Source organism: Dama dama, chromosome 6 (assembly GCF_033118175.1).
Source record: "Dama dama isolate Ldn47 chromosome 6, ASM3311817v1, whole genome shotgun sequence".
NCBI lineage: Eukaryota > Metazoa > Chordata > Mammalia > Artiodactyla > Cervidae > Dama > Dama dama.
The window spans coordinates 18816280-18960458 of record NC_083686.1 but is presented as its reverse complement, the minus strand read 5'-3'; the positions used below and the strand labels follow the sequence as shown (position 1 = coordinate 18960458).

The 144179-nt window shown below is 40.5% G+C and overlaps 3 protein-coding genes and 1 non-coding gene across 14 annotated transcripts in view; 2 read left to right on the top strand and 2 right to left on the bottom strand.

Moving 5' to 3' along the window:
* The window catches only part of LIN54 (lin-54 DREAM MuvB core complex component), a 62249-nt gene extending 24825 nt beyond the window's left edge, over positions 1-37424 (bottom strand). The window contains exons 1-4 of one of the 10 annotated variants that reach the window (XM_061145685.1): positions 37275-37424; positions 23318-24030; positions 19346-19469; positions 10989-11131 (exon numbers count right to left, since the gene is read on the bottom strand). In XM_061145685.1, the coding sequence (XP_061001668.1) occupies positions 10989-11131; positions 19346-19469; positions 23318-23998 (948 nt within the window). In that variant the 5' untranslated portion in view covers positions 23999-24030; positions 37275-37424. Of the gene's footprint in view, positions 1-10988; positions 11132-19345; positions 19470-23317; positions 24031-34974; positions 35326-36519; positions 36650-36715; positions 37050-37274 lie in introns of those variants that run through there. The other 9 variants (XM_061145691.1, XM_061145687.1, XM_061145693.1 and 6 more) reach the window with 9 other exon arrangements.
* A 21140-nt stretch (positions 37425-58564) lies between these two features.
* COPS4 (COP9 signalosome subunit 4) lies at positions 58565-97572 on the top strand. 2 transcript variants are annotated; one of them, XM_061145651.1, is made up of 10 exons: positions 58565-58719; positions 68899-68978; positions 71463-71614; positions 72637-72740; positions 77426-77579; positions 77739-77889; positions 84872-85042; positions 89174-89289; positions 90939-91023; positions 97051-97572. In XM_061145651.1, exons 1-10 carry the CDS (start codon positions 58646-58648, stop codon positions 97182-97184), a joined length of 1221 nt encoding a protein of 406 aa, XP_061001634.1. In that variant the 5' UTR covers positions 58565-58645; the 3' UTR covers positions 97185-97572. The 2 variants fall into 2 exon arrangements, with proteins under 2 accessions (XP_061001634.1, XP_061001635.1); XM_061145652.1 differs by lacking the exon at positions 90939-91023 and having other exon boundaries at positions 97051-97107.
* On the top strand, positions 81358-81492 carry LOC133058912 (small nucleolar RNA SNORA70). The gene has a single exon (XR_009693424.1). It is a non-coding gene; the product is annotated as a small nucleolar RNA SNORA70 (small nucleolar RNA).
* A 7411-nt stretch (positions 97573-104983) lies between the features above and the next one.
* On the bottom strand, positions 104984-136138 carry LOC133058745 (placenta-specific gene 8 protein). Its single transcript, XM_061145650.1, has 5 exons — positions 135997-136138; positions 117198-117348; positions 115223-115347; positions 109037-109155; positions 104984-105268 (listed from the first exon to the last, which is right to left on the bottom strand). Exons 2-4 carry the CDS (start codon positions 117316-117318, stop codon positions 109051-109053), a joined length of 351 nt encoding a protein of 116 aa, XP_061001633.1. The 5' UTR covers positions 117319-117348; positions 135997-136138; the 3' UTR covers positions 104984-105268; positions 109037-109050.
* Between the last annotated feature and the right edge of the window lie 8041 nt (positions 136139-144179).

Here is a 144179-nt window from a genome sequence, read left to right as displayed (position 1 = left end):
AATACTTGTTTTTCTCTTTTATACTTCACTCTGTATAATAGGCTCTAGGTTCATACACCTCATTAGAAATGACTCAATTATCCTTCAGTTAAAAGTTTTTTTTTAATTCAATAAAAAAAAGGACCACATTATTAGAGAGATTTTAAAGAAATGAATTCAAAGCAGGGTCTCCAAGAGATATTTGTGCACCTATGTTCATAGTAACATTAATCACAAGAGCTAAAATATGGAAACAATCCAAGTGTCCCTCCACAAATGAATATACATACAATGGAGCATTCATTATCCAGCCTTAAAAAGGCAGGAAATTCTGACTGGTGAACCTTGAGGACACTATGCTAAGTTAAATAAGCCAATAACAAATAAAGGACAAATGATCTATCATCTCAGTTTTATGAAGCAGAGTAGCCAAAATCCCAGTGACAGAAAATAGATTAGTGGCTATCAAGGGCTACAGAGAGGGAAGAATGGGTACAGAGCCTCAATTTTCCAAGACGGAAAGTGCTCTGGAGATGGATGGTGGAGAAGACTGCACAACAATATGATGCACTTAATACCACTGAACTCAACACCTAAAAATATATACAAAGATGGCATATTTTATGCTGTGTGTATTTTACCATAATATAAAAATTAGATGCCCATCCTGCAAGATGTGTTATATAAATCAGTCAGGATAAAACTGGTAGACAGGTGAATATAAATGTAACCATTCCATCATGCTTAAAAAACAAGAATAAATCTATTTGTTCTTGTGCTTAATTTGTAATAAAATATTATATAGAAAATAATTACATAAAACCAGATAATAATTTTTTAATGGATAAATAAAATACTGGGAGTAAGGAAGACTTACCTAAGCATAGATCAAAAACTCAAAATTCACAACTGAAGACACTATTTAGACAAATTTAATGTGCAAAATGTCTGGCAAGAATAAAAAGATGAAACCAACTGAGAAAAAGTTTTGTAACCACATTGATAACAAAGGAGTACTTTACATAGTATGCTATGAGCTTGTTTTAGTTCCTAAACAAACAAAAAAGACAAACCACCCAAAGAGCATCGGAGTTCAGAGGAAGAGTCCAGAAGACACACAAGTATGAAGAATTTTTAAAAATACAAATCTATTTGAGATCTTTAAATCAGTTATGTTGGCAAACTAAAAATGACTGATAAACAAGACAGCACAGAAGTAGACCCGTACAAATAGAGCCAACTGACCTCTGACTAAGGAACCAAGGCAATTCAATGGAGAAAGGATATTTTCAACAAATGATGCTGGGACAACAGGACGTCCACACACAAAAAGTGAATTTCAACACAGATCTGATATTTTTCACATATGGATCACAGACCTAAAACTATAAAACTAAACTACAAAGCTCCTAGAAGATAACAGGAGAAAAGTTAAGTTACCCTGGGTTTGGTGATGACTTTTTAGATACAATACCAAAAGTACAATCCATGAAAGAAAAAACTGACGAGTCAAACTTCATTAAAACTGAAATTTCTGCTCTGTAAAAGTTAAAAATATAAAAAGACAAACCGAAGACTGGAAGAAAATACCTATAAAACACATGCTAAGGTCTAAAGATATAGGAGTCATCCGAGTTGTATTCCAGAAATTCTCAAAACTAAATGGCACCATAGCGATGCAACCAGCAAACTCCAGGCTATGAAAAATACAGGATGTAAACAACTTGATTTTTTTTTAAAGGGCAAGAGGAAAAAAGGAAGATGAGGAAAGTAAGAGAAACAGCAATCATTCACAAACTTTTCTGAATCCCAAGTTCAAGCACAGTGTAAAAATTTAGGTGCCTGCGGAAATGTGAATTAACTAGGTATTTAATGGCATTAATGGAATGTGAATAAGTTAAAAGAAAAAGTGTCCCTATCTTTTATATATATAACAAAATACCTACAGATAAAATGACATGATTGACTTTTTTAAAAAGTGGGAAGTGTTATAGATGATAACATAATAGTGGACAATTCCAAAGTTGGATGAAGGGTACACAGGGGTTAATTATACTATTCTAACTTTTTAGCATATTATAAATTTCCATAGTAAAAAAGTTTTTAATAATATTGCAACAAGACCCCACAGGCATTCAAACATCACTAATTATAAAAGCATAAAAACAAAACCAACATAGTAACATAGAAAAGAAATTCTCTGCTAATGGGTGCTGATATGTGAAACATATTTATCTAGAAAGTAACTCAGGCAACTGAATTAATGGTACTAGAACCTGCAGTCACCCTAACTCTTAATCAATCTTGAAACAACCTATGTTAAAGTTGATCAGGAAAACAGATCCCCTTCACTTCAAACTGTACTCACAGGACCATCCCCAACTCATTTAAGAGACTCACAGCAAAAGCAGAAGCTATCAACTTCTGAAACTTCTGTCCCAAAATTGTTCTCTCAACTTCCCAATAAAATCATTGCTCATATCACTTCTTACCTGGATGTATGTAAAACAAATTCAAAATCAGCTCATGATTCATCTCTACCTGCTTTGACTCCACCACACAAACATGCCTAAGTAATTAGAGACATTTAATAAGTCTCCATTTAATGACAAAATTAAGTCTAAATTTGCTGGGTTTTGAAAATTATCCAAAATCTAACCCTATCCTTACATGTTCTCCACTGCCTGCAAAGGATTACTAATTCCAATCAGAGTAGCTATCTTACTACTCTGTATGCATGTACTCTCACAGGTATACATATTTATACATTTTAAGTATTTTTACCTCCAATCTTTCACTCTTGTGGCTGACATCCACTCCAATTCTACCCATTAAAATCTTAGCTCAGGGATGCCTTCTCTGATCATCCCAACTGCAGCTGAATCCCCTTATATAGGAGCTCATGTCATCACTTGAGCTTTTGTAATTTTATATTTTTGTATATCATTTAAAGTCATTTCTGTCACACTCCCTCCTGCACCTCCACAGACTTTAGGTCCCACACGTCTATTTTCGTTCTATTTCCCCAGAGAGTACAGCCCCTAACACATGGAACGTATTGCTGAGTGGAAAATGAAGGAATGCCAGGGCTTCTTTTTCTTTTCTCTTTAGTTTCACCTCACCTTGCCTATACACACAACTTAGCACCTATTTCATTGTTCATTATTATTTTACATGCATTCAATTCTGTCTGACCAACCACCGTAAGCTCTTCCATAGTTTCCACAGCCTCAGGACCCAGCACACACTGACCTACTGATAGCCATTGATAAACAGGAAAGAAAGAGAGAGTGACTGTCTCTTTACTGGCTGCACCATGCAGCATGTGGGATCTTAGTTCCCTGACCAGGAATCCAACCTGTACGTACCCCCTGCCCTGGAAGTGCGGAGACTTGACCACTGGACTGCCAGGGAAGTCTCCAAAAGTGACTCTTAATAACAGGAAATCTTCATTATTGTTCAGCTTTCCAGTTTCTTGCCTAATTAATGTCAATTTGTTAATATAGCACTACTTACTCTATATATGGACAATTACGCTATAGAACTGCTTACTGCTAACCAAAATCCATATTCTCTTCTGCTTCCTAGGCATACAATCAGGTTACATTTCCTAGGCTCCCTTGCAGTCAAGGTAAGGCCACAAGACCTTTAGCTAGTGAAGTGAAAAATGCACCATGTATCTGGTCTGGTCCATAAAGCCTACCAACCTTTTCCCTGACTTTTCCCTGTTCCAGTTGGCTGGAATGGAGATAACATTCAGGGAGACTGAGCACATCATTCAGTTTACTGTAATTTCTAGCCCATTATAAATATTAGCATTTAAAAAATAAAACTGTCACATTACTTTTTAAAATGTATTCAATGGAATCAAATCAACATAGTGATTTGATACTCATCAGTGTCTATTATATTTTTTAAAATATAAATAAAGAACTCTTCAGCAGTCAGAAATTTACATTATTCCATTTGCTCTATGAACTTGTGTTTGAATTCCATGTCCTCTAAAAATTTTATTCTAGTGTAACATTTTTATCCTTGAAATTCTTTTATCATAATTCTCTGAAACAAAGAGGTGTGTATAAACAGAAAATTTAAAAACATTTTGTATCACCCTGATGTTGGAGAGGCGAATGGCAACCCACTCCAGTATTCTTGCCTGGAGAATCCCATGAACAGAGAAGCCTAGCCGGATACAGTCCATGGGGTTGTAAACAGTCAGACATGACTGAGCACACACATTACCCTTTATGTAAAACTCTACGTGTTAAATAATTTTGTCTTGACTGAGTTCATAATACAGTTATTGTATACATTGAAAACAACAAATACATTACAAACTGTGATCATTACAATAAAAATATTTTACTGGAATTCATTGCTCCATAAGATGATGGGATTCATTTTAAAAGATTATTTCCTGTATCCATAAATGTATATTATATATCACTAGAGTGAGAGTTAAGCATCAATTCTATTTCTATTTTTAAGTAAACACTGAAAAACATTATTTTCATAAATCTATATATATGAACAGAAAGATATTTAGCGTACAATAATATACATTAATACTTAGAATTCCTTCTGAGTTTTATACCCAAAATCACATTGTATTCTACCATCAAAAATTATTTCTAATGATTTATAAACTTACTTATGTTCTCCTTCAATTTAGTAGGGAAAAAAACTGGAAACTATCTGAACTACTAGCAAAATAATCTTTAATAATCTGCAGTCATTTGTTTATCAGTTTCTAGGAAATATGACCAAAACCCACCACATGACAGGTGCACTGTTTACCATAATACATTCAGAAATAGGAAAAGACATTTTTTTAGTTATTAACTTCTTATGGTGGTGATAGTGTTCTTTATCTTAACAATTTTTTTGTTGTATAGATGTATACATTTTAGCTGAAAACATCCGAATGTTTAAGATTTGCATATTTGTACCTTTAAGATTTGTATATTTCAGTAAATGTGAATTTTTCCTCAAAACGAAAAAGAAAACCCTCTAAACAAACAGAGAATTCTAGTTAATGGTATGCTTGGAATATGGGGGGAGAAGTATACTGAATATGTGCAACTTACTTTGAAATGCATTTTAAAAATAAGATGATTACTGGAGAGTAGGATGGGTTAAATAAATGATAAAGCAACTATAGTAAAATGTTGAATCTAGAGTTTAATTATAGAAGCTTTACAGAATTCTACCCAAGCTAGAAGACTCAGAAGTAGAAAGAGTTCAAGAAGTTGTACTGGTCATAGATTTCAGAGGAATAAGAAACTTTTCATTTGTACACAGCTTATGCTGTGAAATTCCTCCCCTGGGACTGAAGTACATTCTGCATCCTAAATGGCTATGTGATGATTCAATTACCAACAGATCTTCCCTGTTTGCCAAATAAGGCCAAAAAAGAGGAGCACTCCCCTGGGTAGGAGAGAAAAACTGACAAGAGTGTGAATAAGGTAGAATCAAGGATGTCCAGGATAATTTCCATAGACTTTTAAAGGTAAAGAGCAGGATATTTTGAAAATTTATCTGTGCTCATTATAAAGATAGGGGGGGAAAAAAAAAAAAGAACCCATCAACATCAGGTAAACGGTGACCAGGCCTTACATTTTAAGAGTATTTACTTACTCTAAGACCAAATTAGTGAGAAAGAAAGGGTTTTGAGGTTTCTAACCCTTGTTTCTTTGATCCAATTTTCCAGGACCCAAACTCTACAAATCTTTACATTTTCTGAACTTCAGGTATCCAAAAATTTAACTGTCCTGAAGTCTTTCTAATCAGGTTTCCTAAGAATCAACAACCCAGCTTCAGTGCTGGGCTAAGTAATTCACCTCTCATAGAACAGTTTCCCCATTCTGGGTGTATAAACTTTTTAAAAAGAAAAAAAAAAAAAAAGGCCCAGATGGCATTCTAAAATGAAAGCCAGACTTAAAGATAACCTGAATGCTGCAACCATCAGATAAGGACTTTAAAATAACTATGATCAAAATGTTAACAGGCCTAGCGGGAAAGGAAAACAACACACAATGAACAGAGGGGAGTGTCAGTAGAGAGACGGAAACTATAAAAAAGAGCCAAATGGAAATGATAAAAAGATGATAAACACAATTATCAGGGATGAAGAAGTCCTTCAGTGGGCCCTTAAGTAGATTCCACACAACTGAGGAAAGAATTAATTAATCTGAAGACAGGTCAATAGAAATGACCCAAGTGAAACAAAGAAAAAGCAGGAGGGAGCAGAACAGAGCATCCAAGAGCTTCGGAACGATCTCAGTCTAGCACTTTGGAAAATGGAGTCCTAGAATGAAGGGAAAGAAAGAATGAGGCAGAAAAAAGATTTGAAGAGATATGGTCCAAAGTTTTCCAAAAATAAAAGACAATAAATCAGAGGTCCAAGAAGCTTTAAAATTGAGATACATATGCACTTTTGGCATAGTGATAAAGAACCCACCTGCCAATCCAAGAGAAGTAAGTAACGCAGGTTTGATCCCTGGGTCGGGAAGATCCCCTGGAGAAGGGAATGGCAACCCACTCCAGTATTCTTGCCTGGAGAATCCCAGGATTCATGGACAGAGGAGCCTGGTGGGTTACAGTCCATGGGATCGCAGAGTTGGACATGACTGAAATGACCTAGCATGCATGCATGCACTTTAAAAAGAAAAGAACAGAAACAAAACACACATCTGGACACATAATAGGTCCCCGCTTCCAGGCTCCATGGCATAAAGGGCAGAAGCACAGTCCTCCCTCAAGGGAAACAGTGCCATCAGGAAGAGTCAGGTATCCGTTAGAGAAAAAGATAAAGGGATCTTCGGTGAAGAGGTTGAGGGTTTAGGGGATTATTTTGCTTTTGAACCCCATATGGGGGGAGGGTTTCAAGAGCTGGGGGTAGGTAGTGGGTAAGGAGGCAGAAGATACTGACGACTTCAAGGAGATCAGACGTGGGAAAGGAAAGGTAATCGAGCAGTCTGGCTCTTTTGATGATAGCCAGTACCATACAAACAGGAATAATGAGAGAAATCCTGGCAGATTCAAAGACGATGATGGTCAGATTGTGAGTGCTGACAGGGAAGGAAGGATGGTGTTTGAGGTTTCTTTTGACCACTTTCGATTAATGGGAGCAAGGACATCTCCAGCAAATCCTGATTTTTCAGTCTTTTTCTTAACTGATTTGTCTTAACATCTGAAATTTGAGACCATCTTCCCTTCCCACTTTTTTAAGTTTCTCATTCTACCTCTCTTATTCCTTCTCTTCCATTGGCTTCTTTTCTTCTACCCACTCTTAATATTCTGTGGGTCAGTCCTGCCTTTCTTTTCACTCCACACACAACCTCATGCTCCCTGGCTGACTTCATCCATATGCCCAGTTTTAGCCACTACCTATATTCAGCTTCCTAATGGACATCCTCCTTTAGACAGGCAGTGGGCACTTCAATGACAAACAGCTCCAAGAGCTAAACATTATCTTTTTGCCCAAACCGGCTATTGCTTCCTCTCTAGGATAAAGGGATAATGGAGTTCTCTCCTGTTTTAAAATGTGGCTCTAGTGCAACCTTCAAAGCTGAGAACGACAAATGATAAACTCCCCTATTCTCTAAAAAAACCAAACCATCCATGCCAGAGTGAGTTGCTTAAAGACAGTACACCTATTATCCACCTGCTGCCTATCGAAAATGAAACAAAACAGACTAGAAACAGAAGTGAATTCATAAACATAGATAACACTAGAGCTTTACACCTTAGTGAGAACAAGGGCAGGGGTTCCCCCAGAAAATCTCTGGGACAGACTAGGAAACTTGTCATCTCAATCTTTGGCTGGTGATATACTGGGATAAAGGAACTCTTAAGCCCATTTGGGTCTAGCCACCAGAAGGACCTGACATACATCCCCAGGAATTTAGGCCTTATGTGAACATGGGTCCCAGCCTATAAAAAGCAAGAGGTTAGATGGAGGGACTTTTTTGGTGGTGCAGTAGATAAGAATCTGCCTGCCAATGCAGGGGATATGGGTTGGATCCCTGGTCCGTGAAGATCCCTCATGCCTCAGCACAACTAAGCCCAAAAGCCACAACTACTGAGCCCATGAGCTCCAACTACCTGTGTGCCCAGAGTCTGTGCTCTGCAACAAGAGAAGCCACGGCAGTGAGAAGTCCACTTACCGCGGTGAAAAATAGTCTCCGCTCACCATAGCTAGAGAAAGCTTGCGAGCACAGCCAAAAGTAAAATCAATCAATAAGTAAGTAATTTTTAAAAAAGAGGTTGGAAGGAGCATCAAAACAGCAGAGCAAGGACACAGAGGACCACCGTTAGAGGAGCTACGCTTCCACCATTCTATAGGTTTCCCATTCACCAATGAGATGCTGTGGAAGGGATAAAGCATTTGCTAGGCCAAAGACATGTGCCATCTTGAGGAAGGATACTCAGCAGTTAACAGGCTGTAGGTGGACTACAGGAGGAAGAGAGAGCGAGAAGACTGCCAAAGGCAGTTGGGGCGTGTTCCAGACAGGAACCTGGGCAACATGGGCACACCGTGGGGCCTGCAGAAACCATTCTGAACGCACAACTCGAAAGGCCACTCTTGGACACCTGCCACACAGAGGGTACCGGCAGCTGGACGACAACAGGCCCAGTCACGTAAAACTTTGTCCTTTCTCCTCTAATCTTCCTGCCAATCAGAAGCCAAATGCAGAAAGAGGGAGGAAGCAAAAGAGTGAAGTAACACACAGTACCCCTCCACTGCACGGACCCTGAGTCATGATTGGGTGTAAGTTACCTCATTCAACTGGATGTAAGGTTTGGAGCAGACTTTTCATACCTTTGAGTTTAACCATCCCAATAAGGCTCATTCTTATAGTAAAAATGATGTCTTGTCAAAGAGGCAGGGAAGGAGATTCAACAGGGCTAAAATCAAGGATAAAAGGAAGATAAAGCAAGCTCTTACTTGTATGCTATCAGATATAGCCCATATACCAGTCCACAGTGCCACCACCTACTCTTGTTACTCAAGTTAGGAATCTAGGAGTCATCCCCCAGAGTCTGGCCATCATGTCTTAAACACATCTCTTCTCCCTGGCCCTTGAGCTACTAATCTAGCTCGAATCTGAAGTTCTATAATAATCTAATTTACTGATTCTCTACCCTGGCCTACACTTTATTGTTATTATTTTTTAATCTGAGTATAATTGCTTTACAATGTTGTGTGGCCTACACCTTAAAATTTTTAAATATTGTTTTAAATACCTAGGCCCCAGCCTAGAGACTGATTTAAATGGGATCACACAGAGGCCAGCCATGAGGTTTTCCAAGAGGTCCCCAGGCGCTTTGCAAGTGCAGCCAAGATTGAGAATAACTAACCTAACTGGCCTCTTCTACAATCCAGGCTTATCTTTCTCCAAACTATCTTTCATTATGCTACAAGAGTCATCTTTTTAAAAATGCAAATTTCACATTATCCCACAGCAGTTGTTCTCAATCTAGGCTGCCCCTTTAGAATCACTTAGTGTAAATATTCCTGATACCAGGCCTAACTCCAGACCAATTAAAACAGAGGCCCTGGGGATAAGAACCAGGCCTTGGTATTTATCAGAGCTCCCCAGATGACTCTAATGTGCAGACGAGGTTGAGACCCATTGTCCTAGAAGCAATGGGAAGTCACAGCAAGTCTTTAAGAGCAGTAAAATCCAAACTCCCCTGAGGGCAGCGAAACCTTGCTTCCGACCTTAGCACCCTCAGCTTTCACACTACCAAAGCAATGCAGCTCCCGACACTACATTTATACATGGGCCGTGCTTTTATGCTTTCAGGTAAAGTATATTGAGGTAATACTTTACCTCAATTCACCTACAGCCAAGGCCCAAACCACCTTTCAGGTTAGGACCTTTCAGGAACTGCAGCCTTTGTACAAAAACCGCTGACACACACAGCAGGGCTCATCAATCCACTCGTAACCGTGACAATCCTGTAGAGTAATTTTTAACTTTTAAGTCTAACTTGCCTACTCAACTACCTGAAACTCAAAGCTTATCTATGCTTTTATGCCTAGCGTATCACTATGAAGAAAACAGTGAGCACTCAAAATTTCTGTTAAATTCATTCCATTTAAGTAAATAATTATCTGTATTATTATGCAGGTAGGAGATAATTTTAATCAACTGTAATAGATACCATATTTATACCTTATAGTCAAGTCTTACTGAAACAGAAGCCAACAGTTAGACCTTTTAAACATGTAAGGCAAACATTTAACGTTCGTTCTATTCATGAATAGAGTAACAAGTTAAGGGAAAAGGCAGGTACAATGGTAGTGTGTTTCCAGAATCCCAAGGGTGGCACCTTACAGAATAGAATCCTGGCTATTCCCTTGAACATATCCATTCCAATATACTTTTTTCAAAATGCTGTGCTATATAATGACATCTGTACATTTTAGGAAAGTGAGCTTGGACTACCTACTTCACCTAAAATGATAGGTACTTCACACTGTTAAAATGAAAACAAATTATGACAAGTTTTCAAATGCTTTGAATGAACTGTGTTAACCCAGTAATATGGTAACTAGCATTTGATGGCAATTTCTAGTACTCTGGGTGCTCTGTTACCCAGCAAAATCTCAGCTCTCTATAAAATCAAGGACAGCTTAAGCAGAAGACATCAATATCCTATTTTCAAAAAACCTCCATTTAGCATTTTACAGTCACTATATCTGTGACTGACCCAAAGAAAATAATTGTGCACAAATATAAACTGAAGAGGAATCACATACTTACATAAAATACTTCATTCAAAAGATTTATGTTGTACCCACATTCACATGGGCCATGGAAATCATCTTAGCATGCAAAATGACTACTGTGTTACTATGCGTTTAGAGTTTTTATCTGTCACACATTCTTGATCACTAAATCTGGTATTCACCAAATACCTATTAATTCTTTGGGAATATAAATAAAGTCATTAACCACAATACTTGGCATTTGTGGCTAATTCTTTTTTTTTTTTACCTTATTTGGCGATTTCAAAGGTGAGATGGCTATTTTATTTGGTGTCTGTGTTGTAGAATTTAAAGTTGATCCAATAACACCACTTTCAGATATTGTTATGGTCTTTGATGGAGTCCCCGGAGTAGACTGTGAAAGAACCCTACCTGCAAATGAGAGGCAGCACATCAGTTTGACTTTTTTCAATAATCGTATAAAAACGAATGTGGTGATGATTTACACCCACTGCAGTACATATGCTCAATACTTCACATGTAGCCACATATGAACTGAAACACATAAGGAGGTCTAATGAACCATGGTGAACCTAATGAACTATGATCAACCTAGACAGAAAGAAACAAAACAATGCTTCTTAGTAACACTTAGCATCTTAATACCACCTTATGAAAGCCCACAAAAACAACTCTGCTCACATTCTCATCAAAACTGTTTTGGGGGGGTTTTTTTGCCCGCTCTGGGGATCTCAGTTCTACAACCAGGGACTGAAGCCACACCCTTGCAGTGAAAGCACTGGACCACCAGAGAAGGGCCTCATCAACACTGTTAAGTGATACCTATCAGAAAATGCACTCAGAACAAGCATGCAAACATGTCCTGTGAAAGGGGTTCCCAAAGTCAGGACGTGACTCCAAGCCTTAAAGCGTCAGTCTCTGTTCTCTGCCGCAGCTTCTTCCTGTTTGGACTTAAACCTCAGCATATGATCTAAGGCCACACCCATCAAACAGGCAGTTACTGGGCTAACTTGAACAGTCTGGAAATATACTTCCAGAATAACAGAGAAAAACTACACTGTGCCTGGATGACTAACAGAACTGGAAATCAGATGAGGAGGAGTTGAAATATTAGGGATTTTTATCCTAGGTAGGAGAGGATTACAAAGATGTGACAACTCCTCCAAATTCCTGAAAGACTGGGCGATGGTGCCCTTCTGGGCACACAGTAGGACTGCCCTTCCTACCCCCACCTCTTCCCTGTGGTGAGACTTGGGCCATGTGACTAGTTCTGACCAACAGATTGTGGGCAGAAGTGATGTGTATCATTTACTGCCTAGGCAGACCCTACTAGGCCCTCTCTCCTTCCACAGCTGAGATGGTGGTTCCTGTCAGTCTGGGTCCTTTAGTGACCATGATGAGAAGAGATCCACCCCTTTCTAACCCACCACAGATATGTAGATAACCCTGAAGTAAAACTCTAAAATAAAACTTCTTTAACTTCTGAGAGTTAGACTGTTTATTTTTTTTTTTTAGACTGTTTATTATGGCAGAAAAACCAAGGTTATCCTGACTGATCCAGGCTGTCAGGTTGAAGAATCAGGACCATCTGTTATCTATGAGCTGCATAGCACTAATATAGAGGAACAGAAAATTTTAAGTCGATCAGTATGGAAGAACTTCCAACAAAAATTTCCAGTTAAAATGACTGTTTTAATGAGTGAGTTCCTACTCACTGAAGGTCTACGAAACAGATGCTGGATAATCGAATCCACTGGCTAAAGAGGAAACTCAAGCAGTCAAGAAACAGAGAGGGTAGATAACTAAAGTATCTCTAAGATCCCTTTAGATGCTATGACTTTGGATGGCAAGGAGATCAAACCCGTCAATTCTAAAAGGAAATCAACCCTGAATACTCATTGGAAGGAATAATGCCGAAGCTCCAATACTCTGGCCACCTGACGTGAAGAGCTGACTCATTAGAAAAGACCCTGATGTTGGGAAAGATTTGAGGGCAGGAGGAGAAGGTGGCAATAGAGAATGAGGTGATTCAATGGCATCACTGAGTCAGTGGACGTAAGTTTGAGCAAACTCCAGGAGACCGTGAAGGACAGACAAAGAAGCCTGGTATGCTGTAGTCCATGGAGTCGCAGAGTCGAACGTGACTTAGAGCAGTACTGAAAACAAAACAACAACTATTAGTCAGAGATGAAGGAGAAGGAGAGAGGGGAAAAAAAGGAGGGACTTAACAGAGAACTAGCATGTAAGAGTCAGCATGTAAGGGCTATTACTAATAGCAATGTAATAGTACACGTATCTTTTTAAAAAATGAGTTAAGTTTTACTGGGCATTTATGAATTTTAAAATTATTTTAAATAAATATATTTTAAAAAATTTCTTTTACTTCCTGATTACATTTTATATTACAGACATATTCCTTAGTGAATTTCAGCTGAGAGCTTTGCTAGGGTTCTTCTAGCCTGACTTACATCATAACTAGGCTAAAAAAAAAAAAAAAAAACACCAAATCCTAGCAAACCCTACCAAAATTCCTTTGACTGTGTGGATCACAACAAACTGTGGAAAATTCTTAAAGAGATGGGAATACCAGACCACCTTACCTGCCTCCTGAAAAATCTGTATGCAGGTCAAGAAGCAACAGTTAGAACCGGACATGGAACAGACTGGTTCCAAATTGGGAAAGGAGTACATCAGGGCTGCATACTGTCACCCTGCTTATTTAACTTATATGCAGAGTACATAATAACAAATGCTGGGCTGGATGAAGCACAAGCTGGAACCAAGATTGCAAGGAGAAATATCAATAACCTCAGACATGCAGATGACACCACCCTTATGGCAAAGAGTAAAGAAGAACTAGAGAGCCCCCTTGATGAAAGTGAAAGAGGAGAGTGAAAAAGTTGGCTTAAAACTCAACATTCAGAAAACTAAGATCATGGCATCTGGTCCCATCACTTCATGGCAAATAGATGGGGAAACCCTGAGAGACTTCATTTTTCTGTGCTCCAAAATCACTGCAGATGGTGACTGTAGCCATGAAATTAAAAGACACTTGCTCCTTGGAAGGAAAGCTATGACCAAAGTAGACATCATATTAAAAAGTAGAGCATTACTTTGCCAACAAAGGTCCGTCTAGTCAAAGCTATGGATTTTCCAGTAGTCATGTATGGATGTGAGAGTTGAACCATAAAGAAGGCTGAGCACTGAAGAATTGATGCTTTTGAACTGTGGTGTTGGAGAAGACTCTTGAGACTCCCATGGACAGCAAGGAGATCCAATCAGTCCATCCTAAAGGAGATCGGACCCAAGTGTTCATTGGAAGGACTGATGCTGAAGCTGAAGCTCCAATACTTTGCCCACCTGATACAAAGAACTGACTCATTGGAAAAGACCCTGATGCTGGGAAAGACTGAAGGCAGGAGGAAAAGGGGATGACAAAGGATGGGATGGTTGGATGGCATCACTGACTCACTGGACACAAGTTTGAGCAAGCTCTGAGAGATGGTGAAGGACACTGAAGCCGGGCGTGCTGCAGTCCATGGGGTCACAAAGAGTCAGACACGACCTAGCGACTGAACTGACTGACATCATAACTAAATAAGTCAAATAAAAGAAATTCATTGCTGGAAAAGAAGAAAAAAAAAAAAAAAAAAAAAAAATAACTAAATAAGTCAATTCTATAGAAACTAAATGAATCTGTATCAACTATTTTTAGAAGGCCACCCTCAAGTGTGGAGCCTGCCTCAAGTAACATGTTTATGTGTTCTGATTTCCAAAACTAATACCTATGGGATAAGCCTAAAGCCCTAACAATCATTATTTTAAGAAAAGAAACTACCAATAAAGACACATTTCTATAAAATGCTCATTTTTATGGCTATTACTACAATTTCTTATTTGTTAGGTATTACATACATTTCAGGAAACATATATATATATAAAATCTCCAATTCCTGAGGATAACTGGTACCAAAAAAAGGCCATTTACTCTGTGATAACCTAGAGGGGTGGGAATGCACGGGAGGTGGAAGGGAGATTCAAGACGGAGGGGACATATGTACACCTATGGTTAATTTATGTTGACATATGACAGAAATCAAACCAATATCATAAAGCAGTCATTAATTAAAAATAAATAAATATTAAAAAATAAAAACAATGTGACCTTAAGCATTCTATCATTGTCAAAGGAATAATAGTAAGTCAGAAGGTTATTATAAGTAATAAAATGTGATTATGGTTTGTTCATGTATTCTGTAGAATTTTAAAAATTAAAATGAAAAATAAAATTGGGTAAGTACATCAAAAGAAAAGGCCACTTAAAGTGAATTACATTTAAAACAAGGACAAAAATGTCACTGTAATTAACAACAAAAACCTCTAAAAGTTTTTGGCTAATATTTCATAAAAATTCTATTTATAATTTCAGCTACACTGTCTCTTAGAATAAAGAGTTTGAATTTGAGGGAGGATTCCTCTGAAAACTTATGACAGCACATCCTACTTGATGGGCACATGACACAGATTATTTCTGACAAAATATTTCAGGATTTCATCAGTTTTCCCAAGAACCCTCTGTATCCTTTAAAATTCAAATTATTCTCTTTTGAAGGGCTACTTTTTTTTCACCCAGATAGCATTTCTCCTGATGGCCAAATCCCCATTTATCCTTAGCTCTTCAACAGACGCACAAAAGTATACAAGTCACAGTTTCACTTTGAAATCAGTTTGTAAGGCATTTCATACTCTGCTGTCAGGTACTGTCCAAGAGACAAGAGACATAATCCAAAAAGCTACAGATGGGACAGGCTGGGGGCAGGAGCTAGCTTACCTGACCCAGGACTAATTCTAAAGAGATTAATTCATTATCAAATATTTTAACATTGATGAAGTTAGCTCTACTATAGCAACTTGTTACCTTGGGAGCTCTGACAATGAGGACTGTACCTCATTTAACCATCTCAAAAGTCATGTGAAGTGATTGGTTATAATATTCTATTTTATAGAACTATAAAATGACCAACATTTTATAGAAAGAAATAAGAGCAACAGAAAATATATTTACCCAAGATCAGGGAGAAAATTAATAGAAGAACCATGACCAAAACCCAAGTCTCCAAATAGCTCCTCCAATATACCACACCACACTGGCTCCATGATATAACATATTCACTCAACAATACACATTCACTGAACACGTCTATGTACCAGAAACTGTAGGTACCAGAGACTCATAAAAAGTTAGTCATAAAAAGAAAAATACTGTCTGATTCCACCTATACAAGATACACAGAAAAGTCAAATTGATAGAGACCGAAAGTCTCTGCTAGGGGCTGGGGGAAGGAAGAAATTGAGAAGTTGTAGTCTAATGGGTACAGAGATTTAGTTTTGCAACATGAAAAGTCCTAGAGACACAGTGGTGATGGTTGCATAACAGCATGAATATACTTAAAGCCACCAATGGTTAAAATGGTCAATTTCATATTATGCATATTTATCACAATTCTTTAAAATAATTAATTTTTAAAAACTAGATGGCAAACAAAATCCAAAATTACTATTGAGAGAAATCTTAAGTGTAGTAGGGGAGACAGACAGGTAAGAAAACCAAGTATTACAATACATCAAGACTAACGCAAACATTAAAAGTCACTGTGAAATATAACAGAAGTCTAAATTTAAGTATTTGGTAGGTATAACCAAGTTTTATGGAAAATACATAGGAGATGGTCAGAGAGAGTACCTTGCTAACCTAAGGATCAAAAAATTACCAGACAGTGGAGATAATCCAAAGATAAAATGGATGACTTAGCCACGAGGAAAGCAAAAACAAAAATCATTTCTGGTAAACCCAACATTGCCAAGAGCCTAAGTTCTAAGAGAACATGGTCAATGTGGTGATCTCTTAGAAATGTTACATCAGTAGGCCTGGAGCTAATAGAAGGTGAAAATGAAAAAGGTTTTGTATTAGATAATAAATGACTTTAATGCTAAGCAAGCTCTGGCTTTTGAACCTATTCCTGATGATTTAAGGCCAGGAAATGGAAAAGAAATGGGTGTAACCAAGGAAATTTTAAGCAAGGGGTGACAAGATTTGAATTTTAGAAAAGTCAATTTTATAACACTAAGTTCATCTTGACTGAAAGAAAGAAAAATTATATTCATCTTCCATGAGAAGCCCAAATGTCATTTAAAAGTAGTCTAAATGTAGTTTGAAAGATCATTAGCTACAACTTAAAGACAATGGAATCGCCTCGATAAGACAATTCAACAAGAGAGCTATTTTGGTGGTTTAAATTTGGCTTACATGAATTTTAAAAGCTATGAACTACTAGTTAACAGTTGAAATCATACCTCCAAACTGAACTTAATGCCCACAACCCTAGTGAAATTTAATAGAAGTCTGTCCCTATGCATTTTGGGAGGGCTAATGTCTGCAATTAAAAGGTGAAGCTATGATTAGTGTGGAACACACTGTAAATGACCCAAAGACCTAGCGATGACACACATCCATTACAGTCAAATGTGAGAGGTACAATCTTGACATTACCAAATATTCACTCAGATACACTTCTGCAAAACCACAACTGTTTAGCAAACTCCCCCACCCCACTTATAATTAGAAGTTTTAAGGGATGCTCTCAAACTCAAAAATAGTAAAGAACTTTTACAATGAGACAGTCCTCCTAGTTAACCACTTCCACCCACCCTACCTTCCAAGGGTTTGGGGGTCCCTTTATCATCAGTATATCCAAGCCTTACTCACTTTCAGCCAACTGAAGCCCAGTTCCTGAGGCAGCTCTAAACCTAAACCCTTTCCAATTTTTCCTCTGGGACTATACCCAACTCCCATGACAGCCCTCAAGACACAAGCATCCTGCATAACCCCAAATCTCTACTGAAGACCAAAAGAAAAAGAGAACAAAAAGAGAATTTACCCAACACTGCCCTCAACCAACCACCTCCCCATGCCTTCTCTCAGCTGCTAAAAAAGAGAAGCCTCCCTGCATATACTTCAAAGCCTCGGGAAAATGATAAGTCTTTGCCACTGACTTCAGAGTTGCCTACTGTTATCAAAATGCTTAGTTGCTCAGTCGTGTCTGACTCCTTGAGACCCCATGGACTGTAACCTGCCAGGCTCCTCTGTCCATGGGATTCTCCAGGCAAGAATACTTGAGTGGATTGCTATTTCCTTCTCCAGAGGATCTTCCCAAACCTGGGATCAAACCCAGGATTTCTGCACTTTACCACCTGAGTCAACAGGGAAAGACACTACTAGGTGGCTTTAATACATATCCCAGGGATGGTTTGTTAACATCTGAAGTACCTTCATAAAGAATACACATAGTGGAAATGGGTAATTAGCATTTGAAAGTCTCTAGTCAAAGTCTACCACCCAGAGATGCTTCCATAAGCTCTTAGCACAATGGAAAGTAGAAATGAGTTCCTAAGTGGTAAAAGGAGTAATGTTAGCATAGCTCTGAAGTAAAGACCAGTCACCGTGGCCTGGAGTAGGAAACCGCAACCAGCTCCAGCATTCTTGCCTGAGAAACTCCATGGGCAGAGGAGCCCTGTGGGCTACAGTCCATGGGGTTGCAAAGAGTCAGACACGGCTGAGTAACCAAGCACGAGCACCATGGCTGTGTGATATTCTCCAGAAGTACTGAGGTACCTGCCAGTCAAGAAGAAATAAGAGAGCTGGGCCACTATGGAAAGACAGTGGAAAATCAATGTTGTTTTCAGGGAGCAATAATGATGGGTTATGAACTCTGTGCTGAATAGAGATGAATTTAAGGACTGGAAAGAACTCATTATTAATGAGTGGAAAAATTAACAGATCAGAGATTTCAAAGTGAAAGAATTGCCAGATTGGAAGTACAAAGGCAAATGAACTAGAACAATAAAGAGAATGAAATACTCAAAATCAAGATTTTGGAGGTGTTATTGGTGATGACAAATTTTAATGTATATAATAAAAGAATTGGGCCACACTAAAGAATTTGCTGGTAAAAGTGATACAACTAAAATGCTGTTCTCACTGAAGTAATTATCATCATCACGACAATTTTTTATTTCACAGAGAACTGCATACAGAAAATATTAAAACACTGAAACCAAAAATTCAAACAGAAACCATGAAGTACTATACAATCACATATACTACTTTAAAATTACTAGACTTAGCATGTGCTCTGGAGACAAACTGCCTGGATTCAAATCCCAACTTGGCCATTTACTAGTTGAGTGCCTGTTACCATACTGGCAGAATGGGGATGTTACTAGTACCTACCCCACAGGATTGCCAGAGAATATATCACTCTTTGGGAAGAGCTAAGAACAGCATGGGGCCCACAGCAAACATTATGCAAATGTTAGCTGGTATGATCAGAGTTTGAGGCGTCACTACTGCCAAAGGTACACCAAAAACTAAGGACACTAAGCAATGGACTGATTTTGAGATAAGGCATTTTGCTTGAAGCACACATTTAACAAGTGTAATATATCTCATTAACCAGTTTGATTTATAGTAATAAACACTGAAACATTTCAAGGTGGTAGAACAGCCTTTTTTAAAACTAAAAGGAAGGGAAGTATTTAGCTTAACAAACTATAAAGAAATATAACCTGCAATGACTGGTGGTGATACTTGAGTTGTCTGTCCTGTAACTGCTTTACTATTAATTGGTTTTGCAAAGATCAGCTTCGTGATTACCGGACCAGAGGTTGGTGTTCGAGGCTTCTTAGCAATCTGAAATATATAAATAACTATGAAAACCATTTTTCTATAAAACACCTACTCAATCAAAATTAGACAAGACTGATGTAGAGAAGTACATGTGAAACCAGCTCATTTAACAAAAACATATCTCAGTATTAATATTAAAAACATTTAAAATGCAGCCATTCACCCAAATACTAATATCACATCCTTAAGCCATTATGTAGTAATACCTTTGAATTTTATTTCAAATCCTTATCTTAGTCTCTGAGACATATGCATATCATGAAAACCAAATTAATTTTTAAAAATAATGTTTAAAATAAATGTTAAATAATAATGAAACCAAAAAATGGCATAGCAGTATTCTTTTCCAAATAACAAATTATTCAATAATAAAAGATGGAGTAGAATACATTAAGAAAGCATAGTGCAAATGATAAAGACATCTGTAAATATAATTTCATTGGCCCCTGGAAGCAAAATATAAACACACATTAAAGACAGGTTTATGACTTTATCTTCAACTTTAGATCTATGTATCAGGGGCAAATAAACAAAGAACTGCACAAGTTAATGCCTTAGGATACAAAGAGACATGTTCGGCGAAACAAAGACTATTCTGAAGGTGAAGCCTCTGAAATATTATTGACTAAAATATGATTTACTATAGTTTACTAGACTATAAATTCTTTGAAGGGAGAATCTGTTTTATTCACCTCTGATTTTACATGATACATGGTACATTGTTGTCCTGAACTAAAATTCTTCATAAGTCAAGGAATGTAGAGTTACCGATGTTTTTATATTAAAATAATCAATGTATGCAAAGAAAAGCTTTTTCTAAAGCCAGAAGCAGAAATTTAGCAATGACAAAAATCACAAATTTTCACAGCAGGAAGGACATTAAATATCAACTTTACCTTTGGCAGATATGAAAATTGAGGCCCTGAAAGTACTATTATTGGAAATAGTAACTCAAAATGAACAAACATGACCAACTTAAATTACAAAATATACTAGAAGCTGCAACTGATCACAGAACCAAGTAAATATCAGCTTTGTGCTTTAACTATAAATTAAACTTAAAAACATATTTTCTTACATCTAGAATAAATTACTTCCTTACACTCAGAACACAGTACTGACAAAACAAAATGTACAGGAAATACAAACCATCTTTAAAAAAAAACAAACCAAAGAGATCTACAACTATATATTAAAAAATATCCAGACTGCAAAACTCTGACATACCCGAATAAATCCATAATTGTACTTTACAAAACTGATGCAATTTGAGAGACATAAAGGGAAAATATTTCCCAAGTGTATTTACAGGCCTAGAACTCTAAAATAAGTTAAATAGGTTGCCTACTGACTTAGTATTAAGAATCTCAAGAGGCAGAGGTACTGATATTTTTGGAAATCTGTATCTTGCAAAAAAATAATCTTAGCTACAGTTTGGGAACTTAAAGTATTTCCCCATTTTTAACTGATTTTCACAATCACACAACTATACAAATACTTACCAACCAGGAAAAAATTGTAAACAATACTACCAAAAGCTCATTAATTACTCAAATGAACAATCTCAACTTGCACGTATCGTTTTGTTTCTTTAATGGAGCATAGCTGAAAATAAGGATTTCCAGTTCTGTTAAGGAACCTTGCTTTTTGTATCATGAGTTAAACTACCCTAGGAGAAACTTACTTTTATTAAATAAAACAGAGCATAAAGGATCATTTTTAAACAAATGTATCTAATTAACAGATTAACACAAAAATGAATCAGAAAAGGAAATTTACAAATACGACTGCCAAATATGTGATCAAATAATACATGCAGGTAATTTGGGGCACTGTGTTGGGAACTAATAAGGAGTTATGTTGTTCAAGACTGCTAATTATTTATTATCCATACATACTATGCAGAAGAATCACAGGAAAGGGTTTATGTATCTGTAATTAAGTGTAACTATCTCTGTTACTGCCTCTGGTTTCAACTGTCACCTCTTTCCTTCATTTTTCAAGATGGGTCTCCTTCCACCCTTTCCTGTTGTCCACACCCTAACAGCTTCAATCCGATTAAATTTAAGACAATGCTGAGGACCATCTGGGAAAAAAAATGAGATGATCATACACACTATGTAATACTAAACCAAATACCCTGGTGCCTAAAATGGATACAGACAGGCATGCAGCTTTTTGTTTGTTTTTTTCTGAGCCTCAGAGTTTTAGAGGCTACTCATGAGTTGAAAAGATTTGAGTTGCCTAAAAATAACTGACCAAGAAGAACAATATTCTAAATGGGGTTTCTTTTGTTTTTAAATAGAAGTTCTTTTTAAATAAATAGAATCAAATGTTATAAAAGTAATAACAATAAGAGAAGTTATAAATATTAGACCCCAGTTTTTGTTTTTATTGTTGGTACTTGGGGGATTATAGACAAAAACTAGTGGATACAAGTAAACTGGTCTTACAAATAGCATGTATACATTGCTCTATTAAATGGGGAAAAAAAACCCAAAAACGACATTCTGATTTACATTATCAGTATCTTATAAACATGGCTATGATCCACATCCCCAAAGCCAGATAAACTCGGGTAAACCAGTAAAAACAAGTTTCACAACTGATTTTTAAAAGGACAAGTTGAGGACAAGGTGCCTGATGGTGACAGGATATCTCATTCAAGAGATACTCATCAAAAGAAGTAAAAGGAAATCAGAGATAAATGAGAGACAATTGTGAATGAGAAAGCAAAGAACATTAAATGTTTAACAGTGGCAAAAGGGACATGGGCAAATTATATATAAAGTCTGAGAAATCGTATGAAGTTCTTAAATGAAAAGCCCACGAAAAATAAGATTCTATTTTGCCAACATAATAACAACATTTTTTCTATTATCAGCTGAGAGTGGATAATTTCCCAAATCTTTCTCCCTTCCTTTTATGTATTCTTTAGTTCTCATGCCTTCTCCTTTTTTCTAAAAGCCAACTCTTTAAAACAGGAAATGCATTTGTTCCCTGGTCTTAATCGGATCATTGTATTTCTAAGCATGGTGTTGACCTAATAAGGCCTATCTGGACACGAAAAATGGGGAACCACTTAACATATATTCTAATAACCTTCTAGCTTGGGTTTCTATTCACACTTAACAATGGGTACCATTTTGAAAGATCTTCAGTGTTTTGAGACCCATACCAAGTACCGATCTTACGTGTTTCATCATGATCAAATAGCCATCTTACAGCTAAAGTCAAAAACTCAGAGAAAATAAGTAGCCTATCCAAAGTTCCACAGCACCATCGGTCCTGCAGAAAAGTGACTGAAGTCCAGCTGGTCCAATTCTAAACCTTCCATCACAGGGCACTGTCTTTCTACACTGCAAATATGAGTGATGCAGGGGACAGTAAATTCCAAAGAGGCACATACTGGCTGGTTTGCATTACTGCTGGCTCGAACGGTTTCTCAGAGCAGCAACTTCTAGACTTTGGCCATCTGTTAGCTGAAAATATCATGTCTGAATGATTTTTTGACAGCCCAGCACCAACTCTGCCATCTTTACACCAGCAGAACATCCTTGGACTCAAACTACGACTGAGAATAAAATGTGTTCCAAAATGAGTAAAAAGCTATAAATACACTACACATTGGAATTTAACCACAATTAAGTTCTAAGTTCTCTGGCAGAAATTTTCAAAAGCATTAGATATATCAAAGACTTTACAAAAAAAAGAACCACACAATTACTAAAAGCAACATTCAAAAAGATTCAGTAACAACTATGCATTTAATCACCCTACACACACAACTACGAATCAATTTAATATTTAACATGCATTTTCATTAAGAAGCCCCCTCTTTTTGTTTTTACCTGTACTGTTTTTAACTGTTGGGTCTGTAACACAGAGGGCTGAGTTGTAGTATTAAGCAGTTGACTTCCTGGGGTCAATGCTGAGACACCAATGACAGGTTTCACCTCTGGCCTCCCTCCAATGGTAACTACTTTAATTTGCTGCGGTGGTAACTTAGCATCTCCTGACTGGGCCTGAGTTGTAACTTTCTGAGCCTGGGGTTGGCTATGGGGTAGTGCTAAAACAATTGGTGAACCAGACTTGCCCAAAGTTGTTAAAATTAACTTCTGTCCATCTGGTTTAAGGGTCTGATTGCCAAGTTTAAGATCAGATGTCTGTGATACTTTGTTTAAAATAATCTGATTGGCTGATATAGTCACAGGAGTCTGAGCACCAAGTTTTTGAAGGCCACTTGGAAAAGCTGGTTTCACTGTGGTGTTAGAATCTGCTTTAGTGATTGTGGTGTTCACTGCAACTTGGTTAGTGTGGTTACTGTACACTGTGATTGGTTCCGTGGAAATGGGCGTGGCTGTAGAGTCACCAGTAGAATTTATGTTGACAATTTCTTCCAGTTCTGTCTCCATGGGAATTGGGGATGAAACAATAACAGCCTCAATACTATCATCATCCACTAAAGTTATACCAGTGTCCATTATCTCCTCTGGAAGCAAACTATTCACCTCAGCTGGCACCACCTCCATGATCGTTCTCCTTCGAGAAAGTTGATCAGGTGCTGCAATAAAAGTTGAAAAATGAATAAATTACTATGTTTCAAAACAGATATAAGAGAAGAAAAAAAATCAGCCAAGAAAAAATGCAAATGACAAAACAAAAATTTCTACTGATGTATAAGCTGAGTGAGGGATATTCCTGATGCATATTTGTGTTAAACCATTTCAACAAATCCTCAACCTTCAAGAATCTGAAATACAAGTCCTATGGGACACAAAACTAGAAGCAAACATTCTCATTTACCATATCTCAATCCAAAAGTATACTGCATTCAGGCAATACATAATTACAGGAAAATCCTTTCCAATTCCTGTTCATAAATAAAACCTTTTTATATTTGACATGTCTGACCATCTTATTTCTTCCCAGTTCTGGGTTTTTCTTCCCTACTAACAAGACTTGAAAACTTCTGATTTGCACAAGCAAATAAAGATTTAAATAAAAACAGATATTAGAAAATACAGTTGAACCTCCAGTGAAAGAGGTTCTATAATGAGATTACTATATCATTTACAAAAATCCATTAAGTACTCAAATTGATGTTAAAGAAGCTTCCAGAGTAAGCCACCTCAGCAACTGCAGGTCAAATGGGTTATAGGTCCCCAGTTTGATCCATCAGCTTCATATTAAAGAAATTTTTATTTGGAAAGAAGATTCTCAACTCCTCCTCAGCTATTTAGAATGCCAAAAAGGGAACCAGTTAAGAGGTATACAACCAGTTCCCACAAAGGAAAAAAAAGATGGTAATGATAATAATAAAGTAGATCACAAACAAATCAGAACTGTGATGCTTTCAGTCAAAGGTCATGAAAACTTCCAATAAAAGAGTCAGTACCATTATCTTCACGTATTAAAGAGTATCTCATATTTATGACTGACTACATATCTTATTTGGACTTCCCTGCTGGCTCAGCAGTAAAGAATCCTTCTGCAATGCAGTAGACGTGGGTTTGATCTCTGCATCAGGAAGATTCCCTGGAGAAGGAAATGGCTACCCACTCCAGTATTCTTGCCTGGGAAATCCCATGGACAGAGGAGCATGGCAGGCTACAGTCCACAGGGTCACGAAGAGTCGTACACGACTTAGTGACTAAACCACCACCACCAAACAAGCTATTTGCCCAGAATACATCAAAGATTCATAGCAACCTAATCAGTAATTCTTTCTTTTCCCTTTTTTAAAAAAATATAAAAATGTAATACCCATTCCAAGATTAAAAGTTAACAGACTTAAGTGGCGAATTATAATTGAGTAGCACTAATAAAAACTAATACTGCCAAAATTAATCATCATTACTGAGCATTTACTACCTACCAGTGATGGCATAATTTAACCTATCCTGATAACAACTCCAAGATGCATCATTTTACAGATGAGGAAACTTAGAAAGGTTAAACTCTATGCCCAAGGTCACATAGCTTGTAAATGACAGAGCCAGAACTCAAACTCAGGATATGTTTTATGATACCAAAGTTCATAATTTTAATCACACAATTTACTGCCTTAAAAAATAAGTCTACTCCTTTACAGCCAACCCTCTACCCCAAATTCCTACCCTACACAACCACCGGTCTATTCTACAACTTCACTAAATTAGTGCTGCCTTTTTGCCCACTTTAGAACTTCACACAGATGGAATCATATACTATGTGAACCCATGGTATAAACGATGAGCCTCTCCCCTCAGCATGCTTTTTGAGATTTATCTTTATTCTTACACTAATTAGTAGCTCAGTTGCTTTTTATTGCTGAGTAATATTCCATTGGATGAATCTACCATGGTTTGTTTATCCATTTATCTGTGGATGGACATTTTGATTGTTTCTTGTTTGGGACTATCATGAATAATATTGCTAAAAATCAGTCAAGGCTTTTGTGGATAGATATTTAATTACCTAGATGTGGACCATAAGGTAAATTTAACTTGGGGCTTCCCTTATGGCTCCGTGGTAAGGAACCCGCCTGCCAATGCAGAAGTGGGTTCGATCCTGGGGTCAGAAAGATCCCCTGGAGAAGGAAATGGCAACCCACTTCAGTGTTCTTGCCTAGGAACCGAGGAGCGTGGTGGGCTGTCACAGTCCATGGGGTTGCGAAAGTCAAGACACAACTTAGTGAGTAAACAACAACAATTTTAAACTTTGAATGAAATATGCCAGACTACTTCCCAACTTAGCTGTATCATTTTGTACACCGACCAGCAATGCATGGGATTTCCAGCTGCTCTACGCCCTCACCAACAACTGGTTTTGTCAGTCTTTTTAACTGCAGCCATTTTAGTGGGTGTGAAGTGATAGCTCATCGTGGTTTTAATTTGCCATTTCCAGATGACTAAATATGTTGAGCACCTTTTCATATGAATATTACCTATTTGTATATCTTCTTTTTTAAAGTACCTGTGTGTTAAGTCTTTTGCCAATTAAAAAAAAAAGATTGGGGTTTTTAATCTTCTTATTGAGTTGGGTGAGTTCCTTATGCATATTGCCACATCATCAGTTGCAGTAACTTATAGCTCAGAGGAAATCAATAGGGTTTGGGGATCCCAAAGTATGACCACTTCTCTAGATTCAGCTCTTCCTGGTCAGTAGAGTCCCCCTCCCGCACTTACAGAACAGGGAATTTATGGAACAGGATTGCTGAAACATCAGTACCAACTACACCCACTCCCCCTCCCCCACCCCCACACACAGTGGCACATCAGCTTCCTATTCCCACTGCAAACCTTGTCCAAGCCCTATCAGCTGTTTCTCAACATTCCACCCCACAAAGAACGAGGAGGAGGGTGACTTGGGTGTCACTATCCAATGCAGCCATTAAGTTTGACTCTCTTCTCCCTGAAGCTCCCCGAGCAGGGTCAGACCCTAAGTCAAGGTGTTGGAGGAGGAGAGGCCACGCCACAGAGGGAGACGGTGGCCTGGCGGTGCATTTACTTTCAGTTTCACGCACTCATACTTGCAGCTCAACTGAAAAACTCCTCATGTTTTCCATCCACCCAACCCCTCATTTCTGAGCTCCTCCTCTTGGCGTGGGGGACTCCTTGACTCAGCAGCTACACCCCGCTCCCTTTCGGCGAGGGCCACGCAGTGGAGTGTGCAGCAACCAAAGCAAGCACCATCCAGGCCACCCCTCAGCAAAGCCCCGAAAGATTCCAGGAGGTGGGACACGAAGGGCGCCTACTCCTCCCGCCCCCACCACCCTCGCCCGCCACGTGGGTGAGAGCATTCCCTACCAGACGCCAGTCTTTCCATATCCCCCAGCCCAGCCCTCAAGGCACTCATCCTTCCTCTTTTGAGAAGCCATGTCTCTGTCAGCACTCCATTCTTATGGCTTAAAACTGTGAAGAACTGGGAGGCAGTAGAGATTCTAGACTCTCCTTGCAAGCTAACAAAGTTGCCTGTCACTGTTTCGTGGAGACTGGCAGATGACACGGCAGTCCTAGGACAGAGACAGGAGACTTATCACACCCAGCATGGCAAGGAATGGGAGCACCGTGTGTGTCCTGGCTCCTTGCTGCCCCCACGTCCCACGCGGCAGACGTGCGGAGGCGCCCAGATGTACGATGTGCAGGCAGTGGGTTCACACTGAGGAACCCTGAGCCTAAGGAACCTGAATCATTTATAAGGGGCTGAAACACACCTGCCCTTTGTCCAACGGAAGATATTATCTTTATGACACCGGACGTACAAGCAAATCTGCCCTCTGCTATGACAGGAGTCACTAACTCGATTACCCAAGGCTTTATGCTATACAAACATCCTGGAGAAAGCTGTTTAAAAGGCCTATCACTGCCTCGCTTGTAACAAGTACGAAACTACAAAGACCCACGGGGAGCTGTCTTCTAACAGTGTACCTCCCTACTTATTTGTTTTAGCAACGTGTTTTGTTCTTCGAGTGTTTAGGTCTTGTATATATTTTGGTAAATTTATTCCTAAGTGTTTTGTGTTTTTTGATGTATTTGTAAATGGCCTTATTTTCCAACTGGTTGGTTGTTGCTAGTATATAGGAATTCAACTGACTATTTTACATTGTCCATGTATCTTACAACCTAGCTAAACTCACTAAATCTTGTGTAGACTCCACAGGATTTTTAGAAAAATAATTTAAAAAAAAAAAATTTCACATTATTTGAGAATAACAATTCTCGGTATTATTACTTATAATAATAATAACCTGTAGTTCTTCCTTTCCACTCTGCACGTCTTTTGTTTCTTTTCTTGCCTTACCATACAGGCTAGGACCTCCAGTAAAATGTTGAATAAAAGTGGTAAGAGCAGACATCTTTACCTTGTTTCCAATCTTAATCTTAGCTGTAGGTTTTTCATAAATTCCCTCTGTTGGGTTGAGGAAGGCAACTTATAGTGCCAGTGTGTAGTTGTTTCTTTTTTCAAATGGACACCTAATAATGTTTTTTTCTGCAACTAGTGAGATAAACATATGGCTTTTTCTCCTTTGTGAAAGTCACTCAGTTGTGCCCGACTCTTTGCGACCCCATGGACTACACAGTCCATGGAATTCTCCAGGTCAGAATACTGGAGTGGGTAGCCTTTCCCTTCTCCAGGGCATCTTCCCAACCCAGGAATCGCACCCAGGTCTCCCACATTGCAGGCGGATTCTTTACCAGCTGAGCCACAAGGGAAGCCCAAGAATACTGGAGACGGTAGCCTATCCCTTCTCCAGCATATCTTCCCGACCCAGGAATCAAACCAGGGTCTCCTGCACTGCAGGTGGATTCTTTACCAACTAAGCTATCAGGGAAGCCCGTTTTCTCTTTTAGTCTTTGAGTTATATTGATTTTACTAAGCCAATTTTGCACTGCTGAAATAAACCCTACTCAGGAAAATTATATACAATTACATTCTATATATACTGCCAAATTCTGTCGGCTAATACTTTATTAAGTAATTTGTCTATACTTATAAGGGCCCTTGGCCTGTAGTTTTTTTGTAATGGCTCTCTGGGGACAATGCCAGTCTAACAAAATAAGTTGGGACGTTGCCCCTTTTCAATTTTCAAGAAGCATCTACATGGAACTGTTACTGTTTGTTAGAATTCACCAGTAAAGCCATCTATTTAACTATAAATTCAATTTCTTAATTAGATGTAGGGTTACTCGGGTTATCTTTCTTTCAAATGACCTTTGATATTTGATAGTTTGTATCTTTTAAGGAATATGTCTATCCCTCTAAGTTGCCAAATTTATTAGCATAAAGTTACATACAATATTATTTCAATGCCTGTAGAGATGGAAACCTCATTTCTTATTTTGGTAGTTTCTGTCTTTTCTCCTTTTTTTCTTCATCAGTCTGATTGGAGATTTTTCAGTTTTATTGATCTTTTCAAGAATCATTTGGCTTCATTGATTTTTCCCAACAGTTTGTTCATTTTTAATTTAATTGACTATTACCTTTATCTCCTTCCTTCTGCTTTAATTTGTTTCTTCTAGAAGCTTAAAATGGAATCACAGATCAGGATTTAACAAACCATAACCTACAGATCAAATTAAGACCACAGTCCATTTATGTATTGCTCTCCATCTAAGAATGATTTTTACATTTGTAAATAGTTGGGGGAGGGGCCTACAAAACCTAAAATAGTTGCCACCTGGCCCTTTATAGAAAGTTTGTCAACACTTGGTTTAGATCATTGATTTTAAACCTTTCTTCTTTCCTAAAATAAACATTTAGTGTTAAAAATTCCCCCAACACTGCTTTAACTGCATTCTGCTAATCTCAAATGTTTTTATTATCATTCACTTAAAATCTTTTCTAATATTCCTTGTGATTGCATCTTTGACACATGGAAAATAAAGATGTATGCTATTTAATCCCCAAGTATTTGGGGATTTTTCTACCTTTTATTATTGATTTCTAATTTACTCCTATCATTGTCAGAGAATGTAATACTCTACCGTTTCCACTGTGTGAGATGACATTTGGAGACTTGTTCGAGGCTCAGCGTATGGTCCACGGTGGTGAACAGTGCACGTGCAGCTGAAGAGAACATGTGTTCGTGGTTGCTGAGAGTAGTGCCCCATGAATGCCCAATAGGTCAAAATGGCTGAGAGTGCTATGCAGATCTTCCAGTCTTTCTTTTTCCTCTTCTATCCATTACTGAGAAAGACTGTTAAAATTCTCAAATATGACTGTGGATTTGTCTGTTTCTCCTGTGCCTTTTTACTTCTTCACGTATTTTTGTTATTAGGATGAACATGTCCTCTTCTGACTGGTCCTATTAAAAGAGACCAGGAGCTATAGGGCTAGGAGTCTCCCTTGGAAGTAGGAGTAAAGTTCAAACTTTCAACCAGAAAAGGTCTGATTGGTCTGGCTGGTCTCTAAGTAGCATGGGCTGTGCAGAGTTCTGGAGCCAGCACACCTCACAGGCCACTGAGCAGACTGTAATAACTGCTTTATGATTAGACATCTCTAGCTGTTTCAATCAGGGTCACATGCAGGGCAGGGTGGCCTCCGCTAAGAGAAAACTCTCAGAAGGAGCTTGTGGGCATGGCAGGAAAGGGTTTGGCCATCTAGTGACATGAATCATCACTCTAATTTTATCCCTTAGGAATGGAAGATATGCCCTAGCACATGCAACCTCATCACCCCTGTGTTGAGGACCACTCCAAGAAAAGAGAGAAAGGGAGGATCTTTACAAGCCAACAGGACAGAGGAGCGGTAGTTTACCTCATGTGTCTGAAGGGTTACCTCTCAAGGTATGGAAAGAAAAGAATACCAAATATACTATGCATTTTTCCAGGCTTCCAATATTTTCTGCTCATAAAACAAAGTTTTTAAAGCTTTAGTTTTTAACGACTTTTTTATCAGTATTTACTTAACAAATATGTAATGCTTTCCAACTTTGTGGAGGGAAATTAACCAAAGCCCTTGCCCAGACAGACCTTTCATGTCAACAGAAGAGTGGCATGATCACAGCTGTAGTTTGGGAGGATTAACTTCATCTTGGTGTTTTATTGGACTGAAGGCAGGGAAACCAGTTACAAGGCTATTACAGTAATTAGTTCAAGACAGAGATAAACGGAGGGTCTGATTTAGGACATTAAAAGAAATAAATACAACATAAAAACAATGTAAGATAGATATGACAAATGCTCTATGCTTTCACACTTTTTTTTTTGAGACAATTACCAGAGCTGAAGCACTGTTCTTTTTCTTAGTTACAGGTGGAGGACAACCTGGTAAACAACTATTTTCATTCTTGCACATAATAATATAAAGTGGTGATCTATCACCATATTATAGATGATAACTTGTCAGATGTTGGGGCAGAAACATCTGGATGTTTAAGAAATACACTTAAAAAAAAAAAAAAAAGAAATACACTTTTGTACCTAAAGCTTACCACCAGCACTAACTGGTTAACTATACTACTTGGATTTTAGCTTTCATTTGTAAGGTCTAGCATCAGCAACTCAAAAATTAGGTACAGAATTACATTTCTCAAACTAAACTGGGAGTGGTGGACTGTAAGACACGAGTCTTGAAGAAATGCTGGAAAGTTTGTATTTTCATTTCAGTAATATATTTTTTTAAAAAGTATATTCTGGATTACCACCATCAGTGGAACCAGAATTAGAGTGGGCTAAAGAAAAAGGTATATAAGGATCTTAAAAGATAAATGATATATTTAAGCCATGTGGAAGTCAAACCACCTAACCGGTGATTTAAGGAGGAAAATTCTGTGACACTCAAACTTAGAAAAATAGTGTAGGAGCTGAGTTATCATATGATATAGCACGGGGCTTCCCAGGTGGCTTGGTGGTAAAGAATCTGCCTGCCAATGCAGGAGATGCGGTTCGATCGGGGGTCAGGAAGATCCCTTGGACTAGAACCTGATAACCCTCTGTGTATTCTTGCCTGGAGAATTCCATGGAGAGAGAAGCCTGGCGAACTACAGTCCATGGGGTCCCAAAGAGTGACACGACTGAGTGACTGAGCCCGCACGCCCACACACAGCATATAGAAAGCTCCACGTCTAGTTAAGGCAGACAGTGGTATATTGACTACGCAAGCAAAGTTTTCATTTCATCAAAACATCATTCATTACCCTAAATTTTACTGGCTCTACAGTTTTGTTTATATTTCATTTATACTTCCCTAAAAGCAATAAGCATAAGGCATTTATATACATCTAAAAATTAAGTATTTTAATACAGTGAAACTATCTAGGTCAATCCTGACAATACACAATATTTTTTCCCTTTAAAGGGGGACTGTATATCATTCATGCTTTAAGACTAACATGGAGGAAAAAAACATAGAGATTCAAATCAGAAAGATGTGTTTCCAAATCTTGACTCTCCTCATTGCTTATCATGCAGCCCTAAGCACTAACCTCTCTAAGCCCCAGTTTACCAGCAGTTACTGTGAAGACAGTTACTTGGTATGCTAAAGCGCAAATGAAAATTCTTCTCTTCTTTCTCTATCTAAATTAGCTTCTCCTGATTTCTCTATTTTGTTTAATTTTTATAATTTTGGGGTGTGCACAAATGGCATGTGGGATCTCAGTTCACTGACAAGAGACTGAACTGGGGCCCTGGGCTGTGACAGCTCGGAGTCCCGACCACTGGACCACCAGGGAATCCCCTCCCCATAAATTTTTAATCCGTCACATATCATGCAGGTTACACCTTCACAATATCTCCTCCCCACTGCAACCAAGAGTTTTTAAATCTCCGAAGCTCAGAGCCAACTACCGTAGTTTTTACCTTTATCTTCTCTTACCTGTGACACATCCCACAGAAAAAGCCACAGGACTTATCTCACCCGAGTGCACCTCTGAGGCCGTCACTCTCCTACTCAAACATTTTCCGTAACCCTCAAGGCCTTCTGCATTAAGGCCCTACCCAACCTATCCTTCCAATGTTACCTCCACCAATTCCAAAAGGGAAAGTTTCCTGGAGGAGAGAATGGCAGACTACCCCAGTATTCGTTCGTGCCATGAGAACCCCATGAACAGTCTGCAAAGGCCAAGATACTGAGGCGTCTCCAAGCCCTAGCACAGTACGTGACACACAGTAGATACCCAATTGTAACATTCGAAAAAAAAAGTAGTGGGAATCTGCAATGCTCCTCTTCACCAAAAAAGGCACCCGACCAACTCCACCCGCATAACTCTTCACTGCTTTCTAACAGACTTATAACTATTAATAGGCAACTCTTTCAACAATCATCTAAAAACTGGTCTTTAAAGACAATCACAAGGAATCACAAAAAGACAATGGCAATGGGTGACTTAAGAAACAAAAGAGGCCAATGAATAAGCGTGCTTCTTTATTTATTGGGCTTCCCTGGAGGTTCATCTGGTAAAGATTCCACCTGCAATGCGGGAGATGTGGCTTCGATCCCTGGGTTGGAAAGATCCCCTGGAGAAGGAAACACCTACCCACTCCAGTTTTCCGGCCTGGAGAATTCCAGGGACTGTATAGTCCATGGGGTTGCAGAGTGGGGGACACGACTGAGAGCCTTGCACTTATTTTTATTTTTAAAATTCTTAGTACTGACTTAGCAGCTGAGTTGGCAGAGACCAAACAACTGCAATGTAAGAGCTATAAGAAATAACAATAACAACAATCAAATTCCTACTGGATAAAACATCAGGAAAAAACTATTTTAAAAACTCATTAACTAAAACCTCTGAGTACCTTAGTTATTTCCCCTGAAAAAATACCTTTGGTCTCTTAGTCCTCCAGTAAATAAATGTGGACATACAATGCGCAAGCTATACACACACATACACACAAAATATTTCCTCTCTGAATAAAACACACAAAGAATAAAACTGTATGACATGCTATGACATCATCTCTTTGTAGGAAACTTGAATACGGAAAACCATTGCTAATCATAAACACTACCAGGAGACATTTCTTAAACATTCATCTCTCTGTTCACTCATATACTCAACCTTCAACTGACCCACCCTACCACTACAAAAGCTGGGGGGAAAAAATCAGAGGGCCCCAAATCAATGTATAAAAATGTGATTCACATGTAACTTTTCAGTAACACTACTGTTGGGGATCTACAGCACAATCTAAAACATACATGGATCTTTAGGCAACCTAACCAAACCAGACTGCGGCTGTCAAAAGCTCAATCAGCCCAAATTCTCCAGCTCTTGAAACAAAGGGCTAAAAAGTCCAGTAGGTTAAATAAAACAGAGGTCTCAACTTGTCTTTAACCAACTCAAAATTTGACTCATATCAAGTGTGAGCATCAAGTCATCACAACTTCCTTCTTAACAATGAAGGCAAAACTTGTGAACCAAAATAGGGCTGCCAAAGCTGTATTTCACTTGGATCATAAAATCTACTGTAAAATCTTCCATAAGTTTACTCTCTGAATTCCTGACATGGATGAGAGGCAGGGGAACACATGGATATCAGATATGACTGACAGTATCTCAATTGTCATCTGCTGATGGCAGGGGCCAAGGAGTCCTCTATAGATAACAGAGCCATCAAAGAAAGAGACAACATTTTCAGTGATTACAGAACTGGTCCACGGGCTCACAAAATGTGAACATCCACACCCCAACAAGTTACAGACTATGATCTAAGACCCAGAGCTTAAATGCCGAATAAAATGCCAACGTTCGGCCTCCCTAAAGAAACGTACAACCCCATAAACTGCTGGACATCATCAAACCAACAGCCGCCGAAGTGGATATTTTAAACATTCAATCAGGAAACCAGGATAACTGCTAGCGGTTCCTCTAGGCCTCAGTAGCAGCCTTGGGTATAAGAGCAAACTCGAGTCCTCTTAATACTCAAAAGAATAATGTTGATGTCATGACGAGGCTGCTGATCCTTTGCACTCTGAACTAGCCCTTCCTTGATCCGCCGGGCGATCCTTCGCCCACCCGCCCCCTCCCCACAAATAAAGCGACCTCGCAACGGAGCAGCCCTCGGGTAGCCCCTGGCTCCTCTACCTCCGGCGGCGGCCGCTTTCTCCTCCCTCCGGCTCCGAGGTGGGGGCTCCAGAAGGTCCCGGGCAATCCCGAGCCCGGGCGGTGCTGCTTCTGCGTGTGCACGGTGGCTCCGGCCAGCCGCTTCCTCCCCTCGTCTGCCGGACCTGGAACGCTACTGGGGAACCCGGGGGCCGCGGACGGAGTCCCGGGTGGCGACGCCGCCGCGGCCGCCGCCTCTGGTATGTCAGGGGCCGGGATTGTATTTCGAAAGATCCGCCATTTTCACCTCGTCATCACCATCACAGCTCAGCAGCTTCCCCGACAGCCCGAGCCCGGGCCGCCGCCGCCGCCGCCGCCAGTAACCTCCCCCTTCCTCCTCCTCCCCTCCCCGGCCCTCCCCTCCGGAGAGGCGCACACCCACATATCCGGGGAAACCTCCCGCCGGCCCCGCCAACCTTCAAATGCTCGGGGAGACACCACTGCACACAGAGCCCACGCCGAGACCTTTCACCCCGCCACGGAGGGGAAATCGCGCTACCTGCAGAGCCCCCAGACCGGCACACTTTTGTTTTGAAGAGCAAAAGGGAAAAAAAAAAAAAAAAAAAAGCGGAAAGGGGCAGAGGGACCACCAAGAGCTTCCACTCTTATGCCACTTTCAGGACGGCAACTTGAAAGAAAGATGATGGAACGCGTTTGATGCGCTGTGTCCATCGCAGACACGAAAAACAACAACAGGATCAAGACCTGGAATGTCATTCACCAGCTCTGACACTTTCCTCCACCGCCAGCACCGCTTTTGACAGAATGGGCTGTTTCCCACCGCACTTCAGACCTCTCTGACACGTTCGTAAATTTACAGGCATTGATTCTTATGCAGATACTGTGGTCAGGACGTCTAAGTTTTCAAAATAAAAGTTCCGAACTGTTTCCTCTTAACTTCCTCTGATCCCTTCTGTCCATAAACACTGTGACTTCCAGTTCGTTTGTCATTGGTTTAAGACGTCAAAGAGCAACTAGGTTTAAAATGTACGGATCCTACTCATGAGTGAACAATATCTAAAATACAGAAAATATAACTCGGAGTTAAAAATTTTTTTTTGCCAAACGTTTTTAGAATCTAAGTCATCAAATTAAAAAAAAAATCTGCCGCTGAAATTTTTGATACAGTGAAAATAAGCAGCGTGTTTTAGAAAAGACCCTAGAATTACCTACTCAGCATTACCAGCATCTCTCACCATGTAGTTTAATAAATAACTAAAAGAGAAGATAGGCATGTTTTAATCATCAAAGAAATAACAAGAAAACAAGCTGCATGGCTTCTGAAAGGAATAAAATTTTTCTAAAAAACTAAATTGGCTACCTTTGCTAATTTCAGATTTGATAACCACCCATTTTTTAAAAGGTGAATTCTGTGCCCAGCATTCAACTACAGCATAAGCTCTAAAAGATCTGTCTGAAATGAGCAAACTGAATTTCCAGGTTTCGAACAGAGTCACTCTACTGTCTTTTTTTAGAAGTTAGTTTAAGAGAAGGGTAGAAGCTGAAGAAGGCATTTCATTTCCTTACCTGGCTTGAATGACAACTCCATAGAAAAGTCGATAGCTTCAGGCTTAAACAAGTGCTATCATCACCCAGCCCAGTCGCCGTTTTCTATATGCAGCCGGCTAGACGCTGAGAGTATCCAGCCTTCCCAATTTTTTCATCTGTAAACTTTATTTCCCCACCGCCAGCCCCGGCCACCCGCACTCCGCTTGGTGCTTACCGTTGCTTGGCCAAGCTAAGTGCTGGCCCGCTCCCTACCCCGTGCACCTCGGGAACATTATGACATTTGGCCGGTGGGCTTCGCGAGGAAAACGGACAGACACGAAGAAGACACCACTACAAAGGGGCACAGGAAGGACGGGGCGACGGGCAGCAGGGAAAAGGAGGGGCTGGTACAAAATGACACAGCAGCCAAACCGGTTCCCAGAAACCCGGGGCCGACACGGCGGCTCCTCGGGCCGCGTAGCGTGCGTGTCAACAGCCGCGGGAGCCCTTCCTCCGGATCGCCGGGAAGGGCGGGCTGCCGGCCGAGAACCGGCCCAGCAGGGTGACAGCCGCCCTCTCTAGTGCCGGCGGGAAGGGGCCGAGCCCGGAGGATCCTCCCGCCTCCTGCGGCCCGGGGGATGGGGCGCGGCGGCCCCCCAGACTGCAGGTTCCCGCTCTCCGCACTAGCCCTCTAGCCCGGGCTCCCGGAGGGGGCGGTCCGGGGCCCCCGCCCGCGCGTCCCCTTTCCCGCCCGCCTGCCCAGGGGCCTCCCACCCCGGGGGGCTGACACTCACCAAAGCCGGCGGCGGCGCCGCCGCCTCCTTCTCAAGCCGCGCTCCCTGGGCTCCCAGCAGCCGCGGCGGCGGCGGCGCCTCCGAGACACAGACCCGGGTTTGTTCAAAATCACGCGCCCAGCGCCATTCCACCGCCGCATCCCATAATACGCTGGGCCCTCCCCTCCCGCGCGCCCCTCTCGGCCCGCCCCTCCGCTCGGCCCGCCCCGCCTCCCCGGCCGGCTTCCTTCCCGCCCCTTCCGCGGCGCCTGGCCCCGCCCCTTGGCAACCCTACCCGGCGTCATCCCGCAAGGCGCCGCGAGTGCGCTCCGGCTCCACGTGACGCCGAGTGGGCGCTCTGTCAAAGCTTTCGCACGGAATGTTCCATCCGGCTGAACCCGGGGGGGCGGGGGAGGTGTGTGTGAGGCGCGGGATCGCGCCTGCGGTTGGAGGGACTGCTTCATCGTCCAGCTTTCCTTGTTTGGAAGTCTGTGCAGTAGGTGCGATTTCCAGCGTCTTGCCGCTGTTTGATGTGCTTGCGTGGGAAAGTGATCGGTCGTCACATAATGCCAAATCTCTTAGCTTCTGAGGCGCTGGTTTTGCAGGGGTCACTAAAAAGCCCCTGGAACAGCACGCAGAGTTAAACTTATTTTGAAAGGGACTTTTTTTTTAGTGTACCGCCAAAACTAACACAATCCAAATTCTTGGTATTTGGTCACCTTTTCCTTGTATTTTGCCCGCTATTCTTTTTATAAAGTAAGAAAAGATACCCAAATTTGGAGTCGGATCAGCACACGCACAGAGATTCCGTTAATAACTGCCCTGTGTGAGACAAAAATTGCGGATGAAACAATAGAAAATATACAGAGTATACGTAATATAAATGGTGTGGTACAGTCTGTAATTGCTAATGGAGCACCGAGGACATACAGGTCAAGGAGGGAGGCTGTAGCTTGGGAACACAATGGAGGTGAGGCATGCTGTAGTGGAAGCAGCAGTCACTTAGGAGTCAAGCAATCCTGGTTTCAAATTCTGGCACCTTCACTAATTGGTATATAACGTTATCAAGTTTCTTTTCCCATCTACAAAAGAAAAATAACAAAGCTTCCTAGGATCCCGACGATCATGTAAAGTGAGGTGTCAGCAGCTACACACACTGTCTGCCTCAAATGTTAGTTCTATTTTGCCAGAATCAACAGCACACCCATCCCGTCTACCTCAAATTCTATGGTTAGGATTTAAGCAAGCCAAGTGGCATGAAATTAGCAGAGGCCGGGTCTGTGCAAGAAAATGCTGAGAAAGCGGAATGATGCCCAGGCGTTATTAAGGATCAGCAGGTGAATTCCATTTATGAAGAGCTTTGCAGGCCAGTGTAGGAAAACAAGAGTCGGACACGACTGAAGCGGCTAAGCAGCAGCAGCAGGAAGAAAACATCCTCGTGGGTACCATGGGGCAGCTCTGGAAGGAAGAAGAGAGGGAGATGGGTACCCAAACCGGGCTGGAACCTAGGGAAACAGAGACTCTCCCGCAAAAGGAGAAAAATTATCAGGTTATTCCACAAGGCTAGCATAATCTGGATACTAAAAACCCCCCAAGGCAAACAGCACCAAAGGAAAGGAGAATTCTATTCTCACTATGACTTTGTTACAAACACAAAATTGAGTATGAAGACATAAAATCCAGTAATGGAGTAATAAAAAAATTCACCCCATAACAAAGTACACTTCATTCCAAGAATGATGATTTAACATTAAGAAATCTACTTAGGACATTTATTAAATTAAAAGAGAAGAGCCAAATGATATTTCTTAGAGATGTTTCATATAACATTCAACAGCCATTTCTCTTTTTTTAAAGTGTGTAATTCAGTTGTTTTTAGTTTATTCACAAAGTTATGCTACCATCACCACAGACAATATTAGAGCTTTTTGTTTTGTTTTTTGGCCTTGCTGTGTGGCCTGCAGGATCCTAATTTCCCAATCAGGGATGGAACCCAGGCATCCGGCAGTGGAAGGGAAGAGTCACAATCACTGAAGCACCAGGAAATGCCCTCAACAGCCATTTCTGAATTTTAAAAATGCTCAGTAAAAACTAGAAATAAAAGCACAGTTCCTTAATTGGATCAAGATTGTCATCAGGAAACAACAATAATATCATACATTAAAAAGGCAGAAGCACATTAAAATCAGGGACCCACAAGGATGCAGGGTTATAACAGTTATTTAACATTTTTCAGGGCATCCTAGCTAAATGCAATAAATAAGAACATTAAATAGGTTTAAATAGTGGAAAAAAGAGACAAAACAGTCCTTATTAAAAAATAATCACAAAGAGCTCAGTGTTGTGGTTAATTGCATGGCCTCTGGAGCCAGACTGCCTGGGTACAAATTCTGGCCCTGTCTCTTAGTAGCTGTGTGAACCTAAGCAAGTTACTTTCCTCTTGCACCTCCGCTTCCTCATCTGTAAACTGGAAATAAAGTATCATCACAAGGTTGTCATGAAGATTAATAAGGTGTAAAGCACATGGAAGAGTACCTGGCATGTGGTAAGCACTCATGACTGAAAACCAGTAATAATCAAAGCTACAATACAGCCTGAAATAAATCTAACTTTTTACTTTTTCAAGGGGGAGCATTCTTACCCTCTAAGAACCACGGTTCAAACAAAGAGGAAATTTTGTTTATATTTGCCTCAGGGCTTTTCCAGATGGACTAAAAGTGTTTATTTAGCAAGTATTTGTTAATCATCTACCAAATCCTAAACACTCAGCAAGGCAGTGAGAATGAAGTGGTGAACAGGACAGAGGACAGAGCACTCTATCCTATGGAACTTTCTGCCACGGTGAAACTGTTTGTACCCAGGTGTATCCACACCATCTGATAGAGTAGCCACTTGTCACCTTTGGCTGTCAAGCAAAGGAAAACATGGCTAGTGTGAATTTTCATTTCATTTCATTGTCATTAATTTGATAAATAGCCACACGTGGCTAATGACTACAGCACCAGACAGCACAGTGTTACAGGAAGTAACAGGCAAAAACTAACAAGAAAAAAGTAAGAGATTTTAAATAAAAAGAGTTTCTCAGGAAGATATTAAAACAAAACAAAACAAAAAAACTAAAGGATGGTGTAGAGGTATGAGTTGCTTAGATGAAAAAGCAAAATGTATTACTGGACACCTATTATGTGCCAGATATACTGCTAGATGCAAACTACACACAAGTTAATAAAATTTTCTTAAAATATATTCGTTTCCAAAAGATTATTTAGAAGTTCCTTTGCTCTTGGGTCCATTTTCATATATTCAGATGTCTCTATATAGCAACCATCATGTGTAAATCTATATAGGTGTAATCATCACTTTTATTTCTTTTTCACTATCACATAACTCTTTTTATAATAGATACACAAACCCCTTATCAACAATTTTAAAATCCAAAGTGTTTTGAAAACTGAAAAGTTTCTGGAAGCTTATGGCAAACTCATTTAATAGGAAGAGCAATATGACAATAAGGTATTAATGTTCTCTAGAACATCTCATGTGAATATACATATATGTCAGTGCAGAAATATGAATGTGTTTGATTATGGAATTTGATAAAGGCTAAAGAGTTTGGAAGGAACTTTCTGAGGTGGTGGAAATGTGTTTGACCTTAATTGTGGTCTTCGTTGCATAAGGGCATATACCATGGCCTAAACATTGAGTGTACTTACAATGGATGTGTTTTATTATAACACATGTGTAAATTATCCATTAAAGTTAGCGTTAAAAGGGAAAAAAAAAGACAATTCTTAAAATTTGTGCCCTTGCTTTCTAAAATTCAAAATACCCTCAATTCCAAAACATATCGCTACCCAAGGGTTCGGAATAAGGGAATGTAGATCAGTATCAGGGATTCCCTGGTAGCTCAGCAGTAAAGAATCCACCTGCAATGCAGGAGTCACAAGAGATGTAGGTTTGATCCCTGGGTCAGAAAGATTCCCTGGAGGAGCCATGACAACCCACTCCAGTATTCTTGCCTGGAGAATCCCACGCACAGAGGAGCCTGGTGGGGCTACAGCCCATAGGGGTCGCAAAGAGTTGGACATGACTGAAGCGACTGAGACTCACGTATGCCGATCAGTATCGCTTTGAACACATGCCAGGTTTTTTCACTTATGGTGCAGGATGTGATTAATAATGCCAAACCATCTAAAAAACAAAACCAACCACTAAAATCATCTGTTGATGCTAAGTAAAGTTCATTTACTTCTCCTCTGGCTTTATGATTCCTTTGCCTCCGTATTAGTCATTTTTGTTTTTCTACTACAAGGGACAGAAGTAGGGGCTCCTCTGTTATGTTCCGATGTTGTTGTCCCGTTTGGGTTATAACCATCTCTGTGGTTAGGAATGGGGTTTTCCCTTAGAGGAAGTAGATATTGCCAATATCAGTCATCCTGGGAGGCACATCTTGAGACAGGATATGGGAACTTGAAAGAAGGGTTTACACAGAGAGAGGGAAGTGCTTCTTCTTTCTCAGCCTTGCTTAGTCGGACTTGGACACATAAGAGTTCCAGGCTTCCCTGGAGGCTCAAATGGTAAAGAATCTGCCTGCAATGCAGCAGACCCCGGGTCGGGAAGATCCCCTGGAGAAGGGAATGGCAACCCACTCCAGTATTCTTGCCTGGGAAACCCCAAGGACAAAGGAGACTGGCAGGCTACAGTCCAAGGGGTCGCACAAAGTCAGACGTGACTGAGCAATTAACATACATTCTCAAAGAGTTTAATGCGTTTGAAGGAATATGGCCCTTTCCATCTAGTTGGGAAAAGAAAATGTCTGCCTCCAGAAAGACTAAAAATTAGGAAGAGGTTTTTTAGTTGACTTAAGTATTCAATTTGTTTATTTATTTTCTTTTTGGCTGTGCTGGGCCTTTGTTGCTGTGCATGAGCTTTTCTCTAGTTGTGGCAAGTAGGGGGCCTCTCTTTAGTTGAGATGCGTGGCTTCTCATTGCAGTGACCTCTCGAGTTGTGGAGCAGGGGCTCTAGAGCTGGGGTTCAGTAGTTGTCGCACATGGGCTTAGTTGCCCCTCAGCACATGGAATCTTCTCGGACCAGGGATCACACTGATGTCCCCTGCATTGGCAGGGAATTCCTAACCACTAGAACTGTGGCTCAGCAGGTGAAGAACCTGCCTGCAATGAGGGAGACCTGGGTTTGATCCCTGCGTTGGGAAGATCCCCTGGAGAAGGGAACGGCTACCCACTCCGGTATTCTGGCCTGGAGAATTCCATGGACTGTATAGTCCGTGGGGTTACAAAGAGTCAGACATGACTGAGTGACTTTCACCTTCAGAACAACCCAGGGAAGTCTTTGCTTTTAGTTGTAATTATAAAATATGTTAAAATTGTCATGGCTTATAATCACAAACATTTATTTGTCTCCTGGTTTAGCCTAGATCGCTGGGCTCAGGTAAGCTAGGTAGGAACCTAGGCTTTTGGTTGGGCTCCCATCTGTTCCATATATTTTAATTCTGGGCCCAAGCTAATAGGGCAATAGCTACCTAGGGCACACTCTTCTCCTAATGGATCACAGGAACACAACAAAATGGAGTGGAAAGATGGTATCCTTTTTAAGGTTCAGTCAGTTCAGTTCAGTTCAGTCGCTCAGTCATGTCCAACTCTTTGTGACTCCATGAATCGCAGCATGCCAGGCCTCCCTGTCCATCACAAACTCCCGGAATCTACGCAAACTCATGTCCATCGAGTCGGTGATGCCATCCAGTCATCTCATCCTCTGTCGTCCCCTTCTCCTCCTGCCCCCAATCCCTACCAGCATGACTCTTTTCCAATGAGTCAACTCTTCACATGAGGTAGCCAAAGTACTAGAGTTTCACCTTCAGCATCAGTCCTTCCAATGAACACCCAGGACTGATCTCCTCTAGGATGAACCAGTTGGATCTCCTTGCAGTCCAAGGGACTCTCAAGAGTCTTCTCCAACACTACAGTTCAAAAGCATCAATTTTTCAGTGCTCAGCTTTCTTCACAGTCAGACTCTCACATCCATACATGACTACTGGAAAAACCATAGCCTTGACTAGACAGACCTTTGTTGGCAAAGTAATGTCTCTGCTTTTTAATATGCTATCTAGGTTGGTCATACCTTTCCTTCTGAGGAGTAAGCGTCTTTTAATTTCATGGCTGCAGTCACCATCTGCAGTGATTTTGGAGCCCAAAAAAATAAAGTCTGACACTGTTTCCACTGTCTCCCCATCTATTTCCCATGAGGTGATGGGACCAGATGCCGTGATCTTAGTTTTCTGAATATTAAGCTTTAAGCCAACTTTATCACTCTCCTCTTTCACTTTCATCAAGAGGCTTTTTAGTTCCTCTTCACTTTCTGCCATAAGGGTGGTGTCATCTGCATATCTGAGGTTATTGATATTTCTCCCAGCAGTCTTGATTCCCGCTTGTGCTTCTTCCAGCCCAGCATTTCTCATGATGTACTCTGCATATAAGTTAAATAAGCAGGGTGACAATATACAGCCTTGATGTACTCCTTTTCCTATTTGGAACCAGTCTGTTGTTCCATGTCCAGTTCTAACTGTTGCTTCCTGACCTGCATATAGGTTTCTCAAGAGGCAGGTCAGGTGGTCCAGTATTCCCATCTCTTTCAGAATTTTCCAGTTTATTGGGATCCACACAGTCAAAGGCTTTGGCATAGTCAATAAAGCAGAAATAGATGTTTTTCTGGAACTCTCTTCCTTTTTTGATGATCCAGCAGATGTTGGCAATTTGATCTCTGGTTCCTCTGCCTTTTCTAAAACCAGCTTGAACATCCCCTCTGCTTTAACTTGGTGGCTCAGATGGCAAACAATCTGCCTGCAGTTCAGGAGATCCCTGGGTTGGGAAGATCCCCTGGAGAAGGGAATGGTTACCCACTCCAGTATTCTTGCCTGGAGAGTTCCATAGACAGAGGAGCCTGCGGCGGGGTCTACAATCCATGGGGTCACAAAGAGTCAGACACGACTTGAGCAACTAACACCCCCTTTAATCAACGGGCACACTGTCACTTCTACTTATGTTCCATTGGCCAAAACAAGTCTTACAACCAAGCTCAGCATCAATGAGATGGAGGGTATATATTTCTTTGTATTCTAGTGAGAGGTACTGCCAAGGGTATGGATGTATTACAAATTCTAGTACAAAGAGGAAATGAAGAATTAGGAGCATTGATTCCAACCAGCAGAGGAGGTAAATGTGAAGATGCAGTGTACATCGGCCTAAACAGGTATAGCATGGGAGGAGGTCAGAGCACTTTCATACTTTATAATCTTCATGAAAACACCCCTTTTCTTTCACAGAAACAAATGACCCTTCCATCTTTTGTAAATTGCAGTGCTTAGACAGAATTAGCCTCCTTATTCCAATGAAACTGTTATTCTTTGCTCTTCCTCTGTAAAAATTCTAGACCTGGCCCTGACCTGGAGCCTGTGAACTCACAAAGCTATCCACAAAGCTATCTGCTACATAGTTGTAACTTACTGACTATAGTAACTAATCTGCTTTCAGTTGCAAGTCACAGAAAGCCCAAGGAAAAGTAGCTTGTATATTTCATTCATTTTTTTTAACTTTTAATTTTGCATTGGAGTATAGCCAATTAACAATGTTGTGATGGTTTCAGATAGACAGCAAAGGGACTCAGCCCTATATATACATGTATCCGTTCTCCCTCAAACTCCCCTTGTGTCCAAGATGCCACATAACATTGAGCAGAATTCCCAGTGCTATATGTAGGTCCTTATGGGTTATCCCCATGTATTATTTATTTATCTATTTGGCTGTACTATGTCATAGTTACTAGGGGTCTTTCGTTGCAACATGCTAACTCCTAGTTGTGGCATGTGGGACCCAGCTCCCAGACCAGGGATCAAACCCAGGCCCCCGCATTGGGAGTGTGGAGTCCCAACCATTGGACCACAATGAACTGTCTGCACAGCTCATAAAATCAATAGCATAGAAATAGACTTCTCTAGGATAATTCAGTAGAGAAAAGATATCCTGAAACTTCCTGGCTCTTTCCTCCTTGCCATAGCACAGTTCTCAAGGTTTTAATCCACAGGCTTGCCTTCCAGTGGCTGTCATCTAGTAGCATACACAGACATAACACACACAACACAAATATTAACCACAGGGGAGAGATATTTCTTCCCCTGCACTACTTTTTATTGGCAAGATTAAACTTGTCCCCCGGAAGACTTCCCATCACGATGCACTGGCCAGATCTGGACTGCATATGTTGTTTTAAACCATTCACTATCAAGAGGAAATGGAATTACAATAAATGGCCTAGAGCAGGGTTGGCAAATTAAATTGCCTCACAGGGCATGTTCGGCCTGTTTTTGATGGCCCACAAGCTAAGAATGTTTCTGTATTTTTACACTTGTAAATGGAAGAAGAAGAAGGGGAAAGGGGGAAAGGCGGAAAAGAAGAGGAAGACGATGAAGCAGCAGAAGCAGCAAAGAGGACAATGTGACTCACAATATCTAAAATACAATTTGGCCCTTAACAGAAAACGTTTTCAGGCTCCTGCCTAGATCGACCATGATCTACCTTAGGGGAAGAAGAAAGGCCTACCTTCCCTGAGCACAATACCAGTGTTAGGTCTGCCACATCACACACGTGTAATTTCCTTCTGTTCTCCCCAAGCCCTGAGTTAAATCTTAGAAACCATTACTGAATGGTTCCATCATCTATCACTGCTGGGGTAAACTAAAGGAAAAGGCAATGTGCAGATGGGTGTGAGGATGTTATGGGGGAGCAGTGGGTTTTCATTTCTGTTTTGTTAGAATGGTAGTGTTTACTGAACTATCCCCAAAGAAAAGGTACAGCTGCAGAGAAAACCATTAAAACGTAAGGTGCAGACACCTTCCCTTTCATCACTCCAACATCTCACTCCCCTGTCTTCTGAATCGCGTCATTTGTGGCCCTTATGTGCTGTGCTTAGTCACTCAGTCATGTCCGACTGTCTGTGGTCCCATGGACTGTAGCCCGCCAGGCTCCTCTCTCCACAGAATTTTCCAGGCAGGGATATTGGAGTGCATTTTCATTTCCTACTCCAGGGGATGTTCCCCAACCCAGGGATCAAACCCACATCTCCTGTATTGGCAGGCAGATTCTTTACCATTGAGCCGCCACGGAAGCTGTGAACTGGAGAGATGGAGGTAAATATTATATATGCCTGGAAATGGGCATGCATCTTTTTCTGCTAAGCTGTTAGTGTAAGAGGCTGAGTTATTCTAGTCAGGAGTTGAGCTGGGCTTGGGTTCTAGTGTTGCTATGGTTACCTTCAGTGCATCATCATTTTCAAATTCCTCTAAAGTTATTTTCTGCTTAGAGTTGGGGCTGATTTTCTAAAGGTTTTTTTTTTTTTTTTTCTTCTCTCAGTGTTACTGTTCCACTTTCAGCCTTTAGGCTTTCTGTGCTTTTATCACTCAGAGGAGTCACTCCAAGCTCATGCGCTCCTCCCAGCAGTAACCTGCTTGTTACTTGGTCCTTACTAGACTGCTTGTGGTGATAGGGAAGGAAGAGAGTTTCCTGTGGTCCTATTACAGGTTCATTCTGAGGCAGGCTCTGTGTCTCTGGGTTTTGGGGATCCTGACCCTCTCTGAGCATTATGACCTCTAATAGTAGACAGTTTCCAGGTCACTCTTCAGGATTAGAAGTTTTGCTCTGGGGATTTTTTGTTTGTTTGTTTCATTTTTCCCATTTTTCCAGCTGCAGGAGGGCTTTACCTGTCCCTTGGAGAACAACTGGGGTTGCTGCCTTCTCCCATCAGTTTAAGTCTTTTGTTCCTTGTGGGAGGAGGGTCTGGGTTTCTTCCTGCTTTTCCTGCAATGACAGTCACTCTTCTCCGCTAGGCTTGAAGGACACAGAAGTCTTTCCCTTACCTTCCACTCTGCCCCCGGTCTTTGTCCGGGCTGCTCAGTGGTGCTCCCTGGAGAAGAGCCTGTGAGTGGATATGAACTCTTTATATGATTGTGTTTCCCATAGGGTTCTACGAGCATGTCAGCCTGCACTTGTATCTGTGTGCTAACTTGCTTTAGTCATGTACATCTATTTGCAACCCCATGGACTGTAGCCCTCCAGGCTGCTCTGTCAATGAGATTTTCCAGGCAAGAATACTGAAGTGGGTTGCCATTTCCTACTCCAGGGGATCTTCCTGACCCAGGGATCGAACCCACACCTCTCATGTTTCCTGCATTGGTAGGCAGGTTCTCCACCACTAATGCCACCTGGGAAGCCCCAGTCTGCACTTAGTCATTAGCAATGTATTTAAAAATTCAGCAGAATTCTACCTTCCTCTTTGTATGGCTGCCCCATCTTCCTGCCCACTCTCTCCCAAAGGCGACACGGTGCCTGCATCCCCTCTGCATTTAGAAGCACCTGTCTTTCCTGAGATTTCAGGTCATGAGTTGCCCTATGTCCTCAGCTCTTTGAGTGGCTTAATAAAATCTATGATTCTTTAGGTTACCTAGATTACTGTTGTATGGAGCAAGCGATGCTTTTTCCAGCTCTCTCCAGCCAAACAGAAACTGGAAGTCCTCTAGGTGTTATTTTATTAAGGGGGTCTGAGGGTCTCTATTGTTGAACCACAAGGCTTACACAGTTTTTCCCAGGACAATCCTTCTGCTTACTCTCTCAACCCTTCCCTTCCTATTTGTATTAGTAGCCCACAGACTTCTTGCTTTACAACGCATGTTGAATATCTGCTTCTGGTTGCTGCCACAGTTGGTGGCAGATTTGGATCATCCTCTTCACCTTCCCAACATGAGTTCCTACTCAGCTTTGGATTTGTCTACTCCTTGATTGTAATGCCCCCAGAGAAGGGAGATTTCGATGGAAACACTAGCATATTCAATGATGCTGGGGTTCTCTGAGTCTCCTATTTATCCAACTATGTTCTTTTTGAAAAGATTTTTTGATGTGGACCATTTTTAAAGTCTTTATTGAATTTGTTACAATATTGCTTCTGTTTTATGTTTTGATTTTTTGGCCACCAGGCATGTGGCATCTTAGCTCCCGGACCAGGGATCAAACTCACACCCTTTGCATTGTAAGACAAAGTCTTAACCACTGGACCACCAGGGAAGTCCCTATCCAACCATGTTCTTTACTCAACTTAACAAGTATTTTCTGAGTGATTATGTAATACAAAGCACACAGTTCTGGGTACTGGGTGGCTTACAAAAAACAATCAGGCTAGCACATCTCTTTCACCCATTTCCAACCATATGACTCCGCTTGAAACATGAACACAGGGGAACCAGCAGACAGACATGGCGGGCATTAGGTGGCACAAATAAAGCCTCAGGTTACAGTAAGTCTAGAGGTAGAAAGCAAAGAAGATTGGAACAATGGACAGTAAAGAGAGTGTAGCCTGTGAACATCTATGGACCTCCTGGTGGAACAATAAGAACTACCCTGGCACTATTATTTAGAGGATCTGTTGGTCATCTTGATATCAGAGCACCTTTGAGGAAGTCACACAGTTGTGTTGGAACGTCTCTTCCACAGAGGTTCTAAGAGCATGGCCTTTGAAACCATGAGGGAAGGCAGAAGACAACTTAAACCATAAACATAGAAACACATAGATAAAAGCACCCCAGAAGACTAAATTCAATACATACACTCAAGATTATGGAACAAAAAGCATGACTTTGTTCCCTTTTAAAATTAAGGTTTTACACTTAGTGAAATGCACAGGTCTTAAGTGTACAGTCTGATAAGCCTTGATAAACCCATACACCTCATGTAACCCACAACATATGGGACATTTCCATCACTTACACCTCTTACTATCTCCCAGTAAATTCCTACCCTTCTCCATTTTCTTCTTTTTAAGCACCTTCTGATTCTCTATTATCATAGATTAGTTTTTCCCAATTCAGAACGTCATATAGATGGAACCATATTACATGCATTTTTTTTTAATGTCTGGCTTGTTTCACTCAGCATATTGTTTCTGAGATTCATTTATGTTGTTGCATATATCTGTAGTTTTTCCTTTTCAATGCTGAGTCGTATTTTATTGAATAAATATACCACACTTTATTTACCCACTTTCTTGATGATGTGTTTTTTGTTTTCACCTTGTTGTCATTGTTCAGTCCCTCAGTCGTGTCTGACTCTTTTTGACCCCATGGACTGCAGCACACCAGGCTTCCCTGTCCATCACCAACTCCCGGAGTTTGCTCCAACTCATGTCCATTGAGTTCCTGATGCCATCCAACCATCTCATCCTGTCGTCCCCTTCTCCTCCTACCTTCAGTCTTTCCCAGCATCAGGGTCTTTTCTAATGAGTCAGCTCTTCACATCAGGTGGCGAAAGTATTGCAGCTTCGGCTTCAGCATGAGTCCTTCCAATGAATATTCAGGATTGACTGGTTTGATCTCTGTGCAGTCCAAAGGACTCTCAAGTGGCTTCTCCAACACCACAGTTCAAAAACATCAATACTTTGATGCTCAGCTTTCTTTATAGTCCAACTCTCACATCCATACATGACTACTGGGAAAACCATAGCTTTGACTAGATGGACCTTTGTTGGCAAAGTAATGTCTCTGCTTTTTAATACGTTGTCTATGTTGGTCATAACTTTTCTTCCAAGGAGCAAGCGTGTTTTAATTTCATGGCTACAGTCACCATCTGCAGTGATTTTGGAGCTCCCCAAAAATAAAGACTGTCGCTGTTGCCACTGTTTCCCCCATCTATTTGTCATGAAGTGATGGGACTGGATGCCATGATCTTTGTTTTTTGAATGTTGAGTTTTAAGCCAGTTTTTTCACTCTCCTCTTTCACTTTCATCAAGAGACTCTTTAGTTTGTCTTCACTTTCTGCCATAAGGGTGGTGTCATCTGCAAATCTGAAGTTATTGATATTTCTCCTGGCAATCTTGATTCCAGCTTGTGCTTCATCCAGCCTGGCATTTCACATGATGTACTCTGCATATAAGTTAAATAAGCAGGGTGACAATATACAGCCTTGACATACTCCTTTCCCAATTTGGAACCAGTCAGTTTTTCCATGTCCAGTTCTAATTGTTGCTTCTTGACCTGCATACAGGTTTCATAGGAGGTAGGTAAGGCAGGTAAGAAATTCTCATCTCTTGAAGAATTTGCCACAGTTTGTTGTGATCCACACAGTCAAAGGCTTAGAGTAGTCAATGAAGCAGAAGATGTTTTTCTGGAACTCTCTTGGTTTTTTGATGATCCAGCGAATGTTGGCAATTTGATCTCTGGTTCCTCTGCCTTTTCTAAATACAGCTTGAACATCTGGAAGTTCTCGGTTCACGTATTGCTGAAGCATGGCTTGGAGAATTTTGAGCATTACTTTACTAGCGTGTGAGATGAGTGCAATTGTGCGGTAGTTTGAATATTCTTTGGCATTGCCTTTCTTTGGGATTGAAATGAAAACTGACCTTTTCCAGACCTGTGGCCACTGCTGAGTTTTCCAAATTTGCTGGCATATTGAGTGCAGCACTTTCACAGCATCATCTTTTAGGATCTGAAATAACTCAGCTGGAATTCCATCACCTCCACTAGCTTTGTTCGTAGTGATGCTTCCTAAGGTCCACTTGACTTCACATTCCAGGATGTCTGGCTCTAGGTGAATGATCACACCACTGTGATTGTCTGGGTCATGAAGATCTTTTTTGTACAGTTCTTCTGTGTATTTTTGCCACCTTTTCTTAATATACTCTGCTTCTGTTAGGTCTGTACTATTTCTGTCCTTGGCACTATTATAAATAAAGCAGCTATAACATTTTTACACAACTATCCACATGAAAATCATGATTTTTAAAATATAACATTGAAGATATATTGAAGGAAAACTGAATCTTGCTAAGCAGGCTAAAAAGTGGAAGAGAGATCTCAAAACAAAGCAAAAATATAAGGAGAGAAATTACAATGAAAAAGGCAAATCACTTTGAAGAGATACCCATGAGATCTGTCATATATGACTAGTTGCAGTTTCAGAAGGAAAGAAAGGAAAGGAAACGAAAAAAAAAAGAGAGGTAATATTAAACAGATGATATTAGAAAATTTCCCTCACCTAAAGACAGATTTGCATCTACAGATAAAAGGGGTCACTGAATTTCAACTAAGATCAGTGGGAAAAGACACATCCAAGCACATTTGAGGGAAATTTCTGTTAAGGAAATATTTTAAAAGCTTCCAAGTGGAAAGAACAAGTTTCCTACAAACAGATGAAAAAAGAAAGAAGAATAATGAGGAGGATAAGGGATTGGGGAGAGGGAGACAAGGTGCTGGGAAGAAAATGGAGGAACAAAGTGTAGAAACAGAAGCAAGCAAATGACAATAAGCAAAAACTATTTACTTAGAGCTTTCTAGAATAAGGGAGGTGGTCACCATCACTTGCGTCTGAGTCAAAGGCAGGCAGCTTTACAGTGGAGAAAAGGGAATTCAGGTGTGCCCTGATAAGAGGCTGTGGACATGAGAAGGCTGCCAGCAGCCTAACTTGAAGGGAGGTATCATGTGAGTTTGGGGGCATATTTAGCTTTCCTCGGTTGGTCCTAAGTTATAGCTGAGGCTCCAATACTTTGGACACCTTTTGCGAAGAACTGACTCATTGGAAAAGACCCTGATTCTGGGAAAGACAGAAGGCGGGAGAAGAAGGGGATGACAGAAGATGAGTTGGTTGGATGGCATCACCAACTCTATGGTAGCTTGAGCAAGCTCTGGGAGTTGGTGATGGACAGGGAGGTATGGTGTGCTGCAGTCCATGGGGATGCAAAGAGTCAGATATGACTGAGCGACTGAACTGAACTGAAGTTACAACTGGGAGCAAAAATTCAGGAATCTGGTAGTTATTGATCAAGTGGTGACTATTTGGGACTGAAGGCTACAGGAGCTGCTGTTTGGATCCTGTGATGGTTGATGCAGATGGTGAACTGATTTCTTGGTCCAGATGCTGTAGATTGTGGGTTAAGAGTTTTATTTTAATATATGGTCTTGCCACTGCCTGTTTGCCTATTTAATCTCTCAAAGAGAATAAAGAAAGAGAGAAAAAGGGGAGATAGAGAATGAAGGAGGGAGGGGGGGAAAAGAGGGAGAAAGAAAAAGAGAGGGAGCAGGAAAGAGAGCGAAATCACTGCATTGGTGCATGCATGCTCAGTTGTGTCCAACTCCTTGCAACCCTATGGACAGTAGCCCACCAGGCTCCTTTGTCCATGAGATTCTCCAGGCAAGAATACTGGAGTGCATTGCTGTGCCCTCCTCCAGGGGATCTTCCTGACCCAGGGATCGAATCCACATCTCTTACATCTCCTGCATTGGCATGCAGGTTCTTTACCACTAGCGCCACTGCACTGATCTTACCTGAAATCCTGGAAGCTAGAAGACTGTGCGTAATACCATTTACAGATCACTGAGGGAAAAGGACAGCAACTCGGCCCAAATTCCATTTAAATGTCAGGATGATAGATATTTATGAATATGCACAGATTCACAAGTTTGTTACCCAGCACAGTATCTGAGGGACCACTTCAGAGTAAACACTACCAAACAACAAAACAATCAGAACAGAGACCTCATAACAAGACAAGGAAGATGGAGAGAAAGGAAATTTGGTGAGTAATTCACTTTGAATTTATATAGAAGTACAAGTGAATAATGACAATGTAACTGGGAATTATAACACAAGTGGTAAATTAAGGATTCCTTGAATAGAAGAGACAGTGCAAAGGAAAACAAAATATCTGGTGGACTAGAACAAAACTACCAACTTTTCTCTGTGAAACCTAGGAATTCAATGGAAGTGGAAGGGGTAGAAGTAAATACTGTATGTTCTGAGGTTTCCACTAGGACTGAAGAGGGTAGAAATAAAAATATTTTAAGAGCCCCATTTATTGAGGTGTAATAAAGAGGGAATGAAGGCGTCCCTGGTAGCTCAGCCAGTTAAGAATCTGCCTGCAATGCATGAGACTTGAGTTTGATTGCTGGGTAAGGAAGATCCCCTGGAGGAGACCATAGCAACTCACTTCAGTATTCTTGCCTGGAGAAACCCATGGACAGAGGAGCCTGGAAGATTATAGTCCATGGGGTCATAAGAGTCGGATATGACTGGGTAACTAAACCACCACCACCACAAAGAGGCAATGGGGTACTAAAGTATCTAAAAGGAAGGAAATATGAAACATATTCTCATATATTACTGAAGAAAAAGTATTTGATAGTGACTATCAGAAGAGGGAAGGTATTTCAGTTCAGTTCAGTCGCTCAGTCGTGTCCAACTCTTTGCGACCCCATGGACTGCAGCACACCAGGCTTCCCTGTCCTCTACCAACTCCCAGAGCTTGCTCAAACTCATGCTGGGGAAGGTAATCGGTAGTCAAACTGAAAAGAAGATGGTACCTTTTCTTAAGCCTTCATACACTATTTTTGTGAGTGAAATTGAAAAGAAAACAACAGAGGACATGATGGGATAACGTCATAAAATTAGAAACACCCAGAATGAGTGGTGGAACTCGGGAAAGAATTAGAAATAAAAGTATAATTTTTGAAATGAAGACTAGACTAGAAGGAAACCAGAAGTAAATTAAAATAACAAATAATGCCTTAAGAGACAGAGAGAGTGAAAAGGAGGAAATTTTAAAAAACACTGAAAAAAATTACTGATATGTTTTGATCTGCCTTTTGAGTTATTTCTCTAACCAAATGTGCATATAGTATAAAATTCTGAATGGAATGGTGCAGTACATTTTTATAACCTACCTTCTTCAATTAACAGTGCTTGCAATCATCTCTCCATGTCATAAAATATTTTTCTCATTGTTTTTAATGACTACCTAGGATGTCATCATTTGGATTTACAATAATTTATAATTTATTATAGAGTAGGGTAGAGAATTTACTTATACATAAATATTTAATTTCTCTAGAATTAATAGTGATTCATGATATGAGTTAAGTAATCTAAATTTTTTTTTTTTTTTTTTTACAAATGGTTAATTAGCAACTTGCCTGACATCCTTTATTGAACAAGCCACACTTACCCCACCAGTCTGGAATGCTATCTTAATCATATTCTAAATCCTTATATAAGCAGAGATAGAGTTGATTTTAGATTTTATTCTATTCTGTAGATTGACTTCTCTGTTCTCATGTAGTAATCACAATTTCATTAAAGCACACTTAAATATAAAAAAAAAAAATAAGAAGAATAAAAAGATTTTGAGGCAAGGTGACTAGTAGTAAAGATAGGTAGATCTTCAGATTTAACATATAGATATAGTAGTTTCTGAAGAAAGAAACCAAAGGAATACAGCAAGTACAAGAAATTATAATGAGAGACAATGATGTTGAAAAAAAAAATTGAAACTATGTCTTAAAAGAGCACAGTGTGTACCTGAGAATGACCCAGAATGACCACCAACAATACATAGTCTAGTAAAATTACTTAACATGAGAGGAAAATAAATTGGGGGACATCTAGGTAAAAAAAAATATAGGTCATTTACAAGAAAAGAAAATTAGACTCTCATGAGGTATTTTTCAGCAATGCTTTATTCCCCAGGAAAATAGAGTATCACACTTAAGAGTCTAAAGAAAAGTGAGCCAAGGTTGATTATATCTAAGAAAATTGACTTTCAAACATAAAAGGCTGTTCACCTGAAACTATCCCAACATTGTTAGTCGGCCATACCCCAATACAAAATGGTTTTGGTGTTAAAAAAAATAAAAATAAAATTTTTAAAAGATTAAAAAAAAAAAGGAACAAGGCCTTCTTCGAGAAGTGGCTGATTCAGGGACTAGTCTGGGAAACACAAGGTGACTCTAGAACAATATTGATAATAGCACTAAGAACATATGGAACAGATTCAGAGTAGGAACCAGTGCTCAGAAAACAGCAGAACATATACACTCATCTATTCTTTTTTTAAAAATTATTATTATTACTTCTACAGCAAGGCATATTTGAGCTGAGCACACAAGACATATTGTGGAAGATGTGCTAGGAAAAGGACCCTAGGATAGCCTTCATTTCACATCTGTAGGGGAACTGTAAGGAGGAAGAGACCATCTATTAAGAGCTGATTATGTGAAAACAGGAGATGTCTGACCAGGGAAATGGCCTTATTAAATAAGGGTTTAATGAGAAGAGCTCTACTAGTGGTGACATCTGCTAAAGCAGTGCTACTCAAATTTAATGTGCAACAATTACTAGAGGAATTTTGTCAACATGACAATTTTGACTTAGTAGCTTCCCTGGTGGCTCAGAGGTTAAAGCGTCTGCCTGCAATGCGGGAGACCTGGGTTCGATCCCTGGGTCAGGAAGATGCCCTGGAGAAGGAAATGGTAACCCACTCTAGTACTCTTGCCTGGAGAATCCCATGGATGGGAGGAGCCTGGTGGGCTACATTAGTCCATGGGGTCCCAAAGAGTCGGACACGACTGAGCGACTTCACTCACTTTAAGTTGGGACTGGGACCCAAGGTTTGACCTAGCTAAAAGAACTAGGATTTGTGCACTTCCCATAACTCAGAGTTGCCCAGCTAGATTCCTGTTAAGCAGCTGAAACGAGGGAGGGAAAAAGTTCTCAGTGCCATCCAGGTTTGTTCTTCTCACTGCTATAACCAAACCTAAAACTATGTAGTATTCTCTTAGAAGTTGAGCATGCATAATAGTCTGGAAAAGGGAGGCTTTGTCACATCAAAAAGTTTTAGTAAAACTGCTGCCTACAATAACTAGAAAGGCGGAGAACCTCCCTCCCTAGCTTGTAGGTCTAGTGGAGATATCTTGAAAAGAGCCACTTTATGTATGTGGCTGCTGCTTTTACTTTTCAGCAAGGTATTACAAGAGTTTCCCAGGTGGCGCTAGTAGGAAAGAATCTGCCTGCCAGTGCAGGAGACTCGAGATTCAAGTTCAATCACTGGGTTACCAAGATCCCCTATAGTAGTAAATGGCACCCGACTCCGGTATTTCTTGCCTGGAAAATTCCATGGGCAGAGGAGCCTGGATAGCTACAGCCCATGGGACCGCAAAGAGTCAGGGGTAACTGAGCATGCACGCATAAGGTACTACATGTAAAGCTTGAAGTCAGGCTAGACTGAGAACAGAATGTCTGGAAATTCTGGAACTTCACCAAATTGAAAAAGTTGACAGCTTGTGTAACCCTAAATTACAGGAGAGAAAACTTGGCTTAGAGATTTCTCAGAGCCCAATGTGATTTTTTTTTTTTTTTTGGCAAACACACATAAATAAAAAACAACAGAAAGGAAAGATACACTGAAGCAAAAATCAAACTAATAGAGTTCTCTTCTCACTTAAGCTTATTCTTTCAGATGATTTCAAGGATGCCATCATTAAGATGTTAAGAATGGGTTGCATATAGAAGTCAGGATATAGGGCAGATTTAATGACTACTTAAAAAAAAAAAAAAAAAAACTTTAGGAGCTTCCCTGGTGGCTCAGACATTAAAGAATTTGCCTACAATGCAAGAGACCTGGGTTCAATCCCTGAGTCAGGAAGACCCCCTGGAGGAGGAAATGGCAACCCACTCCAGTATTCTTGCCTAGAGAAGAGAACAGAGGAGCCTGGTGGGCTAAGTCCATGGGATTGCAAAGAGCTGGACATGACTGAGCAATTAACACTTCACTTCAAAAACAACTTTGAGTATGTTTATTGGCACCTGAAACTGTCTGTAAAGGAAGCAGAGTTTACTGAATATTCCATGAAATTATGTTAAGAAAAATCCCACTGAAAAACCTGGTCTACAAATGCCCTCAACTGTTCAAGTCCTAAAGTGTTCCCCTAAAGAGGGAATACCCTCCAACATCCAGTTAACTTGTATTTAGAAGGCAAAGCTGGGGTCCACTAAACACAATGAACAATGTAATTATCCTCTTAAAATGCAGTACTAACCATGGTGTCTGACCACCATGCAGGTGTAACAACTGCAGTGGGTGTTCATAATTCCTGGGCAGGATTCTACCATTGCTGTGGACAAGTAACTACTGCGTTTCCCAATCTTTTTTGGAACTGTAGTTATCCTATTCCTTCTGTCCTTGCTCCTCTATTGTTTTGTATTACATATTTGGGCCTGAGGCAGATAATTTGTTCTATAGTGTATATATGTTTGGGACATGAACAATTACATCCAAACTTTTGGAGTGGGTTGTACATTATCAGATATCCTGGATTTTAAGCCGATACAGAAACTGAGTGGGAACTCGAACTTTCTTCTTTAAGGTTGCGTGTGGAACTTGAACTTTCTTCTTTAAGGTTGCGTGTCCTACGGTAAGAAGGATACACACAGATAATGTATTATGATCAGAGGGACAAATGGCAGTGGAGACTGCTGGTTGACTCTCCAAAACCATCCTTTCCTTTGACCCAGGCAAAAAGAAACTAAATATCCAGACTCACAGTTGCCAGGCATGGAGATCTCACTGTTTTTAACTATGGAGGGACATCTGAACTGATAGTGAAGGACAGGAAAGCCTGGCTTGCTGCAGTCCATGGGGTCGTAAAGATTTGGACACGACTTAGCGACGGAACAAGAACAATAAAGACAACAAATCGCCACATTACTTTCTCAAAGGATTTCCTTGTTCTAGACTTCTTTTCTTTCCCCTTCCCCAAAGAGAGAACATGTTCTTTTTCACATATAAAGTGGCAAAAATTCAAAAGTTTAACATCCTTTGTAGGTAAGGCTGTAGAAATTTGCACTCCTATATAAATACATAAATACAATTACGGATCAAGGTAAGGCGATCATATAATTTGTCATCCAAATGGAACAGTTTCCAGAGTGAAAGGGCATGTTATTAACAATTACTCCAGGACGACAGAAGGAAAATGGCACTGTCCTAGACAAACTGGGATGTATGATCAATCTATATACAGACGCAGAGTGGGAAGGGAATGGGGGCATTTTTTACTGTAGTTTATAAAAGTACCGGTCTGTGGTGAATTGTAAACAAAAATAACTCGTTCTTTACCACGGGTAGTTTAAGTGCAGCCTTAAAGAACAAGGGATGGTAAACTATAGACGGAGACACGGAACTTGACGAAAATCCCGAAGTTTTGCGAATCGGGCACTTACTGGGGTTGCACAAGCGACACAGTCCCTTGGAGTTCATCCGCCAATCCGAGGTGGGAGCGCGTGAGCCCGAGCCTGTAAGAGAAGCCCGGGCGGGCCTAGGATTTGAGGAGTGGAGCTTCGCGTCAATCAACCCTGGGGGCGGGCCTAACGCAGGCGCCCACGCTCGGCGTTCTGGCCTACACAGGCGCTACTCTGTGGCATCTCGGGTTCCCTCTAGCCGCACTCTGGAGGACTACACTCGGTTTCCTTCGGCCGCGAGAGGCCCAGCAGCCTCCGCCGAGCTGAAGAAAGATGGCGGCAGCCGTGCGACAGGATTTGGCCCAGCTCATGAATTCGAGCGGCTCTCATAAAGATCTGGCGGGCAAGTGAGTATTTCCTGGGGGCCTTGGAGGTGGAGAGGCAAGCCAGAGACTTGTTCTCCTTGGATTGACGGCGGCTTTCGGATGTGAAGCTAGGAGCGGGCCTGAAGACCAAGGGGGCGGGCCTGAGGTCGGTCGTGGAGGCAGATGTTGGGAGCAGCAGAAAACTGGAGGGGACCTTGTGCAGGGAGCGCTCAGGACCATAGATCTGAAGTGGCTGTCAACTTTTTCAGCCCTTGATGGCATCCTTTACGCTCTCTTAAGATTCTAGAAGCGCGGTCTGTGGGACGACTGCTCCCATGGCCTTCTAAGCCTTCTCTGGTGCCCCTTCCCATCGCTGGCTGGCCTCTCACACCGAATTCTGGCCTCTGTTTGCCTCTGCTCCGCCCGTTTTTTCTCTTTGACTGAGGGCCATTTATATTCCGGAACCTTGGTGCAGAGTTTTCCGGGGAGATGGCTTCTTGAGGCTGACGGAGGCTGAGGAGGTATGGCCGCTATCGTGTCGTCCAAAACTACTTGAACCATCTTCTGTGGGTTGTGTTTTGGGTACTGTCTCTCCCCGCCACCAACTCTGAAGAAGGGCATGGAGGAATGTCACCACAACGTGGGTCAGGATGTCTAGAGTAGTGATGTTTGCAGAATTTTAAACAGATGATTAGAAATTTTGTCGGAATTTACGTAGAAGGGTTAGGTCCACTCCAACTTAAATTTGTGATTTGTGCCTGCCCTGCAGTCAGTTATTCAACAGTGTTAATTACATCTAGACAGATAGATAGATAGGGAGATAGATAGTCTGTTTCCTCTTTGTAGATTTCACAGCCCTATTTTTTTTTTTTTGTAATGAACATCAATTCTGTTTCAAATGTGCTTCTCAAGTTGATCCTATTTACATTTGACAGCTAAGATCACCTTGCTCCGTTTCAACAGGCTACACCTGTTTTAACCTGGCCATTGAAACATTGACTTTGTTTTATGTAGGCTGTAATGCGTTTTGTCTGCTAGTAAACGTAATCCAGTATATCAATGGGAAATTTAGCAGTGCTCTTGGGCTTAACTACTTTGTGGGGCAATTTCCCTCTCAGGAAGATGGGATAATTATAAAATAATCTGTCTGAGGACAAAATGAATAAAGTGTGTATATGCACCTAGAATAGTACCTGGCACTTAGAAAGAGCCACAGGATTGTCCTCCTTACTATTATTATTATTAAGAAGCTGGTAAGTACATATTGACTTAATCCCTGGGTTGGAAATAAATTGAATATGTCTCACTGCTTAATTCTTTTTGCATGTAATTTTGATAGATTTGGATGAAAGTAAAACGTGCTTATATTTTTTTCCATCTTTGCTTTCCTTTTTATTTTGTTAAAAAAAAGATAAGTGTGTTAGTTATCAGAAGAGATATAGTTTTCACATATTTGCAGAATTCTGAAACTTAAGCTAAGCATTTACTTACTCAGCTCTGAATTGCAGATAAACAATAGTATCTACCTTACTGGGTACGTCAGTTATTTACTGCTCTGTAACAAATCAAAAACTTAGTGGTGTAAAAGAAGTATAATTTCTCAATATGCTTTAGATCAACTAGGTCGTTTTGCTGGTCTTGTCTGGGTCCACTCATGCATACACGTGTAGCTGTTGGCTGGATCTCTCTTTCTGCACACTGTCTCTCATTCAGGGCCTTAGGAAGGTTCCAATGGGGTGAAAGAAACAGCTGGCAGGCCCTCTTAAGGAAGGAAGTCTCACAACATCATGTCTCAAGCACTGGTCAGAGTAAGTCCCAAGACCAGGCTGGATTCAAGGCTAGAGGAAATGCAATCTACCTCTATGGGAATGGTGGCCAGGTTACATTGCAGAGGGGCGTGGTTAGGGGGAGGCAGTAATTGGATGCCATTATTGTAAGAGTCTAGTACACGGATTATTGTGAAGATTAAATGGAATAAAGTACTTGATAACTGATAGCCAGTGCTTCTTAAGGAAAGTCTTGGCCTTGCTTGTAGGTACATATCTGGTCCTGTCTGGGCAAGAACGTGTCATATTTATTTTCACAAGAAAACAGTTCTGCCAGCTACATGCTCTATGAGAGAAATACTCTTTCACCAGTGGTTTTAGGGTTTGTATTAGGAGCTGAGTAACAAAGGTGGAGAAGGAAATGGTAACCCACTCCGGTATTCTTGCCTGGGAAATCCCATGGACAGAGGGGCCTGGTCGGCTGCCGTCCATGGGGTCACACAGAGTCGGTTACGACTGAAGCGACTTAGCATGCATGGAACAGAGGAGTCCATATTAAGAAATAATGGAATAAATTCTTTTTTGAAATATTGCTGTGTTACCAGCAGTTTACAGAATATCTTTGAGTAGTTATTCAATAAATATTGCTTGACTCAGTGAATAGCTGGAAAGGTGTAGAGTTTATATTTGAAACCAGGTTTCTCTACTCTAAAAAGCTAATTTTTAACCCGCCAGACTTCAGTGCTTTTCTTGTCAAAACTTCAATTAGAAATACTTTCCCATAACTATGAAATAATATAGCAGTTTAAAATTGATATAAAAAATCATCCATATGAGAAACAATTTTGCCAATTATATACACTGCTTTTGTACACTATGCATTGTGTTGATTATCTCATACAAGTTTCAGAAGAAGAGAAAACCCTTGAGAGAGGGCATTTGTTGTGCTAGCTTATTTACTTGGTAAAACCTATGTGGTTCTTCAGAATTCAGTTCAAATGATATTTCTTCCGTAAAGCCTTCTTGGAACAACCATCATCACGTCGAGGATTCGGTTATTTGCTCTTCTTCTGCCCTGTGGCATGCTGTGTTTACCTCTAGGGTAGCACTTCATTGTTTTGTCTTTTTACTTCTCTGCTTTTCCAGCTAGATTGTTACTTCTTTGAGGGCAGGTTTGAGGTCATAGATGAAAGGTCTTTGCTTAGTCAATGCTATACAGATATGACCCTGCCCAACCCACCCCCAGTTCTGTGGGATGGAGGGTACCCAGAGGAAGATATTAGACCTTTGAAATCTAAACATTTCATTTTACAAAAAAACTGTTAACCTGAGAAAGAAAAGAATGGGGGATCTTTTAGTTGCCCATGACTATAAAAAAGGTTGTTTTGCAGGAAAGAAAATAGACTTTTCTACCTCACAGAGAGAGATTTTGGATCAGAGCTTTCTGATAATACAGTAGAATAGATTGTCAAAAAATATGCTCAGTCATGTCCAACTCTCTGCGACCCTGTGCACTGTAGCCCACCAGAGTCCTCTGTCCGTGACAGAGGACTTGCCCGTCCATTCTCCAGGCAAGAATACTAGAGTGGGCTGCCATTTCCTTCTCCAGGGGATCTTCCTGACCCAGGGGTCGAACTCGGGTTTCCTGCATTGCAGGCAGATTCTGTACCGTCAGGGAAGCCCGGAGGACACACACACACACCCCCACACACACCCCCGAGGTCAGATTACACACACACACTTTACATACACTATACACACACATGCCCCAGAGGCAGGTTACATAGCTTCAGTGACCCCTTCTAATGCAGATTCTCTGGTTCTTTGTTATTCCCACATACAAGTTTCAGTGGTTCACATCTGAAGAGAGGCGTTCTGTAAAATCTAATGTTTACCATATGCCAAGCATAACTTTAATTACATTTTAATCTTAAACAGTGAATGATATTATATTGGTGATGGTGGTGGTAGTTGCTCAGTCGTGTCTGACTCTTTTTGGCCCATGGACTGTAGCCCGCCAGGCTCCTCTGTCCTTGAAATTCTCCAGGCAAGAATACTAGAGTGGGTAGCCATTCCCTTCTCTGGAGGGTCTTCCTGACCAAGGAATTGAACCCAGGTCACCTGCATTGCAGACAGATTCTGTACCATCTGAGTCACCAGGGAAGCCCCACTTATTATTTACATTACATATGAGAAAACAGGTGAAATCCGTTGCTCCGAGGTCACATAGCTAGTGACAAAGCCAGAATACAGTCTGTCTGCTTGGCTCATAGCCCTTAACTCAAAACACATCTACCTTTTGGTTTTATATTTTCAGCAGATTGGACGGAATTTCAGATATTATATATATATATATATATATATATATATATATATATATATATATATTTTTTTTTTTTTTTTTTTGCCTAGGATATCTTCTCCCACGCTTTCCCACTTAACACTAAGTTCAGATATTTAAAATGCTTACAGATCAACCTCATTAGAAAATTGTTTCTCTTCTAAATTATATTAGCACTTAGCTGTAAGATTTTGTCTTTAATTTTCTGCAACTTTATTATGATGAGTGTGTGGATTTGATTTTGCTCATCTGTGTCAATTAAGTTTTGTTGTGAAATAAACCACCCCAGAACTTTGTGGCTTAAAACAAGAGTCATTTATTTAGCTCACAGTTGTGTTGACTGGCAGTTTGAGCTGGGCTCAGCTGGTTGACTCTTCCCTACTCCACATGGTCGTGGTTCCACAGGGGCTCCACGTGCATCAGATCAGGTAGGCAGCTCTGCTTCTCTGTGTTGGCTGGGGCAGTGGCGCTGACTAGGTTACTTACCTTATTATCCAAAAGGTTGTGCAAGTGAAAGTTGTTCAGTTGGGTCCAACTCTATATAGCCCCATGGGCTGCAGCCCACCAGGCTCCTCTGTCCATGGAATTCTCCAGGCAAGAATACTGCAGTGGGTAGCCATTCTCTTCAAGGGATCTTCTCAACCCAAGCATCAAAGCCGGGTCTCCTGCATTGCGGATAGATTCTTTACCATCTGAGCCATCAGGGAAGCCCCATCCAGTAAGTTGGCCTGGACTAATTCATGTGGCAAAGTCAGGTTCCAGGAGGTAAGGATAAACACAAATTCTCTTGAAGTCTGTGCTTGGAACAGGCATGTTACTTCCACTGCCTTCTATTGGTCAAAACAAGCCCAGATCAGAGGGTGGGGGGATAAACTCTACCTCTTGATGCAAAGACCTACAAAGTCACATTGCAAAGGCGCATAGGATAAAGAGAGTAAAAGGATTGGGGCCAATTTTTGTAAATGCTCTCTGGCATTATGCTGGTTAAGCTTCTTTGTGTTTCTTGAATCAAAGGGTTAGATTTTTTCATTGTCTTAGAGGTTTTTCAGCTCTATCTCTCTGTAAATGTTGCCTCTATCCCATTCTGTTTTCTCCTCTGGGACCCCAGGGAAACCCAAGTCAGGCCTTCTTACTGTGACCCCTCTGCCCTTTACTCTGTCTTCTGTGCTTTCCATTTCAGTGCTTTATTCTGGATAAGTTCTTCTGATCTGCTTTCTAGTTTACCAGTTCTTCAAGAGTGTCTAGTCCACTGGGAAGAACTCAACTGAGTTTTAAGTTTTGGTGACATTGCTTCTTAGTTATGTAGTTTTGGTGATTCTTTTCTTTTTTCAAATGAACTTTTTATAGTTCCTAGTTTCTTGCTGAAACTTTCTAAAAGCTTGTCTTTTTCTCTATAAACTTGATAAGCATAAGTGTATTTCAGTCTTTCTGATAACACCAGTATCTGGAGTCCCTGTTTGTTGCTGTTGTCTGTTGTTTTTGTTGATTCCAGGTAATATTGTCATAGTGGTTTCCCTGATGGCTTAGTTGGTAAAGAATCTTCCTGCAGTACAGGAGACCCAGGTTCGATCCCTGGGTCGGGAAGATCTGCTGGAGAAGGAAATGGCAGCCCACTCCAGTATCTTTGCCTGGAAAATCCCATGGACTGGGGGATCTGGTGGGCTGCATGCAGTCTGTGGGGTCACAAAGAGTCGGACATGACTGAGCATCTGAGCGTATTATTAATATTGTCGTATGCCTTGTAATGTTTGTTGTTGGGCAAATTATTTTTAAATGTATTTTTAGAAACAAGTGGAGGCCGATGATATTACCTTTCAGGGAGGAATTTCATTTCCTTCTGCCAGATACTTGACAGTGCTAGGAGTCTAGGACCAAGGCTTCCAGATTTACTGGTCTTGCTACTAGATGATCCTTGGAAGAGAATTTGTAGCCTTACTTCCAAAGTGCTAGTGTTTCCTCCTCTGGCAGGTAAAAACCCTCAGATCCCTGTTACTAGTTTTATTAGTGGGCCAGAAATCGCAGCTTGCTGTGTCTCCAGCAGATGGCAGAACACCCCAGAGCCAGCCCACTTCCTTCTCTCCCCCAGATGCGCCTCAGCCTCTCAGACATCCTTCCACAGTCAGCAAACGCTTTCAGGCAGAAGCTGTGAACCTTTGTGCTCTTAGTCTATTTTGTTTACCCTTTCTTGTTAGGGTTTTATGCTCTTAAATTTTTTTTTTTTTCATTTCTTTCAACTTTCTATGTTCTTTCGGAGGTAAGTTTGGTCCAATCTCTAGCTCACCAATATTATAAACAAAAAGATTTGTGAATACATAACCTGTTACACTTGTTTTGAGCATATATAGTGACTGTGGTACATTTGCACATGTATGTGTTTTATTGACCAAATCCCTTCAAGTGCCGAGAAATCAGAAATTGACATACTGAACTTTAATTCATAAGTATAATAGATGCTTGATAAACATTTGTTGATGATAAATGAATGGGACAGACACAAGGTTGCCTTAATTAACTAAATTTCTTTTCCTCTATAGTATTTTTTTTAATGAAAAAATATTTGGTACTTGTCACGTACCACTCTACATCAGTCATTTTTCCATCTTTTCCATTGTTTCAGATTTAAAAAAATTTTTTTGATGTTCCCAATATAGATTAGTTGATTGATAAGTTGTGAAACTGTATATTAAAACTTAAGTTATTTCAGTTCAATTCAGTCACTCAGTTGTGTCCGACTCTTTGCGACCCCAGGAGTCGCAGCACGCCAGGCCTCCCCGTCCATCACAAACTCCCGGAGTTTACTCAAACTCATGCCCATCGAGTCGGTGACGCCATCCAGCCATCTCATCCTCTGTCGTCCCCTTCTCCTCCTGCCCCCAATCCCTACCAGCATCAGGGTCTTTTCCAGTGGGTCAACTCTTCGCATGAGGTGGCCAAAATACTGGAGTTTCAGCTTCAGCATCAGTCCTTCCAAAGAACACCCAGGACTGATCTCCTTTAGGATGGACTGGTTGGATCTCCTTGCAGTCCAAGGGACTCTCGAGTCTTCTCCAACACCACAGTTCAAAAGCATCAATTTTTCGGCACTCAGCTTTCTTCACAGTCCGACTCTCACATCCATACATGACTACTGGAAAAACCATAGCCTTGACTAGACAGACCTTTGAAGGCAAAGTAATGTCTCTGCTTTTTAATATGCTATCTAGGTTGGTCATACCTTTCCTTCCAAGGAGTAAGCGTCTTTTAATTTCATGGCTGCAGTCACCATCTGCAGTGATTTTGGAGCCCAAAAAAATAAAGTCTGACACTGTTTCCACTGTCTCCCCATCTATTTCCCATGAGGTGATGGGACCAGATGCCATGATCTTAGTTTTCTGAATATTAAGCTTTAAGCCAACGTTTTCACTCTCCTCTTTCACTTTCATCAAGAGACTTTTTAGTTCCTCTTCACTTTCTGCCATAAGGGTGGTGTCATCTGTATATCTGAGGTTATTGATATTTCTCCCAGCAATCTTGATTCCCGCTTGTGCTTCTTCCAGCCCAGCGTTTCTCGTGATGTACTCTGCATATAAGTTAAATAAGCAGGGTGACAATACACAGCCTTGACGTACTCCTTTTCCTATTTGGAACCAGTCTGTTGTTCCATGTCCAGTTCTAACTGTTGCTTCCTGACCTGCATACAGGTGTCTCAAGAGGCAGTTCAGGTGGTGTGGTATTCCCATCTCTTTCAGAATTTTCCACAGTTTATTGTGATCCTCACAGTCAAAGGCTTTGGCGTAGTCAATAAAGCAGAAATAGATGTTTTTCTGGAACTCTCTTGCTTTTTCGATGATCCAGCGGATACTGGCAATTTGATCTCTGGTTCCTCTGCCTTTTCCAAAACCAGCTTGAACATCTGGAAGTTCTCGGTTCACGTATTGCTGAAGCCTGGCTTGGAGAATTTTGAGCATTACCTTGCTAGCGTGTGAGATGAGTGCAATTGTGTGCTAGTTTGAGCATTCTTTGGGATTGCCTTTCTTAGGGATTGGAATGAAAACTGACCTTTTCCAGTCCTGTGGCCACTGCTGAGTTTTCCAAATTTGCTTGAGACATTGTCATCTTTGAATATAATATTATTAGTATAAGATAACTGGGATTTAAGAATAAGAGGGGTTAGCCATAGTCTTGATTTAATTTATGTGAAAAATAAGCTAATTTAAAAAAGAAATCATAGGCCAGTGAATGCATTAACTAAAGTCATGCCCAGGGCAATAAAATGTGTGTATAAATGTAGATAGGGAAAAAAATCTATGTCCATATGAGAGTGTGTATATGTATATATACAGAGAGAGAGAATAAGATTTTTTGTGTGGGGGAGAATCTCAGTTCCTTGACCAGGGATTAAAGCTGGACCATGGCAGTGAAAGCCTGGAATTCTAACAGGCCACCAGGGAACTCCTGAAAATGAGAGTCCATCTAAATAAATTATTAGATGACTGTATTTTGTCCCTCAAATGTAGCAGTTTTTAAAGTAGCAATTTTTATTTTAAAGCTTGATAATATTTCCTTGTTTTCTTGGACTAGTTTGACTCTTCTTTTGGAGTTGGCTGTTGGCTGTCTTTTCTGTCAGCATACCTGCTTTCTTACAAAGCCAGTTTGATTCATTGCAGTTTTGAGAAATCATACAACCAAGCTTGTGAGAATATCAGATGAGAATCAGTGAGTACAGAACTGTAGCTTGAGGATGTGCCTTACAAATACAAGTCATAAATTTGAAAGAATTTGGGCCCTTTTTGTATATTTCTGTTTCTTGACTGTATTCTGGAAAATGTTCTGAATAATTGCAATTAGGTTTTTAGAATGCATTAATGAATGCTTTTAAGAAATATTATGATTGAGACAAAGGGGATAAAGAACAGTATAATACCTATATATCAACCACTCAGTTTAAGAAATAAAATGTTCCTAATACCGTTGTATCTTTGAGTGCTTATGATGTGCTAAGTACTGTTCTAGGCATTATATGTGCTATACTTAGTCGCTCAGTCGTGGCTGACTCTCTGCGACCCCATGGACTTATAGCTTGCCAGGCTCCTCTGTCCATGGGCATTCTCCAGGCAAGAATACTGGAGTGGGTTGCCATGCCCTCCTCCACATAGCAGTAAATGAAATAAAAAATCCTTGTCCTGATGGAGTTGACAGGTTAGGAAGCAATTTGCTATTGCTTAATAATTCTTATCATTCTTGTTTTTAGCGTTACCCCCTCATTTTTTAGAATGCTGCTTTGAATTTTTGTGACCATGAATATTAGAATAGTTGTTAGAAGCGAATGCAAGTAGAGAACTCACGGGCCCTGACTGACAGATGAAGGACGTTCAGTCAGTACACTTGGCTCGGTGGGGTGTGTTTTGTACACACTAAGACACTTGATCTCTAGTATTTGGCTTCATTGACTAGTCAACATTACCCTGTTGTTGGTAATCCTATATTCATTAGGGCCATAAGGAAAAGGTTCTGGGTCACCTCAAATAACGTCCTTGTGTGTACGTTAGTGAAGGAAATGTAGCTTACCTTTCGAGGCACTTGAAAGAAAATTGATGTTTTAAATTCAGAACTGAAACTTTAAAGAAAAAGTGGCATCTTAGATCCAGTAACTTAGATTTAGTCTTTTTGTCATGGACATGTAAACTTTAAAAATTGTGGTATACTGTAAAGAAAACTAGAAGTGGCACTTTGAATTATAGATTTAGTGTTTCTTATGATGGACTGAAAACTTAAATCTGTAGTGTACTGCTATAAACCAAGCCACAAACTAGAGCACAATGAAAGAAACCACGGTAAATGGAAATAAATATCAAAGTTAGTATTAGATTATATGCTCAGTTGCTCAGTTTGTGACCCCATGGACTGCAGCCCTCCAGGCTCCTCTCTCCGTGGAGTTACTTAGGCGAAAATGCTGGAGTGGGTTTGCCATTTCCTCTTCCAGGGGACCTTCCTGAGCGAGGAATCAAACTCGTGTGTCTTGCATCTCTTGCCTTGGCAGGCAGATTCTTTACTAGTGAGCCACCTGGGAAGCCCATAGTCTATATAGGTGACTTCTAAACACGCCTTTTTTTTTTTCCTTCTGTATTATTTTAGGTATCGTCAGATCCTGGAAAAAGCCATTCAGTTATCTGGGGCAGAACAACTAGAAGCTTTGAAAGCTTTTGTGGAATCAAGTAAGTGGAATAAAAATTCCATGTTTGCCTTGTATTACCAAGTTAAGACTTAAAAGCTTGCTCAAGCCTAGTTTTAGATTAAATTGTCAATATAATTTACATTGCGAGTAAATTAAATATGTATTGAGCTTGACTGATTTTAGAATTTTAACTCCATGCCACTTGATATTTGTTTTTCAATGAACTGTGAAGATGTTGTTACGTTTACATTTATGGTTTTGCATAGTTATTAATATAATAACTGATGAGAGGCAGGATAGCAAATGACAGAGAATAGTCTGGATTCAAATCCTGGTCTGCTGTTTTATTTGCTGTGTCATCTTGGGTAGGTTATATAACCTCTCTATGCCTCCTTTTCCTTATCTATAAAAGGGGGATATGATAACTACCCTGTAGAATTTTTGGGAAATTAAATGAGTTAATATCCATAATAAAGTGCATACAGTAGTACCTGGCATATGATAAGTGCTAGATAAGTATTAGCTGTTGTTAAGAACATTTCTTTTGAATGGGAACTAGAAATTTCTGTTTTTTTAAGATACTCTTCCCATACCCAGTTATTTTGAAAATTCCTCAGAATTCAGGCTGGGATTTATTCTGAGTTCACAGTACTAATGATACTTGAGAGTGCTTTATAGCTTATAGTGTGCTTTCACACACATGCGTCACAGAGGCTCCGCTTTGTGACCCTGTGATTAACAATGTAGGTGTAAGTAGCCTATATAATATATCGTAAAATGAGTCTCAGGGTTCAGGGACTTTTTTCCTCAAGGACATTTCATTAGCCGGTGGCAGAGCCTAGACTTCTAACAGTTATAGGTGCCTGATGGCATTTGTAATGAAACTGTTCTCCATCACATCCGATATCATCCAATTCCAGTTAATACACTGTAAACTGATTAGTTACACAGCCTGTCAGTTACTGCCTCAAATAACTCGGGCCTGCAATGTGAAACAGACTGGCAGTGGTTTCAGAAAAACTCATAGCTTTTTAAAGACCATTGCACTTGGTAGTAAAAGAGCAGTGCTTTTTATAAACTTTGAATCCAGTGAACCACCAAAAAAAAAAAAAAGCAGTCTACTGTTACAATCATTTGCATCAGCGGAATAGTTTTTGAACCATCGTTTATTTCCTCAGTAACTACTGATTTAAACTAAATTTATCTAAGGAGTGGTTCACAAACATGAGGCATCTTTTTAAAATGTAATGAAAGTGATAATAATAACTGACATTTGTTGAGTGGTATGTGCCAGGGATTGCTTAAAGCGCTTTAGGTAAATTGCATTGAAGTTTCACAGCAGCCTTCTTCACGGGTTTCTTCTTCTGTGAACCTAACTTCACGAAAGAGGAAAGAGAAGCACAGGGAAATCAGTCTCTTGCCTAAGGGCATATAATCAGGAGGGTTTGTAAGCAGTGTGGCTCCAGAGTTTTCATCCTTAATCATATATAATAATACAGCATAAATGTTTACAAGCAATGGCATAAAATATGTTTATACATCTTGTTGTTTAGTCACTAAGTCCTGTTCAACTCTTTGCAACCCTATGCACTGTAACCCTCCAGGCTCCTCTGTCCAGGGGATTCTCCAGGCAAGAATACTGGAGTGGGTTGCCATTTCCTTCTCCAGGGGATCTTCCCAACCCAGGGCTTGAACTTGCATCTTCTGCATTGGCAGGCAGATTCTTTACCTCTGAGCCAAGAGGGAAACCCATCCATACATTTGGTGCTGATCTAAGTTCTTTTATTTTACACTAGAAATTGACTTTATTTTTTATTTATATCGTTAAGCCTCTGTTTATTAAATTTTTTTTGTTCTTTTCTTTTTTGGCCGCACCATGCAGCATACAGGATCTTAGTTCAGCATATGGATCTTAGTTCACTGACAGGGATCAAACCCATGCCATGATTTCACTCCTGTGAAATCATGGTTTCCTGACCACTGGACCACCAGGAAATGTCCTAGTACTGACCTAAGTTCTTATTTGTTGTTTTTGTTGGTAAGGTACAAGTGGCAATAACAATCTCTATTCACTTTATTTAAACTTAATGAAAAGTGTTTCACTGTTTCTTCTTTAACTTTTTTTTTCTGTAGCTAGGTGGGATATAAGAATATAAATAAAAATATAGGTATTTCTGTGCTTTCACTTTGTAGAAAAATAGAGAAAGGAATAACATAAAATTCTCAACTGTTAACTTTTTCTCAGCCATTTCTGATTCTTAGAAAAGTTGTGATATTTAGGGTGCTTCCCAGGTGGTACTAGGTATTTTTAATGTTTTGGTGCAGTTGTTAAGTGATTAAAAAATTCAGAATAAGAAAAACTGGTTCTGTAATATAAGGTTATAGCAGTATGGAGATCAGTAAATAATGCTTTGAAAGGTACACTAATATATTTTAGTATTAATTTTAGGTGAAAATTGATTGCCTAATGAGAACATACAGATTACTTATGTTTTTCTTATCCTTTACTTTTTTTTTAAACAAGTGGTAAATGAGAATGTCAGCCTCGTGATCTCTCGCCAGTTGCTGACTGATTTCTGCACCCATCTCCCTAACCTGCCTGATAGCACAGCCAAAGAAATCTATCATTTCACCTTGGAAAAGATCCAGCCTAGAGTCATTTCATTTGAGGAGCAGGTAAATACCTAGAGCAGTGATTTTTGTTTTATTTTTAGGAATCTGTTTATTATGTTTTCTTTTTTTTAATGGAAGTATTGTTGATGTATACTATTATAAGCCTCAGGTGTATGGTATAGTGATTCACAAGTTTTACAGGTTATATCCTATTTATAGTTAATATTATAAAATTTTGGCCATTAGGAGTGGTGATTTTTAAACCTGAAATAGCAGCAGTTATTTTGAGAGATACTATTAAATGTTTAAAGGTGATAATCATTCAGTTTTATTTTTACAAAACAGTGTGCCAAACAACATTTTTCAACATAAGATCAAATAAGTATTATGATATTTTAAGTCCAGCTGACATTTGCTCATATGCTATAATTTGCTTTTATGAACCAAAGATTACTTTTTAGATTATTTTGTTTTTGAAAATTATTTATTTAGGACTGTGTTGGGTCTTCATTGCTGTGCAGGCTTTTCTGTAGTTGTGGCGACCAGGGGCTGCTCTCTAGTTGCGGTACGAAGGCTCCTCATTGCAGTGGCTTCTCTTGTTGCGGAGTGCAGGCTCTAGGCACACAGGCTCAGTAGTTGTGGCTCATGGGCTTAGTTGCTCCTCAAGAAGTGGAATTCTTCCTGATCCAGGGATCAAACCTGTGTCCCCTGCATTGGCAGGCAGATTCTTTACCACCAGACCTCCAGGGAAGCCCTAGATTACTTTTAAAAATCAATAAATTGTTAATTAGGCTGAGAACATAGGAGAACTCCAGCATTACATGTGCAGTAACACAAAAGCAGAACTTAATATTTAAATTATTGCCATAATCCACGTTACAGAAATGTGCTAGTTCAGTGTCTTGATATTTTATGACTGCAAAGTTCACAAAAGAAATTTGGGTAGTCTAGGTAAACTTTTACTATCTACTTGCCTGCATAATATGTTGAATAAGAGCATTGTCATGATAAATTATCATTCTATTTATTTTAATTAGTTACTAATATCAGTGGAAATAATTTAACCCGTATACTTCCTATTCCAGGTTGCTTCCATAAGACAGCATCTTGCATCCATATATGAAAAAGAAGAAGATTGGAGAAATGCAGCCCAAGTGTTGGTGGGAATTCCTTTGGAAACAGGACAAAAGTATAGTAAATAGTGGATATTGGATGGATACATGTAACTGTTCACTCACTTTTCTCTTCCATTTTAGTACAGGAAACGACAATGAACAATTTAATGAATAAATAGATAAATTTTGTACTATGTTAGAAGCTGATAAGGGCTATGGAGAAAGGGGATAAAGTGGGGGGCGGGATGTGTTACCAGATAGGGTGGTTAGAGTGGTAGGGTGGTCCTGATAGCACCTTTCTAAACACTTGAAGTGGGTAACGGAGTGGCCGTGCGCTCCCTGACAGAAGAGTATCAGTAGCTCCTCTTGGAGAGGATGGCTGGTGCAAAGGTTGTAAGATGGGAGCTTGCTCAGAGTGTTTTAAGAAGATCAGGGAGACCACTGTGGGTGGAGTGAGCAATGGGGAAAGTGACAGAGGGTGAGATCAGAGAGGACTAGGGACCAGAGTACGTGGGGTCTTGTCAGTCACTGTAAGGCCTGCGGCATTTTTCTAAGTGAAACGATGAAAAGCCTCTGAGGGATTTTGTACAGAGGACCGACATGATCTGAGTTATATTTCATTTTTTAAGAAAGCATTTATTTATTTGGCTGCGTCAGGTCTTAAGTTGTGGCCCGCAGGCTCTTTGTTGTGGTGCCTGGGCTTCTCTAGTTGTGATTCGTAGGCTCAGTAGTTACATCGCATGCGCTTAGTTGCCCCACGGTGTGTGGGATTCTTAGTTCCCTGAAGGGATCAAACCCAGTCCCTGCATTGGAGTGTGAGTTCTTAACCACTGGACCATAAGGGAAGTCCCTGACATATTTTAAAGAGTCACTCTAACTACTGGGTTGAGAATAAACTGCAGGCATGCAGTGATAGAAGTAGGGACATTAGCTGAGAGGCTTATCTCATTACTGCAGGTGAGATAGAGATTGTGAGAAATGTTGGACTTTGAATATGCTTTTAAGGTAAAGCTAAGGATTTCTTGACAGCTTGGATATAAGAAAAAGAGCCAAGAGAAGTCCTGAGTTTTGGTTTGAACAACTGGAAAAACAGAGTTGCCATCTACTGAACGGTAAAGAATAGGTTTTGAGGGAAGAGCAAGAGTTCTGTTTTGGACATGTGATAACCAAGTAGAAATACCTAGTAGAAAGTTGAATTTGTTAGTCTGGAGTTTAGAAGAGAGGTCTGGACTAGAGATGTATTGACAACTGTGGGAACCATTGACATATAAATGGAATTTAAAGCCATTAGATTGGATGAGATCTCTGAGGCAGGGCATATAGATAGAGAAGGGGACTGAGTACTGGTATTCTGACGTTAAGAGGTCAGGGCAGGAGGGAGATGAAGCGGGTGAGGATTGTCCATTGAGGTAAGAGGAAAACAAGGAGAATGTGGAGTGTGATATCTGCGGAGCCAGACGAGGAAAGTGTATCAGGAAGGAGCAAGTGATCAATGTGGTGTTAATGGTCACATAAGAGGAGGAGTTGAAGGTTAACCATAAGAGTGAGTAATGTGGAGATCATTGATGGCCTTGACAGAAGCTGGTTTGGTGAAATGGTGAGAGCAAAAGCCCGACTGGAGTTGTTCACAAGAGAATGGGAAGAGAAGAACTGGAGATGGTGAGCATGGGCAAGTCCTCAGGGAAGTGTTCACAAAAGGAAGCAGAGAAGTAGGGTAGAAGATGACAGTTAGGTAGAGATTGTTTTGTTCTTTTATGATTCAGTGGAAGGCACAACTCTGATCTTGGGGAGTAATGGAGGGGATTCTTGCAGGAGTAGCCTGGAGGGGAAGGAATCCAGTGGAGGGATAGTCTTCAGATAGGCCAGCAGATCGTTCATACTTGGCAGAGTTTCTCAACCTTGGCACTGTTGGCACTTTAGATTGGATTGTTCCTTGTTGTGGAGGCATTGCTAGGTATTGCAGATGTGTAGCAGCACCAGGGGCCTCTACTCACTGGATGCCAGTGGCGCCCCTACTCCTAGTTGTGACTGTCAAAAATGTAGACATTGCCAAATAGTCCCTGGTGGGCAGACTAGTCCCCAGGGATCTACCCTGACAGCCAGGAGCACAGAGTATATGGTGTAGATGTTAGTAATATGGTGGTGGAGCTTGTGTAAGTACTCTGATTATTTCAGTATTCTTGGTGAAGTTGGAATCAGAGTCATCAGCTGATAGGGGCGGGAGTAGTGAAGTTGAAGAGATACAAGAATATCAGAAAAATTTTCCAGGAGAGTGGGATAGTAAATAGACTAAAGATGTACAGTATACTTGACAGCATTAAGGCTTGTTTAACAGTCGTAGTCTGTAAAATGAGATCAGTCAGATTGGGTGGGTGTTTTTCTCCATCCGAGTTCAGCTACATGGTTGTAAGAAAGGAGTGGATGAACTCTCCGATTTAACCAGCATTTTGATTTTACCCAATAAGCACAACAGCATGAGAGGGACTAGGCAGATGAGTGCATGTGCAATTCAGTGATTATAATGATTGGCCATAGGGGTTAAGTGAGGTCAGAAGGAAAGTGAGGCTTTTAAGGAGAAAAATATAGTAACAATGTAATAGGATCAGTGGTTTGGGGTCACAGTGAGTTTAGTGGATTTTGGGGTTTGAGATACTAGAGAAAATGAGAGGGAAGAATAGTTAGAAAAATTAAGATGATAGTTTGCAACTCTTATTCAGCCAATCTTGCCTTTGATATGATTTTTAAAAAATATTTATAGTTCTTTATATTGTACAAGAAAGCATGAAAGTTGTTAAACTCTTGATTGTATTATTGAACACACTTCCTTTTTCAGTTGGCAACTATAAAAATACCAACTAAATGACAAAAAATATTTTCAGTTACTTCTCTACTCTTTTACCAGGTGAATAAGGGATTCTTATTTTGTCTTCCTTAATATTTGTGGTCATAAGGCAAACACTACTTCAGGTATCTTGCCTTTTGTGTGAAATGATGCCCCTTGAAAAAGCAGTCAGTATATAAAACAGCCTTTATATATATAGATGTTGCATTTTGTTTTCTAAGGCTTCTTGTTAAATTGGATTTTTCCTCTGATAGTTTGAAAAGGCTGAGAAAGTGAACGTGTTAGTTTCTCGTTCGAGTCTGACTCTTTGCGACCCCATAAACTGTAGCCCGCCAGGCTCCTCTGTCCATGGAATTCTCCAGGCCAGAATACTGGAACAGGTTGCCATTCCCTTCTCCAGGGGATCTTCCTGACCCATGGATCGAACTTAGGTCTCCTGCATTGTAGGCAGATTCTTTACCATCTGAACCTCCATGGAAGCCTCTGAAAAGGCTGAGGGCTTTCTTAATTGCTTTGGTCTTATTCTGTCTGGAGCAATGTCTTGTTAGTACAGAGCAAATTATTTATTTTCATTGATAGTTGACATAAATATAGATACTGTTCTTTGAAGTGGTGGTTATTAATGTTTTGAGAGTACTGTAACATTATCTGTGAGGATACCAAGAACTGAAAATTCTGTGGTTTTCTAAACAAGTTAAAGTGATTTGGATAAATTATTGAGAGCATGTTTCCCCAAAAAAGGATTCATTCTGATTATGAAAGTAATAGATATAATAGATATACTTGGCATAAAAAATGAAAATGCAGAAAAATACAGTGCTGTTTATAGCAATTTATGTAAATATGAGTTGTGAATGGAGATAATAGAAACTATGAATAATACATGACTTATGGAAAATTTTGAATTGATATAAAATTTTTTGAAGAATTAGTTTCAAAGTTAGGGTCAAGTCAGTTGTAAACTCTATTCTTGCCACATGGTAACACCAGTTTTGCTGGTGAGTAGAATTAACTTTTCTGTGAGGGTGAATCTTGAATTATGTGAGTTTTAAATTATATAAGGTCTTCAGTTATGCATTCCTTGCATATAAATGTGACCTTTGGGATAAGAAGAAAAAGAAAAACTACCTGTATTATCACTCCAAGAAATAATTATGATTCCTCTCTTGATGTATGTATATAGAAATACATTTTGATAGTGTTTTTATGTCCTTTTTAAAAATCCTTTTTTTTATTTAGTGAAAACTTATGACTTTTATCAGAAATAATTATTATAATAATGACACTGTATATAATTATTTTATATATATATAACTGTGTAGTATCTGTCATCTTTATGTAACACAACCTAATTAATTACCATAAATACCACTATGGGTGATTTCCATTTTTTCCTATTATGGATATTTATGAATAACTTTACAAATGAATATTCTGTACATGTATATGTGTGCACATGCATGATTTTTGGGGGGGATTTACTTTTTAGAGGTAGAATATATTAGGTAAAGTGTATATGCATTTTAAAGGATTCAAAGAATGGTTGGAGAGCATACTGCCAAATTGTTGTCCAGGATGGAGGTACATGCCCATAGTTCTTTTGGTGGTACATGATATGTCCTTGAACTGGGCTTTAAAAAAATTTTTTTTTAAAAGATCTTTGATTTGTGAGATTATCTGAGGATTAGAAGAAGCTAAAATAGCCATGAATAATGACAAAAATAATGAAAACTCAGTAAAATTTACTTTGGAAATGTTTTTTAGCTTTTCTGTGTTTTTCCAATGCAGTAAAAAGTTTGAGTCCCTTATAGTAACAGAATATATGTGTATATATCAGGAAAAAATAACTTATTTTCTACCACCCGTAAAAATTTTCTTGGTGAAATAGTCATTCTGTGTCTTCCTGTTATTGCCTAGACAGTACAATGTTGATTATAAACTGGAGACCTATCTGAAGATTGCTCGGCTATATCTGGAGGACGATGATCCAGTCCAGGCAGAGGCTTACATAAATCGGGCATCGTTGCTCCAGAATGAATCAACCAATGAACAGTTACAGATACATTATAAGGTAACAGATAAACTGATTTGGAATTAATTTGTATTGGAGAATCCCACAATATTAAGTTGCTCCAGAATATCTGATAAATGCTGTTGTTATACATTAGAAATTCTCTTTTCTTTTGCTTTTTAAATTTTCCCCCTGATTGAAACATTTTCCCTCTTATAGGTATGCTATGCACGTGTTCTTGATTATAGAAGAAAATTCATTGAAGCTGCACAGAGGTACAATGAACTCTCTTACAAGACAATAGTGCATGAAAGCGAAAGACTAGAGGCCTTAAAACATGCTCTGCACTGTACCATCTTAGCATCAGCAGGTAAAGACATCATTTGTGCTTTAATGAACAGAAAGCTATCTTTGCTTAATAACTTTAGGTTCGTTGCTATCCACTGTAGAAGGGATAGGCTACCCACTCCAATATTCTTGGGCTTCCCTGGTGGCTTAGCTGGTAAAGAATCCGCCTGCAATGCGGGAGACCTGGGTTCGATCCCTGGGTTGGGAAGATCCCCTGGAGAAGGGAAAGGCTACCCACTCCAGTATTCTGGCCTGGAGAATTCCGTGGACTATATGGTCCATGGGGTCGCAAAGAGTTGGACACGACGGAGTGACTTTCACTGCTATTTGAGGATTTGGTGAGAAACTGTTCTTCAAGAGGATGTCTTATTAATATAATTATGGTAAATTTAATTAAAACATTTAAGCAGTAAGAGTAGGTTGCTAACTTAAGACGTTTTAAAAATATGTGTTTACCAGCCTGTTACCCACAGATATTAGGAATTGTTAAGAGATAATCTGGAGGTTAGTTCTGCTAAAATATCACTGAAGAAAATGGATATTAAATTGAGAATTACACAAAGGGAAATGAAAATTAAAATCTAGAAATGGATGATATAATTAATGTACTGCTTTGGGGATTTTAAAAAAATTTTTATTTTCAAGCCTCAGTTTTAGACCTGGCACTTATCTTTTCCTCCAATAAATATAAGTAGTAAACTATCCTTTGTCCTTTTTACTAAACTACAGCATGTAAATCATTCAACTTATAAAGCAGGAAAGGGCATTGAGAGGAAATGCTGATAATTCTAAGCCATGGCATTTCTAAATCATTTTATAATGTTTGTTTTTGAACTGTGTTTAGTTGAGAGCCTAATGACATATTCAGACTACACGTTTCATTCTCTATGCAGCAGTGGTCTTATTTATTTTATTTTTGTTACTGAAAAGAGTACATAAAATGGTACCACTTCCAACTCTGAAGAACAATTACTGATTTCTTCTATCTCTTTCAGTATATAAGTGTGTATCCTCCTTTTTATACACAAATTATAACATGATATTCAAACTTTTGCAAGGTGCTTTTTTTATGTGGCTGTCCATCACAGTAGTCTTTCTACAACTCATAAAACTCATTCTTTTTTATTTTCTATCCTTTGGCTTTATCATAATTAGCCAATTACAATGCTGTAGTGGTTATACGAATATGTATAGGTTAAATTCTTGAATCTAAGGGTACATACATTTAAAATTTTGATAGAAATTAAAGTTGCCTTTTAACGTTACCCTCTAAACAAAAAATAACTGTGTGTACCTAATTGTTGTTGTGTTGTTCAGTTGCTTAGTTGTGTCTGACTCTTTGTGACCCCATGCATTGTAGCAAGCCATACTTCCCTGTCCTTCACTATCTCTTGGAGTTTGCTCAAGTTCATGTCCATTGGATTAGTGATACTGTCTAACCATCTCATCCTCTGCTGCCATGTTCTCCTTTTGCCTTCAGTCTTTCCCAGCATCAAGGTCTTTTCCAATGTACCTGGTTACTCACACACATATTTCCAAATTTTTTTATCCTTACTAACCTGGTAAAAGAAAGGTAATATTTCGTTCTAGTTTTAATTTGCATTTCACTTACTATGAATGCTTTTGAGCATCTCTTCATGTGTTTAAAAAAAATCATTATTGAAAAACCCTTTTTTTTGGGAGTAAATTAGTCTGTTTATGTTCATTAGCCATTTTTATCTTTTTCTTATAAAAACTGTTCACATATATAAGAAATTAACAAGTTTTTCTCCCAGTTTATTATCTCTTTTTTGGCTTTATTTATGAATTTTTGCCATTCAGAAACTTTAGATTTTTATATAGTTAAATATTTTAATCTTTTATAGCTTCGGGGTTTTGTTGACTTGCTTAAAAGGTCTTTCCTATTCTGAAATTACATAGTTTAGATTCCTTCATGTTTTCTTCTGGTATAAGTTCTTGAATCCTCTGATCTTTCAGTTCAGTTCAGTTGCTCAGTCATGTCTGACTCTTTGTGAACCCATGAACTGTAGCATGCCAGGCCTCCCTGTCCATCACCAGCTCCTGGAGTTTACCCCAACTCATGTCCATTGAGTCGGTGATGCCATCCAACCATCTCATCCTCTTTCATCCCCTTCTCCTCTTGCCCTCAATCTTACCCAGCATCAGGGTCTTTTCAAATGAGTTAGCTGTTTGCATCAGGTGGCCAAAGTATTGGAGTTTCAGCTTCAGCATCAGTCCTTCTAGTGAACACCCAGGACTGATCTCCTTTAGGAAGGACTGGTTGGATCTCCTTGCAGTCCAAGGGACTCTCAAGAGTCTTCTCCAACACCACAGTTGAAAAGCATCAATTCTTTGCCGCTTAGCCTTCTTTATGGGTCCAGCTCTCATCTCCATACATGACCACTGGAAAAACCATAGCCTTGACTAGATGGACCTTTGTTGACAAAGTAATGTCTCTGCTTTTTAATATGCTATCTAGGTTGGTCATAACTTTTCTTCCAAGGAATAAGCTTCTTTTAATTTCATGGCTGCAATCACCATCTGCAGTGATTTAGACTGTGAAAAATTGAGAACCCTAGAGAGCTTTTGTTTATGTAGAGTATATCTGCTGTTTAGTGTATTAGAAATTGAAGTGAGTAATTTAAAAATATTTATTAATTCATTTAAAGGTAACAATAATAGATCTGTTGCATATAAACATAAGTGACTTTTTTGGACATACCACATGGCTTAGTTCCTGACCAGGAATTGAACTCACATCCTCTTTGGTGGAAATGTGGAGTCCTAACACTGGGACCATCAAAGAAGTCCATGCTTGTTTTTCTAAATGGCTAGTTATTTGACTTGGCATTCTTTATTGAATTATGCATCCTTTTTCTCCCTATTGATTTGAAGCACATTATAATAGATTTCTGGACATAGTATTCTGTTCCGTTAATTAGCCTGTGTATTTATGAATGTACTAATACTATGCTCTTCAAATTAATATAGCTTTATCTTTGTAGTGTCTTATTATTAGCAGATCTTCTTACTCTTCATTACTCTTTTCTAAATTTTCCTGGCTTTTTGTTATATTTGCTTTCTCTCTCTGTCTCGCTCACACACACGTCTTGAGGTATCATTTTAAAGTTATTTGAAGGCCATCTTGACACTCCTTCATATGTCGTGATGTGTCTCCTAAGAATAGAAACATTTTTTTCTTTGTAACTGCAATACCATTATCGTCCCTAAAAAAGTTAACAGTGATTCCACTGTAGAATTTAGCAGCTGGTCCATATTATCACTGCCTCAGTTAGCTCAAGGATGTCTTTTATACCTGCCTTTTTCATCTTAAATAAGGAGCAACATTATGTGTGGTATTTGGTGATTATGACTCTTTAGATTCTTTTAGTCTAGAAGAGTTTCCTCATTCTCCCTGCCCCCAACTTTATTGTGGTATAGTTCACATACCACATTGTATGTAGTTTCCTCACTTTAAAAAAATATACTTTTGCAGCCAATTAAGCCGACTGGGCTCTTTTCCCCGTGGGGGCCCAGTGTGCACTGGCTGCGAACAGCAGCCTCCTCGGTAGTGTATGCAGCCTGCTGCCTGTGCAGGTTGCCCTGAGCAACCTTGGATACAGCTCTTTCCAGTGGACTTCCAAGACTGGCATGCTGTCCCCAATCTAGGCTCCATACAGGTATGCGTGGCGCCTTTGGAAAGCCCTGGGGTGCAATTGCCAGGGTCCACATTGGCCAAGTTATTATAATGTCCATCCGCACTGAGCTGCAGAACAAGGAGCATGTGACTGAGGCCCTCTCTGGGGCCAAGTTCAAGTTCCCTGGCCGCCAGAGGATCTACATCTCCAAGAACTGGCATTTACCAAGTTTAGTGCAGATGAACTTTAAAACATGGTGGCAGAAAAGCAGCTCATCCCGGGTGGTGAGGGGTCACATACTACATATACAACCCTACTGGTTGGCACTCTGGAAAAATGAGGGGCCCTGCCCTTAGGAGAGCCTTGGCGCTGTCCCCTCCTTCCTCTTGCCCACGGATGAATCTTACTTTTCTGTCCAAATATATATATATATAGAGAGAGAGAGAGAGACTTTGAAGTTATTATATAGAATGTCCTTCATCCTAGATTTTTTTTATCTACATGTTATATAATTTACTTAGTTACACAGTCGTGTCTGACTCTTTGCAACCCCATGGACTGTAGCCCTCAAGGTTCCTCTGTCCGTGGAATTTTCTAGGCAAGAGTATTGGAGTGAGTTGCCATTTCCTCCTCCAGGGGATCTTCCCCACCCAGGGACTGAACCTGTATCCCTTGTGTCTCCTGCATTGGCAGGTGGATTCTTTACACTGTGCCACCTGGGAAGCCCTTTTTGATATATATATATATATATATATATATATATATATAGTTAATTTATTCCTTAATCCCGTAGATTCCTTATAAAATAGCAGTTATAGCCAGAGGTTATATTAATTCAGGTTAAATTTTTTTCTAGCAAGAATACCTTATAATGATACTATGTAGTTGCTGTTGAATCACGTCAGAGAGCACATACTGCTACCTTGTCCCACCGTTAGTGAAGCTGAATTTGTTCATTTAATTAAGGTAGAAACTCCATTGTAAAGGTACATTGGCCTCTTTGTCTTTTGTAAGCAATTCATGGGGTGCTGCTTTAACACCACAAAAATTCTGTTTTCCAAATTCCTTTCCATAATTTAATATCTGTTAATAATCCTTGCTAGATCACTCATTGCATGTAATATAAAATGAAAATGAAAAATGGTGAATTATTCATTCTTTGCTCCTTTTTTTTTTTCAAATATCACTGTGAACTTTTTCTCTGCTTATTCTTCTGCATGTAGAAGCACACAAAACTGTACATACAGAAACATGTATGTACAGAAAACATGTACACACAGAAAACTGTACATATCAAAAGTATACACTTCAGTGAGTTGTCACAGATGAACGCCATCATGTAGTCAGTGTGCAGAAAAAGAAACAAAATATTACCAGCACCCTGAGAGCCTCTGTCCTGCTTTCTCCTAATCACTAGCCCTAACCCCCAACCTCTAATAGCGGTCATTAATATATATTGGTTTTGCCTGCTTCTTATATTTATATGAGTGAAATCATGTAGTACATATACTCTTTTTTTTTTTTTCCATATACTCTTGTCTTTCTTCTTTTGCTCAACTTTATGAAATTTATCCACATTGTTACACATATTTTGTTCATTTTGGTTGTTATGTGGTATCCCATTCTGTGAATATACCACGTTGTTTATCCTATTGCCTTGTCATTGGCTATTAGTAATAGTACTGCTCTGAATATTCTTGCATATTTGACTCAACTTTTAAAATTTATTTGTGTGTTACAATAAAATATAGTTGTGATTCTTTTTGATTCTCAAGTTGTCCCAGATATGACCAAATTATGTCTTTTTGACATGGCCCCCTGTTAGTCTTTGAGTACTTGCCTGATATGTAGTATAAAAAGATGCCTTAGGCTCCTTTTGTATTTTCCCTGCCCCAGATGTGAAATCAGCTATTTTTTAAGAATTTCTAGTTCCTCTTAATGAGGTTAGCAAGATCAGGATACTAGGTATGCTCGCTGATGCTGGGTGTCATTGTCATTGGGCTCTTTCAGTATATAGAGCTAAAAATAAATTTAAAAAGAAAAAGTCTGTTCATAGTTTTATTTCCATTAGTTTACTTTTTAATGTCATCAGTTATCATGTGATTTTTCACCACTTAAAGGTACTTGAAGGTGTAAATTGAGACTATGAAAATCAAGTTTTCCATCTGAGAAATGTTTGTTCATCTTTCATCAATTTTTTATCATTACCAAAAGTATGCATGTTTGTTATAGAAATATAAATAAGCAAGAAGAAGAAAATAGCAATTAGCTATAATTTGAGCCATTTGTAACATTTTGGCATATGATTGGTTCTCCATATCCACGGGTTCTGCGTCTGCAAATTCAACCAACCGTGGGTTAAAAATATTTGGGGAAAAAATTTTTAGGAAGTTCCAAAAGCAAAACTTGAATTTGCTGGTGCCAGCCAGAACTATTTACATAGCATTTACATTGTATTAGGTATTACACATAATCTGGAGATGATCTAAAATATAAGGGAGGATATATGAAGGTGGTGCAAATAGAACATCATTTTACTTAAGTGACTTTTGCATCGGCAGGTGTTGGCATTTATGAGGGAGTCTTGGAACCAGTCCCTGTTGGCTACTGAGAGAATGATTGTGTATCATAGTCTTCACAAATGAATATACAGCTGGTCCTTATTATTCACAGATTCCATGTAGGTGAATCTACCTGCTTGCTAAAATTTGTCACCCCCTCCCAAATCCATGCTTCAGGTGCTTTTATAGTCATATGCAGACGTGTGCAGAGCAGCAAAAAATCTGAGCCCCTCTACTTATATTGTTTCCAGCAGGTGTCAAACAAGGTGGTATTCTACATTGTTTCAGCTCTCCTACTATAAACAAATGTCTTTTTTTTTTTTTGTGGTCTATGTGATACTCTTCACATTTTCATGCATTTGTTGATGGTTTTGCTGTTTTTAAATGGTCCGTAAGCATAGTGCCATAGTATTATCTTGTGTACTCAAGTATCTTGTGGGAAGTCTGTGATGTGTCTTATGGAGAATATACATGTGTTAAGTTAGATAAGTTCTTTCAGGCATGAGTTATAGTGTAAGCCATAAGTTAAGGTGCCTTTAAACAAACACACAAGACAAGATTACATGTTGACCAGCTGACAAAAATGCTGCGACCAGAGGCTCATAAGAACCTAATCCTGTGTCAACCCTAGGAGCAGCAGTTGAGTATTCACTAATTCACTGTTGGCAGCGACTTTATAGGACTTAGCTGCTACAAATAATGAGGATCAACTGTATATTTTAGTAGGCAAAAATGCAGTCCTAAGAAAGATTGTCTTTCATTGAAAAGAGAGTGAGAATATTTGATGCTCATTTGTTTCCCTTAGGACAGCAGCGTTCTCGGATGCTAGCTACTCTTTTTAAGGATGAAAGGTGCCAGCAGCTTGCTGCTTACGGAATCCTAGAGAAAATGTACCTAGATAGGATCATCAGAGGAAATCAACTTCAAGAATTTGCTGCCATGCTGATGCCTCACCAGAAAGCAACTACAGCTGATGGTAATGACTGCTTCTTATAAGTATATGGTATTTTAGGTCACACTAGTGGAACATATGTTAAATTTGAAGAGTCTTGATATCTTTTTATAATATTTTTATCTAACGCTTGATAAAAAATGAATATTGACTGAAGATGAACATCATACTTGGACATGAGTTTGAAATATAAGGGTAGACCTATTGGAAAGCATTTTTTGGAATATTTTTTGGAAACTGAAAAGGCAGAAGAATTATAGGCTAGGCTTATAGCACTCGATTTTTTTTAAAACTCAAACCATTTGGTAAGTACCTTAATGAATTTTAAACATCAGTTTGTAACAGAGCATAATTACCCAGTTCTATTTTAGATAGAGCAAAATTTGGCACAGTAGCTTGCACAAGCTCATTAAGGGGTAAGTGTTTCCAATAAGAATAGAACTTGGTGTTGTGTTTCCTACTATTTGCTTAAGTCAGACTGTCTTTGCTGGGAAAGAATTTTTAATAGATGCTTGTTCATAACATCAATAATTTTTATATGTTTATCTATAGAGATTTTAAGGTAACTTATAACAATAGCACACATGACTAAAAATATAGATGTAGACCACTAGAAATACGGAAAAGGTCAAGACAGATATGCAGATCTGTCAAACACATTGCCTTGGATTCACTGTCATCCCATATTGAAGAGAATCTAGTTGTATGGAATTATTTATGTAAGATTTGGCAAAAAGGTGTATATACCTCACCAGTCACTACCCTAGTTCCCAGATTTACTAAAGCAATTATATTGACCTATTGAATTTCTTTTATTTAATTGTACATTAAGAAGCAAATAAATTAATTATTGTCTTTCTTTCTAAAGGAGATAATTTATTCTATAGGATATTCTTTATGCAGATAGTAAGAAAAATTCCATTTCAGTCTTAGGATTAGTTGTGATTCTCCCAACTCCTTGATTTAATTAGTTAAATCTCCTTGATTTAATTTAAGTAATGTGAGTTGATAAACTGATTGATTTTCTTAATTTGATAGGCTGCTAGAAAGTTTAAAAAGTTAAACTTGTAGCCCACCTGTAATGGGTGTGTTTTGACCATTGCTATTCTTCTTTTTCTTTTTTAATTTTAAGTTTCTTGTCTTCTGTGTATTCTGAGCAACTTTAATAAATTCTTTTGCAGGAAGTTATCTGATAAAAGCTAAATAAATAAGAAAAATTTTCCAGAACTGATGTAGTTAAACTTCAGATTTGACTTTGTGCTTTCTGGCCAAAGAGAGAAAAAATTAAATCAGATTACTCTTCTAAAATGAGGGATTCTAACTAGGATCTCTGAGAATGCAAATGATTTTCAAATTTCTCACAGGAGACTATGTATATAGGACAGGTATTTTGTCTTCTTCTTCCATTTTGGCCTTTATTACTTTATTTATTTTTCTTGACCATCTTTGTTTATTGTCATTACAGCCCCTAGGCTAGCAATCTTGAGGCATAGTGTTGTTGTTATTACTACAATTCAGTGGTTTTAGTATATTCCCAGGGCTTTACAGTGTTACTGCTAAGCTATTTTCTGCTCTGTAGATTTGCCTATTCTGATCATTTCATATAAATGGAATCATACAATATGTGATCTGTTGTGACTGGCTTCTTTCACTTAGCTTGATGTTTTCAAGGTTCATCTGTGTTGTAGTGTATATCGTACTTCATTCACTTTTGTTGCCAAATAACATTGTGTTACCTCATTTTATTTCATCAGTTGATGGACATTTAGGTTCTGCTGTGAACATTCATGTGAAAGTTTTTGTACGGACATAGGTTTTTAATTTTTTTAATTTTTAATTTTCTTGGATGTATATCTAGGAGTGGAATTACTGGGTCATATGGTAGCTAATGTCTGTACAAACGGAGAAGGCAATGGCACCCCACTCCAGTACTCTTGCCTGGGAAATCTCATGGACGGAGGAGCCTGGTGGGCTGCAGTCCATGGGGTCGCTATGAGTCAGACACGACTGAGCAACTGTACTTTCCCTTTTCACTTTCATGCACTGGAGAAGGAAATGGCAACCCACTCCAGTGTTCTTGCCTGGAGAATCCCAGGGACGGGGGAGCCTGGTGGGCTGCCGTCTGTGGGGTCGCACAGAGTCGGACACGACAGAAGAGACTTAGCAGCAGCAGCAGCAGCAGCAGCAGTCTGTACAAAAACTTTTACATGAATGTTCACAGCAGCGTTATTGATAGCAAAATGACCTAAATGCCCATCAACTGATAAAGAGGCGTGCTGCAGTCCATGGGGTCTAAAGAGCTGGACGTGACTGGGCAACTGAACAGCAGCAACAGCAACGGCAACATGCACTGTGTTTATTAGTCTTTTGCAGAGCTGCAGACTGTTTTCCAACATGACTGCCCCAGCTCACATTCCTGTGTGTGAGGGTTCCGTTTTCTCCATATTTTCTCCCACAGTTGTTATTATCTGTCTTATTGATTGTCTTCATACCCACTAGGATGACTAGTGTGTGGTATCTTGTTATGGTTTTGACTTGGATTTCCCTGAGGGCTTAATGATGTTGAACACCTTTTCGTATGCTTATTGGCCACTTTTAAATTGGGTTATTTGGTTTTTTGTTATTAAATTGCGTGAATTCTTATGTATTCTAGATGTTATCATTGCCAGATAAATATCTTCTCCCATTGTGTGTGTTGTTTCTTCACTGTTGATGATATCTTCTGAAACCCAGAAGTTATTAATTTTTATGAAATCCAATTTGTGTTTTTTCTTTTGTTGCTTGTGCTTTAAGTGTTGTATCTAAAAGGCTGTTGCCTAATCCAGGGTCATAAAAAGTTGCTCTGTTTTCTTCTGTAAGTTTATAATTTCAGCTCTTACATTTAGGTCTTTGATTAATGTTGAGTTAATTTTTGTATGTGGTGTGAAGTAGGAGTCCAACTTTACTTTGCCTGTGAGTATTCAGTTGTCCTAGCACCATTTGTTGGACTCTTATTTCCCCACTGAATTACCTTGGCAATTTTGTTGACAATCAGTTGACTGTAAATGTGACTTTATTTCTGGACTCTCAATTCTATTCCGTTATTCTGTATGTTTGTCCTCACACCAGAATTCCCCAGTCTTGATTGCTGTGTCTCAGCAATCTGATTTTTGAAATCAGAAAATTTGAGCCTTCCAGCTTTGTTCTTTTTCAAAATTGTTTTGGCTCCCCTGGGTCCTTTGAATTTCCGTGTGAATTTTAAGATGAGCTTGTCAATTTCTGTGAAGAAGCCAGCTGGGATTTTGTTAAGGACCACACTGAGCCTGTAGATCAATTTGGGGAGTTAACAATATTAAATCTTCCATATTTTCCTATTTATTTAGGTCTTTATATTGGAAAGTGGCCAAGAGAGTAGATCTTAAAAGTTCTCATCACAAGAAAAAAATTGTAACTGTGAGGTGATGACGCTAGTTAATTAAACTGGTGATGATCGTTTCATAGTATATACATATATCAACTCAGTGCGTTATACACCTTAAATGAATACAGTGTTACATGTTAATTATATCTCAATAAAAGGGAAGAAAAGAATTGGGTGAGCCCAACAGTCTAACACTTTCAGGATGGGGCCTTAGGTCCAGAACTCTGTCAGGCCCGGTTTCATCTTTCTTAGGGGAGGATCCTATGCCTCATATCTCACGAAGGGATTTTGCCTTCCAAACATTTCTCACATTTGCCTCAGTACAGCGCGTGCGCAGTGCCCAGAGGAACAGAGACATTCCCATTGCTCTGTACGTTTTGACTTATCAAGCTTACAGAACAGATTGCATGATTGTTTTGCTGCTGCTTGCTGATGAAATTTGTGCTTATAGCAAGAGAAGAGAAAGTAATGAAACTGCTGACTAGTCTAAGGAAGCAAAACCCCAAATTCAGAGGACTAAATCTGTTCAGCTAATAAGTAACTACTTGCCAATCATCTTCTAAATTTTATTTTTGTTTAACTATGTTATAAAAAATGTATCAATTAGGGCATTTTGGTTGCTTTTAAAATTTTGGTAAGAATAAAGACAGTGATTATGAATTATTACATGCCTGGAAATTTTTTTTAAAAAAAGATGCGTCTATTAAGAGTGTAAGCCTAGTTTCAAAGTTATAACTTTCTTATTTATGTTTAAGGTTCTAGCATCTTGGACAGAGCTGTTATTGAACACAATTTATTGTCTGCAAGCAAATTATATAATAATATTACCTTTGAAGAACTTGGAGCCCTTTTAGAGATTCCTGCAGCTAAGGTATTTTCTTATTTGCAATACATAAAAAGGAAGTTAAGAGACTAAATCATTGATATAAAGAGAAAATAAAATACATACAGTTGGACCTCAATATCTGTGGATGAAAAACTTGTGGCTATGGAGGGGGCCAGCTGTATTCATTGTACTACTCCATTTTATGTAAGGGTCTGGAGCCTCCATAGATTTTGGTATCCAGGGCCCTCATGGAACCAACCCCCCATGGGCTGATATTGAGTGATGACTGTAATTGGTAAATATTGGCAGCTGTGACAAAAACATACATAAAAAGCCTCAGATAAATGGAAATAAATTATTTGAGTGTTAAAATAGTGCTATAATGGAATTAATTGTCTATGGTTTTGTATTTTTTTAAAGTTGTAATTTATGGTAAAGTAACCTAGAATGAAAATCTTAAAGGGGTTCCAGGTTATGATTCCCATTTTGTAAGAATATCTTTGTTTCATATCTGTTCAGATCCTCTTCATAGTGGTTTCTGATTTTTAACATTTGCCTCAATTCTTTTTCCTGCCCTCTAATGACTATGGTAATATGCTAAGCTATTCTATTGTAACTTCTGTGGTTGATTTAACTTAAGAAGTTGCCTGTGTTATTAGGGAGTTGATTTCATTCTTAGTCATGATAAAGTTTGGCTGGCTGTGTATAAATTCTGGAAAAGTTCCAGTATTATTTAGAGGGCATTTCAGGTGTCATCTACAAAACATTCTTTTGATTTTAAATAACATAAAAGCAAGCAATCAACCTTACTTTTACTAACTTGTAGACCTTGAAGTCATGTAATTATGGTCACATCCCCTTTTATCTGTTAGAAAATACTAAATTAAAATTTCACTAACACAATGCCTTTACATGTATGCATTTATTATACAGTAAAGGCAGTGGAACAATTTTGGAACCAGGGCTTTAGTTACCATTAATAGATGGCTTTCTTCTTCAACTTTGAGGTATGATTCCTTGCCGAGACTAAGGGAAGTGAATATATTTTTAGCAGTAATTGCTAGTCACAGTCTGTTCAGGAATGAATTAGGGTTGATTATGAACATGATCAGAGTTACCATAATGACTGTCACAGCCCAGTTTCCTTAACAGACAGTAAACATGAAGTATGTCTTTAGGAATTAAGAGGGCCTTCTGCTCCCCTTTAATTGTCTTTTAAATCCTTTCATTTCTCTCTTAAATTTGAACACTCTTCCTCCTTTCAGTTTTTCCTTCAAAAAAATTACTGTCTTAAATAGTCTTGGGATGATAAACAATGTGAAAACTGAAATGAAATAGAATAAGAAAAGCTACGGATTTTTTTTGAGGTGTGGATCCCAGAGAGAAGAATAATTGTGAGTTTGATTTTGAGCAGAGAGAAAAATTGCTAAGAGGGCTAGGTGCTTGTTCAAAATCTTACAAGAGAAACAGATCCCAGTTAACGTAAAATAATGAATTGTATGCGGAAAGAATTGGGGGATTAAATAGTCAGATTTCCAAGATTTGCTCTTGTAATGAACGGCAGATGAACACATACGCAAGGCTTAGTGATGGTCAGCTAACCCAAGAGCTTTCAATTCTGTTGATGAGCATATGTGAATAACTTGCTATGATAATTAAAATGTCTAAGAGTTTTTTTTTTTTTTTTTATACAGGCAGAAAAGATAGCATCACAAATGATCACAGAAGGACGTATGAATGGATTTATTGATCAGATTGATGGAATAGTTCATTTTGAAAGTAAGAAGTTTTGCTTGGTTATAGCATAATGAAATGACAGTGTTGTGTATTTGTGATTAAAACATGCTGAGCAATTGCCGAGCATCTTCCTTTGACCCGGAGTCTTACTACTGGAATGAACTTATTTCCCAAAGAAATTGTTGTTGTTCAGCCACTCAGTTGGGTCTGACTCCTTGCGACCCCATGGACTGCAGCACGCCAGGCTTCCCATCCTTTACCATCAGCAGGAGCTTGCTCAGACTCATGTCCATTGGGTCGGTGATGCCATCCAACCATCTCATCCTCTGTCATCCCCTTCTCCTCCTGCCTTCAGTCTTTCCCAGCATCAGGGCCTTTTCCAGTGAGTCTGTTCTTTGCATCAGGTGGCCAAAGTATTGGAGCTTTCCTTTAGGATTGACTAGTTCGATCTTGCAGTCCAAATGCAAGGAGAAAAAATTGAAACTGGGATTGTTATATTCATTCATGTACTCACCAAACATTTATTGACTACATACCATGTGACGGGTGTGTAGAAAAGACAGTTGCATTTCCTACAACAGCTCACTAAACTGATGGAGGCAGACAGAAAAGTAGATCTAGTGACTTTCTCATTTATCTTAATACCTCCTCAGCCCCTCTTCCCGCCTCATTTGTGCCCTGGACCTTACTGTACCAGAACCATTCTGCTTGGATAGTGTAACTTGAAATATCCCACTCTGGGCATGGCCTTTCCCCAGCCTTTCTAGTGGTCTTTCTCAGGTACGTCTGCTTTACCTCTTCCTTGACCGCACTGGAGCCTTTCATCTGTGACTTTGACTTTCTTCCTGTCATCCTAGCCCTTTAAGATTCTTTTAATTTATTATTTTAAAAAGTTACGTATATTTGGCTGTGCCAGGTCTCAGTGTGGTACGTGGGATCTGGGATCTTCAATCTTCATTGTGGCATGCAGGATCTTTTTATTATTTTTTTTAAGTTGCAGCATATGAACTCTTTAGTTGTGGCCTGTGGGAACTAGTTCCCTGACCAGGGATTGAACCCGGGTCCCCTGCATTGGGAGTACAGAGTCTTACCCACGGGACCTCCAGGGAAGTCTCCCTTTTTAAAGTTTTGCCATTCTTCCTATCCAGCTTCCTATCCAGTTCATGGTTCATCATTTCAGTTACTCTTTCACAGAGGCCCAGACCACTTGCCTGCTAACTCTATGTTCTTGCTGGCCAGCAGGTCTTCATCTTGAATGACCCCATCCTTCGGCTTTTCCAGGCCTGTCCTTGAGGAGCTAAACTAGGGTTGCTGGAGGAGAGTCAGAGTCCCAGATTGGTTGATACCACTTCAAATCCAGGTTCCTGGGTTCTCAACACTGCCTGGGACTCTTCATGCATTTCTCTAGTCCACTCTTTTTCCCTACTCTGCAGGGACTGTTTCAGATTTCAGTTTCCTAAATCTCTGACTTTTGTCCTCCTTCATTCAGGAGAAAACGGCATTTCTGGTTCACAGGGAGAAGGAAAAAAAGCTATTCATATGAAATTATCTTAACTTCTTTATCAGATTTATAAACTCCTAAATGTTAAATATAGATTGAATTCTGTCTTTTTCTTCTTTCGTGTTATACTGGAGATGGTTTCCATCTCTCTTTCTAGTTCTTCCACTTGGGATCCCTTCTCTGAACTCTACCACTCCCTACCCCCAAAAGAAATCTTCTTAAAGAACTTGAGCTTAGCAATTATTTTGTCCATTTTCATCCTCTTTTCCCCCCCTCTGTTGGCTTCTTTCTATCGATATTTAAACATACTGGGGTCTCTTCTGTTTTAGTAAAAATCCTTTTATCTTTCAGGCTTCATCTTGGCTTTACATCATATCAAATAGGGTTGACCGCTTACTCCTTTTTGATTGCCTCCCACCCTCTTGACTCCTGTCCTTCTCCTTCTTCACCCTGTTCTACTTCTCCTCCTTTTTCTCCAGGTATTCTTCCCAGCCATCTCTGTAGACTATTAAATGTAGACATTTAAATATTGGGGCTGCTTAGGACTTACTCCTCAGCCTTTTTCTCCTCGCTCTGCTGAGTTAACCTAGTAACCTAGTACCCTCTCATGTACTCCTATTGATCCATCTCTATGCAGACAATACTTAGATTTCTAGCGTAAATCTCTCTTCTGAGGCCTAGACTTAGAGGTTCTAATTGACAAGTAGGTGTTTCCCACCTGACTGCTTCGTGGGCGTCTCAGAAGAAACATACCCAAAACCACATTCACCATTTCCCCTCCATGCCTGCCTCTCTGAACAACCAACCAGCTATCCAGAACTGGAGTGTTCATTTTCTCCAGCACCCTTATCCTTGACCCCTTCTTTACTTTGCTGCCCAGAATCCTTTCAACTTTCTGTCTTATGTGTACCCACATACTTTTCTTCATTTGTTACTGTCACCAGTCTATTCTAAGCTCCCATACCCCCTTCTGGGCTTAAGAAATAGCCTCTTAACTTTTTCTCAAGTCTGCAATTGCTCCTTTCTAGTCCCATTGCCCTCCTATAGCCAGAGTGATCATGATCTTTGAAAAATGCAAACAGGCAGAAAAAAGAAAGAAAAACCAAATGATTCAATGTTACTCTCTTCCATTACATGCTAACTGAATGTAATTCCCCATTGAATTCCCAATTGAATGGCTTCCCCATTGCTTGTAGAGTAAAATTCTGCAGTCTCTTAGAGATCCACAAGGTCCTTAATGAATTTCTCGTTCCAGTCCAGCCCACAGGCTTTTTGTTTTCTCCAGCATTGTGAGTTCCTCCCCACATCAGACATTCCAAAATAGCCATCCTTTCACAGCCAGCCTCCCCACTCATCTTCTGTTTGTCCCCGTGTCTTAGTTTCAACAGCGTTAATCAATAATGATTTTCCTGACTCCTCAGTTTAGGAGTAGCTCTAAGTTATATGTTCCTGTCACCCTGAATTTCTTGCTAGCATTAATCATAATTATTTCCATTTCTGTAGCTCTTTGTCTAAATGCCTGTTTCTGTTACCAGCATTCAGCTTCCTAGTGATCAATATTAAGTGTTTCTTGTTCTCCATGGTATGTCCAACATCTTTTCCAGTGCTCTGCCTATTGTAAGTGGGAAATAATTATTGAATTAACAAATACAGTATATGATGAATAGTATAGCAGAGGGGTCACCAAGTAAAAGAGCAATTTATTTATTTATTTATTTTTTAAAAGAACAATTTAAATTAATGTTTGCTAACTTGATAGAATAGGGAATATTTTCCTTTCTAATTTCCTTAGATTAAAAAAATTGCAATGGTAAATCTGCTCTTATTAAGAAGTAAATTTACACCAATGACTAAAGGAAGAGTCCGTAATATCTTTTCAGTTTCTCTTGCATTCCTCTAACCCTACCTGTCTGGCACAGCTAGTATCAGTCTGAAATCTTGTCTGTCTTTCTACATGCTTGTAGAGACAAGTACAAAAAGGTAGATAGGGATTTTAAAAATGGCGTCATACTTTAATGTACATAGTATTCTGCAAAGTGGCTTTTTTTTTTTTTTAAGTTAATGTGCTGTGAACATATTTTCAAGTCACTAGATATGAAATCTAATTTATTTGTTTTAATAGTTGTGTAGTTATTTCATGGAGTTCAACTATTCACCTGCTGATAGACATTCAGTTGGTTTCCTTGTGCAGATCTTTAAATCCTGGGACACTTAGTTCTCTAGAACGAAGTCTCAGAAGTTGCATACTTTGATGCTTCAGAGGATATATGTATTTTGATTAATAGCTACTACCAGTTTGTTTTCCAGAGAGCTGTAGCCATTTACACTTCCACCAACATGGGAGAATGAATTTTTAACAACTAGATATTCTTTTTCTTTTTATCTTTTGCCAGTTGTTGGGGGGAAATACTACATTATTGTCTTACTGTGCATTTCCTTGGCACTGATGAAGTTTAAATCTTTCCATGTATTGGTCATTAGCATTTTCTTGTCTGTGAATTGATGTTATTTTTTCTTACACATTTCCATCCTTTCTCCTCCATACCTTTCCTATTTCAATGTTACAGATACTTTTGTCATTCTATCAGTTGTGTTTCTATTAGGCAATGTGTACCATAAACCCTAACCCCAGACACATTTAAAAGCTTTTTTTGCAGCCAAATATGTCCATTTTTAATTTTATGACTTTTGTGTTTTCTGTATTAATTAAGAAAGTCTCCTTCACTTTGGGGTTAAATTAATATTTAAATTTTATTTAATATTTTCTTTATTGTTTTATATTTACAAATTCAATCTGTAGTTCATTTTTGCATATAATTTTCAGTCGTGGTCTAGCTGTTTTTTTTTTTAAAGATAGATTGCCAATTATGTGTATATCATTTATGAAATAAAACATCCTTTCTGATCTTTGGAGTGTATTAGGTTTTAAATGGTGCTAGTTTTAAAGAAGCCAACTGCCAATGCAGGAAATGTGAGAGACGTGGATTTGGTCCCTGGGTCGGGAAGATCCCGTGAAGTAGGGCACGGCAACCCACTCCAGTATCATTGCCTGGAGAATCCCTTGGGCAGAGGAGCCTGGTGGGCTGCAGTCCACAGGGTTGCAAAGAGTCAGACACAACTGAAGTGACTCAGCACGCACACAGGTTTCACAAATTAATTTGGATCTCTTTTTGTACTCTTTTCAGTTCCATGGATCTGTAACAATATTAGGTAATAAATTTATCATAGATTCTACTGTTGATAAAGCAGACCCTGTCCCTCCACTACTATTTTTTAACTGAGTTGAGATGCACATATGTGGGATTAATCATTCCGTATCATTTAGTATGTTTACAGTGTTGTACAACCACCACCTCTGCCTGATTCCAGAACATTTTTATCTTCTCAAATGGAAGCCCCATGCTGCTTAAGAACTTAGTCCTCATACCTCTCTCTCTCCAGCCCCTGGCAACTAATTTCTGTTGTCTCTGTGGATTTACCTGTTCTGGATATTTGATATGAATGAAACCGTACAATATGTGACCTTTCGGCTTCTTTCACTTAATGTAGTGTTTTCAAGTTTCACTCATGTTATAACATGTAGTCAGAACTTTTTTCATTCCTTTTTAAGGCTGAATAATACTTAGTTGTGTAGATATACTATAATCTTGCTTGTTTTTAATTTTCAAAATTATTTTGGCTATTCTCAAACATCAGTTTTTCCATATTAACTTTAGTAATTTTATCTTGTTGAGGAAGCAAAACAGAGAAGGGGGGATTGTCTTGGAAATTTCTTTAAATTTATGTTTTAATAGAAAATGACTGATATTTTTAAGATATTACATCTTTCCAGCTGGAAATGTGATTTGTATCTACTCAAGTTATTTTATGTCCTTTATTAAGATTTTATAGTTTTTTTTCCCTTCATTAATTCTGTGCCCAAATTTGTAAATGTTGATGCTATTTTGGGTGGAACTTGCCCCATAGTTTTTCATTTCTAACTGCAGATTGCTGGTGTAGAGAAAAGCCTGCTAGATCGTGAGGTTTTTTGTTTGGAGTTTAAATATTAAAATATTCTTTACAGTCCAGTAGAGACAGTGTGGAGTAGATAAATAGACTTACTTTCCCCAGCAGGTGGCAGTGTCTTATGAAGGTATAAAGTGAAAGAAAGTGAAAGTCGCTCAGTCCTGCTTGGACTCTTTGTGACCCCACAAGACTATGCAGTCCATGGAATTCTCCCAGGCCAGAATACTGGAGTGGGTAGCCTGTCCCTTCTCCAGGGATCTTATGAAGGTATAAACTGAGTGACAAAAGCACTTCAGTGCTTTGACTTCGGTGAAGTCGCCTTATTGTTGTGGTTGAGGTTGTTTGGTTGGTTTTATTTTGTGTACCTTTGTTTTGTTTTATACTCTGTACCAGTGATTAGAGTACTTTTCTTAACTGTTGCATAATTAGCTTAATTTTAGCAGCCAAGAGTTTTGAAGTAAACTTTTAAAAATCAGTATTTCTGTATTTTGTCTTCTAACTCACGTTCACTATGGTTGCAAAGGAGTAACTTCAGCTTTGTACATTATTCCTTTTTTCTTTAGCACGAGAAGCCCTGCCAACATGGGACAAACAGATCCAGTCACTCTGTTTCCAGGTGAATAACCTGTTGGAGAAAATCAGTCAGACAGCACCAGAATGGACAGCACAAGCCATGGAGGCCCAGATGGCGCAGTGACTCCTTGCAGACCATCTGTGCACACTACATCTGTTTCCATGTTGTACGGATTCATTTCACTCTCTCAGAAACATTTGCATCATGACCTTACATATTTCAATCCCTTTTATGCTGGATTCTATTTAAAGAAGACATTATTAGAGCAGGAAGTACAAGCATTTAAAAGTACGTAGTTCCCATTTATTCAGGGTCTCTGTGTATCAAGCTAACTCAGATGTTTTGAAAGCTTTTTCTTTAAACAAAGTAAGTGAAATAACTGTGGCTAAGAAGTTTGGGATTTGTGATAACTTTGTAGTCATGTAAAACTTAAGCGCATTGTGCCTCTCCACATGTGGTTATTCTAATAAATGGAGAAGTGAGCCAAATAAAAGTAGTAGTTTGTTTTTAATTAGTGAATAGTGTTTTGTTCCTTTTCCATTTCACTTAAAAGCAGACAATTATTTGTCCCTTATGCAAGAAGTGAGAAGATAAACCAAAAAGCCTCTTCCCTAGGTATTCACATTCACAGAGCCAAGAGTCAGCACGTGAAATACCTATACCAAGTCTGAGAGCACACAGTGGGGAATTTTTTATTTAAAGAAAGATCAGCAAAGACTCCTCAGAATCATTCTGGCCTCCCTTCATAGAGAAAATGGGGAAGGACTTTCAAAAAAGAGTTTGTAGGCAACTACCCGTTTCAACTCAAACATGTAAGGAGCTCAAGTAGTCACTCCATCCTCACAGCAAGAAAAGGTTTAACAGGTGGAAAAAAATCCATTCCTTTTCTTAGATCCACGAGAGAATTGAGGTCACAGGGCACACCACCACTCCCCAAACTGGAGAAATAAACAGAGTCACAGTAGAGGTCAGCTTACCAGGAGCAGACCAGCTTGGGCCAGCAACTGGTAAATAGTGAGATGGTAACTTTGACAAATTACTGGAGGCTAACTATGGACTTTTTCCTTGGAAGGAAAGTTATGACCAACCTAGATAGCATATTATAAAGCAGAGACATTACTTTGCCAACAAAGGTCCGTCTGGTCAAGACTATGGTTTTTCCCATGGTCATGTATGGATGTGAGAGTTGGACTGTGAAGAAAGCTGAGTGCCGAAAAATTGATGCTTTTGAACTGTGGTGTTGGAGAAGACTCTTGAGATTCCCCTGGATTGCAAGGAGATCCAACCAGTCCATACTAAAGGAGATCAGTCCTGGGTGTTCACTGGAAGGACTGATGCTGAAGCTGAAACTCTAGTACTTTGGCCACCTGATGCGAAGAGCTGACTCATTGGAAAAGACCGTGATGCTGGGAGGGATTGGGGGCAGGAGGAGAAGGGGACAACAGAGGATGAGATGGGTGGATGGCATCACCGACTCGACAAACATGGGTTTGAGTAGACTCCGGGAGTTGGTGATAGACAGGGAGGCCTGGCGTGCTACGATTCATGGGGTCGCAAAGAGTCAGACACAACTGAGTGACTGAACTGAACTGAACTGACTGAACCATGGATTAGGGCTTCTGTGGTGGCTCAGTGGTAAAGAATGCCTGCAATGCAGGAGATGTGGGTTTGATCCCTGCTTTGGAAAGATCCCCTGGAGAGGGAAATGGCAATCTACTCCAATATTCTTGCCTGGGAAATCCCATGGACAGAGGAGTCTGGTGGGCTGCAGCCCATGGGGTTGCAAAAGAGTTGGACATGACTTAGCAGCTAAACAATAGCAATAAGTTTGGATTGGCAGGACAGTTAAAACCCCCTGGCACTCCAGGAAGTTATCATGATTAAGATGAGGGATCCCAGGGGAGGAGAAAGCAACTATTTTGAAATACTTCCAGATCATTTTCCATGACAAAGGCCTACCCTCTGAAGGAAATTACTCTACCAAGGCCTTATCTGATCTGGGGAAAAGCCCGCTGGATAATTTCAGTCCCTGTTAGCCTACTTGTGACATGACTTAGCAACTAAACAATTTTTTTTTTGGCCTTGTGTCATGGGAGAAGAGATACAGTCTAAGAAATATTTCTAAAGGTCACAGCCCAGGGACCTAGGCTAAAGAAAGGACAGAGATAACAAGATAATTGAATGTTCTCCACACCCTTCCACCATGACAAAATTCCAGTGTAGTATCTGTGAATTATGACTAAGAGTTCCAAGTCAGGCTCTTTAAGAGAATTCCTAGGGGGAAAAACACAACAGAGAAGAAGACAAGAAAAATAAGAGGAATCAAGCCTCCACCTTGATTAAACTTAACAGCTATAGAAAATGTAAAGTGCTGCCTAGCTCCTATCCAGATTAACATAAAACCTTATACTAGAAGCCTGATCGCCTCAGTTCATGTTTCCTGATACATCATGTCTGGCCTCCAAACAAAAAATTACAAAGGATGATAAAAAGCAAGAAAAAAAACAACATAATTAGAAGACACAAATCAAGCATAATCAGACTCAGACATGGCAGAGACGTTGAAATTCTCAGAAGTTTAAAGCAGTGATGTTTAATTTGCTAAGGGCTCTCATGGGAAAAGTAGACAACATGTCAAAGACAGATGTGTAGTGTAATCAGATTGAAATTTCAAAACTATAAAATTTTAGAAATACATATAATTGATACACTAAGAAAGGATGGAGAAAATGGAATCACAATATTTTTAATTAAAACCAGAGCATTAACAACAAAAAATGTGAGGCAAAAACTGATAGAACTGCAAGGAGATATAGATGAGTCCACTATACTTGAAAACTTCAGCACCATTCTGTCAGCAGTGGACAGATTGAGCAGGTAGAAAATTACTAAGTACGTAGTTGAACTCAACAGCACCATCAATCAACTGGATCTAATCTGATATTTCTAAACCACATCTAACAACAGAACACTCAAGCTCACAGAGAACATTCCCCAGAGCAGACCGTATCCTGGGTCATAAAACACACCTCAACAAGTTAAAAAGAATAGAAATCATAAAATGTGTGCTCTCTGACCACAATGAAATGAAACTGGAAATAACAGAAAAGTAGCTGGAAATTTCCTCAAAACTTGGAGATTAAACAACGTACTTCTAAATAACATGCAGATTAAAGAAGAAATCTCAAGAAGAATTTGAAAATATTTTGAGCTAAATGAAAATACAACTTATCAAAATTTGTGGGATGCAGTGCATGTGTTAGGAAAGAAGAAAGATCTAAAATCAATAATTTAAGCTTCCACAAGAGGAAACCAGAAAAAAAGAAAATTAAAATCCAAAGTAAGCAGAAGGGATGAAATAATAAAAATCAGAGTAGAGTGTAAATCAGTGAAACTTGAAAACGGGAAGTTAATAAGAGAAAATCAATGAAATCAAAGCCCTTTTCTCTGAAAAAATGAATAAAATGGTTGACTCTAGCCAGATAAGGAGAAGACACAAATTACTAATATCAGAAATAAAGGGGGTCATCACTACAGATCCTATGAAGATTAGAGGAATAATGAAGGAAATATTATAAATAGCTCTATGCTGACAAATTTGATAACTTAGATGATATGGACTAATTCTATGAGAGATATAATCTACCAAATTCTCACAAAAAACAGTCTGAATAGGCCTATAACTATTAAATTTTTTAAATCAATGATTAATAACCTTCTATAACAGAAAGCACTGGGCCCCGATGAGTTCACTAGTGAATTTTATCAAACATTTAAGGAAGAAATCACACCAATTCTCTACAATCTCAGAAAATAGAAGCATAGAGAACACTTCTTCATTCATTTTTTTTTAAGGCAAGCATCATCCTTCCACCAAAGCCAGATAAAGATATTACAAGAAAGGAAAACTGCAGTTCTGTATCTATCATGAACATAGATGCAAAAATTCTTAACAAAACATTAGCGAGTCAAATCCAGCAACACATAAAAAATTATATGCCGTGACCAAGTGGGATTTATTCCAGGTGTATAAATTGGTTCAACATTAAAAAATCAATTAATGTAGCTCATCACATCTATAAGCTGTGGAAGAAAAGTTCTTTGGTCATACCAATAAATAGAGAAAAAGCATTTTTATAAAACCCAACACCTATTCATGATAAAAAATTTCAACAAGCTAGAAATACAGAGGAATTTCCTCAATTTAATAAAGAATATGTACAAAAACCCCATAGCTAACTTCATAATGATGAGAAACTAGATTGCTAGATTCTTTCCCCTAAGATCAGGAATAAGGCAAAGCTGTCCACTCTCACCACTCCTATATTTTTGGCTGTGCCTGGGGGCTTGTGGAATCCCTCACCAGTTATTGAACCTGCACCCTTGGCACTGAAGGCAGAGTCCTAACTACTGGACTACCAGGGAATTCCCTCACCACTCTTATTGAACATTGCATTATAGTCCTGGGTGATGCCGTAAGACCAGAAAAGAAAGTTAACCTTTAAATACAGATTGGCTGCAGATGGTGACTGCAGCCATGAAATTAAAGACGTTTGCTCCTTGCAAGGAAAGCTATGACCAACCCAGAGAGCATATTAAAAAATGGAGACGTTACTTTGCTGACAAATGTCCATATAGTCAAAGCTATGGTTTTTCCAGTAGTCATGTATGGATGTGAGATTTGGACCATAAAGAAAGTGCCAAAAAATTAATGCTTTTGAACTGTGGTGTTGGAGAAAACTCTTGAGAGTCCCTTGGACTGCAAGGAGATCAAACCAGTTGATCCTAAAGGAAATGAGTCCTGAATATTCATTGGAAGGACTGATGCTGAAGCTGAAACTCCAATACTTTGACCACCTGATGCATAGAAGTGACTCCTTGGAAAAGACCCTGATGCTGGGAAAGATTGAAGGCAGGAGGAGAAGGGGACGACAGAGGATGAGATGGTTGGATGGCATCACCAACTCGATGGACATGAGTTTGAGCAAGCTCTGGGAGTTGGTGATAGACAGAAAAGCTTGGCGTGCTGCAGTCCATGGGGTCGCAAGAGTCGGACACAACTGAACAACTGAACTGAACTCAACTGGGAAGGAAGAAATAAAACTATCTCTGTTCACAGTTGACATGATTATCTATGTAGAAAATCTCAAGGAACCAGAAGAAAAAATTCTTGCAACTAATAAGCAGTCATAGCCAAGTTGCAGGATATGAGATTAATATACAAAAGTCAGTAGATTTCAGGACTTCCCTGGTGGTCCAGTGGTTACGAATCTGCCTTCCAATGCGGGGTTGCAGGTTTGATTCCTGGTCCAGGAACTAAGATCCCGTGTGTCGTGGGGCAACTAAGCCTACACGCTGCAACTACTGAGCTCGGTGCCACAACTAGAGAAGCCCACACAGTGCAGTGATAGATCCTGTGTGCCGCAACTAAGACCCAGCACAACCGGATAGATATGTTTTAAAGGTCAATTGCTTATATATAAGCAATGAGCATTTGGAATTGGAAATTTGAAATAAGTATGTGTGTTTGAAGTAGGGAAAACAGGAAATTTGGAGAGTGAAAACATGGTGGGAGAATAGGCTAAAGAGGTAGACTGAGGTTACATCGTGAAGGATCAGGGAAATTTTTTTTAGGATGTTTACAATTTTCTCAAGGCAAGCAGTGTACAAGGATGGACTGGGGAGAAAGCAATGGGAGCTGGAGTTACTAGAGCTGAGAAACTAACTCAGGAGCTATAAACATGAATCTCAAAAGACGTAATGTGGGCTTGGACTACATTCTTGGCAGTGGAGACAAAGAGGAGAGGACAGAGTAATTCATTCAATAATTGATCTCTTCAGTTCAGTCGCTCAGTCGTGTCTGACTCTGCGACCCCATGGACTGCAGCACGCCAGGCTTCCCTGTCCATCACCAATTCCCGGAGGCTACTCAAACTCATGTCCATTGAGTCGGTGATGCCATCCAACCATCTCATTCTCTGTTGTCCCTTCTCCTCCTGCCCTCAATCTTTCCCAGCATCAGGGCCTTTTCCAGTGAGTCAGTTCTTGGTATTAGGTGGCCAAAGCGATTTGCGTGTGTATCTACTAGATGTCAGGCATTTTTCTAGGCACTGTAGATATAGGAACAAATAAAACAGATCATCCACTAGGGTTATCAAGTGGAGTTTAAGTGACAGAAGTTGGTGTCTGAGTAGATGTGAGGAGAAGGGAGAAGGGTGTGATGAGACAATTCAGGTTTCAACGGTATCTAGATTTATTACCTTGAAAACCTGGGTAGTGAAATCGTTTGACCTGTTGGATAGAGAATGGGTAGGGGAAAACCAAGAAGCACTTGTTTTGTAGGCAGTGGAAGAGACATTCTGAAGATCAATAGTACAGAAGAAACTAGAAATACAGTCCTCCTTGGTATATAGGAGGCATTTGAAGCTATGAGAATAGATGATTCTAAAAAGGAAATGGCAACCCACTCCAGTGTTCTTGTCTGGAGAATCCTAGGGGCGGCAGAGCCTGGTGGGCTGCCGTCTATGGGGTCGCACAGAGCCGGACACGACTGAAGCGACTTAGCAGCAGCAGCAAGAAGACTATGCGGAGAAGCCAACGGCACCCCACTCCATTACTCTTGCCTGGAAACTCCCATGGACAGAGGAACCTGGTAGGCTGCAGTCCATGGGTCACTAAGAGTCGGATACGACTGAGCGACTTCACTTTCACTTTTCACTCTCATGCATTGGAGAAGGAAATGGCAACCCACTCCAGTGTTCTTGCCTGGAGAATCCCAGGGACGGAGGAGCCTGGTGGGCTGCGGTCCATGGGGTCACACAGAGCCGGACACGACTGAAGCGACTTAGCAGCGGCAGTAAGAAGACTATGAGGTGTGAAAGGAGTGGACCCAGGATAGAACTTGGCAAAACACCTACATCTATAAGGCAAGTGAAAAAAGGGGGCAAAGGACTCAAGTTTGAGTGCCTATTAAGTTCCAGGTGGTTTTACATTTTTTCTCACTGAAATTTCACAATATACTTATAGTGAAATACCTACTTACAGTAGATATTTCTACTAATAGTTATTTTTACTTATAATAGATATTTCTACTGGTCTAAAGGTTGCCTTCCCCCACCCTCCACCCCAACAAATGAAATGGACTCAGGAGTGTAGGGGGAGAAAGAAAGGAAATTAGGAAGTGAGATTTTCAGCAGGGCAAAATGTTGCAGAGGATAAACAGGACAAGAAATGTGAAAAAAAGAAATGATTGCTTCACACGTTTATCTATCAGTATTTAACCAAAATGGAATCATATTGAATTTGACAATTGAATTTTTATTACTTGCTTTGATACCTCATATGCAAAAGAGAAAATCAATAACACAACAATGAAACCATCAAGTATGCAGTTGGGAAGCAGAACCTAGTGCATTGTTGCTTTGTCAGCATTAATAATGCTTGTAAATAACACGAAAAGGAGGGAAAGCGTTGGTTAAATGTACTGTAAGTGTCTTAGAACAGGGGTCCCCAACCTCTGGAATGTAATGCCTGGTGATCTGAGGTGGAGCTGATGTAATAATAATAGAAACAAAGTGCATAATAAATGTAATGTGCTTGAATCATCCAGAAACCATCCTTCCCTCTCCCTCCTCCCCCGGCCCCACCCCACCCCACCCCTACCCCCAGCCCCCATTCATGGCAAAATTGTCTTCCATGGAACCGGTCCCTGGTTCAAAACGGTTGGGGACCACTGACTTAGAATAGTTGTCTGTAGTCTTTTTCTCTCTCTCTTAAACTTCTTAGATGAAAGAGAGCTGAATTGCTGTGGACCAAAATCTCCTGTTAGGAAAACAAACTATAAGAACAAAATTATGATATTGGCCCTTGGAATTGACTGATGACAGGAAGACATTTTATTGAGAGCAAAGAACTGTAAAGAATCATGCTTGTAAAATCTTTTATTTGATTATATTTTAAAATGTAATACAGAATTTATAAGCTGGAAAACTTAATAGCAAGGAGAAACTACGCTGGACCATTTGGCAAAACTAAGGGATAACACTCCTTTGAAATAAAAGTTCAGTTTTTTTTAAACCCCACTGACTGTGATTAAAAATATCAATTATATTTCAATTGCAGAAAGTGGAAAAGCTGAAGAGGTGTTGAGCTCTTCACTGGGTCAGGAGAGCGACCACAGAAGACAGGGGGAGAAAGGAGCTCTTCACCTACGAGGGACACAAAAAAAATAAGGTTAAATTTTCTCAATCTGCTTTTTAATTTTTAATAAAGATTTAATTTTAGAATCATTTTAGATTTATAGAAAAGTTGCAAAGAGAGTTCCCATATAACTGCACCAGTTTCCCTACTGGCTAGCATCTTACTATGGTAGGTGTATCACAACTAATGAACCAATGTTGATAGATTATTGATCAAAGACTGTCCTTTATTCAGATTGCCCAGTTTTTACATAATGTCCCTGTGCTGTTCCAAGATCCCATTCAGATAGCATATTACCTCTACTCATTGTTTCCTTAAGCTCCTCTAAACTGTGACTGCACATTTCTCGTTTCTGATGACCTTGACAGTTTTGAGGAGAATCTGCCTTAATTTTTGTATTTTGCAGAATGGGCCTCAGGGTTTTTGTCTGATGTTTTTCTGATGGTTAGACTGGAGTTGTGGGGTGTCGAGAGGAAGACCACAGAGGTAAAGCACCAGTTTCATCACATCATTTTAGGGGTACATGCTATCAACAGGACACCACTGATGATGATAACTAGCTAAAGTAATTTTGTCTGGTTTTTCCACCTGGTTAGTCTTCCAAGGTTATTCCCGCCTCCCCTTCCCCTTTTCATACTGTACACTTTGAAAGTCGCTATGCAAACCATACTTAAGAAGTGGGAAATAATGCTTTCTTTCCTTACAGGAGGCATACCTTCATTAATTATGTAAAATTCTGTACTTCTGGGAAATCTGTCTATTTTCCCTTTTTAGTTGGTTCTTATACCTCTTTGCCTCAGTCTGTTTTTAACATAAATCACATTATTCTTTAATCTTTATCTTTTGATTCTCCCATTACAGATATTTGGATATGTAAAGTTTTATTGTCAATGAATAACGTAGGGTCCAAGCTGATGAGCAAGAGTCAGGACCACCAAGATATTTTACATCAAACCAGCTTAAAAATTCAGAGAGATAGTTTCCTTGAAGTTAAAAAAAAAAAAAAAAAAAGCTCAGATGCCAGGATTTATGTATGTGTGGATAGCTCTTAATATTTTATCCAAATTGTCTCATGTGTTTATTTAAACAGTGTTGAAATGATGTAAGGCCACCTCTGCTTCTGACCTTACCCTGTCCAGTCTGTGTACATACCATTACCAGGTTAATTTTTCTAAAACATAACTCTACATATGTTACTCCTTTACTTACAACCTAAAATAATTCCCCTGCCTGAATGCTAAGTTGCTTTAGTCGTGTCTGACTCTTTGTGACCCTATGGACCGTAGCCCACAAGGCTCCTCTGTCATGGTATTCCCCAGGCAAGAATATTGGAGTGGGTTGCCATGCCCTCCTCCACGGGATCTTCCTGACTCAGGGACTGGACCTGTGTCTCTTATGTCTCCTGCTTTGGTGGGCAGATTCTTTACCACTAGGGCCACATGGGAAACCCCAAAATAACTCCCCAGTGCTTACCAAAAAAAAGCCCAGATCATTAGCCTAGTATTCATGACACTGTAGTAAAACATTTCATTTCTCATTATTTTCCCCCTTATGTGTTCCTGCCAAGAGGAACCTAAACTCATAAATATGTTTTTTCCTCTTTTTGCCTCTGTAGTTTCATTGGGCCTCCCTGGAGGCTCAACCGGAAAGCATCCATCTGCAGTGCAGTAGCCATAGGAGACGTAGGTTCGATCCCTGGGTTGGGAAGCTCCCCTGGAGGAGAGCATGGCAGCCCACTCCAGTATTCTTGCCCGGGGAATCCCATGGACAGAGGAGCCCGGTGGGCTACGGTCTGTAGGGTCGCAAAGAATCAAACATGACAGAACGCCCTAGCATAGCACAGCACATAGTTTCATTCATGCTGCTGTTGAGAGGCAACACCCATTTCTATTCATTAAATTCCCATCTTCAGTCAGAAATCTTCTGTTGGTCCCATCTGATCTATTTCTACCCTTGTCCACCCCGCGCTGTGCCCTGGGAAGCTGACCTGTGTACCCTAGCAACACCATCCTTGTCTCTGCCTTCCTGGTGGGTTCAGCCAATGGGAAGCCCAGAAGGACGTCAGAACGTGAGGTCAGGGCGCCTTCCCCGGTGACTGCTTCCTGCGGGGCTGCCCTGGGCTGCTCAGGCCCGCTCAGGGCAGCCATCATACAGCTTTCTCCTTTGGGATTCTAGTCACTGCCCCCTCCCCTCCTCCAGAGGCCCGGGGCTGGTCACGGCTCCCATCTCCTGTCTCCTCCCGCCCACCCTGCAGGTGGTTTCATTAAATCCTTCTCTTCCCACAGCTTGGGTGCCACATATTTCCTCTTGCGACCCTGATGCTCACTTCCTCTTCAGAATCAAAAACCACTTCTTTCAAGAAACTTTCACTTGTACGTCTCACAGAATATCATCTTTTCTACCTCTGAGCATAAAATAGCACTTTGTCTAAAGGCATTGGTCAAAGTTTACGTTTTATTAATGCTGTTTTTTGGAGTATAAAGTCTCAAAGGACAAGAGGACAAGAGGACCAACTTATTTCCTTTTGTTCCCCCAAATCCTAACAGTGTCCCACACGGTACTAGGTACTTGAGACATTATGTGCTACACACATGAATATTTAAAAATGTACCTTCCAAGAGTTATGTTTGTTAAACTATACAGAGTTCTCATTCACTTGAGAAAGGAAGTGGAATTTTTGCAAAGAATGGGAAAATTAATGTTTTCTTCCCATACTCAAGATATGTTCTATAGAAGATCATCAAAATCATGTTGATTTCTACTTTACTACATCCTTGATAGCTAATTCTGAGAATCTTGGAAGAAAGAGTTGAAAAATAACTTGATTGAATTTCAGATGATGACATTCTACATAACATTTCCAAATATTCTATATAGTATTCCATCTCTTTCAAAGTCTACCATCTCCAATAAGACTTTTCTGTTTAACCTCACTTCAAGTATTGATATGCTTTATGCCACAATCAATCCAAATTTATGTAACATAATTTTCACTTGCTGTACTACTTCGTAATTATTTACCAGTTTCTTTTGTCAGTTTGTTTGTATTAGGAGGGAGCATGTATTCACTACTTTTGTATCTCACCACACTCTTGTATTTTATATATATATATATATATATATATATATATATATATATATATACATGCTTTTGCAAGTGGTGTTTCATTAATAGACCACTAGAATTCTGAGAAGTCTAGAAAAGCCATCCCTTTATTTATAAAAATACAGTTTCAAAATATAGAGTTATGAACTGAATGTTTGTGTACCGCTCCCCAAACTGGGATATTGAAACCCCAACCCCCAATGTGATGGTATTAGGAGATGGAGCCTTTGGGAGTTAATAAGGTTTAGATGAGATCATGAAGGTGAGGTCCCCATGATGAGATTACTATCCTCATAAGAGGAAAGACCAAAACACTTTCTCTCTCTAGTCTTTGAAGACACAACAAAAAGGTAGCCAACTGCAAGCTAAGAAGAGCACCCTCTCCAAGAAACTGAACTGGCTCATACCTTGATCTTGGACTTCCCACCATCCAGAAGTCTGTGAGACATAAGTTCCTGATGTTTAACCTGTTCAGGCCATTTTGTTATAGTAGCTTGAACAAACCAGTACAGCTATCTTCTTCATAAGAAGAAATCAAAATCTATCTTTCTATTAAGATAACATTTGAAAGACTTAAAGAACTGCTATTATTGAATTATTGTTCAAAATAATACTTTGTTTACAAAGCCCTTAATTACATTTCTAAACATTCACAGATTCTGGGACTTACCATTGATTCTTTTTTTAGAAAGTGCGATTGGCTCTCCTTCTGTTGATGTCTCTCTTGATTTGGCAAAGAGAACACAGAGGACAGCAAAGGGTCACCATGTAGTCATCACAAATGGATCCCTGTTGGAAAATAGAAAAGAAACAGAAGTGTAAAAATTCACCTATGTGGAAATAAAGGCTCGTGGGTTTTCAAGACATTTTGAAGAGAAGCAGAAATCGCTGATGCTTTGAATTTGAAGTTGGGATGGATACATTCAGGAAAACATTAGCTGATTTATCCACATAACTCCTGTCTCTTTTTATCACATCAAATGTTTTCCTGCACTTTGTAATATTGAAAATAGAAGAAATCCAACCAGGGGCTTCCCTGGTGGTTCAGTGGTAAAGAATCCACCTGCCAATGCAGAAGACCCAGGTTGGATCCCTGGTCTGGGAAGATCCCACATGCTATGGGGCAACTAAGCCCCTGTACCACAACTATCGAGGCCACACTCTGGACCCCAGGAACTGCAATTACTGAGTCCATGTGCTGCAACTACTGAAGTCCATGCTCTCTAGAGCCGGCGCTCTGCAACAAGAGAAGCTACTGCAGTGAGAAGCCCACACACTGCGTAGCCCCCGTGTGCCGCAACTAGAGAAAAGCCTTCTCAGGAACAAGGACCCAACACAGCCAAAAAAAAGTAAATACATAAAATTTAAAAAAGGAAAAAGAGTCCATGAGGCAAAAGAGGCAAAAGATTAAAGAGAGGTGAAAGATTGGAAAAAAAAAAAAAAAAGAAAGAAAAGATCCAACAAACTATCAAAGGAAGGTAAAATAAACAGTTTCAGGAAGTAAAATCTCAAAATTCTTTTCTCCTATACCCTTTCCCTGCATCAGGAAGCTCCTAGAGGGTGCCCCCACCAGAATGAAGAAGCAAACTAAGAAAGAAGAGAATGTGGGGTATAAGAAACCAGAACCTAACATGCAGGACTGGTTAAAGGAATCCCCAGGTCAAGATGATGGAGATGGCAGGGCGGAAGCAGAGCATGAGGAATGGAAAACTGGTTCAAAGGGTAGCAGGTCACGGAGTGATTTCATCAAAAAGATGAAGATGATAGGATGTCTGTGTGATGTTTAGGGAAGAGATTTAGAAAACTGGAAAGAGTTTGGGATTGGATTACTTCTAAGTAAATGGAAAACTCCTAATGAAAAAGTCAAGAGTTATTAATAGTAGGAAAAACTAAGTTTAGTAGAAAAGGCAATCATTGTTCATTACACAATTCAACTCAGCTCTGAAGAGCAAATATAGGTGTCATAATGTAAATGCTAAATATGGACTTAGCCAAAATTATATATAATCATATTGGAGGGGGGCTTCCCTTGTGGCTCAGCTGGTAAAGAATCCACCTACAATTTGGGAGACCTGGATTTGATCCCTGGATTGAGAAGGTCCCCTGGAGAAGGGAAATGCTACCTACCCCGATATTTTGGCTTAGAGAATTCCATGGAGTGTATAGTATATGTGCTGCCAAAGCGAGCACTCCATGGACTGTATAGTCCATGGGGTCGCAGAGAGTTGGACAAAACTGAGCAACTTTCACTTCATATATTGGAGGGAGTTGGGTAGGGGTAGAGTGCATGTCCGTGGTGCAGAAGGGGGAGAAAACAGAACTAAATTCTCATCTTCCATGATGGGAGGCCCCTAGACAACGCCCCCAAATGAACAGTCAAAAGGTAGCAATACAAGTCTACAATTTGGAGATATGGAGGAAAACGGCTCTGGGAAAGAGGAAATGGGGAATAGAAGTTTGGGGACTACTATTTTTCTCAACAAACCTTGTAAATTAGGTAATGTTAACAACTATGTGCTTGCAGAGCTTTGTTAAATAACATTCAAGCCGCACTAGAAAAAAGGGCTGGGGGGACTTAGTGAGCCAGAAATCTTCCGAAATTTTTGAAAAAAAAAAATGAAGCAGATGGGATTATGTTGATGGAGAAAAGTAAAACAGAACTCAGGAACATGAAACTTAACATAATCAGGGGCACCGCGTTAGATAAACCCCAAACCTAAACCTGTGAGATCAGAAAGGAGGAAGGAACAGGCTGGGGAATGAAAGACGGGAGGTTAACTGAAGCCAGCTTTTGTGGCTGGGCCAGCCCAGAACGGCCAGCTGCGGCCTTGCCTGGGGCACAGTGCAGAGCAGTTTAACGGACAACCTCATGTGGGCTTTGGGGCCCCAGCAAAGAAGAGGGGTGAGATAAGTGGGGAGCTATTCACCCATTGCATAAGAGGCCAGGCTCCCAAGGACTCACCACAAAAGTGTTAAGAGAAATAGTAAGAAGTAAAGACATTTTAGCACAGCAGAGACATCTAAATCATTCCCACCGATGAGACAGGCAAATTGTTCTATGTTTCCTATTCATCAAATGTTAATTTTTCCTACTTTTTTTTTTTTGGCTGAATAGACCTTTCCTGGTTCCCTTTGTTCCCTTTGCTGTGCTGTGCTTAGTCACTCAGTCGTGTCCGACTCTTTGCGACCCCATGAACTGTATAGCCTGCCAGGTTACTCTGTCCATGGGGATTCTCCAGGCAAGAATACTGGAGTGGGTTGCCATGCCCTCCTTCAGGGGATCTTCCCAGCCCAGGGATTGAACCCAGGTCTCCTGCATTGCAGGCAGTTTCTTTACCATCTGAGCCACTAGGGAAGCCCTTTGTTCCCTTTAGCAGTAATTTTTTTTTTTTAAGATTTTTTTTTTTTTTTGGATGGGGACCGTTTTTAAAGCCTTTATTGAATTTGTTACATTATTGCTTCATTGTTTCATGTTTTGTTTCTTTGGCCTTGAGACATGTGGGATCTTGGCTCCTTGAGCAGGGATCGAATGCCCCACCCTACGCTGGAAAGTGAAGTCTTAACCACTGGACCATTAGCGAAGTCCCCTTTTAGTAGTTTCAGATGTTCCACAACTAATTTTTATCCTTTTAGTGATGATCCTGAAATTTTTACCCACAACTTAATATTATATTTATCTTGAGATTCATCCAAATTGTGTTTATCAATAGTTCATTCCTTTTTATTGTTGAGTAGTATACTATTACTAGACCACAATTTGTTTATTCATTCACCTGCTGGGGGACATTTAGGATGTTTTTTTAGTTTTTGGCTATTGCAAGCAAAACTACTCTAAATATTTGTGTACAAGTCTTGATATGGATATATATTTTTGCAGGGTAGATATCTAGGAGCAGAATGGCTGGGCCAAAAAGCAGGTGTATGTTTAACTTTTTAAGAAACTATGTTTTACACTCCAACCATCAGTGCATGAGGGTTTCGGTTCCTCCATATAAGCTAACACTTGGTGTGAGTTAGTCTGTTTATTTTAGCTGTCCCAATAGATATATGGCAGTACCTCACTATGGTTTTCATTTGCATTTCTCTAGTGACTGATGATGTTGAACATCTTCTTATGTACTTATTTGCCATTCAAATATTTTCTTTTTTTTTTTTCTAATTTTTTTGGGGGTTAAAAATACTTAGCATGAGTTCCGCCTTCCTAACACATTTTAAGTGTACACAACAACTTGATGAATCCTCAAAAAATCATACTGAGTGAAAGACGCTGCATAAAATAGTACACTGTATGGTGGAAAGTGAAAGTCGTTCAGTCCTGTCCAACTCTTTACAACCCCATGGACTATATAGTCCATGGAATTCTCCAGGCCAAGATACTGGAGAGGGTAGCTGTTTCCTTCTCCAGGGGATCTTCCCAACCCAGGGATTGATCCAAGCCTTTCGCATTGCAGGCAGATTCTTTACCAGCTGAGCCACTAGTAAAGCCCAAGAATACTGGAGTGGGTAGCTTATCCCTTCTTCAGCTGATCTTCCTGACCCAGGAATTGAACTGGAATCTCGTGTACTATAGGCGGATTCTTTACCAGCTGAGCTACCAGGGAAGCCCACACACTATGTAGTTCTCTTATATAAAATGGTAGACAATGAAAACTAATCTACAGTGACAGAAAGCATATTGGTGGTTGCTTTGGGAAGAAGTAGGGGAAAAGAAGGAAAGATTACAAAAGTATGTGAGTAGATAGTACCTTTCAGATTTTGAATGTGCATATCCTGTGATCTATCAATCAAATCTATTAACAGTATACTATCCTACAAAAATACCAGTGTGTACAAAATGCTGTGTACAACTGCAGCATTACTTAAGGTTTCATCAATAAGAAAGTGATTAAGTAAATAATCTATATGATGGAATACTATGCAGACATGAAAAAGAATCTATATTACGGACATAAAGGGGGTCTACCTTATATTAAGTGGAAAAAAACAGGTTATAATATAGTATGAACTCATTTAAAACATAGAAACAAAATAAAAGAGCCCTGCAAATCCCAAACCACATATGTTTAGCTCTAGAGTTATAGGTGTAGTTACATCTAATCTATCTATCTATTTATATGCCTTAGAGGAGAACAAAAGCCCAAAGACTGAATGCTCAGTCGTGTCTGACTCTTTGTGACCCCATGGACTATATAGCCCATCAAGCTCCTCTGCCCATGGAATTTTCCAGGCAAGGTTACTAGAATGGGTTGCCATTTCCTACTCCAGGGGATATTCCCAATCCAGGAATCAAACTGGTGTCTCTTGTGTCTCCTGCATTGGCAGGCAGATTCTTTACCACTGAGAGGTAAAGCCTTATAGGAGGATGCACACCAAATTATTGATATTAATAAAATTTTTATCACTGAATAGTGGAATTGGGCATAAAGCAGTTAGATTTTCACTTTTTATTTTATATATCTCTATGTTTAAATTTGTCATAAAATTACCTATACATGTAATATTTTTATGATTAAAAAACTAACAAATGTTTTAAGCAAAAAAATAGTTTCAATGGAGTAAAATTAGCTCCTTAAATATTCTATTTATTTGTTCTGTGATGGTTAATTTTATGTGTCAACTTGGCTAGGCCATAGTACCCACATATTCAGTCAAATGCTATTCTGGATGTTTCTGTGAGGGTAATATTTCAGATGAAATTAATGCTTAAATCAGTAAACTTAGAGCAACCATCCAGAATGTGGGTGGGCCTCACCTAATTTTTGAAGGCCTTAATAGAGAAAGAGCGATCTCCCCTGAACAAGAAGGAATTCTGCCAGCAGGCTGCCTTTGGACTCTGCAACTCTTCCCAGCCTGTCAACCCGTCTTGCTTTTTGGACTTACCAGTCCCCACAATGCTATAAGGCAATTCCTTAAAATTTCTTGCTCTCTTTATATATCTATATTCATATCATCTCTATCTCCTTTTGGTTCTGTTTCTGGAGAGCACTAAAACCTTCTGTTACATAAGTGAAGCTTATGGTGTAATGAAGGGGGCATCCCAGGTGGTGCTAGTGCTTAAGAACCTTTCTGCCAATGCAGGAAACATAAGAGACGCTGGTTCGAGCCTTGGGTCAGGAAGATCCCCTGGAGGAGGGCATGGCAACCCACTCCAGTATTCTTGCCTGGAGAATCCCATGGACAGAATCCTGTGGACAGAGCCCTTGGTGGTCTACAGTGCACTGGGCCACAGAGAGTCAGATGTGACTGAAGTGACTTAGCATGGTGTAATGGAATGTGCAGGCATGAAAAGTTAGAGTTGAGTAATGACTCCTTTTCGACTAGTGCATTTCTTTGCCTGAGTTATTCTACCTTTTAAAACTTTTCTCATCTGTAAAATGTGGTAGATCTACTTACTTTACAGGGATGGTGCGAGGTTTTTGTGATGTAACATGTAATGTACTTGGGGCATAGTACAGGCATGGCTCTGAACAATCCTCTTCCGTTGTGTGACATACATTGCAAATATGAGAGTTGTTTGTTTTCTATGGTTTTCACAGAGATGTGGAAGGAGGTCATATAACCAGAGGATCTATTGCTACAATAATAGAATGCACATGCCAGGTTGCACATGCCAGGAAACTCCTACCAACCAAATTTATTTGATGCCTGCGGCCATGTCCTCCTCCAGGGGATCTTTCCTACCCAGGGATTGAACCCATGTCTCTTATATCTCCTGCATCTGCCTCTTTCTTTACCACTAGCGCCACCTGGGAAGCCCCAGTTCAGTTGACAGACACCATCAAATGGTCTCCATGTTTATCACAATTATTTTGAATGTGGGTGCATATTCGAATGATACATATGGTAAAAGATTCACCGGAATGCCGTATCGAGTCCTGTAGAGGGTCCTCATCGCGACAGTTGCTCCGCACAGACAGCATTCATTCATGTCAGCTGCAACTTGACATGCAAGACACGTGAAGCAAAATGTGCCGCAGAGACCTGGATGCGTGAAAACAGAGGTATGAATTACTGCATTCTGCCCTCCACCATGGTTGAGAGTTAGGGTGTGCTCATGGATGGCAGTTCCAAGCCCTGGGGCCTTTCTCACATAGTCGGCTGCCAAGGCCGACCTCATTGCTCCTGTTCAACATCACATCAGCTTCCCCCCGGCCCCCCTAGTACTGCCTTCTTCCATGTACTGGATGACTCACTGAAACCTGGCCCCGTTCAGAGGTTATCCTCACTACCCACAATGCCTCCGTCTGAAGTCCAGGAGTGAGGTCAAATAACGTGAAAAGTTCTCCAACAGGAACCTACTCAAGAAGCCGAGGTGTCACTCACAGAAACGGGGCCTCCAGTGCTCTGGGAAGATGCTGCTGCTTGATCTGAATATGGAATGATGATTAGGAATTTTATAGATTAAGGAAAGGGGAAAGAGCCTCTTTAGATAACTTGGTTTGTCTTAGCAATGGCTGGATTTGCATAACGTGGCTGGAACCAGGGATGGGGGAAGAATGGGGGTGAAGCTGGATCCAAGGCAGGGTGGAGCCTGGATGATTTGGAAGTATGAGTGTTCAGAGGGGGTCACAGAAATCATGAAGAACTTCTGAAATATTTTAAGAAGGGAGAACGATTTGGTCAGATCTGTGATTTAAGAAATTATATGTGAAGGTTGTTTTAAGCTCATATTAGAACTTGTAACTCACTTATTCAAGTAACAATACTAGGGTTTGGAGGATTAGAATATTCCTCTTTAGAAGGTTTTATTGTTGTGGTTTCATGATCACTATGATTTGCAGATGTTGAACTAATGTCCTGAGAAGTGCAAGTGACCAGCCCGGGTCATGCAGCAGGACAAGGAGAGCAAATCAACAAGTTCAGTGGTTCCATGTCCCAGGTGATTCTTTCCCTCTATGCTTTCCAATGTAATTATCAACTCCGTTCCAAATTTTAATTCCTCTGCCAAGTTAAAGGTTAATAGGTTTTCCTTTCCTGTCTCAGAACACTGGGTAGATCTGAAACAGGTGAAAGAAAGAAACAAATGAACAAAAAACCTCTGAGTAAAATTTGTTTTATTTTTTATTTTGTAGGCAGGTTTGTTTGTTTCTTGCTTGGTGTTGAGAACTAAGCATTTGGCCTCTCTGACATGCACATCTTATCCCGAGCTTTTCTTCTCTCAGGTATACTTGGATCTCATAAAATGAAACAAAGCAGAAAATGAAGCAGAGTTAGAGATATTTTACCCACTGAGCAGTTAATTGCCTTCAGAATTCTTTATTCTTCTCTGTATAACAATCCTAAATGTATAAATAAAAATAATGCTTATGTGAGCTCATGCTGAAACCATGGATGAAAATGAACCCTTGTGTATGGGGCACAGTGTAACTGTAGTGAGTTTAATTGATGTGTAACAAAAGCAGTCTTTTTTCTTTTTAATAAAGTTAAACTTTAAACATCTCTTCTAATATAATGTATGGTTTATTTATATTAGGCCAAGCCTGTTCATTATTCAAATCATTGCCTTTTTTTTTTTTTTCACTTAACTCCAGAACTTTTTTAGGAGTAAGACTATCCTTTGAAGGGTGAAGAAGAATGAACTTACAATCAGTACAGGGTTTTTTTGTTAGCAAAGCATTGCCTGACATGCAGGGTATCTTGGAATGAGAGGAGAACTTTTATTACACCATAAGGGAGAAATGAAGGAAAGATATGAGTAAACTGTGGAGGACAGAGGACCCTGGCATGCTACAGTCCATGGAGTCACAAAGAGTTGTATACAACTTACAGACTGGACAACAACAATGTTCAAATTCACTTCTGAGTCAGTTACAGGTTTCCCCAGCACTTACAGACACCGCAGTCGCTGAAACAATCACACATGCCCGTCTGCCAGTTGGAGTTTTGAGGTGCTGGACCGCTTCCAACTCCGGGCTGAGTTACTATGACCACTGGAGCAGATGCAGCTTGCATTTTTGATGCAGGTTCTTAAGCGGCTGTGGTCTGAAAGGAAAAACTTGGTGTCAGTAGTCTGGAGATTGCTCTTGGAAGCCTGTTTTCAGGGACTCTGACTCACAGGCAAGTGAGGAAGTTTAGATCAAGTTGCCGGCTGGTCTTTGAAGAACCTATTTCTACAGAGGCTCCTGGAGGAAGGGATTCACTGAGTCGGTTAAAGGAACAGATGCCTCTCTTAGAGTTAGGAAATGAGACAGGCTTGTAAGTACTGTTTTAAACAGTTATCTGGTCTCTGCACAAGATAGGGAAACAGATGAGGAAACCTGTGTAAATGACATGTGTGTGCTCAGTCGTGTCTGACTCTTTGTGACCGCATAGACTGTAGCCCACCAGGCTCCTCTGTCCATGGGATTTCCCAGGCAAGAATACTGGAGTGGTTTGCCATTTCCTCCTCCAGGGGATCATCCCAACCCAGGGATCAAACCCTTGTTTCCCGCATCTCCTGCATTGGCAGGTAGAGTCTTTACCACTGTGCCACCTGGGAAGCCATGCCAACTAAAAATTGTCACTCATTATTTGCTGCCACAAGAATTAAGTCATTAACCACTCAGTTGCTGATTTTCAACATGCCCTGAAAGGAGTTTAGGGTGGAAATTAGGAATGAAGCACTCTGTGCTCTAGGGAACACTGGCAGAACAGGCCTTCAGAGAGTTAGATATGTGGGTGACAAGATTTTATGAGCCTAGTTTCTCACATCTTCTCCTATCTATAAAAGAATGAAAATCATTAATGGAGACAATTGCTCCATGTGACTTGCAGCAATCTTCTGCCAAAATGCATGCTTGATGGCATGTGTCCCCTTCACTAAAATCATATACATACTGACCTCCCCTCTGACCTTCTTAGAGCAGTTCCTCAGAGCTATCTGAGAAGCTGTGTCTCAGGCTATAGACCTCATTTGCCCCAAATAAAACTTAACTCGCAGCTGCCTGTTAACGAGTCCAAGCTCACTTTGCTCGAAGCACAACAGGCCAATAAATCCAAGAGATGAGATGCTGAGGCAAGGAATGTGACTTTATTCGGAAAGCTGACTGACCGAGAGGATAGTCGACTAATGTCTCAAAATAACCAGCTTGTCAGGGTCTGGATGCCAGTTTCTTCTATAGAACAGAAGGGGAGGATTTACAGAACTAAAGTAAAAAGGCAAATATCTGACTCATGGAGTCAGCTTTTAGGAATTTATCCATGAGGGGTTGTAAACCCTTCTCTTTCAGCTTTATGGATAGGCAGTTTCTGGCCCAAGGCTCATTCTTATAGACAGGGCCTTTACTGCCCTTGCAGGGGTTCCTTTGTCTCATTAAAAGTTTACTGCCTGTAGGATATGGCTGGGAATAGGACCTTGTCTCTGGGAATAGTTTGGTCTGTCTTAGTCAGAGTCAAGATAAAAGTCTGCTCGGGGCCTCCTAACCTGAGTATGGCCCTGGGGGAGCTCAGAAGATCTCTCCCAAGGACAGGGGTAGGACACTGAGGCACAATTAGAAAGGCATGCAAAATCCACTGCTGTTTAAATTGGCAAGGGAAATGCCCAGTAAAATAATAGTGCAAGGCTTTCCATCCACACGAGTCACAGTACAGTTTTTGGAGGAGAGAGGTCCAGTGTGAGAAACTAAGACAAAGTAAAGTGGCTACTGTATCAAGTAAGTAATCAATTTTCTTTTCTGCCATGGGAGTCAAGGACTACCCAGGGATCCCTGATGGAGATTAGCATCTCACTGGGGGGAGCCACCAGAATCCCCAGGGCCACCCCAGTTGTCCAGCATGGCCATCTCAGGAGCCAAAGTCCCCCTTCCCCTTAGGGGCTGGGGGCAGTCCCTCTTCCAGTGACCCGTTTGTTTGCTATCTGGGCATAGCCCAGGGTGGGGAGGTTCTTTCTGGCAGTCTTGGGCACAGTGGCCAGTTGACTTGCGTTTGTAGCATTTCCTCTTGTTGGTCTTATTTCCAGATGAATAGTTGAACTTTCTTGGACCCCCTGAGGTCACCAACCATGACTGCCAAAACAGCTATCAGTTCTGCATGAGCCCTGGCCTGTCTTTTCTCACGTTGGGGTCTCTCTTCCTCCTGAGCTTGATCTTGATTATTAAATACCCCAAAGGCCACATCTAGGAGCTGGGGCATGGGCATTTGTGGGCCAAGTTGTAATTTTTGGAGTTTCTGCCTAATATGAGGGGTGGACTGGCTAGGTGGGAATACTGTCAGGAGGAGGATGTCCTAGGTTTCCACCCTGGGAGATCAGAGCTTAGAAGGAGATCATCTATAGTGTTGGGAGAGTCTTCTGTTCTCCAGGTTTTAAATTACAGGAGCCACATAGGGTAGGATTTTGCTAAAGGACTGTGAAAGCCTGAATATAGGGAATCTCACTCCACTCTCTCATCTGGCGGCAATAAAGATCCAATTGCAGAAGTTTATTATAATTTAGAGGCCCATTTTCAGGCCATTTTTCTCCATTTCCCAACTTAAAAAAAAAGTCCAGGCACTGCTGCAGTAGAATTTAAGTTTCTCCTTCTTTAACCCTTCAGTTTTAAAGAATTTCCAGTTCTTAAGGATACACTCCAGAAATGTTTTTTCTGACTTGGAGGGGGATCCTCCCATGTTGAGTAACCTGCAACTGAGAACAAGACAGTGCTTCTAGAATGGAATCCATCATCCTGGAAACTTTTACCAAGAGGTTTTAACCTGAAGGGGTGCAGGGCGTCCCCTAAATTCCCTTTGGACCTAATGGGATTTCAAGCATCCTCTTCTCTCCCATTGATTTCTGACCAGACATCTCTGGCCCCTATGATACCATGTGCAGGACACCCCACCCAACAATTAGAGAAGGGTTTTCAAGCTAAGTGTAAACTGGTTGCCAGGACTTTGCTTAGGAGGGATCCCTTGTCTGTAGAGCTTACGTCCTATGGTGAGTCTTTCCATGCTGGGGTGTATTCCTCGCGACTGAGCATCTACAATGCTTATGATTTGGTCTTCTGGGTAGCAGCCAGTCTAATAGGCTGTCCCTAGCAGTACGTGTAGGCTACCAAGGCCTGGAGTGAAGGGGTCCAATAGATGCAAAGAAGAAATTTGGGGAAATTGGAGCACTGTGGAAGATGGCATGGGACTCAAGGTTTGAGGCCCAGGAGGCAGAGAAATTCTCAGAGTAGATTTCTGGGCGTTGAGTGAGGTGAGAGACTAGACAAGAGAAGAACCCCAAAATCATTTGCTCTGTCTTCCTGGCAGCTGAGATAGAATTAATTAATCATCTGATGATTTTGTTCGACAGACAGCATGGAGTGTGACAGTGGCTGGGATGCAGCTTAGGAATGATATCTAAGAAATCCTTCCCTAGAAGAAGGATATTATAAGAAGGAGATAAGGAGTGAGAAAGAGAACTTGTTGTGGGAGTAAAGTGGGAAAAGAAAACTGTAGTGGAGGGTTTCACACAGGACAGTGAGAGAGAGACAGTGAGAGCAAGAGAGAGACAGAGACCCTTTGGGCTCCTGCACGGTTGGAAATTGTGTTTCCACCTTGTCCCAGAGGACAGCATCAACTGTCACCCAAGCATTATTTTAATCTTGAAAAGAAAGCCGAGGGGAGATGAGAGAAAGAAGGCAGGAGTGAAAGTCAGGGGCCTTAAGTGACAGCTGGCTGAAGCCCATGGTTTACCTTGACTTTCCAAATTCCCGAGTTGTCATACCAGATCCGATCTCGGGGGGCCTCCATCTGCAGCAGCTTGAAGTGGGATTTGGGCTCACTGGCCAGAGACTGAGTCTGGGTCACAGCAATGAAAGCACCAGATACTAACCACTAAACCTGTGGTCAGTGACAAGACCCTGGCTTCCTGGCTTTGCAAAAAAGAATTCCCGCAAAGACAAAAAGTAGTGAAACAAATAAAGTGCTTGTTAGGAGGACTAGAGCAGTACGTGTGGATAGACTCATGTGGGGACTCAGAGAGAGTCACTGAGTTTCGCCCTCGTGGCAGTCTGAACAGTTTTATGTGGCATTTCTTCTGGGTTTCCTTGGCCAATCATTTTGGTTTGCCTGGTTCACAGTCTATGTTTGGTATATCACAGGATCCTCCCATGTGTGTGCATGCCTCTCTTAGCCAAGATGGATTCTACCAAAAAGGCGAAAGGGTAGAGCATCCCTTTGACCTCCAGGGAACCTTTGTGTGCATGTGTGGTTGGGGAGGTCTCCTGACTTTGATAACAAGAAATATGTGGTCTGGGCAGGGCCCAGAGTCCTCTCTTAATTGTCCTGCTATTGTTGTCTTGGAGTTTCAGTCTACAGGAGGTCTTCTGACTTCAAGAATGAGAAATATGTGGTCTGGGCAGGGCCTAGCCTCTCCCTTAACTCTTGTCATGGGGTTTCGGTCCACAGAGAATCAATTTTACCCTGAGATTTACCCTGGGGGCAGGGGGGGTTCCATCTACCTCCTGCCTCAATTTCATGGATAGAGGGAGCTCACATTTTAAAAAATTTATTTATTACTTTTAGCCGCATTGGATCTTCTTTGCTGCATGGGCTTTATCTTGTACAGGTTCTAAGAGAGGCAGCAGAGGATGAGATGATTAGATAGCATCACCGACTCAGTGGACACGAATTTGAGCAAACTCTGGGAGACAGATTGCTTCCCAAGTGGCGCTAGTGGTAAAGAATCTGCCTGCCAATGCAGCAGATGCCAGAGACCCGGGCTCGATCCCTGGGTTGGGAAGATCCCCTGGAGAAGGAAATGGCAACCCACTCCAGTATTCTTGCCTGAAAAAATTCCATGGGCAGAGGAGCCTGGCTGGCCACAGTCCATGGGGTTGCAAAGAGTGGGACATGACTGAGCACTTGTCAGCAGCTGGGAGATAGTGGAGGAGAGAGGAGCCTGGCGTGCTGCAGCCCATGGGGTCTGAGTCAGACAAGACTTAGCAACTCAACAACAGGTTCCAGGGTGCACAGACTTCAGTAGTTGCAGCTTGTGGGCTTTAGAGGGCTCCAGAGCACAGGCTCAGAAGTTGTGGGGCATGGTCCCAGTTGCGCCGCCACATGTGGAATCTTCCCGGACCAGGGATCGAACCCCTGTTCCCTACATTGGCAGGAGGACTTTTCTCTAATATGTCACCAGGGAAGACTGTTTTGAAGCAAGGTCCTGGAGTGACAGCCCACCAGTCTTCACTCCTGGGGGGAGGGAGAGATTAAAAGTTGTAGGTGTGATGAGATCAGGGTGGCTCACTAGTTGTCAGGGAAAGAGCAGAACAGCACAGCCATTCACTGCCCCTTTGATAAGCTCTCAGGGTGCAGATGTTCTGATCTAACACCTAGAACAGTTAATAGCTGGGGTCAGTGGCAAGGACGCAGGCATCTACTGATTGGGGAAGGTCAGTCGTCTGAGTAGAATGTAGGTGACACAGGCACTGGTCAAGCAGAGGATGAACAGAGAGAGCAACAGTACAGTCATCTTGGGGCGCCTACCCGTACAGGGCAGTTCAGCTCAGTTCTGACACTGCCACCTGTAAACAGTGTCAGATTCTGTGTGTTAAGGGCTCAGAGCCACAGGACTGCCCTCCCTTTCCTACTTCAGACATCCATTGTACATCCAGGTTGTTACCTGTGCTTCTTTTTAAAATATTTCTTTCACTTATTCATTTTTAAATTTTTTGGTTGTACAGGGTCTTCATCACTGCCCTCGGGCCTTCTCAGGTTGCAACAAGCGGAGGCTACTCTTCATTGGGGTGCACTGGCTTCTCATCGCGATGGCTTCCCTTGTTGAGGAGCACAGGCTCTAGGCACACAGGCTTCAGCAGTTTTGAAGCACATGGGCTCAGTAGTTGCTGCTTAAGGGTTATAGTGCCTGGGCTCAGTAGTTGTAATGCACATCCCAAGGCATGTGGACTCTTCCAAGACCAGGGATCAAACACACGTGCCCCTGCATTGGCAGGCAGACTTCCAATCCAGTGAGCCACCGGGGAAGTCCTCACCTGTGCTTCTGACCAGGCAGATCAGAGGTTCCCATGATCCCATCTTCATTTCCATTAATTTGCTGAAGTGGCTCACAGAACTCAGGAAAACAGTTTATTATTAGATTATTGATACATTACAAAGGGTATTAAAGGACACAGATGGACAATCAGATGAAATGATATCCAAGGGGGGCTTCAGAGCCTGTGGAGTTTGGGGTGCGTCACTCTCCCAGCACACAAATCCCAAAACTCTCTGAATGCTGTCCTTTTGGGGTTTTATGGAGGCTTCATTGCATAGGTGTAATTGATGAAATCATTGGCCGTTGGTGATTGAACTCAGTCTCCAAACCCTTCTCCCCTCCCTGCCTCTGGGAGTCTGGGAGGTGGGGCTGAACGTTCCACCCCTAGTAAATCCTAAAGGAAATCAACCCTGAATATTCATTGGAAGGACTGATGCTGAAGCTGAAGCTCCAATACCTTGGCCACCTGATGTGAAGAGCCGACTCATTGGAAAAGACCTTGATGCTGGGAAAGATTGAGGGCAGGGGGAGAAAGGGCGTGGCAGAGGATGATATGGTTGGATGGCATTGATAACTCAATGGACATGAGTTTGAGCAAACTCCAGGAGACAGTGAATGACAGGGAAGCCTGGTGTGCTGCAGTCCACGGGGCTACAAAGAGTCGGACACGACTGGGCAACTGAATAACAATAACAACAACAATCACAGGTTGGTTCCCCTGGCAACCAGCCCCCATCCTCAAGGGTTTTCCAAAAGTCACTTCATTAGCATAAACTCTGTAGTTGAGAGGAGGTTGTTACGAATAACAAGACACCTTTATCACTTTTATCACTTTTATCCAAAGATTTTAGGAGCTCTGTACCCTGAACAGGAATGAAAGTCAAATATGTATAAACCACAGTATCACAGTCAAAAGTCAAAGTGTTAGTTGCTCAGTTGTGTCTGACTCTTTGCGACCCCGTGGGGCTATAGCACGCCAGGCTCCTCTGTCCATGGGATTCTTTAGGCAGGAACACTGGAGTGGGTTCCCTATCCCTTCTCCAGGGGATCTTCCCAACTCAGGGATCAAGCCCAGGTCTCCCACATTGCAGGCAGATTCTTTACCACCTGAGTCACCAGGGAAATCCAAGAATACTGGAGAGGGTAGCCTACCCCTTCTCCAGGGATATGACAGTAGTCCTCTCCAATCTTCCTGCATCCAAGTTGATCCTTCACTTGAAATTTACCTGAAGACTTGTTAGGGGGCAAGCAAAGATAGTGTGCCCAAGCAAAGCTTATTATGAAGTACATTTTGTTAGGTTTGTCCCAATTTCTCTCCATCCTGAGAGGCAGTGTGGGGTAATGGAACATTGATTTGATTAAAAAAAATTTTTTTTGATGTGAACTGTTTTTAAAAGTCTTTATTGAATTTGTTACAGTATTGTTTCTGTATTATGTTTTGGTTTCTGTTCACCAGGCATATGGGATCTTAGCCCCCCAACCAGTGATCTCTCTTGCACCCCCTGCACTGGAAGGCAAAGTCCTAACCATTGGACTGCCAGGAAAGTCCTCATTTGATTTGGAGTGAGAATATGCTGTGCATGCTTAGTCACTCAGTCATGTCTGGCTCTTTGCGACCCCATGGACCGTAGCCTGCTAGGCTTTTCAGTCCTTGGAATTCTCCAGGCCAGAGTACTAGAGTGGGTAGCTTCTCCCTTCTCCAGGGGATGTTCCCAACCCAGGAATTGAACCAGGGTCTCCTGCATTGCAGGAAGATTCTTTACCAGCTGAGCTACCAGGGAATACCTGGGAGTGAAAATTTCTTTGCTCAGATTCTGTTTTTCTAAACTGTGTGATCTTGGACTAGTCATTGATCAGCTTAGTCATTTAAATTTCCTCCTACTAATCTGTGAAATGGAAGTGGCTTCTGACCTATCCATCTTATGGATTGAGAGTATTAAATAAGATAAAGTCCAAGGATGAATTGAATGAACAATTAAAAAAAATCAGACTCATATAAAGGGGAGTGGCTAAAATGTACAAAAATGCAGCAAGGAAATTTCTTTTGGTCATTTCCAAAAATAATTCTTGGCAAAAGTATCAGTTAATATTTACTGAGATGCCACCCTATATCGGGCACTGTACTAGACTCACACTGTCCACTTAACGTTACAACAGCCCTGCTAAGTATGAACTATTACCTTTACTGAGTTGATGAGGAAATGGAGGTGCTGAGACTAAGTAAATTGTGAAATTTCAAACCCTTCTCTGGCTCACTCCACAGGCCCTGTTCCTCCCTTTGCTCTCAGCTAAAGAGCCTGCTCCTTCAGAGCACTGACTGCATTGTGGCATTGTCATTGGTTTGCTGTAATCTCCTTGAGAACTGGAACCCTCTCTTCCCATTTATTCCTTTAGCATCACATTCAGCGTTAGGCTCATAGAAGGTACTTTTCATTGTCTTCTTGAATTAAGTACTTATTATATGCTTAACTCACTCACAGTGTGTTAGATGCTGAGATGTAATACATTTCCACTTCAGAATCGGATGAAAGAAAAACACTAAAATTGAAAATACAGTGCTTCTGGATACTCAGGCAATATGATTATACTATTTGCTTTCTTGTATTGTTTTCCTCATAGGGCAGTTTCAAAAACAAGCAAATTACCTCAGTTGTTCTATATTACTTTATACTTTTTCTATTTCTTGAGTTGACTGGTTTCTTTTCTAGATTTCATTGCTCAGTCATGGCTGGGTGAGTTGGATAGTTGAGTAGTGCCCATAAACAAAAAAAGGAGAGCAGTATATGACAAAGGGCAACATCGTGGCTATTTATCCATACAAGGGAAAGTGTATCAGCAATGATTCAAACATGCCTAAATCTGCCCAGGCTTCACCGTCAGTTCAATTGTGTCTGATTCTTTGTGACCCTATGGACTACAGAATGCCAAGCTTCTCTGTCCATCACCAACTCCTGGAGCTTGCTCAAACTCATGTCCATCAAGTTGGTGATGCCATCCAACCATCACATCCTCTGTCATCCCCTTCTCCCACCTTCAGTCTTTCCCAGCATCAGGGTCTTTTTCAATGAGTCAGCTCTTCGTATCAGGTGGCCAAAGTATTGGAGTTTCAGCTTCAGCATCAGTCTTTCCAATGAATATTCAGGATTGATTTCCTTTAGGATTGACTGATTTGATCTCCTTGCAGTCCAAAGGACTCTCAAGAGTCTTCACCACAGTTCAGAAGCATCAATTCTTCGGTGCTCAGCTTTCCTTATGGTCCAACTCTTACATTCATACATTACTACTGGAAAAGCTACAACTTTGACTAGATGGAACTTTGTCTGCAAAGTAATGTCTCTGCTTTTTAATATGCTGTCTAGGTTGGTCATAGCTTTTCTTCCAAGAAGCAAGCATCTTTTAATTTCAAGTCTGCAGTCACTGCTTGCAGTGATTTTGAAGCACAAGAAGAGAAAGTCTGTCTCTGTTTGTATTGTTTCCCCATCTATTTGCCATGAAGTGATGGGACCAGATGCCATGATCTTAGGTTTTTGAATGTTGAGTTTTAAGCCAGCTTTTTCACTCTCCTCTTTCACTTTCATCAAGAGGCTCTTTAGTTCTTCTTTGCTTTCTGCCATAAAGGTGGTGTCATCTGCATATCTGAGGTTATTGATATTTCTCCCGGCAATCTTGATTCCAGCTTGTGCTTTATCCAGCCTGGCATTTTGCATGATATACTCTGCATATAAGTTAAATAAGTAGAGTGACAGTATTCAGCCCTGACATATTCCTTTCCCAGTTTGGAACCAGTCCATTGTTCCATGTCTGGTTCTAACTCTTGCTTCCTGACCTGCATATAGGTTCCTCAGGAGGCAGGTAAGGTGGTCTGGTATTCCCATCTCGTTAATATTGTTGTGATCCACACAGTCAAAGGCTTTGGTGTAATCAATAAAGCAGAAGTAGATGTTTTTCTGGAACTTTCTTACTTTTTCTATGATCCAGTGGAGCTAATTGTAAATTAGCCAGATTGAGCATTATAAATTGTCCCCTGAGTCCTAGCAACACTCTCATGTGAAGAATACTCAGTGTTTTTGGATGAGGATAAAGTGAGTTTATTTTTATTTTATTTTTTAGACAGAAGAAGCTTTAAAATGTCCTTCTAAATGTTCATACCTGTTAGACATTTCTACCATCAGAAATAGTTCTAGGTATTTCCCTTTCCACTGGTGAGTGTGGTATACAAACATATATTTTTCTAAACTTTTAAATGATTATAGTTATACAAAAAGGGGGCTTCCCAGGTGACCCAGTGATAAAGAACATGCCTGCCAACACAGGAGACATAAGAGACGTGGGTTCAATCCCTGGGTTGGGAAGAGCCCCTGAAGGAGGGCATGGAAACCCACTCCAGTATTCTTGCCTGGAGAATCCCAAGGACAGAAGAGCCTGGCAGGCTACAGTCCACGGGGTCACACAGAGTTGGACATGACTGAAGCGACTTAGCATGCCCATGAAGTTAGAAATGGGCAGTAACTGCCAAAGTTCAAGACAAGCACTTAGGAAGCCACCGAGGCAACAAACAATAGCTTTACACACACATACACACACATACAGAAATGTATGTGTATGTTGTTATTTGTTGTTTGGTTGCTCAGTAGTGTTCAGCTCTTCACGATCCCATGGATTATAGTCCACCAGGCTCTGTCCATGGGAGGGAAGGACAATATGGATAGACCTTAAAGGTATTAAGTGAAAGTCGCTCAGTCATGTCCGACTCTTTGCGACCCTACGGACTATAAAATTCATGGAATTCTCCAGGCCAGAATACTGGAGTGGGTAGCCTTTCACTTCTTCAGGGGATCTTCCCAACTCAGGGATCAAACCCAGGTCTCCTGCATTGGAGGTGGATTTTTTACCAACTGAGCTATCATTACAGCAAGTGAAATAAGTCAGATAGAGCAAGACACACACAGTATGATCTCGCTTATATGTGGAATCTAAAATAAAACTATGTATATGGAGAGCAAGTTGGGGGTTGTCAGAGGTAAGGGTTGGGTGTGGGTGAAATGGGTGAAGCAACAACCTATACTATCTAGCAGTATAAATTTGCAGTTGTAAAATAAGTAAGTCTTGGGAGTGATACACAGCATGGTGACTATCATTACTAACATGTATCATGTATTTCAAAGCTTCTAAGAGAATAAATCTTAAAAGTTCTCATCTCAAGAAAAAAACTTGTACCTGTGTGGTGATAGATGTTAATGATTTACTGTGATCATCATTTCACAGCATATACACGTCAAATCATTATGTTGTAAATGTGAAACTAATATAATGTTATATGTCAATTATATCTCTAAAACCCGCCCCCCTCCCAGAAGCCCAAAACCCTGGTGTGAGTGCCAGGCCAGCTCACAGGTGACCGAGGTCTAGCCCAAGCACTCAAGTTCCAAGGTGGCAGGAGCTGCTTTCTCTTTCTCAGGATGTAAGTGGGACAACTGATAACACTTGGATAAGATAGGTCCATAGGTTAATTAGTTGATAGTAGTTTGCCAACATCAGTTTCCTGGTTTCGATATTTATACTATGGTTTGTAAAATATTAACTGGGAAAGCCAGGTGAGGGCTGTATGGGGACTCTGTGCATTATTTTAAAAATATTTTATTGAGATATATTTTACACTCATTTTACATACAATAGAGTAGCCAGTGGTATTTTCTGGGGGGGGGGGGGGCTGCCCTGTGGAGCATGCGGGATCCTAGTTCCCCCACCAGGGACTGAACTTGCACACTCTGTCACCCCCATCCCCACCACAGTGGAAATGCAGAGTCTTCTTAACCACTGGACTGATCATTTTACATGCTATCGAATTCACTCATTCAAAATGGATATAGTTCAGTGATTTTGGCCTGTTTATAGTTGCATAACCACCATCATAATCTAATTGTGAAATATTACACACACCCTCTAAAGAAAACCCACATCCACCAACAGTCGCTCCTCCTTTCCTCTTGCCTCCTCCACCTCCAAACGACATCTAATGTGCTTTTTGTCTCTATTGCTTTGCTTATTCTGGTCATTTCATATAAATGGAATCAGAGAATATATGATCTTTTGTGACTGATGTCCTTTAGTTAGCATAAAGTTTGCAAGGTTCAGTCTTGTCACAACATGGGTTAGTACTTTTTCTAAACTGCTGTATAATATTCCGTTATGTGGATAGACCATTTTGTGTTTATCCATTCATCGGTGAATGGATATTGAGGTTGTTTCTACTTTTTTATTACTATGAATGATGCTCCTATTACTATCTGCCTACCACACAGGTTTTTGTGGGGACATGTATTTTCATTTCTCTTGGGCTTTATCTGGAAGTAGAACGGCTGGGTCAAAATGCTAGCTTATGTTTAGTAGTTTGGAAAATAGCTATGCTCACCACTATACCATCAAAGCCATGTTCAGCATTTCCAACCACTTCAAACTATTTTCCAAAATGGTTGGGTTTTGTTTGCAGTTTCTGTCATTGTGGCCAACATTTGTTATTGCTTGTCTTTCTATGTGTTACTTTGCAGTACTTTTCATAAGTCTAGAATTATTTCCAAAAAGTAAAAAACAGAACATGAAAGAGAAGATGGAAAAAGGAAAGCCCCCATAGGACTTAGAGCAAAAAATACAAAAGCAATCTATCACAAAAGCTGTAAAAATATATATATATTCCCAAATCCTAGTAGTATACGGTGTAAATATAGCTGTAATATTTCTGAACTCTGGTTGCTTTTCCCCCTTATAATTCTTAGGAACCATCCTAAAGAATTTCTTTTTTTCGTATAAAGCACTATAAAATGCACTCAGAATAGTGAAGTCGCTCAGTCGTGTCCAATTCTTCGCGACCCCATGGACTGTAGCCCACCAGGCTCCTCGGTCCATGGGATTTTCCAGGCATGAATACTGGAGTGGGTTGCCATTTCCTTCTCCAGGGGATCTTCCCAACCCAGGGATAGGTGAAGCTTATTTAAAATTTATCAGGTTTGTATTTTTTATATACATTAAGGTGGCTTTTTATTTTGGTTTTGATTTTTTTCCAATGTGCCATAATGACTTTTTCCCCCCCCATAATGACTTTTTACTGCTCTTTTACAATAAAACGGAGACGCTAACCACTGTGGATCTCTTAGCAAACAATGCGAAAGAAGGTTCTAGCAAGTGAATGAAAAGCAGGGAGGGGTGGTGGTGGTAGTGGGCGTGTGTTATTTGTGGGTCTCTTTGTGTAGGGAGGAGGTGTCTGTCTTCAAGGGTAGGTTCATCAGGCGAGGGAAGATGGGAACTTGCCTCTCTGCCTGGGCTCTGGCTCCCTTGCAGGGAGGAGGGTCAAGGGGGGCCGGGACAAGGGCAGGACAGAGTGTGTGCCGAGGGGTAAGGTCCGCGTTAGGCTGAACCAAGTCATCAAACCATCACTGCCCGTCAACAGCCTCGGGTTTGCCCTTTAGGGCTGAGAACTCGCTCGCCTGCATTTCCAGGGCCCGGGGGAGGTGTGGTCTCCGCGGGGAGGGAGGGCGAGGTGGGCTTCTCCCCTGGGTGACTGCCCGCCTTTCAGGATGGAGAGTGCCCGCGGCGTGCGGTGTTCACAAGGCACCCACATTCGCGCTCCAGGATGTGGGTTGTGCACGCGCCTTTCTCCTCTGCTGGGGCGCGACCTTGACCTTTTTGCCCCGGGGGCAGCCAACGGGGAGCCGGAGCGCAGGGTCAGAGGCGATCAGGGCCAGGCTGGCTCCAGGCGGCTGCACCTTCGGGGCCGCGGGGGAGGGTATCAAGGCCAGGACCCGGGCTGGTCCCTGTCCCGGAGAAAGAGATTGGGGCCCCACTCCCTCATGGCCCCCTGTCGCTCTGTCCGCAGGAGCCACCCAGCCTCACCTGGCATTTATAATACATTTTTAAAAGTTTTCATCAGATGAGTGGACTGATCAGCTCTCTTCTGATCAGGAAATAGACAGAAATATCATCACCAGCACCCTACTCCTGGCCCTGCTGACTTTAGCACCCCTTAAGCGGGCTTCCCAGGTGGCATGACTTTGGTAAAGAACCTGCCTGCCAATACAGGAGACCCAGATTTGATCCCTAGGAAAGGAAGATCCCCTGGAGGAGGGCATGGCAACCCACTCCAGTATTCTTGCCTGGAGAATCCCATGGACAGAGGAGCCAGGCAGGCTGTGGCCCGTGGGGTGGCAAAGAGTCATACATGACTGAAGCGACTTAGCGCGCACACGCAGGCTGGCCTCAGATGCTACTTCCTGCCACGTGTCTATTTTTTTTTTTTAATAACAAGAAGCAACCACAACTTTCAAAACAAATTCCTTCTGTGGATTCATGACAAAGAAAGTAAACAAATTGTAGTCATGCCATTTCTGTTGCACACCTTTTTTTTTTTTTTAAACAATAATTGTCTTGATTTTAGGAAAAGGAAGCTCCCAATCCTGCATGTAAGCTCTACCAGGGCAGGGAATATGTGGGCTTTGTTCGCTAAGGTATGTCCAGAGCTCAGTGGAGGGGCTGGCACACAGTAGGTGCCCATTAACACACCTGGTACTAGTCTCTCAACGTGTCATCTGGCTACAACTGGAGTGCATCAGACACAGCCTAGCGCTCATCCCTGGAAACCACTTAAGCAGTGGCAATTCTTTCCAGAACTCCTTAGACTGCCTGGCAGCCCACATTCCAAACCTCAGTACTCACATGACAGAAACCATCATTTTGAGTGATGGCTTTCTGTATGTGGGGCCTTGGGAAGAAGGGGCATTGCAGGAAATGCTTGCTTTAAAAAAAAGTATGTTTGAATTTTCTTTGGCCTTTCCCTTTTATCCTCAAATATCAAAACAAAACAACCAGGAAAGGCTATACAAAATGTTGCACATTTCCTCTCTTTAGAGCGGAGAACCGAGCAGAGAGTGTGGTTATCACTAGGTTGCTGGCTGATAGATATTTTTAACTACCTTTATAATTTTGTACATTGTCTGAAAAAAGCTTTATTTTACAATTAGCAATTATTCCTTTTATAATCAAAGCAAGAAATACCCATTTTGGAAACAAAAAGAAAATGCAGTGGCCAAAAATAGTGTATAGGTTTGCACCGATTATCCTATAGCTGTCTGAATGTTTTTCTCCTTAGACCCTAGCTAATGCCTGAAAACAGCTGGCATTCATGAATTTCACGAAATTCAAGAATGAATGAATGAATTGATATGCTTCCCATGATCTCTCTCTCAGGAAAAATATGTTTGTTTGTTTGTTTGACTGATTCATGCTCAGTCGTGTCTGACTCTTTGTGACCCTGTGGACTGCAGCCCACCAGGCTCCTCTGTCCATGGAATTTTCCAGGCAAGAATACTGGAGTGGGTTGCCATTTTCTCCTGCAAGGGATCTTCCCGACCCAGGGACTGAACCTGCGTTTCCTGTGTCTCCTGCTTTGCAGGTGGATTCTTTACCACTGAGCCTTGGGGAAAACTTATGCTGTGATTTTTAATATAATTATATGAATATTTCATTATAATTTTCTGGAGATTTCAGAATAAAGACTTGCCTGCAGTTATCTAGCCATCCTTTCCTTTCCTCGACTGCCTTCACTCAGTATATAATTTATGTATTTGTGTATTCAGATTGGCTGCTGCTAACCCTGAAAGCAGAGACCGGAGCATCCTCTGAGTGCTTTTGAAGTCCACCAAGGGTAATCTGAATATTTTGTAGCCAGCAGCTGTGTGCTTTCCGCCAGTTAGTTTGTTCGAAAGTTTACCTCCTCAGTGTAGGGGCCTAAACAGTTTTTAGTCCCAAAGTCAAAGCTTTGGTTGGTTTCTGTTTCTTTCACTTTTTTTGACTTCCTCTCTTGAATATGAAACATGGTGGGGCCCCCAGTGCGCCTGTGGACTTCAGCACAGAGAACCAAGCAGAGAATGGGGGCCCCAGGAGGTTTCAAATTTCATTTCTCGGGAAGGTTTCCTATAGCCTTGGGGAAGCTTGCTCCATCCAGTCTGGCTCAGCACAAACTGCAGTAAGAACCAGCATCCCAGACTTCTTTTTTGACCAATGTAGCTTATTCTGAAAAAGATCTTGCATCTTCTCACATGAGAGTTCTTACTCAAGAACTTACTCAAGTTCTTACTTACTCGACTCTCTGATAGTCATCAAGGGGGAGAGAAAACAAACACACTTACTTCTCTGAGGCTTCAATAGCATTTCACAACTCCAGGGATCCTTTAGGTTGCCAATAAAATATAAAAGAAAAACACAAAACATCCAAACAACTGCAAATCTCGTTGCTTCAGCCATTAAGTCCCTGACAATGTTTAACTGTAACCCCTCAAGGTTAAAGATCAACAGGAGGAGTTGAGGGCAAGATAACAAAAGACAACTTCCCCAAAATCACTTTAGTGACTGGCAATGTTTCTAAGAATTTCTGGGACCTTGTCTATAAGCCTATCTCCTCTGTTCAGTGGTCTTCAATGCCTCAGTGTGTAAAAGCCGCTTGGAGAGGTTGTTCACGATGTAGATTCCTGGACACTGTCTCCAGAGACTGTGATTTATGTGGGCTGGGCTGGGGTCCAGGAATCTGACTGAGAACCCCCAGGCCTGCTGCCCCATCTGCCGTAGGGTGCAGTCATGTAGAGTAATGTAGCCCTTCTGCATAGACCCACCTTGGTGAGAATCCGAAAAAAAATGCCTTCCTCTTCTCCAGGCAGATGCAGTCATGTTAGGGCCTCCATCTGGTCAAGGAGCACAGGCTGAACTAGCCCCGCTCAGCCCTGGGCTGCGTGCCCATGCATCTCAGGAGAATGGGGCATCAGTGACTTTACCACGGACACTTTGTAACCCACATCTCTGGGCTTTTTTTTTTTTCCCTCTGGGCTTTTTATTTCTCTTCTGTTAAGAACTTCCCTGGTGGTCCAGTGGTTAAGCATCTACCTATCAGTATAGGGGACCGGGTTTGATCCCTGGTCCAGGAAGATTCCACATGCCAAGGGGCAGCTAAGACCATGTAGCAACTATGGAAGCCCGTGCACCCTCGAACTCTTCAAGAGAAGCCACTGGAATGAGAAGCTCGTGTACCACGACTAGAGGGTAGCCCCTGCTTGCCGCAACTAGAGAAAACCTGTGCAGCAATAAAGACCCAGCCCAGCCATAAATAAATAAAAATTTAAAAAATAAAAAGAATAACTGCCAATACAGGGCTTCCCTGGTGGTCTGATGGTTAGGAATCCGCCTTCCAATGCAAGTCACCCGTGTTTGATCCCTGGTCAAGGAACTAGGATCCCACATGCCGCGGGGCAAAATAAGTGTGTGGGCCACAACTAAAGAAGCACGTGCTCTGCAACTACTGAGCCCTTGCACTCCACACACGAGTCTATGCTCCACACCATGAGGAAGAGCCCATGTGCTGCAGTGAAGACCCAGGAGAGCCGAAAACAAAAACCAAGAATAACTGCAGATCAAACCCACTTTAGCAAACACTACTGGGTGCCCAATGTGTGAAGTGTCTGTCTTTGATTTAGCGGGGGTTCAAGAGAGTCTGTAGTTCCCTCTCCATGGTCAGCAACTCTGCCCATCGCTGAGTGACTACATGGTTGTTGCATTTCTTGCCAACTTTGATCCCACAGGGCAGAGTGAGTGATGAAAGAGTTGACGGAGGCCACTCAGGAAAAAAGGTAGAATGGAGGCAGGAGAAATTGAAATGAGGATCTTGGTGGAGAGGCTTGGAAGAGAGACTGGGACTCCTTTCTTCAGAAGACTCCTTTCATGGGATGACCTCAATGGCCAGAAACCTTGCAGAATTTGGTTCACCATTTAAACATCCTCATTTCACCCATTAGTAGTCACAATTAATCTTATACCTGTTTTTCCAGCCTTGGAACACGTCATCTTTCTAAGAACAGCCCCTTATCTTGAAAAGGATAGCCCCTTATCTTTCTAATAGTATTAATATACTACACTAATTGCATTAATATTAAACAATATATAGCTTCAATTTTCCTCTTCTTTCTGGTGTTTATTGATGTTAAATTTTTTTTTTATTTTGATGAAAGCATTTTCATCTCGTAACTTCTCATCTTGAGAGCTCACAAATGTATAGTGAGAAATGGTCTCTTTCTTTACACATATAAATAAAGCACTAGAATTTAAGTTTGAGGAATTCTAGAGTGTTTTCCTTACTTTCTTACCAAAACTTCACATTCAAGGATTCTCAGGATTTATTCTCGTTCGTTCATTATTCTCATGATTTAGCTAAATCTACAAAATTCCATCTTCTGTTTTCAAGCAGAATAGTTTCAAAACCCAAGTTTCAAAAACCAAGCAAAATATTTACAAAATACAAAGACATTAGACCAGCGCAAGTAAACATACCTATGTATGAAATAAACAGTGAAATTCATGACCCAGGTATAGACACAATGCCTAATGTATGTTTCCTGCTGAAAGCAGTATCTGATAATTCAAGACTACCTTATGAAAAGTGTGGCATCTCACACATGCTTGGCACACATTAAATATGAATCAATTTACTACAATTAAAACAATTAGACAAGAAAACATTGGTCCTTCTGCTGAACCTCAAATAAAAACATTTCTCTATATTTGAGAAATAGAAACAAGGAAATCAAATACTTTTAAAGAGAACTTTCTTTTTTAAGTGCTGAGATAAGTTTTAAAGAAATGCTTCATTTCAAAGTACTTACAGTTAAGAAATTGGTCTGGGCAGCTGTGTCTTGTGGCTTAGAGAATCTCACTAGAAGTGAAAGACGCAGGAAAGAAGTGTATTCAACTGCAGTTTGTTTTAGTCAAAGTACATATTCAGCGGTTTTTTACTGGCCAATGAAATCCAGGCAGAATAATTTTCAAAGTATGTTTCTTTTTCCTTGAAACTGAAACTATTTTTTTAAAAAAAATGTGTTCCTTCTCCTACCTTTTATCAAGTACACTCATATATCTTTTTAAGGTGAAAACAGATTTGATTCATTATATAATTTGATTGATTTTACCTGCCTGGCAAAACTTAGCGATTTTTAAATTTTATCCTTTAACTCAATAAATAAGATTTGGTATGTATTTATTGCCATTTTTAAACTGGGGAGCTTAGGTAGTGTTAAGAGAAAACAAGCTATTGGGAATTCTGTATCTAATCAGACACTGAGTTTTTTCTTCTGCCTCTTTGGACTCATTTGTTTTCCCTTGTTGTTGTTATTTAGTTGCTAAGTCATGTCTGACTCTTCACAACCCCATGAACTGTAGTCCACCAGGCTCTTCTGTTTATGGGATTCTCCAGGCAAGAATATAGGAGTGGATTGCCATTTCCTCCTCCAGGGGGTCTTCCCCACCCAGGGATCAAAACTGTGTCTCCTGCATTGGCAGGCGGATTCTTTACCACTGAGCCATGTGGGAATACTTCAGGCACTGTACTAAATGCTTTTTTTTTTTTTAATTAAGTATTTATTTATTTTGGATTTGGCTGCATTGGGTCTTTGCTGTCACATGTGGGATCTTTAGTTGTGATATGTGTCAACTTAAAAAGATGCACAACATGAGAGTTGTTATTTAAGTTTTCTTTGGGGCAAAATGAGGACCACGGCCCAGGAGACAGCACCTCAGATAGTGCTGAGAAACTGTTCCAAAGTGACAGGAGGGACGGTCGGTATGTATGTGACTTTGGTGAAGGGGGAGTTCATGCAATCAGGCACTTACATTTGCAAAAGTTTTCTGCAAGTCACAAGGAGCTGATGTCCCCATGAAGGGATTTAGTGCTTTTCTAGAGATTAGGAGATGCAAGGATTGGGCTCAGAAAATCTGTTCCTGAAAATATTTAACTCTCTGAAGACCTGTTCTGCCAGTTTTCTCAAAACACAGAGTGCCCCATTCCTGAATTCCCTTCAGGGTGTGTGGAAGGTCAAGAGCTGCTGCAGCATAGAAATCAGTTCCTGCAGAAGTGAAGTGAAGTGAAGTGAAAGTCGCTCAGTCGTGTCTGACTCTTTGTGACCCCATGGACTATACTGCCCATGGAATTCTCTAGGCCAGAATACTGGAGTGGGTAGCCTTTCCCTTCTCTAGGGCATCTTCCCAACCCAGGGATCGCACCCAGGTCTCCCACATTGCAGGCGGATTCTTTACCAGCTGAGCCACAAGGAATTCCTGCAGAGGCAGATGGCAAATGACAACTTGTAGCTGACACATATGAACTTTCAGTTGCAGCATGTGGATCTAGTTCCCTGATTAGGGATCAAACCTGGGTCCCCGGCATTGAGAGCACAGAGTCTTGGCCACTGGACCACCAGGGAGGTCCTCTAAATGCTTTTCATGTGTTGATTTATTGAATTTTCCTCACAATTTTGTATGTAAAATTGTGTGGCAGCTCAGTGGTGAAGAATCAACCTGCAATGCAGGAGATGTAGGAGATGTGGGTTCAATCCCTGGCTTGGGAAGAACCCCCGGAGGAGGAAATGGCAGCCCACTCCGGTATTCTCGCCTGGAGAATCCCATAAACAGAGGACCCTGGTGGGCTACCATCCATGGGGTCTCAAAGAGTTGGACATGGCTGAGCGGCTGAACAAACACACACAATTCTGTGGGGTAGGTATGATTGTCACCTCCATTTAACTCGCAAGGAAACTGAGTCACAGCAATGTTAAGTGGCTAGAAGGTGGCAGCTAGGAACTGGCTGACACGGGACTCTAGTCTTTGTCTGCTGAGGTCTACACCGCATCCCTCCCCTTACAGTCTGCTCTAGAGAGAAAGATCTGCCATTCCATACAACCTCAGAGGGAATGAAAAGACTGGCCACTCTCATTTCTGAAAGACTTAAATTATGAATCAGACATCAAAATGTTATGAAGTTATTTCAAAAAGAAGAAGTTCAAGTGTAAAAAAAAATTATATGGAAGTTGGATGTGATGTAGTAAAAGGAACCATCATTTGTGTGAGGCGAGAGCAGGCCTTCCTACTTGGTAAGATTATCAGGCCACCTGGATACAACCAATTAGCTTTCGCTTAACACTGACCAATGTTTGCCAATTAGGACCAATTAGCTTTCACTTAATACTGACTGCTGTTTGCCAATTAGGAAATTAGGAATGGGGCAGAAACCCCCAGGAAATTCCCGCGCGCAGGAAAGTTTTGACCAATGAAATTGCTTTGCAAACGTGTAACCAATCCGCTTCTCACCCTATAAATTTGTGTAACAGCTTGGGCTCGGGGCTCTCTGACCCGCACCACTGCGTTGGTTGCGGCAGAGAGTCCTGGCTCGAGTCAGTAATAAACTTCCCTTCTTGCGAGTTGCATTGTCTTGGAGGCCTTCTTTGTTCCCGCCCGGGGATTCGGACATCGGGCATAACAGTTTGTAGCTGAGCTAATGCGGAATAAAATCCTGGTTGTGCACCTTGATAGCTGTGAGGCCTCTGGAAGTCAACTCAGAATGTAAACTTTGGTTTCCTTACCTCTAAAATTAGAAGACTAGCCTTTTTGACCAACATCTTAGCAAGGTGGCAGAGGTAGCGTCTGCTCTTTCAGCTTCACTGTGCCCCTCAAGGATGACAACAAGAAGAAAGATGCTGGAAAGTCGGCCAAGAAAGACCCAGTGAACAAATCCAGGGGCCAGACCAAGAAGAAGAAGTGGTCTGAAGGCAGAGTTCGTGACAAGCTCAATAACCTAGTCTTGTTTGACAGAGCCACATACAGCAAACTCTGTAGCAAACGTCTCAACTGTTGGGTTGACTAACTGGAGAAGTGCCCCAGCTTTCCCTTGCTTTTCATGACTTTGACTTGTTTGAAGAGTATCTATGCGGAATTAACCTCTTCTTCAAGGAGCCCTAGGTTCTTTCACCGGAGAATGGTATTTCAAAAAGATCTGTTTTAGGCAAGCTCATGGCTGTTGGATTCTCATTGCTTTTAGGGTCCTTTAGTAAAGAGAAGAGACATATGTATATTTACTTATACACATGAGTGAATATGTATACATGTACGTACATCCATCACTATCAATCAAAACCATGACTTCATACTGATACTTCTAATTCTAATCCAATTCCATGAGGTTTAATTCTAGCTTTCCTCCTTGTCTTATTTTAAGTTATTTTTCAGACAATGAAAAAGTGAGCTCCCGTTTTCTACAATGTATTTATTTACTTATTTGTTCACTCCTAGTATGTACACAGGATGCTTTCAGAATTGCTAACCCATACTTCTGTGAGCAGCCAATGTACCAACTAGACTACAGTTGTGTACAGTTCTTTTGTTTTTACCTTTACAGGGTCAGGTCAAAGTACTGTTTTCCAAAGTTACTTAGGTTATTTCTTTTCTTTCCTGTCCACTTTGATGTGGTTACTCAGAAAACGGTTACTCCCTCTTCATCTCTGCTGTCCTATTCCCATCCTCCTCCCACCTTCTTTTCCTACCCATCCGCTGTAGGTAACCAGTCTCTTTAGTTTCTGGTTTATCTTCTTTTATCTATGTTGTACTCATGTGGAGAGGAACTGACATCTAGCACATAGCTACAACTTTGAACAATTTTGTGAATAGTCCCAAAACTGCTGAACTGCACTCTAAAAGGGTGAATTTTACATGTGAGTCGTCTGTCAAATTTTAGAAAGCTGTGAGTTAGAAATCTTTTTCATTCTTAAAAAGAAAACAGTTGGAGCTATGTTCTGTACGGAATGCCGTTTTCTAGTCAGCATCTGGAATAATTGGAGCGATTATTCATAGCAAACAGAGGGCCAGTTTCTTTTGAAACTGTAATTCATATTCTTCTAGCCAGAAAATTGGCTACTGTATAAAAATTTTCGTAGAAAAATTGAGCAGTTTCCGATGTGAATGAGGGCAAAGCATTTCTCTTTCTCAGGGTTTTCTCAGGGCCTGGGTAAACGAATCCTGGCTTCCTTTGCTTTGCTCTGGCCTCATTGTTACAGACATTGTTAGAAATCATGGCAGCTCTCCAGGAGCAGTCATATCTTGTCCTAGGAAGACGGCTGCCAAAGATTTTTTCGGTTTACGAATTCTTTTTTTTTAGCTATAGTATACAAATGATTAAGCTTCCTGTGGAGAGAAGACTAAGAGTCTGTGACCTCTGACTGAGGAGGAACTGGCCGGCAGAGTTAGGGCAGCACAGGGAGGGGTCCAGCTCACATAATTATCTCTTTCCTGGGGAAGGACAATGAACGAGCAAAGACCAGATGATTTACAACACACTTCAAGGAAAAGAACAGTATATTTTAAAAAATCAAAACAGGTTTTTATTATTTAAAACTTTTTTAATTTTAACTTTTTTAACACCAAAAACAATTTTGTATTGGGATATAGCCAATTAACGGAGAAGGCAATGGCACCCCACTCCAGTACTCTTGCCTGGAAAATCCCATGGATGGGGGAGCCTGGTGGGCTACAGTCCATGGGGTCGCTAAGAGTTGGACACAACTGAGTGACTTCACTTTCACTTCTCACTTTCATGCATTGGAGAGGGAAATGGCAACCCACTCCAGTGTACTTGCCTGGAGAATCCCAGGGACGGGGGAGCCTGGTGGGCTGCCATCTATGGGGTCGCACAGAGTCGGACATGACTGACTGACCTGACTTAGCAGCAGCAGCATAGCCAATTAACACTGTTGTGGTACTTTCAAGTGAAGAGCAAAGGGGCCCAGCCATATATATACACGTATCCATTCTCCCCCAAACCTCCCTCCCATCCAGGCTGGCACATAACAATGAGCACAGTTTCTCGTGCTATACAATAGGTCTTGTTGGTTATCCATTTCAAATATAGCAGTGTGTACATGACCTTCCAAAAGCCTCTAACCTCTCCTGTCCCTCTGGCAACCATAAGTTCGTTTTCTAAGTCTGTGAGTCTGTTTCTGTTTTGTAAGTTCATTTGTATCATTTCTTTTTAGATGTCTCATTTAAGGGACTTCATATGATATTTCACCTTCTCTGTCTGACTTACCTCAGACAGTGTCAGTATGACACTCTCTAGGTTCATCCGTGTTGGTGCTAATGGCATTAGTGAAAGTTGCTCAGTTGTGTCAGACTCTTTGCGACCCCATGGACGGTACAGTTCATGGAATTCTCCAGGCCAGAATACTGGAGTGGGTAGCCTTTCCCTCCTCCGGGGGATCTTCCCAACCCAGGGATTGAGCCCAGGTCTCCCGCATTGCAGATGGTTTCTTTACCAGCCGAGCCACCAGGGAAACCCAAGAATACTGAAGTGGGTAGCCTATTCCTTCTTCAGCGGATTTTCCCGACCCAGGAATTTAACCAGGGTCTCCGGCATTGCAGGCAGATTCTTTACCAGCTGAGCTTCCAGGGAAGCTCATGCTAAAGGCATTATTTCATTCTTTTTAATGACTGAATAATATTCCATTGTATATATGTACCAATGAGGAGAAGATCAATATTACAAACTCAGTTTCTGTGGAAATATATTTCTGTGCTTAGATGCACATTCAGCCCAGCTCATGCCAGCAATCTGTCAGTTTATATTTGGTGGACATACATTTCCAGAAGGTTGCAATTGAGAACATCGTTTCATGATAAATGAGGAGGTACTATAAGAGGTTGTGACGTTTGTTTCCCTGTATCTTATTGAGGGGCTTCTAACTGCGGGTTAAATGCCTGTCCTTTAGCTAGAAGATGACTCTCCCTTTCTTGGGGGAATCTGGTCTCCATACTCAATGGCTGCAGACTTGTAGACAGGCCCAACTTTCTTCATGAAAGGTAGCAACTCTCCTTAGGGAGAGGCCGTGTATAGGCTGCAGGTAACAGAACCCACTTACTTACCCCCTTTTCCCCAAGCAGAATATAAGAAACAAGAGCCTGAGACAGGGATTTTAACAGCCTTTCCAAATGTCTAGAACCAGGGACTTGGATAATGTTGTAATCTCTTTTTGTTTCACCTTTGTTCTTTTTTTAACTGTGTTCTGGCCTTGTTTGAAATAGGAAGTGGGTGTGTGGCTCAGGGTAGACAGAAATCATATCACATGATGGGATTCCTCCAGACACGCTAGAGTGGAAGCTGCAAAGATTCCACCTGTGGTAGGACAGTGTCAATGAAAATAATCAATGAACAATCCCTAAAGAGTGTTATTTGAGCCCAACTACAGACTAGCCCAGAAGTCAGTTTCCCAGAGAACTCTTGAGATGCTGCTCCAGAAAAACATGGTTTCCAGCACAGTTTTGTATCTTCTTAGAACAAAGAACATTAAATGGGACTTCTCTGGTGGGCCAGTGGTTAAGAATCTGCCCGCTAGTGCAGGGGACACAGGTTCAATCCCTGGTCCAAGAAGATCCCACATGCAGCAGGGCAAGTAAGCCTGTGAGCCAAATTACTGAGCCCATGTGCCCTAAAGCCCATACTCTGAAACAAGAGAAGTCACTGCAATGAGAAGCCTGACCACTGCAACTAGAGAGTAGCCCCCACCCCAGTCACCACAACTAAAGAAAGCCCTTGTGTAACAAAGAAGACTCAGCTCAGACAAGCAAAACAAAAACAAAGAAAACAAACAAACAAACAAAAACAAACCATCTTAGGGATACATGTCTGTGCGGTGCTTAGGCACTTGGTTGTGTCCGACTCTTTGTGACCCCGTGGACCATAGCCCACCAGGCTCCTCTGTCCATGGGGATTCTCCAGGTGAGAATACTGGAGTGGGTTGCCATGCCCTCCTCCAGGGGATCTTCCCAATGCAGGGATAGAACCCAGGTCACCCACACTGCAGGCAGATTCTTTACCATCTGAGCCACCAGGGAAACCCATACATATCTTCCAGATTTCCAAGAAAAATCATCCCACATTGATCAGTACATATACAGCCAGTTGGTGTGGCCTTGCCACCTGGGAAGGAAATCTTATCCTCAAAGCAGGACCGGCACTGGCATTCCAGAAAGAGAGGCGTTTTAATCTATATTTTTCACATGGACATTCTTTTCTTCTGGCCACTGTGCCCTTTTCCATAATAATTAAAACAGATGTACGGTGTATCCTTGATAGGCCACAAAGAGGGTACCTCAGTTAGCATAAAATTCAAGTTAACTCCTGCATAAGCCAGAATGACTTCGCTCTGTTTCAATAGGTGAAACTGTCTTTTATCACAGGCTTGCCTGGCCCTTGGGAGAAGCTCACTGAAGAGGAGACACAGCCGTCCCGGTGTGTCCTTGGCCTCTGTGACGGCTCAGGAGGGACCCGGGACTGAGCCGTGTGGTTGGTTTCACTGGCGTCCCTTTGCGCCCAGATGTGCTAAGACCCAGCTGCGTTACTGAGTCCGAGGACCCTTGCGAGATCTTGAACCTCCTTCCTAGTATCAAGGAAACCTTGATTCTTTGATTCTTCTTAACTTCCTCTCCATCTCAACCAAGAAAGAAAACTGACGCATGTAAGAGAAATGACAGCTGTGGTGGAAGCTTCTAGAGGCTTTAGAAAGCTTTAATTTTTGTGTAAACCTGCCAGTTCTTGATCAAGAGACCAAAGGAATAAATAATTAAACTGGAGAGACTGCAGCTTGAAGACTCACTGGGAAAACTAGTAATTTGTACCCCTTCAAACTTATCAATATTTGTTCAACATCAAAACCTCCTTCCAGCATCAGAGAGAAATTTAGTCTTCAAGGAGTCATAAAAAAAAGCAAAAACCAACAACAACAAAAAAAAACCTCCCCCAAACTGTATTGAAATTGTACTGGAACTGTATTGAAAACAAAGAAAGAAAGACTATCTGGGTTATAACCCTCAGGTTGGCTTGAATAAAATTCTCTATCTTTTTTTCTTTTGATCTTTTTATTTTGTATTGGGATATAGCCAATTAACAATGTGATAGTGTCACATGAACAGCAAAAGGACTCAGCCATACATATACATATATCCAAATTTCCTATTTCTTTCCAAAGGAAAA

Coding starts and splice junctions, on each gene's coding strand:
- COPS4 (XM_061145651.1), top strand. CDS start 58,646: ATGGCGGCAGCCGTGCGACAGGATTTGGCCCAGCTCATGAATTCGAGC. Junction 85,043..89,173: donor GAAAGCAACTACAGCTGATG/GTAATGACTGCT, acceptor TTTATGTTTAAG/GTTCTAGCATCTTGGACAGA. Junction 89,290..90,938: donor TAGAGATTCCTGCAGCTAAG/GTATTTTCTTAT, acceptor TTTTTTATACAG/GCAGAAAAGATAGCATCACA.
- LOC133058745 (XM_061145650.1), bottom strand. CDS start 117,318: ATGCAAGCTGCATCTGCTCCAGTGGTCATAGTAACTCAGCCCGGAGTT. Junction 115,348..117,197: donor TTTCAGCGACTGCGGTGTCT/GTAAGTGCTGGG, acceptor TCACGCATCCAG/GTCTCTGCGGCACATTTTGC. Junction 109,156..115,222: donor GGACTCGATACGGCATTCCG/GTGAATCTTTTA, acceptor ATTTTCCAACAG/GGATCCATTTGTGATGACTA.